This window comes from Marmota flaviventris, chromosome 10 (assembly GCF_047511675.1).
Source record: "Marmota flaviventris isolate mMarFla1 chromosome 10, mMarFla1.hap1, whole genome shotgun sequence".
NCBI classification, from domain to species: Eukaryota; Metazoa; Chordata; class Mammalia; order Rodentia; family Sciuridae; genus Marmota; species Marmota flaviventris.
This window is the reverse complement of record NC_092507.1, coordinates 102,597,974-102,742,152: the sequence shown is the minus strand read 5'-3', so window position 1 is coordinate 102,742,152 and position 144,179 is coordinate 102,597,974. Positions and strand designations below refer to the sequence as shown.

The 144,179-nt window shown below is 39.1% G+C and overlaps 5 protein-coding genes and 2 long non-coding RNA genes across 13 annotated transcripts in view; 5 read left to right on the top strand and 2 right to left on the bottom strand.

Annotated features, from left to right (window-relative positions):
• Chia (chitinase acidic) overlaps positions 1 to 506 on the top strand; it is an 11,676-nt gene extending 11,170 nt beyond the window's left edge. Inside the window, exon 11 of the mRNA XM_071618775.1 lies at positions 244 to 506. Within this exon, the coding sequence (XP_071474876.1) occupies positions 244 to 506 (263 nt within the window). The remainder of the gene's footprint in view (positions 1 to 243) is intronic.
• Positions 507 to 25,606: 25,100 nt separating this feature from the next.
• LOC114082473 (uncharacterized) lies at positions 25,607 to 44,787 on the bottom strand. Of its 3 annotated transcripts, none has more exons than XR_011709037.1 (5): positions 44,524 to 44,787; positions 43,937 to 44,410; positions 26,562 to 26,686; positions 26,290 to 26,441; positions 25,607 to 25,808 (listed from the first exon to the last, which is right to left on the bottom strand). It is a non-coding gene; the product is annotated as an uncharacterized lncRNA (long non-coding RNA). The 3 variants fall into 3 exon arrangements; XR_011709038.1 differs by having other exon boundaries at positions 43,937 to 44,259; XR_011709036.1 differs by having other exon boundaries at positions 43,937 to 44,787.
• Positions 42,206 to 43,190, top strand: LOC114080402 (S-phase kinase-associated protein 1). The gene has a single exon (XM_034637306.2). The coding sequence runs from the start codon at positions 42,296 to 42,298 to the stop codon at positions 42,785 to 42,787; it is 492 nt and encodes a 163-aa protein (XP_034493197.2). The 5' UTR covers positions 42,206 to 42,295; the 3' UTR covers positions 42,788 to 43,190.
• A 3,822-nt stretch (positions 44,788 to 48,609) lies between the features above and the next one.
• Positions 48,610 to 51,311, top strand: LOC139707276 (uncharacterized). The gene is made up of 2 exons (XR_011708901.1): positions 48,610 to 49,478; positions 51,010 to 51,311. It is a non-coding gene; the product is annotated as an uncharacterized lncRNA (long non-coding RNA).
• Positions 51,312 to 62,209: 10,898 nt separating this feature from the next.
• Positions 62,210 to 79,263, top strand: Dennd2d (DENN domain containing 2D). 2 transcript variants are annotated; one of them, XM_027922011.2, is made up of 12 exons: positions 62,210 to 62,336; positions 66,717 to 66,892; positions 67,660 to 67,772; positions 68,614 to 68,683; positions 69,424 to 69,501; positions 70,553 to 70,693; positions 71,865 to 72,013; positions 74,459 to 74,636; positions 77,367 to 77,408; positions 77,816 to 77,897; positions 78,220 to 78,459; positions 78,753 to 79,263. In XM_027922011.2, exons 1-12 carry the CDS (start codon positions 62,279 to 62,281, stop codon positions 78,827 to 78,829), a joined length of 1,404 nt encoding a protein of 467 aa, XP_027777812.2. In that variant the 5' UTR covers positions 62,210 to 62,278; the 3' UTR covers positions 78,830 to 79,263. The 2 variants fall into 2 exon arrangements, with proteins under 2 accessions (XP_027777812.2, XP_027777813.2); XM_027922012.3 differs by lacking the exon at positions 62,210 to 62,336 and adding an exon at positions 63,160 to 66,138.
• A 2,132-nt stretch (positions 79,264 to 81,395) lies between these two features.
• Cept1 (choline/ethanolamine phosphotransferase 1) lies at positions 81,396 to 118,387 on the bottom strand. Of its 2 annotated transcripts, none has more exons than XM_027922017.2 (9): positions 118,299 to 118,387; positions 111,006 to 111,415; positions 104,890 to 105,037; positions 102,899 to 103,040; positions 89,995 to 90,079; positions 83,963 to 84,094; positions 83,374 to 83,532; positions 82,753 to 82,878; positions 81,396 to 82,171 (listed from the first exon to the last, which is right to left on the bottom strand). In XM_027922017.2, exons 2-9 carry the CDS (start codon positions 111,342 to 111,344, stop codon positions 82,052 to 82,054), a joined length of 1,251 nt encoding a protein of 416 aa, XP_027777818.1. In that variant the 5' UTR covers positions 111,345 to 111,415; positions 118,299 to 118,387; the 3' UTR covers positions 81,396 to 82,051. The 2 variants fall into 2 exon arrangements, with proteins under 2 accessions (XP_027777818.1, XP_071474282.1); XM_071618181.1 differs by lacking the exon at positions 118,299 to 118,387 and adding an exon at positions 118,196 to 118,215.
• Positions 118,388 to 118,440: 53 nt separating this feature from the next.
• Positions 118,441 to 138,705, top strand: Dram2 (DNA damage regulated autophagy modulator 2). Of its 3 annotated transcripts, XM_027922009.2 has the most exons (10): positions 118,441 to 118,540; positions 118,902 to 119,012; positions 120,556 to 120,626; positions 125,760 to 125,904; positions 130,230 to 130,297; positions 131,146 to 131,285; positions 135,869 to 136,046; positions 136,553 to 136,635; positions 137,578 to 137,670; positions 138,160 to 138,705. In XM_027922009.2, exons 4-10 carry the CDS (start codon positions 125,774 to 125,776, stop codon positions 138,265 to 138,267), a joined length of 801 nt encoding a protein of 266 aa, XP_027777810.1. In that variant the 5' UTR covers positions 118,441 to 118,540; positions 118,902 to 119,012; positions 120,556 to 120,626; positions 125,760 to 125,773; the 3' UTR covers positions 138,268 to 138,705. The 3 variants fall into 3 exon arrangements, with proteins under 3 accessions (XP_027777810.1, XP_027777811.1, XP_071474281.1); XM_027922010.2 differs by lacking the exon at positions 118,902 to 119,012 and having other exon boundaries at positions 118,472 to 118,540; XM_071618180.1 differs by lacking the exons at positions 118,441 to 118,540; positions 118,902 to 119,012; positions 120,556 to 120,626 and adding an exon at positions 130,065 to 130,111 and having other exon boundaries at positions 125,822 to 125,904.
• The last annotated feature ends 5,474 nt before the right edge of the window (positions 138,706 to 144,179 follow it).

Sequence of the window (144,179 nt, the reverse complement as noted above, 5' to 3'; positions counted from 1 at the left end):
ACAGACAAAGTGCACTTAGTGTACTTTCTTAATGACTTTGATGTCGTAAGGGATGATAGACTTGCTTCTAGGGGAATTCAGGCTGACTTGACATGACAGCTTTTCTGAATTCAGTATGGAGCTCCCTTCTGATCTTCAAGTGAGGGACTCCAAAGCTAACTGCAGCCCATCTCCCGAAACTTGCCCCCGGTTTTCCCCTCTGGACCAGACCCACTGGTCTGACCTGTGTGCTGTATGTTTCAGGTTGCACAGCCCCTGCTCCCAGTGAGCCAGTCACTACTCCTTCTGGCGGAAATGCAGATGGGAGCGGGAGCGGGAGCGGGAGCGGGAGCTCTGGTGGCAGCTCTGGGGGCAGTGGATTCTGTGCAGACAAACCCGATGGCCTGTACCCCGTGGCTGATAACAGAAATGCCTTCTGGCACTGCGTGAATGGAATCACCTACCAGAATAACTGCCAGCAAGGGCTTGTCTTCGACACCAGCTGTTTATGCTGCAATTGGCCATGAACCTGTCTCTGTGTCAGTCTCCTTTGCTTCTCACAAAGGACATTTTGATTCTCCCTAAAGTTCTATAATAAAGCCAGCAGTCAAAATGAGTTTTCTTGGTTTAATATGATTTAGGTGGAAACCTTTTCTAGATGTGACAATGCCAGTTGTGCATGGGCTGGAGTGGCCATGGAGAGTCTTTGAGCAAGGGGTGGAACCAACAGCACAGCTGGCTGTCTTCTGTCTACCTCTGTCCACCTGCAGGGGGCTGCAAGAAGGAAATTTGAGTGCTGGGTGCAGGGGTGGAATGAGGGTTTGAAGAAGCTAGGTCTGCCGGCCGCAGTGGCACATGCCTGTAATCCCAGAGGCTCAGGAGGCTGAAGCCGAAGAATGACAAGTTCAAAGCCAGCCTCAGCTTTTAAAAAGTGAGGTGCTAAGCAACTCAGTGAGACCCTGTCCCTAAATAAAATACAAAATAAGGCTGGATATGTGGCTCAGTGGTCGAGTGCCCCTGAGTTCAATCCCCAGTACCCCCAACCCACTCCTGCAACCCCCCCCCTAAAAAAAACCCAAAAAAACAAAGCAGCAGCAGCAGCTATGTCTGTAGCCTGGTGACCATTCCCAGGAAGGAGCCAATGTGACTCCTCTGCAGAGGAATCTGGCATAGACAGGGCATAGGCAGAGCTGCTTGGCTCCCCAGGACCAGGAGCCAGAGCATTCTCTCCACTTCTATGGAAGACCCAAAGCTGGTCTGAGCAAGAAGACACCAGCAAAGCCACAGAGAAAAGCCAGGATGCAACATGGAGCAAATGCCTCCTGATGGCTTTCCAACTCCTGATTCTAGCTCCTTCCTGAGACCCAGATGTCTTTCTGTCTTTGGATTCTGTAGAACCTCCCTAAGTATATAATAAATTCCTATTTGCTGCTGACAATCTGATACATGGAGTAAAAACGTCCATTTTGAGAGAGATTAAATCTCCAAAGCATGCTTAGTCCCCGATTTTCATCATTTCATTCATTTTCTTGGTGATCATCTACCCTTGCTGATGGCTTTGGCACACTCTATCACATCTTTGCCCTGCACTCCAGATAGGTGTTCTTCCAACACCAGCTGGGCATTCCAGATACCTCCCACTCTTGTTAATCAGTCCTTGTTCTTACTGCAAATCTAAGCTTCTCCCTGTAGTTACCATCTTAGATAATAGCACCACAATCAAATCAGACCTCAAAGTCAGAAAACTGGGAGTTCTCTCATGATTCTACTTGTGGTTGGTCCCTAATTCCTGTTGATTTCATCATCTTTACACACCTTGAATACAGCCTTCTTCCCTGGGTGTCCAGACATGGTTGGGCATTCCTCATCTCCTGCTTGGTTTACTTCAGCAGGTGCCTAACCCTGTCCCTTCCTCCTCACCTCCTTCCACTTCATCCTCCAAGGTTAAAGCCAGAGCAGCCTTTCCCAAGCTCATTTGTATTATCTTTCTTTACTATTTAAAATCCTTCAAAGCTACCCCATTGCCTTGAGGGTAAACTCCAATTCTTTATATTAATATAAAGTCCCCACATGATCTAACTCTGGGCATCTGTGCAGCCTCATAGTCCAGCACTCACCATTGGCCCACATGGGTCTCCATGTCTTCATTTCTGCCTGCCCTGTGCTCACTTAATTGGCTAACATGGGTTTTGTTTTGTTTTAAAGGAAGCATCACTTTACCTAGGAAGAGCTTTCTGATTTGGGGTCCAGAGCAGACTTAGGTAGCTTCTCTCTGTTACTTTTACACTCTGTGGACTTTTATCATGGCATTTTCAAAATTACTGTAATTGTTGGTTAGGTTTAAGTCTTCCACCCCAGATTCTGTGTGCTTTAAAGCCAAGAATGGTGTCTCTTTCTTATCTTTAGCTTGATGTCTAAACCAACATTTGGCATAACGCATGTTTGTGCTCAGTAATAAAAGGCAGCTTAGTCTACTATGACTCTTAAAAGTGGTGGACTCTCTAGCTCCACGATGTAGGTGTTTATGACACGAGTTGTGTGATCTTGGGCAAGTTTCTTATATCCTTTCTATGCCTTAGTTGCTCGTCTGTAAAATAAATATTATCATAGTTATAGTATCTGTATTGTAGAGTACAGGCGATGATGAAATGAATTATGATCTTAACACATGATATAGAGGAATGTCTGGCACCTAGCACACATGCAGTTATTGTTTTTAAAAGCTGTTGACATATGAATGCATGGCTTCTAGGAATCTTTGCAATGCTAAAATCCTATAATTCTAAATTAAGGTTATCTTCTTTATGCATCTATCCAGTTCTCCTTGGAAACAAAAGATTTCCATTATCTAGGGCTAAAGACTATTTCTTCCTTCCTCACCTGCACCCCAGGACTGTGAAGAGATGCTTATCTTGAGGGGGACTTCCAGGAGATCCAGGGTACTTCCAGACCAAGTCCAGCCCATCAAACCCATACTGCCGCAGGAACGTGATGACCGAGTCAATGAAAGTCTGGCGGTTCTCAGGAGTGGAAACCATGGTTGAGAAAATGAGGGAGACACCAAAAAAGCAGGATATGGCCTCATGGTCTCAACACATTGGAACGTAAAAAGTGGATTCCTCGATTTCTGACTCAGCCCTTCACCAGGACCCCTATCCCAGAGGGAATGCATGCTCCTGGGTATCCTCTGTCACCACTACTCTTCCAAGCTATGGTGTCTCAGTGTTCCCTTTATAATGTTATACTCTTGCTCTAATCTTTCTCTCAAACTGTCCTTGATGCTTTGAATACCTGGATGTTCAGCTCACTGTGTTCTATGTCTAAATAGGTCCCCAAATTAATGTGTCCTAAAAGGATTCTTCTTGCTTATGTGCATGACTTTCTCTTTTCTTCTCCCAAAAGGCAAATAGAAGTTGTACAAGATTTTCCTCAGGTCTGTACTCTTGAAAGTACAAGATCTTTATGGAAGCAGATAACTAAACCTATGGATAGGATCCCAGAATATCCAGCCAAATTTAAAAATATGAAATTAAGTATGTTCTACTTAATAAATATTGAAGTTCTGGGATAGTATGCTATCAAGTTAGCATATTTGTTCAATGTGCATCCTTCAGTCCCTGCCTTAGATTGTGAAGCTTAAAGGGACAGAGATCACATTGGGCTAACTTGTTCCAATAACAAATGGTCAACAGGCTCTTCAGAGAGGACTTACAGGGCAGTTCCAAAGTTCTAGCCTCCAATGGCCAGGAGAGTTTTCAGCTGGCTGTTCCTTTAAAGCAAAAGACAAAAACATAAAAAGAAAAAGAAATTTCAAAATACAGAATTGCCTCTTTTAAAATAACATTGTTGTTTTTAGTATGGGTCTTGCTCCTATTCTATGATTACTATATAGAACACTTTTCCTCAAGTACTGAATACTTTCTTCAGAAAATTTCTTCATGTTGTTATCATCATAAATGTGCTCAGGGTTCCTAACGGAAATCTAAACTATGAAGTGTGGTGTGTGTGTGTGTGTGTGTGTGTGTGTGTGTGTGTGCGTGTGAGATACTGAGAATTGAACCCAGAGCCTTGCACATGCTATCTCAGTCTTCCTTATCTCTGCCACTGAGCTTCATCCCAACCCCTTTCTCATTTTATTTTGATAGGATCTCTCTTGCTAAGTCTCTCAGGCTGACTTTGAACCAGTGCTCCTGCCTGCCTCATTATCTTGAGTAGCTAAGATCATAGGCACGTGCCACTGTGCCCAGTGGAACATTTTTTTTTTTTTTTTAAGAATGTATCAGCAAAGGGCTGGGATTGTGGCTCTATGGTAGAGCACTTGCCTTGCATGTGTGAGGTTTGATCCACAGCACCACATAAAAATAAATTAATAAAGATAAAAAAGAATGTATCAGCTATATGTGTGAAGTGTGTCCCTCAAAGCTTATATTCTATTCCATTTGATAAAATGATAAATGTTGCTTGAGCATAATTACATCCTCAGCCTCTATGACAATTAATACAAATTCATAGGCTTGGAATGACATTTTCTGGAATAGTAGTTGTCAAACATAAGTTTACATGAGAATCCAGTGCAAGAGTTGAGGAGGACATTAACATTCCAGGTTTATAGTCCTTTTCCCAGAGATTCTGCTTCAGTTGCAATGGGGCGGGGACTTGCATTTATATGAAGTGTTACATGGAATACTCATGGTCGTAATCCATGGTCCACAGTGCAGAAACAACATTCCAAAGCTGTTTACTTCCAACTGTGAATAATAACAATTAAATTCTTGTATTTGCATTCATGGTAATGCTATTGCTGATGGTAGCAATCTCTTGATATGATTAAACTGAGTGAAACTGTTAACTGCGAGATAGCAGGAAGCCCTTCTCATTCTTGGGCTCAACAGTGTCTAAAGTTTAGTAATTCTCTACAATTTGCTTCCTGATGCAAGTTGCCAAGATGGTTATTAGTTTCCTGGGACATACACACATGTGCGCGGACACACACACACACACACACACACAAGGGTGGGGCAGTTAAGAAATTGAACCCATATTTTTTGAATGAGTACTAGAGCAGGCAAGGTAGGTACTATTTTTGTCTGTGTACTTGCTATTTAATGTATGTGTATCTCTGGAACCAGAAGCATCAGCATCATCTAGGAAGGGTTTGTTGGAAGTGCAGAGTCCTATCCACAGCAGAAGAATGAAATTGGATCCTTATTTCACACCATATAAAATATGTGCACAAAGTGGTTTAAATATTTAAGACCTGAAACTACAAAAATACTAGAAGAAAACATAGGGGAAGGCTTCATGACAATGGTCTGGACGATGATTTTTTTTTTTATGTAACTTCAGAAGCAAAGGCAGCAAATGCAAATATTAAACAACCTGAATAGACATTTCTCAAAAGAAAAAAAAATGGCTAATGGACATGTGGAAAGACACTTGACATCACTAATCATCTGAGAAATGCCAATGAAAACCACAAGGAGCCACCACCTCACTCTTCTTACAATAGCCATTATCAAAAATATGAAAGATAGCCAGGGTTTTGTCAAAGATGTGGAATAAAGAGAACTTTTGTTCACCGTTGGTGGGAATGTAAAGTATTATAGTCATTATGGAAAACAGTATGGAGGCTCCTAAAAAAGTTACAAATAGAACTACCATATGATCCAGCAATCTCATTACTGGGTTTAAACCCAAAGGACATGAAATCAGTATCTTGAAGAGATATTGGCACTACTTATTAATTATGGCATTATTTGCAATAGTCAAGATGTGGAATCAACCTAAGTGTCCATCAGTGTAAGAGTGGATGAACAAAAATTTGTAATACATACACAATGAAATGCTATTCAGCCATAAAAAGAATGAGTCTCTTATTTACAACAACCTGGGCGAAAATAGAAGTGTTAAATTAAGTGATAAGAGCCAGGCATGGAGAGAAAAATAGCACAAAAGTTCACTTACAAGTGGAATAGAAAAAAACCTTCTACTCATAAAAGTAGAAAGTAGAATGGTGGTTACCAGGGCCAGATGGAGGTGGGGAATTCGTGGAGATGTTGGTCAAAGGATAGAAAATTTCAGTGAGGCAGGAGGAGCCAGTTCAAGAAAACACCATTGTACAATGTGGGCATCATGGTTCATAACAATGTACGGTGTTTTGAAAATCACCAAGAGAGTGGATTTTAAATGTTCTTAACTGCTGGGAGCCATTAGCCAAGTAGGTATGACAATTTCCTTGCCAGCGTACCCCATGTTGCTGACATGTTGCAGCGACATTGAATGTAGGTGACCTTGCTCAAGGACCAAGGCAGATTAGGGTGTTCCCGGTTTTAAGATAATCGTGTTTAGGGCGTTCCCAGTTTAGGTTCCAGGTTTAAGATTTAAGATTATTCCTCCTGGGAATAGGGCGTATCCTGCTGCCTGAGTTCCCCTTGAGTTCTCACGGGATTCAGACAGTTTTTTTTTGGAGATAGAAGCCCAGTGGAGGTGGATTTGGGCAGAGAACGTGGATTTGGGCAGAGAACGTGGATTTCCCCAGAACGTGATTGTAGATGGCTGGTGTGAGTTCGGGAATAAAGAGTTGCTGTTTGAATCTACAAGCTGTGTGGTGGCTCGTGATTGTGTGCCCAGCCAGACTGCAGCATTTGTGCCCAGCCAGACTGTGGCATTTGGCGGCTCGTATGGGGAACTTCTGAAGCTTGGAGGTAAGTGAAATTGCTCGCCCCTGAGGAAGAGCGAAAGAATGGGTGACCAATTCAAAAAACAATGTGTTATTGTTTTGATTTATCTTGTTTTTGTTTCAAGCTGCCTATCCCTAGAAATTTCTCAGGCAAACTGGAAAAAATGGTTGACTAAAGGTTTGAAGTTTGTCGGCCCTGAGGAAGAGAAAATTGATACAATGATTTTTTATTCCGTTTTTGTTTCATTCAGTTTCGGTTTTGTTTTGTGCTATCTTATTGGGTTGCGTTATCTTTATAGTAGATTAGAAATAAGTAAAAAACAAACCGAAAAGATGTTAAGTAAATTGTTAGAGGTTCAGACCATGGAGAAAGACATTTTAGATCAAGCAAAAGAGAAGGTCTCTCGAGCTAGTCAGACAGAGGAAGAAAATTTAAAGGAAAAGGGGTTGTTAGGAAAAAGGCCACAACAGGAGGCTGTTAGTAACTCCGTTTTATCACAAGAGGGCGTAATTCAACCAACAGCCCCACCGATGGAGACAGCTAAGTGGCCCTCAAACCCCGTAGTTGATAAATGGGATCCTGAGACAGGACCTCAAAGATTAGCATGCCCTGTACTTGAACAGGCAGGAGGGCAGCGAATTCACCGTGCATTAGATTTTAAAACAGTGAAGCAGTTAAAGGAGGCTGTAACAACCTATGGTCCCCAAGCTCCCTTCACGGTAAGCATGGTTGAGTCCATTACTAACTTGGACATGACGCCAGCAGATTGGGCTAGCATGTGTAAATCTGTACTAAATGGAGGACAATATTTGTTATGGAAGGTTGCCAATGAGGAATTTTGCACGGAGACAGCTAGGCGAAATGCAGCAGCCAGTTACCCTCAAAGAAATCTAGATATGTTGTTAGGAAAAGGACCTTATGAGGGTCAACGGCAACAAATTGAATATGATCCTGCTATATATGCACAAATTGCTGCAGACGCAGTTAGGGCATGGAAGACTTTACAAGGACATGGAGATTTACAAGGTCAGCTATCTAAGGTAATACAGAGAGCTAATGAACCTTACGCTGACTTTGTAGATAGGCTAATTCAAACGGCTGCCAAAATTTTTGGGGATACAGAACAAGCAATGCCATTAATAAAACAACTGGCTTATGACCAAGCAAATCGTTGCTGCAGAGAGGTTATTAGACCATGGAGACATGAAGATTTAAACACATATATTAAATTATGTAGAGATATTAATGAACAAGGGCAAGTCTTGGCAGCTGCAGTACAACAGGCTTTAGATGCCAGGCCAAAAACATGCTATGATTGTGAACAAACAGGACATTTTAAAAGGAATTGCCCCATAGGAGGAGGGTTTAACAAAAGTAGGTATCAAAGGAATAGAATACCGGGTACTTGCCCACGATGCCGTAGAGGGAGACATTGGGCTAATGAATGCCGTTCTCAAACCACCATAGAAGGTACTCCCTTATCAAAAAACGGACAAAGACCAGGTATTTATCCAAGATATCGTGGAGAAAGGCATCAGGCTCCATTGCCAAAAAACGGACAGGGGGGCCCAATGCTCCAGGGCCCACAACCACAAATATACGGGGCAGTGGAGGATCCCAGCAACACCATCAGGGTAGTGCCCAGGACACATTGTCCATTAAATCCCTCATCAGACAAACCCGAGGGAGCGCAGGGTTGGACATGTGCGCCTCTGCCAGAGCAGTATTAACTCCAGAGATGGGAGTTCAAATCATTCCCACAGGAGTAAAAGGACCTCTTCCCCAAGGAACAGTAGGCTTATTACTGGGACGTAGTTCATCTACATTAAAAGGACTTATGATAAGTCCTGGGGTAATTGATCCCGATTATGTAGGTGAAATAAAAATTATAGCTAGTTCTCCAAGAGGTATATCAGTAATTTCACCTGGGGATAGAATAGCACAGTTGTTAATAATACCCAGCCTACATAATAAATTTCCTAGTCATAGTGTAGAAAGAGGTTCCAGGGGATTAGGCTCCACAGGTGTAGATTGGGCTATGTTGTCTTTAAATTTAGATTCTCGCCCAATGCTAAAACTAAATATTCAAGGTCATGAGTTTAATGGGCTACTGGACACAGGAGCTGACCTTAGCATCATATCTCGTCAAGAATGGCCAAAACATTGGCCATTACAACAAGCCACTCAAACGCTTCGAGGCCTAGGAGTGGCGACTAATCCCCATAGAAGTTCTATGATATTAGATTGGAAGGATCCTGAAGGATGTGAAGGAACTATACAGCCATATGTATTGGATCATCTTCCTATAAATTTATGGGGACGAGATGTCCTAGATCAATTAGGTTTGACGTTAACAAATAACATCAATCCTAATGCGCCCACTACTAGGGCTAGACAAGGCTTTAGGAAAGAAAAAAGATTAGGAAAACAAGGGCAAGGTATAGCAGCACCAATACAAATAGATCAAGGAACAGACAGACATGGGTTGGATTTTCAGAAAGGGCCACTGAGACAATCAAAATTACTTGGAAATCAGAAAGACCAGTGTGGGTTCCTCAGTGGCCCCTGACTAAAGAAAAGACACAAGTAGCCCATGATCTGGTCAAACAACAATTAGCGGAAGGACATATACAACCTTCCATATCTCCCCATAATACTCCCATTTTTGTCATCAAAAAGAAATCTGGTAAATGGAGATTATTGCAAGATTTAAGAGCCATTAATAATGAGATGGTTATTATGGGACCTGCTCAATCAGGGATTCCTCAATTGTCTGCTTTGCCAAAAACTTGGCATGTTTTAGCTATAGATATTAAAGATTGTTTTTTTTCAATTCCAATTCATCCCGAGGATAGTCCACGTTTTGCATTTACTATCCCTGCATTAAATCATGAAGGTCCTGATCAGAGATATGAATGGAAAGTACTCCCTCAAGGGATGGCTAACAGTCCAACTATGTGTCAAATATATGTTAACAAAGCAATCCAGCCACTTAGAAATCAAAATCCTGAACTACAAATATTTCACTATATGGATGATGTATTATTGGCACATAAAGATAAAAACATATTGCTGGAATGTTATGCCACACTTACAAACTTATTAAAAAATTATAATCTAGAGATAGCAATAGATAAAGTACAATTAAATTTTCCAATTAATTATTTAGGAGTTCTATTATCCTCAACCATGGTCCGTCCACCAAAAATTCAAATACGAGTAGATCAACTCAAATCACTTAACGACTTTCAAAAGTTATTGGGAGACATAAATTGGATAAGGCCTTATCTAGGTATACCAACAGGAGAGTTGGGACCTTTATTTGATATTCTAAAAGGTCCATCAGATCCAAATTCACCCCGCATGTTAACTCCTAAAGCAAGAAAGGCATTAAAAATTATTGAAACATATATGGAAAATATGCATTTGGATAGAATTGATATAAGTTTGCCTGTATTATTTATTGTACTACCAACAAAAAATATTCCTACAGGAGTATTTTGGCAAGAAGGTCCATTATTATGGATACATTTATCTTATTCTCCTAACACTATTCTTACTAGGTATCCTGAGGCTGTAGGACAATTGATACTCAAAGGAATAAAAGCAGCGAAGGGAGTGTTTGGAATTTCTCCCAATAAAATTATTACTCCATATACTATGGATCAAATTGATGAGTTAGCTAATGAGTTAAATACTTGGGCAATAATCATGTGTAAATCTAATATTTCATTTGATAATCATTTACCATCTAATCCTTTGTTGTCTTTTTGGTCTAAGCATCCTGTAGTTTTTCCTAAAATGACAAGAAAAACACCTATCATGAATGCTCCAAATATTTTCACTGATGGGTCAAATAATGGTACAGCAGCAGTAGTTACCCCTGATCAAACTTTTACATTTTTAGTACCCAAACAATCAGCTCAAAAGGTAGAGCTTAATGCAGTTTTACAAGCTTTTGTGATGTTTAAAGATTCTGTATTTAATTTATTTTCTGATAGTCAGTATGTAGTTAATGCTATAGTATCTCTTGAAGATGCTGGTAGGATTTCCCCTTCTTCTACTGTTTTCCACTATACAAAGTCTAATCTGGGACAGAAAAGATCCATTCTTCATAGGACATATTAGGGCACATACAGGATTGCCTGGAGCCCTTAGTTTAGGCAATGATTTAGCAGATAAAACTACACATGACATACATATTTTCTCTACATTTGAAGAAGCTACAAATTTTCATAAAAGGTTTCATGTTAATGCTAATACTTTACAAAAGCGTTTTAAAATAACTAAGGAACAAGCCAGACATATAATAAAACAATGTCAAAATTGTGTGACATTTTTACCACAAGTTAATCTTGGAGTCAATCCTAGAGGACTGATACCTAACCATATTTGGCAGATGGACGTCACACACTTGCCAGAATTTGGAAAATTAAAATATTTACACGTTACAGTTGATACTTCTTCTGGATTTTTGATGGGCTCCCTTCATGCCGGAGAAAAAACTAAAGATGTTATAGCTCATTGCTTACAAAATTTTGCCACTGTGGGCATTCCTAAACAGTTAAAAACCGATAATGGTCCTGGCTATACCTCTACCTCTTTTAAACAATTTTGCTCATCATTTGGTATTACTCATATAACAGGAATCCCATACAATCCACAGGGACAAGGCATAGTTGAAAGAGCTCATCAAACTATTAAAACATACTTATTAAAGCAAAAAGAGGGAATTGGAAAGGGGTATATATCCCCCAAAGATAAACTTAAAATAACGCTTTTTACTCTAAACTTTTTAAATTTGGATTCATCAGGACTTAGTGCTGCGGAAAGGCATATGTATCCAAAAAATGTACATAAGCCTAAAGTACTTTGGAAAGATATTCTAACAGGACAATGGAAAGGTCCTGACCCAGTGATTGTCTGGAGTCGGGGGTCTATTTGTGTGTTTCCACAGGGAGAACAGCAGCCCATTTGGATTCCAGAGAGATTAACTAAAACAGTTTCTACAGATCGAAAAGAAGATGATTTGACTCAAATCCATAACAGCTGATATCCAGAACTCCAGCTTGGCCATTCTTACATCTGCGACAGTGATTAACCAGGATGCTTTTTTCAATAGCTATTTTATTATTGCATTTTTCCACATCATAAGGTTCTATTTTTATTTTTTGAGCTCATACAAACCTAGGTTAATGTTTTTCTGATCAGTTTTATTTTTTGACTGTGGAGTTTTTAAACATTGCAATGGAGATTTCACCCAGGTAAAGCTACAAGGCCTTTACTATTTTCTTATGTGTTGTACGTTTGTGTACACTCTTGTGTTTTGTGTTGTATGTCTGTATGTGCGTATGTCCATATTTCTTATATGAGGAGGGCTCATGAAAAAATGGATCCGAATTATTATTATTTTTATTCACGTGATTTAAATGGTTTAATTTAAATTAGGTAAACAGCTGTTAAAGATTGTTTTTAAAGGTGGTTAACAGATCTGTTTGTTTACTAATTTAAATTAGGTAAACAGCTGTTAAGGATTGTTTTTAAAGTAGGTTAACAGATCTGTTTGTTTACTTTCACCTTTCCTTTTCATTATATTTAATAATTCTTTTCAGGATAATGTCTTTTTAGCATCATTGCCAGAATTCCCATCTCCATCCCAGTGCCGGTGAAGACAGCTTCTATGATAGCTATCACAGTAAGCTGTATAAACTGATGCATCAATGAATATAACTCAACAAGTAATCCTCAATCAAGGAGTCAACTTACTTTGGGAGGAAACGGATTTTGGGAGGAAATGGACATATTGATAGATTCCTCTGCTTTGAACTGCTTGCAGAACTTGCCTGGACTATGTAACTATCGTTTGGTGCAGCGAATTGTGGTAATGCTGGCATATCTTTGCTGATGGTGTCACTAGTGATGCAATTTTTATTTCCTTGCCAGCACACCCCATGTTAATTGTGGTAGTGCTGACATATCTTTGCTGATGGTGTCACCAGTGATGCAATTTTTTCCCAAGGAGCCGTCAATTGGCTTGGTGTCGTGGCATTTCTGTATCCTCCTCCCTTCTGCTAGTGATGGTCTAAAATTTGGGGGCCAATGGCTTATGCTGGACCGGTAGTCAGTGACGGGTATGATCCAATTGCAGTGGTATCAACCTAAGACAGGAGGCTGACACCTAAAGGTCAGTTTTCCGATGACGGGTAAGAACCATATGTTGAATTGGACAACCTACCAGGCACGGTCCATAAGCCACATTAACCTCACTCCCCCACTGGCACCAAGGCCAAATTTGGGGGCCAACAGAGGTGAGGCAAAGAACCTCACCCCCCCACTGGTGCATAGACCTATCCACAAGTATGGCTGTATGCTGGACCGGTAGTCAGTGACGGGTATGATTCAATTGCAGTGGTATCAACCTAAGACAGGAGGCTGACGCCTAAAGGTCAGTTTTCCGATGACGGGCAAGAACCATATGTTGAATTGGACAACCTACCAGGCACGGTCCTTAAGCCACATTGCTTGTTGTTTAATTAATCAGAAGGGGGGAGATGCTGGGAGCCATTAGCCAAGTAGGTATGACAATTTCCTTGCCAGCGTACCCCATGTTGCTGACATGTTGCAGCGACATTGAATGTAGGTGACCTTGCTCAAGGACCAAGGCAGATTAGGGTGTTCCCGGTTTTAAGATAATCGTGTTTAGGGCGTTCCCAGTTTAGGTTCCAGGTTTAAGGTTTAAGATTATTCCTCCTGGGAATAGGGCGTATCCTGCTGCCTGAGTTCCCCTTGAGTTCTCACGGGATTCAGACAGTTTTTTTTGGAGATAGAAGCCCAGTGGAGGTGGATTTGGGCAGAGAACGTGGATTTGGGCAGAGAACGTGGATTTCCCCAGAACGTGATTGTAGATGGCTGGTGTGAGTTCGGGAATAAAGAGTTGCTGTTTGAATCTACAAGCTGTGTGGTGGCTCGTGATTGTGTGCCCAGCCAGACTGTGGCACTTAACAACAACAAAAAATTAAGTATGTGAGGTAATGCCTATGTTAATTAGCCCAACTGAGCCTTTCTGCAGTGTACACATATTTCAAAGCCTTGTGTTTTGCACAATAAATGCACACAATGATGTCAATTGAAAAGGAAAACAATATGTATTGTCTTGGTCCACCTCAAGCTGATTGACTGAATTACATTTAAGAAACATTGATGTTTGTTAACTATTGGCCCACCAAAGTAGCCCAAATTAAGTGATATGAGCCAGGCATGGAGAGACAAATAGCACAAAATCTCTTACTTATTTTTCAGGCCATTGAAAGCTTGGTAGAGAGTGACATCATTCCATTCAATGGTGGTGATCTGGTTGTCCTTCATCCCAGCAAAGGCATAGATGAGGTGAGTACACAGGCAGGGGTCGATGTTATCAGGCATGAATCTCCCCAAGCCTGGGCGGTACTGGGCCCAGTTGGTGAAGTAGCATGTCAGCTGGTAGCTGGAACCTGTGGGTTGTAGAGAGGAAAGGCAATGTCCTGGCTTAGGTGCTGCTGAACTGTGGTGTGAGTATTGGCCCTTGTCTTTTTCCCTCCCTGTGCCTCAGCTGCCTGATCTCTGTCTGGTGGTGACGGGTATGAACAGCACTTACAGATGAGTCCAAAGATGCCAACTCAGGAACGAGTAACTGACCTGTAGTTGGCTATTATTAACTATGACAGAGTCATTTTGAGATCTTGGATTAGCTTAGAAATCTTCTATCCCAGAAGGATAGCTGGGTCAAATGGTTACTCTATTCCCAGTTTTCCAAGGAATCTCCATACTGCTTTCCAGGTTGGCTGCACCAATGTGCAGTCCCACCAGCAATGTATGAGTGTGCCTTTTCCCCCACATCCTTACCAACAGTTATTGTTGTCCGTATCCTAATAGCTGCCATTCTGACTGGAGTGAGATGAAATCTTAGAGTAGTTTTGACTTGCAGTTCTCTAATTACTAGAGATGTTGAACAGTTTTTCATATATTTACTGATTGATTGAATATCATCTTCTGAGAAGTATCTGTTCAGTTCCTTGGCCCATTTATTGATTGGGCTATTTGGGGGTTTTTTAGTGTTAATATTTTTGAGTTGTTTATATGTCCTAGAGATTAGTGCTCTATCTGATTTGCGTGTGGTAAAAATTTGCTCCCAAACGTAGGATTTCTATTCGCCTCACTGATTGTTTCTTTTGCTGAGAAGAACATGTATGAAGAAACAAATGGTGTGATTCTATTTTGTGTACAACCAGAGATGAAAAATTGTGCTCTATATGTGAAATATGAATTGTAATGCATTCTGCTGTCATACATAACAAATCAGAATAAAAAGAAAAAGAAAGAAATGATGCCCAGTAGTCCTACCTAGCCCAGTGAATGCCAGTTTATAACTCTCAGGTGGCTGTGCTGATGAGGACAGCAGGGACAGCCAACCCCAAACAGTACACTCTCCCTAAAGCAAACCCATCTCTTTTTGTAGTATGATTTATCTCAACATATTTTTTTTTCAAAAAAATAATGCTGAGATATATTTTTGAAATCACATATTTAAACAGACAATGGCATTATCAATATTCACCTCACTGGTGAATATACATGGGGATTTGAGATTTTTGGTAGGAAAAGATTTTGTCAATAGTAAAACAGAGTCACTGACTTACCCAGCTGAACATTGAGCAGAAGGGCCAGTCCTAAAGAGAGAGAGAGAGAAAAAAAAACCCATTTATTCTGAACCTGTTAAATGTATCCTGTAGAATCTAATTCTGAGGCCTTGGGTGCTAGCCTATTTACCATAGTTTTTTACACTTAGTTTAACTAGATGCCTATGCCAGAGGACAGTCCTTTCAATAAACACACCACAAGACCTACTGTTTCATAACTTAATAAAAAATGGCCATGGTTCCTTCTTCTACCTTTTGTTTCAGAAAAGAGTATTATTGAAGAGAAATTGGCACTCCCATATTCATTGTGGCATTATTCACAATTGCCAAGATGTGGCTACTGTCTATGAAAGGTGCCCTGTCTGACAGTGACCCCACACTCAATCTACTCAACATCTGCACATCCACAAATGCCCCGTCTCCTTGAGCTGAGGTGAGTATAGCCCTGTACAGTGGAGGCATCAGGCATCTTTTAAAGCAAGGAATTCAGTGTCCTTTGGATCTTATGAGTTTTTGTTTTTGAACCACCCAGTAAGAGAAGAACTTAAGGTTTCATTTGGAAAAGACCTTGAGCCTTTGTAAAGATTGTGAATCATAGCTTTAGAGAAACTAATAAATTTTTCCAGGCTGGGTGTGGTGGAGCACGCCTGTAATCCCAGCAGCTGGAGAGGCTGAGGCAGAAGGATCATGAGTTCAAAGCCAGCCTCAGCAACTTAGTGAGGCCCTAAGCAACTTAGTAATAGGGTAGACCCTGTCTCTAAATGAAAAATATATTTTAAAAAAAGGATTGGGGTTGTGGCTCAGTGATTAAGCACACCTGGGCTCTATCCCTGGTACTACAACCACCACAAAAATTCTGCATATGACTTGGCTCTGAACAACTATCAACCACTTCTTGTAATGACTGAAATTCTCAGAGCCACATTTTAAATGTACCTCATCCACTCAGTAGGACTATAGAGTACTGTTAGACCTGGATGCAAGAAAAGACCACTGACTCCAATTAAAATCAAATTAAAGCAAGCTTATTATTAAAATCAAATTAAAGCAAGCTTATTATTTCGACTGGCCGGGCTGCCTCTCCCACCCAAAACCGTGAGAACAAGACAGCAACCGCATATTTCCTGCAGTCCAGCTTTATAGCCCAGAAAGTTACACAAAGGGGGGTTACAGATAACAGAATTCTGACGAGCGTAACACAAATAGTATTTTACATTTTTTGCTGGCTCCAACATCAGAATTTATGAGGATCATTAGAGCCTCAGAGAGGGTCGTTATCTGGCCAGGGAAAGCCAAGATTTGTGAGGAGTCACTAAAGTTTCAGAGAGGGCTGCTATCTGGTCAGAGAGCCAGGCATGGGTGAGTTCAAGGCACGGGCAGGCATTCCAAGCAGGTTCAGAATTTGCAGTAATTTATAGTAAAGCTGAAATTATCTTTTCATAGCTTTGTGGCGAGATGGCTCCCAATTTTAAGAAAAGATCAGGTTGGGTCTATCAAGTACAAAAGAGAAATAATTCTGAAAACAATAGAACAAAGGCAACTTACATAGCTATATTATCTCATTTCCTACTGATTTTCTCCCCTGAAAAAGCTACTTGTCAGACATGAGCATGTCAATAAACATAATGATAATTTCAATTAGGTGCTAAGTGAAGAGGAGAGGAGAAAACGGAGCCCAGCCAAAGATGAAAAAAGATAGACAAGCACTGGAAGAAAGTGAGCCTTTCTTTCAGGACCATGAAAATTTGAAATGATCAAAAATGGAAAAACATAGATGCCTCACGTAAAGACTGCCTGAGAGAAAGAGAAATCAGGTGAGGCGAAGGCTCCATTTCTCATTGCATCTTACCTGTGAGGAGAGTAAGTCTTGCCATGCCCTTAGTACTGCTCCAGGAGAGCCTGGGTTTGCTTTTATACCATCTGAGTCTCTGAACAGTAAATGGAGAGTTTTAAACCAGGACTTGTGCCACAGCTAATCCACTAATCCTTCTGTCAATAGGTCTCCTCCCCTAGGACACTGCCCCCTGGACCTCCCACCAGCTGCACCACCTTCCCAGCCCAAGAAGGAGGAACCATGCCACATCTCCCTTTAGGGAGGTGGAGTCCATCACTATAGAAATCACTGGCCCTAATAGCTTTCTTGGCAGTTCTCACAGCTGTAGGCATCTATTTTGATTCTGTGGTTAGGTTTTCTTTTGAGTACATTTTGTGACTGATATCAAATCATGTCCTTATTGGAAAATAAATAATAGAACCCTTAGAAGTTATTAGTTGATTTATCAATCTTTCTTCTTCATGGAATTTTGCCTATGGAATTTGGACAATCAGTGCCAAAGGTACTGTCCCTTTGTAGGTGCTACTTTCTGAACATTTTACTTTGGAATGACTTCAAGTTATGATGACATGATAATTGTATCTAAGATTGTTTGGTTCCTGAAAAGTTTCCTCTCAGGCCACCAAGAACCTCCTGTTGTTCCCTACTTTCAAGTTATATCCAGGACATGCTAAAAGAATTCCGTTCCATGTTGCTGATGGATAGAGATGCGTATGAATACTGAAATCAGTTTCTTTTTTTTTTTTGTAGAAATATTTGGAATTGACCATTTTTAGAATTCTCTGCTTAAAATTAATGCCAGTTTGCCCTTTCCTAACACCACCCATTGTCATTCTCCTACAGTGAATTTCCATTTCAGCCCCAGTGGTCTATTCATGGTCCTGAGATCTTGTATGCCTCTGCTCAAGTTGCCCCTCCACCTCTTGTCTGGACGGTCTCCTTCTCCTCCCTGCCTATCTCCATCTTAGCAATTCTTTCAAATCCAGATTAGATCCTCTCTTTGTATTTGAATGATCTCCACTTCTTTTTAATCAATCTATGTGCTCCAGCATGTGGCTGTAAAGCCTATATGGTATGATCTTGTGACAACTCCTGGAATTCAGTTAGTGAATATGGATGTCCATCACGGGATGGTGGCACCTTAGTAGGGGGTTTATTTATTTATTTATTTGTGTCTGGACTGGTTTTTCCATTATTATATTTGGAAACTATATTGTACCCATTCCTCTATGAAAGTTAAGTCTGGAGTGTTTTGTTCCTGTGCTCCTCAGTTTTTCACTGCTGTGACCAAAATGCCTGATGAGAACAACCTGGAGGAGGAAGACATTTGGGGGGCTCATGGTTTCAGAGGTTCATTCCATGTCCACCAGTTTCACTGCCATGGGCCTGAGATGAGGCAGGGCCTCATATTCAAATGCACAGCGAGGGAAAGCTACTCAGCTCATGGTGGCCCAGGAGCAAAGAGAGAAAGGAGAGGGACTGCAGGAAGTTGAACCCTTCCAGGGAACATCCCCAGAGTCTCAAGTCCTCCATCCATGTCCCACTCACCTGCAGTTACCACAGGTCAGTCCATTTAAATGAGGATGGACTCTTCAGGCTTCCGATCTCATAATCTAATCACTTCACCTCCTGCATTAATACAGGAGCTTTTCAGGGACACCTCATATCCAAACCACTGTCCCCATTCACAGGACCAGAGAAAGTCCAGTAGAATTGTTGTCAAGAAAGATTTCTATTGTACAAATATTGTACAAACAATACCAACTAACACTATAAATACCTGTTATGGGACAGAGGTTGTACCTAGTGCTTCTAGCACCATGTCCGTGCCCCAAACCAATTCTAACAATATTGAAATACTAGAGAGACATGAGGAAGCTCACTGAATCAAAGATGAGAATGCAGAGCCTCCCTTGGACTTGACTGATATCAAGGCGAGGGAGTGGGACGGGGTCTAGGTTAAATGAAATCAGACTTTCATTTTCCATCTATGAACACCTCCTCGCAGGATTCAAGATCCTGCAGTGCCAGACCCTCAATGAGGGAATGACAGGACACTTAGATCCACATTTCCAACGGGACTGATCACCAAATGAAATTTTAAAAGAATGAAGAGTAAATGCAGAGTGATGAAAAATAACACTTTCATCAGAAAACTCGACTTCATTATTTCCTCTAGCCTATAAAATGAAATATTTCTATCACACCAATTTTGCCAATAAGAAAATTGATCAAACAGCTATTAAGCAGAAGAGCAAGGATTTAGTGCCAAGACTAACTGCCTCCATCATGGAGACCTAATGTTTGTGCTGCGTTGTCTCCTTGTGTGGAGAAGGTCAGTATGTGGTCCAGGTTGACCTGGGTGAGGCAATTTCTTGAGGGAGCCAGGAGAATATGGTTGGATCAAAGAGCCAGAATTATGTCCAATCAAAGTTGGTGAAGGTGCCTCCCCTCTCACTGTCTTGACAAGGTCAAGTGAAGCTGGCAAAACCGCGCTGGCTGGTGGGAAACCTCGACCATGAGACCCCTTTTTACGTAATTGGGACTTCTCATTTTCATGCTCATGTTCCTGACAGGAGGCATGAGTATGTTAAATGCTAAACCAAATTAAATTTCAGATGGCTAGAACATAACAGGTAGTTCATGCCTTGAAGGCTGTTCTACTATCTCTCAGCATATCAAGGACAAAGCAGAAGGCTGCTCTTCTATCTCAGTACATTGAGGACAAAACTGATAATGGACAACAATCATTCTGTGAAAGGTCACGAGAATTTGAATCACCCCATTGATTATATCAACTAAGAACTCAAGCCCATGTTTTTGGCTTCTTAGAACGTCTAATCATTATGCTAATTGCACAAATCCCACCATATGTAGTCTTATTTTTGAAGGAAAGACATGTTATACACTTAGGAAAGTTAAGACATATAAAGATACATTCTCCTCTTTTCTATAAACCCTCTTTTTCTTCACATAGGGATTTTTTTTTTAAATTTTTTATTGTTGGCTGTTCAAAACATTACATAGTTCTTGATATATCATATTTCACACTTTGATTCAAGTGGGTTATGAGCTCCCATTTTTACCGCATATACAGATTGCAGAATTACATCAGTTACACATCCATTGATTTACATATTGCCATACTAGTGTCTGTTGTGTTCTGCTGCCTTTCCTATCCTCTACTACCCCCCCTCCCCTCCCCTCCCCTCCCCTCCCCTCTTCTCTCTCTGCCCCCTCTACTGACATTCATTTGTCCCCCTTGTATTATTTTTCCCTTTCCCCTCACTTCCTCTTGTATGTACTTTTGTATAACTCTGAGGGTCTCCTTCCATTTCCATGCAATTTCCCTTCTCTCTCCCTTTCCCTCCCACCTCTCATCCCTGTTTAATATTAATCTTCTTCTCATGCTCTTCGACCCTACTCTGTTCTTAGTTACTCTCCTTATATCAAAGAAGACATTTGGCATTTGTTTTTAGGGATTGGCTAGCTTCACTTAGCATAATCTGCTCTAATGCCATCCATTTCCCTGTAAATTCTATGATTTTGTCATTTTTTAATGCAGAGTAATACTCCATTGTGTATAAATGCCACATTTTTTTTTATCCATTCATCTATTGAAGGGCATCTAGGTTGGTTCCACAGTCTTGCTATTGTGAATTGTGCTGCTATGAACATCGATGTAGCAGTGTCCCTGTAGCATGCTCTTTTTAGGTCTTTAGGGAATAGACCGAGAAGGGGAATAGCTGGGTCAAATGGTGGCTCCATTCCCAGCTTTCCAAGAAATCTCCATACTGCTTTCCAAATTGGCTGCACCAATTTGCAGTCCCACCAGCAATGTACAAGTGTACCCCTTTCCCCACATCCTCGCCAGCACTTGTTGTTGTTTGACTTCATAATGGCTGCCAATCTTACTGGAGTGAGATGGTATCTTAGGGTGGTTTTGATTTGCATTTCTCTGACTGCTAGAGATGGTGAGCATTTTTTCATATACTTGTTGATTGATTGTATGTCCTCCTCTGAGAAGTGTCTGTTCAGGTCCTTGGCCCATTTGTTGATTGGGTTGTTTGTTCTCTTATTGTCTAATTTTTTGAGTTCTTTGTATACTCTGGATATTAGGGCTCTATCTGAAGTGTGAGGAGTAAAGATTTGTTCCCAGGATGTAGGCTCTCTATTTACCTCTCTTATTGTTTCTTTTGCTGAGAAAAAACTTTTTAGTTTGAGTAAATCCCATTTGTTGATTCTAGTTATTAACTTTTGTGCTATGGGTGTCCTATTGAGGAATTTGGAGCCCGACCCCACAGTATGTAGATCATAGCCAACTTTTTCTTCTATCAGACGGCGTGTCTCTGATTTGATATCAAGCTCCTTGATCCATTTTGAATTCACTTTTGTGCATGGCGAGAGAAAGGGATTCAGTTTCATTTTGTTGCATATGGATTTCCAGTTTTCCCAGCACCATTTGTTGAAGATGCTATCCTTCCTCCATTGCATGCTTTTAGCCCCTTTATCAAATATAAGGTAGTTGTAGTTTTGTGGATTGGTTTCTGTGTCCTCTATTCTGTACCATTGGTCCACCCGCCTGTTTTGGTACCAGTACCATGCTGTTTTTGTTACTATTGCTCTGTAGTATAGTTTGAAGTCTGGTATCGCTATACCGCCTGATTCACACTTCCTGCTTAGAGTTGTTTTTGCTATTCTGGGTCGTTTATTTTTCCATATGAATTTCATGATTGCTTTCTCTATTTCTACAAGAAATGCCGTTGGGATTTTGATTGGCATTGCATTAAACCTATAGAGAACTTTTGGTAATATCGCCATTTTGATGATGTTAGTTCTGCCTATCCATGAACAGGGTATATTTTTCCATCTTCTAAGATCTTCTTCTATTTCTCTCTTTAGGGTTCTGTAGTTTTCATTGTATAAGTCTTTCACCTCTTTTGTTAGGTTGATTCCCAAGTATTTTATTTTTTTTGAAGATATTCACATAGGGATTTATGATGAGCATAGTTAATATTGGCAGTAAGTGGACTGAGGTTTGGAACTTGCCTTTTACTGAGAGAGATTATAAAGATACAAGAACAAGTGCACCTTGACTAAGAAACAAAGAAACTCTTTGAGAAAGCAGCTCAACCAGTTTTATGAGGATAAATGTAGGAATTAATTAAAATAGCTTTATAAGACTTTAAGGATGGTTTATAGACTTTAGGATATTTTTAGTATAAGATTTAAGGGAACTTCTTTAGGTGGGAATTTTAGATTAGAAATAAAGTGCAGGTGTACTTTAAACTTAAAGGTTAATGATAGGTTAGGAGATTTAGAGTCTGGTTACATAGTTTGGCATTAGTTAATAAGAAATTAGCATATCTTGGGAAAAATAGTACATCTTGGGAAAATCTGAAAAATGTAAATTAGTGATGTAATTTATTAATGATTCTGTACCCTTAATAATTGATAAGTAAATGTCACATCCTGGGAAAATGTAAATTAATGTTACATTTTTCTGTACCTCTAATGATGGTTAAGGAAATGTCACGTCTTGGCATGATTTTGAAATTATATAATCAATGATGTATTCTGAATCCATAATGATGAGAAAAATTGCAATAAAAGATGACCCAGAGAAAGCTGCATTAGAGCTCCTGGAGATTGCTCCAACGGAATGATTCCTGTCTCATCCTTTTCATGGAGGCCACTCATCCTTCAGGACCCCATGGATCCCGCTAAGGCAGGACCCCAGCACAAAGTCAAGCACGTGCAAAAGTGAACAAGGGCAGCAGCCCCGGCTTTATCCTAATCAGCACTGTTAGTTCTAGCTACTGCTCCTGTTCAGTGAGGTATTTTCTATTGAATTTGGCATCTAGATCCTTCAAAGTAAATGATCTGACCATAGATAACATTCCTTCTTAGGAGCTCCTTAGGAGTTCCCTTCAAACTTGAGCCAGGAGAGCCCTGTCACACTGGTCTCCCATCAGAGCATTTGGAGTTTGGAAAGAATTCCCACCAAAAGATTTATAGGACCAATAAAGGTTTAAAATCGTCAGCATGGTGTATCCTTTCATATTATTTTTTTAAAATAAGTTAGTATTAATTGTAGTCCCTTTAAACTTTGTTTTAAAACTATTAGTCTGTGTAAGCTCTTGAAAAAATCTACTGTACCCATGAGTTTAGATATGCATTTAACAAAAAAATTTAAATGAAAATGCTATTTATCTAGTGTAGAAAAGATATTATTATCCTAAGTATTAGTCTACATGTGCTTTCCCAGTTAGATTATCAGATCAATTCCCCTGAGTAAACACTATCTTTAATTTTGTATTATTTATTTGTTTTTTTAAATAATTTTATTATTTATGTCCCTAAATAATATACTCATTAGTTTTTATGCTTTTATTAGCACATTATAGTTATTCATTAGTTTTACATTAATTTATTATAGTTTATTAGTTTTAATATATTCATTATTTTTTAAATTTATATAATTAAAATAATAACACATATTGCTTTTTAACTTTAACTTGTTATATATGACAGCAGAATGCATTACAATTCATACTACACATATAGAGCACAAGTTTCATATCTCTGGTTGCAAAGTAGACTCACACCATTCGTGTCTTCATACATGTATTTAGGGTAATGATGTCCGTCTCAGTCCACCGAGTTGTAAAATGATAAAACATAGTGTTTTGTTTCTTGTATTTTAAGCTCAGCATTAAGTTTTTCTTAAAAGCACAAAGATAATTTTTTCTTAGTTCATTATAGATACACATGATATTGGGGGTTCATTTTGACATAATTATACAAACATGGAACATGATTGGCTCTGATTCAGTTCCAAGCACTTGCCCTTTCCTGCCCCTCTTCCCTCCCCTGTTTCCTTCCCTCTACTCATCTTACTTCCATTTATTTATGTTTTTAAAACCTTAGTACATCATGGGTATACATAAAGAAGAAATTCACTGTGGTATCTTCACATATGCACATGGGAAAGTTTGGTCACTTCATTCCACTGTCCTCCCTTAATCCATCTTTACTCTTTCCCCTGAAATCACCTTCCTATATTGTACTGATCTTTTTTCTATTTTCATGGAATTCCCCCCTCCCTCTCCCTCTCCCTCCCTCTCTCTCTCTCTCTCTCTCTCTCTCTCTCTCTCTCTCTCTCTCTCTCCCCACCCTTATTTTGGTCTAGCTCCTGCATGTGAGAGAAATCATTCAACCCTTGACTTTCTTTGCCTGGGTTATTTTTACTCAGCATGATATTCTCCAGTTCCATCCCTTTACCAGCAAATTCCATGACTTCATTCTTCTTTATGATGAAGTAAAATGCCATCGAGTTAATATAACTCATTTTCTTTTCCATCTGTTTGTTGATGGGTACCTAGGCTAGTTCCATAGCTTGGCTATTATGAATTGTACTGCTATAAGCATTGATGTGGCTGCATTCCTATAGTAGAGTGGTTTTGGATCTTTGGGATATATGCCAAGGAATGGGATAGCTGAGTCGTATAATGATTTTGTTCCTAGTTTTTGGTTTCATTCCTAGTTTTTTGAGGCATCTTCATACTGATTTTCAGAGTGGTTATATAATTTGCAGTCCCACCAACAATATATGAGTATGCCTTTTCCCCCACATGCTCATCAACATTTATTATTATTTATATTCCCAATAATTGCCATTCTGACTGGTGAGATGAAAACTGAATTTAATTTTTATTTGAAAATGGAATTTAATTTTGATTTGCATTTCCTTGTGTTATAGTTTAGATATTAGCTGTTCCCCCAAACCTCTAATGTGAGACAATGTGAGGAAGTTTAGAGGTGAAATGATGGGTTATGAAAATTTTAACTTAATCCTTGGATTAATCCACTGTAACAGATTAACTGGGTGGTAACTGTAGGCAGGTTTTGTCTTGCTGGAGGAGGCCGTCTCTGGGGGTTGCCATTGGGGTATATATTTTGTCCTTGTTGAGCAGAAGTCACTCTCTGCTTTCTGGTAGCCATGTCCTGAGCCACTTTCTTCCACCACATTTTTCTTGCATGATGTTCTGCCACATCTTGGGCAAGGAGTAATGGAGTGGCCATCTATGAACTGAGACCTCTAAAACTGTGAGACCTCTAAAACTTTTCCTCCCTTAAAATTGTTCTTGTCAGTTCTTTTGGTAACAGCAGCAAAACAAAACAAAACAAAAACAAGCAATTAAACAAACAAAAAACCTGACTAAAACACCCTGATTGATAGAGATATTGAACATTTCTTCATTATTTATTGACCATTTGTATTTCTTCTTTTAAGAAGAGTTTCTTTAGTTCTTTTGCCCATTTATTAATTGGGGCTTTTTTGGTGTTAAGTTTTTTATGTTCTTCATATATTCTGGATATTAATCAAGAACACAAGTCCATTCATGATAATAGCAAAAAGAATGAAAGCTACAAAATACTGTTGAAAGAAATTTTAAAACACATAAATCAATGTTCATGGATTGAAAAACTTCATGTTTTTAAAATGTTTAGGGAGAGAAATGGCAGATGAGAGGAAGAATGCACTTCTAGGAGTTTCTCAGCATCATTCAGGAAGTGGGAAGACTGCTCCTCAGTGAGGTGGGTTATCAGGTGAACTCACTGAAACCCAAAACTGGTCTGTAAAGGAAACCACAGAGACACAGAGAGTCAGAAACTTTGAAGAGAATGTAAGAAATAATACATTAGCCGTGCACCATCTTGTCAGGTGGTGGCCACTGAGGGGCTGGGGGAGACTACACAGTGTGACAGCAGTATGCAGAATAAGAACAAATTATTATTATTTTTTAATTGGCTTCAGGGAACCTTTGGATATGAGAGGGAGACTGATCTTAATGAACACAGAGTTCCACCGGGAATGTGGTTCACAAATAACAACCCCAAATTACTTGGGTCTCTTGGCCAGATAGCTTGGAGGGAACTGAGGTCACTGGCCCAGAAAGTGACCATGAGTATGGCCTGGGAGCTGTGTATAAATGCTGCTTGAAAATGAGCAGAGACAGATCAGGAACATGTAAAGGAAGCAGCCAGCAGTCTCATATTGTGACCAGCAAGGTGTGCCTGAACCAGAGTCACTGAAGTAGGCACTAATAGTATTTACCTGCTCATAGAGGCTCTGGCTACGAAGAGGAGAAAGCTCCCTTGTTGCTGGTCCCATAAGAGCCAATGGAAAGACATGCAGTGACCACACAGGAGCTTCTGCCCTCTAGGTGGATACTGGATAATTCACATTCACAGCAGGGAAGGTGAAACCTGTGGAGGGTTATGGGCTAAAGGTGAATTTTACCAGAGGCCCCAGAGATCCGGACAGCCAGCAGAGACCACTGACATCTTCCCAGCAATGAGGGCATGGATCAAATCTCAAACACCGACCTAAAGAGTTCCAAAGGTTCCTCAAAGTCTAAACCCCAACGACTGGAGCATCCAGGTCAGAAGTCTGCCTCACCCACTGCAGGACTGCACCATTCACCAGCACTTCCCAACTCTTCTCCCCTGTGCTGAGAGACGGGAAGCTGAGATTACTGCACCCAGCTGGCAGGGAGGAGCGGAATGAAAAGACATTAGACCTAATAATCCCCAGCTCTTGACCAACAGCTACAGAGCCAACAGTAAATATAAACAAGGAAAATCCATTCCTGCCAACCTTTTCCACAACCACAGCAGAAACAAGACCTTTATTTTTCATTAAGATTTTTCTTCTCTTTTTTCTTTTTCTTTATTGCTTTTCCCTCACATTCCCATTTTAATCCATTTTTTTCTTCTTTGTTTTTAAATTTTAACACTTAAAACATTTTCAAATATCGTTTCATGATATTGGATTATATTTTACTTTTTTACACTATATATGATTTTTTGTGTGAGTGCATGTGGATGTGTGTGAGTGTGTGTATTTTCAATGTGCAACTAGGTTTGAAAAAAAAAATATATATATATATTTATATTTATATATATATTTATATAATTTACTTTCACATAATTGTTTCCTTTTGTAGTTGTTTCTTATTTGGCTTTGATTTGACAGGTGGGGTGTAATTAGACCAGAATTTTCCATGACAAGGATAAACTAAAAGAATTCATGAGTACCAACCCAGCACTACAAAGAACACTCATAGATACACTGCACACAGAAAACCCCCAACAAATTCTAAACTCCCAAATAGATGAAGGCCAATATAAAAGTAATCAAGTTGACGAGAATCAAGACAATTAAATATAGCAAAAAACCAAGCTGGCAGGAAACTACAGACACATACCCATACCAACACTGAAGATAAATGTTCTAAACTCCCCAACTAAAAGACAGAAATTAGCAGAATGGATCATAAAACAATATTAACCTATATATTATTTGCAAGAGACTCATCTCATAGGAGACGATATTCACAGACTAGAGGGAGACAAGGATAGAAAAAAAATCTATGCAAATGGAGTCTGAAAACAAGTTGTCTTAATTTTTCTCATATCTGACAAAGAAGATTTCAAGAAAAAATTAATCAGAAGAGACAAAGAAGGCCACTACATCCTGGTAAAGGGAAAAATCCAACAAGAAGATACAGTGATAATAAATGTATATGCCCCAAATGTCAATGCATCCAACTATACACACACACACACACACACACACACACACACACACACACACAAATACTTTTTGACATTAAATCTCAGATAGACCCTAATACAGTAACACTGGGTGATTTCAACACACCCTTATCATCAGTAGACAGGTCATCAAAACATAAAATCAATAATGATATTTCCAACCTAAACAACCCTACAAATCAAATGAGCCTAATAGCCTAATATTTCACCAACAAATAGCTGAATTTACTTTCTCAACAGCTAGTGGAAGAAGTTTTTTTCAAAATAGAATATATGCTAGGTCACAAGATAAGTCTTGGAAAATGCAAAACTTATGATGCAATTCCATGTGTTCTGTCATAGCATAATGGAATGAAAATAGAAATCAACAGCAAGAAAATAGTAGAAAACACATAGACACATGGAAATTGAACAATCCCCTTCTAAATGAAGAATGGATCAAAGAAGAAATCATAGAAGAAAACAAGAAATTAGTATAAAAAAGATATGAGAACAGAGATTCCAAATGAATAATCTTATGCTCCATCTCAAAACCTTGAAAAGGAAAAACAATCTAATTCCAATGTCAGTAGAAGACAGGAAGCCATTAAGAAGAGAGTCCAAGTTAATGGAATTGAGAATAAAAAAACAATACACAGGATCAAGGCAACAGAGAATAGGTTCTTTGAAAAGACAGATGAGACTGATAAACCCTTAGCTGAACTAACAAAAAGAAAGACAAGACCCAAATAAACAAAATTGGAAACGAAAAAAGGAAATATTACCACACTTTTAAAATCCAGAGAATCATTAAAAACCATTTTGAAAATTTATACTCCAATGAACTGGAAAATCTAGAAGACTTTGACAAATATATATGACATGCCCAAATTGAACTGGTAAGATATAGAAACTAAGCAGACAAGTATCAAGTACTGAAATTAAAACAACAATTAAAAACCTTCCAACAAAGAAAAACCCAGGACAGGATACATTCTCAGTTGAGTTCTACCAGACCTTTAAAGAAGAACAAACACCAGTCTTCCTCAAATTATTACATGAAATTGAAAGTGAGGGAACACTCCCAAATACATTCTATGAAACCAGTACCACCCTGATACCAAAGCACATCAAGACACATCAAGAAAACTGCAGACTAATATTCCTGATGATCATAGAGGCAAAAATCATTAATAAAATATTAGCAAACCACATTTCAAAAACACATCAAGAAGATCATACACAGTTATGAAGTGAGTTTCACCCCGGGAATGCAAGGTAGGTTTAACACACACAAATCAATAAATGTAACTCACCACTTAAATAGAATTAAGGACAAGAATCACATGATTATCTCAATAGATGCAGAAAAGGCCTTCAATAAAATACAACACCCATTCATACTAAAATGCTGGGAATAGAAGAAATTTACCTCAGTATTATAAAGGCTATTTATGAGAAACCCAAAGCCATCATTATACTGAGTGAAGAAAAACTGAAAGAATTTTCTCTAAAATAAGGAACCAAGATAAGGATTTTCACTCTCACCACTTATATTTAATATACTTCTCAAAATACTAGCTAGAGAAATCAGGCAAGAGAAGAAAGTTAAAGGGAAACAAATAGAAAAAGAAGAAGTCTAACAATCCCTGTTTGCTGGTGACATGACCCTGTATCTAGAACTGCTCTCCCTGTAAAACAAAAATCCACCAGGAGACTTCTAGAGCTGACAAATTTAGCAAAGTGTTAGGATACAAGGTCAATAGCCTGGTGTCCCTCAAAAGCTCACGTGTGAGACAATGAAAGAAAGTGCAGAGATGAAATGATTCCATTATATGAGGCTTAACTGAATCAGAGCATTAATTAATCCCCATAGGGATTAACTTGGTGATAATTGCAGGCAGGATGTGGCCGGAGGAGGTGGGTCATTGGTGGCATGCCTTTGGGGTTTATATTTTGTTCTGTTGAGCAGAGGTCTCTCTCTGCTTCCTAGTGCCATGTCCCCAGCTGCTTTCCACTGCCACACACTTCCACAACGTTCTTCTGCCTCATCTCAAGCTCCAAGAAATAGATTTGGCCATCTATGGACTGAGATCTCTGAAACCATGAGCCCCCAAATAAATTTTTCCTCCTCTAATTAATTGTTCTTGTCAGAGGGGATAGTAGAGGATAGGAAAGGTAGCAGAATACAACAGTTACTAATAGGGCATTATGTAAAAATGTGGATGTGTAACCGATGTGATTCTGCAATCTGTATTTGGGGTAAAATTGGGAGTTCATAACCAACTTGAATCTAATGTATGAAATATGATATGTCAAGAGCTTTGTAATGTTTTGAACAACCAATAAAAAAATTGTTCTTGTCAGGTTCAATATCTTCTACTGAGGAAGAAATCAGGAAAACCATCTAATTCACACAGGCACACATACACACACACACACACACACATACACACACACACAATTTGGGAATCAATCTAACCAAAGAGGTAAAGGGGATCTATAATAAAATTTATAGAACACTAAAGAAAGAGAATGAAGAAAAACTTAGAACATGGAAAGATCTCCTGTGTTCTTGAATAGGCAGGATTAATATTGTCAAAATAGTCATAAAATATCAAAAGCAATATAGAGATTCTATGTAATCCACATCAGAATAACAAATGACATTCTTCACAGAATTAGAAATAATTTTAAATTTTAAAATCTTCAAATTCATTTGGAAGAATAAGAGACCAAGAATAGCCAAAGCCATACTAAGCAAGAAGGGTGATGCAGGAGGCATCACAATACCTGGTCAATGACACTACAGATGAGAGTAACAAAAACAGTGCGGCATTGACATCAAAATACACATGAAGACCAACGGAACAGAAGACAGACAAACCCACATGTTTACAGCCATCTGATAACTTGACAAATGATCCAAAAGTACATGTTGGAGGAAAGATAGCCTTTTAAACAAATGGTGCTGAGAAAACTGGACGTCCAGGGGAGGGGGTTGGGGAAAGAAGAGAAGTTCATTGGATTAGACAAAGGGAAATGAAGGGGAGGGAGGGGGATGGGAACAGGAAAGACAGTGGAATAAATTGGATATAACTTTCCCATGTTCATATGTGACTACATGACCAGTGAAACACCACATCAACCATAAGAATGGGAAGTTATACTCCATGTATGTGTAATATGTCAAAATACACTCTGCTGACATGTATATCTAAAAGAACAACACCCCCCATATCCATAGAAGAATGAAACCAGTTTCCGATCTCTCACTCTGCACAAAAGTCAAATCAAAATGGATCAAATACTTCAGATTTAGACCATAAAACTTGTAACTGCTAAAAGAAAGCACAGTGTCCACACTCCATCATATTGGTGCTGGCACTGACTTTCTTACATCATTACCCTAGGGACATGTATGACTGCAAATGTGGTACAACTCTACATCGTGTACAACCAGAGAAATGAAAAGTTGTGCTCCATTTGTGTACAATGAATTGAAATGCATTCTGCGATCATGTATAACTAATTAGAACAAATAAAAAAGAAAAAAAAGAACCCTAAAACTCAAGAAATAAAATCAAGAATTAATAAGTGGTAAGACATGAAATTCAAAATCTTCTGCACAGCAAAGTAAGCAAGAGCATGACAACCGCTTCTCTGACAGGGGAGTAGTATACAGAATATATAAAGAACTCAAGAAACAATACCAAAAGATCAAATAACCCAATCGATAAGTAGCTAAAGAACTAAACAGACATCCCTCAAAAGAAGAAACACAAATAGCCAACAAATGTATCTCTAGCATCAGGGAAATGCAAATCAAAACTACACTAAGATTTTCTCTCACTCCAGTCAGAATGGCAATGATCAAGAACACAAATAAATAAATGCTGGCAAGGATGTTGGGGAAAAGGTAATCTTGCACATTGTTGGGGGGACTGCAGGCTATCCAAGACTCTGGAAAGAAGTATGGAGATTCCTCAAAAAAACAGAACGGAACCACCAACAGACCCAGCTATCCCACTCCTTGGTTTTTATCTAAAAGAACTAAAACCAGTATACTACAGTGATACAGTCACTTCAACATTTATAGCAGCCCAATTTACAATACCCACATTATTGAATCCACCCATATGCCCATCAATAAATGAATGGATTAAGACAATGTGCATCTACACAATGGAGTTTTCCTCAGCCATAAGTAATGAAATCATGGCATTTGCTGGTAAGTGGATGAATATGGAGAACATCATGCTAAGTGAAAATACGCCAGTCTCAGAAAATCAAGGGTCAAATATTTACTCTCATTTGTGAAAAGTAGAGCAAAATAAAGCAAAGCAGGGAGTTGGGGATATCACAAAGATACAAGAATGATCGGTAGAGCAGAAGGAGACTGAGAGGCAGAAAGGAAAGACAAGATAGGGGTGGAAATGCAGAATTAAATTTTTAAACAATGCTACATATATGTACAAATATACCACGGGGAATTTCACCTTTATGTATAAGTAGAAAGAACCAATCAAAAATCAATAAATAGACAAGCAAAAGGAAGATCAGTAGAGGATGAAGAACGGGGGTGGTGACAATATTTAATAACTATAGGTGTGATTTTATAAGATTAAAAGAGTTATGCAGATAGATGGTGGTGGTGGGTGGACAACGTTATGAATATATGTAATACCACTGAACTGTAGGCTTCAAAATGCTTAAGATGTTTGCCAGGTGGGTGGCACACGCCTTTTCCCAGAGGCTCTGGAAGCTGAAACAGGAGGATCACAAGTTCAAAGCCAGCCTCAGCAACTTAGTGAGGCCCTAATCAACTTAGCGAGTCCTTGCTCAAAATAAAAAATAAAAAGTGCTGGGGATGTGGTTCATGGCTAAGCGCCCCTGAGTTCAATCTGAGATACCAAAAAAAAAATGGTTATGATGATAAATTTTATATATATATATATATATTTTACACAACAAAACATATTGGGAAAAAAGGCCAATGCAATTGAATCAATGAATACCAGCTTATTCACATACTGATAGGGACATACCCAGCCAAATAGCCAATACTAGTCAATCGCACAGAGCATGCACCTGTATCTATCTGCACAGTGGTTTCCATGTAATTGAATAGAGTAGCCTGTAGAATCACGTATTTGGATTTTAATGCTGGCTCACCTTACACACCCTTTTCTACCTGTTAGCCTCAACATCCTCATTTTTAACCTACAAATAATTGTTCTTGTCTCATGAGGTTACAGTGTGGATTAAGTGAGATAATCCATGTAAATATATAGCACTGTGCGCAGCACATAGTGGTTCCTTAATAAATTTTAGTTAATATTATTATTCCCAAACTGAAGACCTCAAATTCTTAGGTAGCTGAAAAGTAATTGTGGGAGAAGGCAGAGAGTTTGCACACCAAACATTGTGTAAAGATGAAATAAAAGGCATGACTCAACTATGAACTTATTACTGTTATTGTTTTGTAAAATACAGATTTTTAAATAAAATATCAATTCATTTGAAAATTTTAGTTGCTTTTTGCTAGGTATTTCCTGAATCACCAGAGAAAGAAAATTACAATTTGTTCTCTAAGTGCTTGCAGTGAGGAGTCTATAAATTCTTAGTATTTTTTATTTTAGAAAAGCTTCCTCACACTTGAAGAGTCTTTAATTAGAATCTGGTAAGGAGGAAACGGACTCTTCTAGAAGTGCTGCATCTCCCCTGGAGGTATCAAGCACAGGCTGAGAGAACCCGAGTCACACTGGACAGGCTTCACTGTCAATGGACCATGGATTTGCTGCCTCTCAAGAATCTGCTAACCCACTGGATTCTTTCTACTCTGCAAGAGGGAAAGCAAGTTAGTCCCTATTTTTCCCTTATTGTTTCTATTTATGGATGAGGAACTGGGGATGAGAATTTGATGAAGTTACTCAGTCACCTATGGAGTAGAGTTCAGAGCTTTTGACCCCAAATCCAGTTTTTTGTTTCATTTTTGTTTTTTTCCCTTTGCTTAATGACATGTTTCTGTGGGTGCAGTGTAAGTCTGTGTCTCCACGTGCAGCAGCTTTCATTGGATGGTTGCTTCCTGTGGAGCCTCTCACATGAAATGGGCTCAAGCCAAATCTCATTGTGTGTTTGGGAAATGGTTTTTATGTCCTCATGTATACTTTTATTGTTGGACTAGTTATAGGGTGCTGTGCTTTGTGATCCATTTGTCAGAGTCTACCTCTCCTAGTAATGGTAAGCTCCTTGGAGGCAGGTGCTGTTCTATCCATCTCCTGATCACTAGAGGCAGTTAGGAATTGATCAACCAATGTGCAGCAACTTTAGCTTTACTGAAATGCAATACAGAAGTTGACGATTGCCTATTTAATTTTGTCTCCTCTCTTGGACCACTGTTCTATGTCCTTAGCATATTTTGTCAGTATTATTTTTATTCATCATATTAAGTACACTCCTATGCCATCTATCATCCAAGAATGACACTGCAATGATTCCTTTTCTCTGTGGCTAACTTGCCCTGTAGCACTTAATTTACCAGACTATAATTTTCTTTTTACCTGTCTGTACCCGTCATGATGAGCACTGTGTCTTAATCGCCAAGCACCTACATGGTACCTGACATACTTAAGTATCTTAGGTAAGTATTAAATTGATGAATGAACATTAATGAATAAATAGTTTGATGGAGGTGCATTCCTACAGAGTTTACTGTGAACTTCAGTGTCCAACTATAAGAATATAGAGGCTGGGGGCTGCACCTCCTCTTCCCTTTGAAGAAACTAAGAAAGCTCGCTCTCCTTCCTGCCCTGAGCTCCAGTTCCAATGTGGATAGGAGGCACCTCTGTGCAAACAGAACATCCTGACTGTCTGAAGACTCTGGCCACTGCTGCTTTCCTGTTCACTTGGGAAAGATCACATGGCTCCCCCAGGACGGTTGCATTAAGTTGATGTTTTCAATACTGAGATGAAGAGAGACTGGAGACCCAGGAAAAGCTGGATCTTCCATAGGTCTGTGTGACCCCTCTTTCCTAATTTCCTGAGGAATTACCACTCCACCTTCACACAGACTTCTGGACCGTGGTGGTTTCCTGTCTTTCTGGCCAGCTTGCTTTGGAACATGTACATGATGCACCTTTTATATTCTGAGATTTCAACAGCTTGGTCTTCTGGAAGGAAGCCAGAAGTCCAGAAGATTCTAGGGACTTTCCCTGGCAAATCTGTCTTAGGAAACTTCCAGATATTGAAGTCCAGACTTGAACAATGCCAATATTCAAAACCTGTCAGAACAGAGATACTGTGGATGCAGACACTGAAGGGACTATTTCATCTAGTCTCACCTGGAAGGAACCTGTTGTCCTTGAGAAAGGAAGGTGATCCTTTGGCTTTGCCTCTCTGTCTCGTCCTCCAGTCACCAAATGCCTTTCCCCATTATCCAAGATTTGTTTTCTTCTTCTTTCCCTCACCTCTCTCTGTACTCAAATCAACCCTGGTCTTCTTGGGGTTTTTTTGTTTGGTTGGTTTTGGGTTTTTTTGTTTGTTTTATCATTTAACTAGACAGGACTTCTATCTCAGCTGGTCCCACTCAGCAGCTGTTCTTCACTTGGCACCTCCAGATGACATTTTGGTAGCCTTGCCCATTTCTGCCCCAATTGGGACAAGCTGGCTCCTCTGTTCACAGCACATTCTAATTCTTTGCGTATCTTCACATGCTATTGTAAAGTATTGGGATAGTTGTCTGTTGCCCCAACTTGATTGTACAGTTCCTAAGTACAAGAACTACGTGAAATGAAAGAATAAAACAAAACAAAAGACGAAGAAACTCAACAAACGTTTATTGAAGATCCTCCATTAACTTGTTGGAATGGAAAGGTACCTGATTGTAAGATTCAGATTCTCCAGGCTTCTAACAATTCTGGTCCCTGCCTACCTCTGCAGTCTCCCTTTGCTATGTCTTCATTTTTCTCTTACTTTTTCTGTCTCTGTTCTCTTACATTAGTCCCAAGAGCCTTCTTTCAGACTTTGAGGCCCTGGCGTGCCATTTTTCACTTTTCAGGTGGTAGCTGAAAGAAAAATAGTCTCGATCCTCTTTAAATCCCATCCAAGGAAGGACAATGGAACCCAACAGAGAGTCTACTGTTTTGAGAAATGTACCAGGAAAGCAGGGACTGATGTGGGGTAGTGACCAGAGGAAAATGCACCGCGAGTGATGACTTCCGGTGTGCACGTGGGAAAGGTTGATACTGGGGAACCCACCAATCTTCCCCCAGCCGGGAAAGGGCAGCTTAAAGCATCTTCTAGGCCCAGGAGCCATAGGGCTCTCTTTAGACCATCCCAGTCAAGTGACATGTGTCCTATTCCTCTCGTTACTCCTCTCTCTCCTCTTGCTTTGGCTAAAGCCAGTTCAGAAATTATAAGCAAGATGGAAATTGAGGGGTGAAAGGGTAAGGCAAGGGAAGAGAGAAGACAGGTGGCTGCAGGCCTGGCTGGGGACGAGGGGCTGATGCAACATTCAATCAAGCTTGGAGCCTTCACATTTATTGTACACGCCAGAGTTTAATTTATAGGCAAAATGTCCAGTAGTAGAATTGATGGGCCAAAAGGTATTTGAATTTTTAAACTTTGGAAGCTACTGCAAAATTGCCTTCCAAAGAGATTGTATATTATTTGACTTTGTTATCTTTGGCCAATCTGACAGGTAAAACATGTTATCTCATTGTTTTCCTTTGGATTATGTTGAATGATTGTCTATATTTATAGGTCACTTGTAAATCTTAGAATGCTGCCTGTGTACCTCGTTTGCCAGCTTTCCTGTTAGATTTTTCTTTTGTTAATTGGAAGAACTCTGTGTAATAGAAAATTTAGCCCTGTGAATAAATCAGACCTTTGTCCAGTGTGCAATTTTCTGAACAGGTTGTTTATCTTTTATTTATTTTTTATTACTTTTTCCCGTAGTGTTTTAAATTTATATATAATCAATAATCAGTCTTTGGAGTTTGCTAGGGACTGAACTCAGGGCTTTGTGTATGCTGAGCAGGGACTCTACCACTGAGCTACATCTCCCAGACCATCAGTCTTTATGACTTCTGGTTTTGTTATCTGGCTTAAGCATGTATGCAACTTCTTAGTCCAAGATTATATTATTGCTTAAGAATGTGTACACCTTCTTAATCCAAGACCATATTCTTGAAAGTCACTTGGTTTTCTTCTAATACTTTGTAATTTATTTTTTACAAAACTTTAATCTCTGAACTATCTGGAATATTTTTTTAAATGGGATTTAACCTTTTTCTTCACATAGCTAATTAGGTGTTTCAATATCATTTATTACAAATTTGAAAATACCACGTCCAAATGGCAAACTTATTTGGGTAAGTTTTTTGATTCTTTGTTCCCAGATTCTGTTCTTTGAGTATGTGTGCATTTCAATATTGTTGCAGAGTTCATATATACCTCTGTTTCTTCTTTCTATAAGGTATAACATTCGATTGTAATTTATGTGTTTCCTCAGAACCTTTTTTCTTTTGCATGGGACCCTAGAGGGACCCTTCCCTAAAGAGTTAAATATTGTGTGTATCCCCCAAATTAATTAAATACAATGAAGTTAAGTGGAGTTATCTTGTATGGTTAGTGAATCATAGAATATTAAAGCTAAAGAGAACCTTAGAGTTCATCATGCTGTTACAGGTGACAAGGTACAAAAAGGGCAATAGTTTCCATGCATTGGCCAACAAGCTATGTCTTGAAGTCACACTTGGATCAAGAGAGGTCAGGATGAAGAAAGATACAACTTGAATCTTGAGAGCAGGCTGAATGGAAAGGATGGAAGAGTTCGAAAGAAGAAACTTGACTTTCCCTTTGATGTCTTCAAGGAATTCATAAACCAGTAATTTCCTTGGGATTATTATTATTATTATTATTTTGTGACAGTGAACTACTTTTTCAGTTAGGAAAAAAACATGATAAATGTCACTTTTAAAAATGTCTGAATTTGCCCTGGAAAAAATAACACTTTTAAAAAAATCAATGTGTGAATTAGAGAGAAACTTGTGGTCAGTCATTTTTTCCCTAAATATTTATTTTTAGTTGTAGGTGGACACAATACCTTTATTTTATTTTTTAAGTGGTGCTGACTGTTGAACCCAGTGCCTCACAAGTGCTAGGTGAGCGCTCTACCCCTTTGAGCCACAACTCTAGTCTCATTGTGGTCAGCCATCTTTAGCAGTAAGCATGGAACTTGATTTACCAGAGTTCTTTCCTCTTGTAATGGGATGAATATTTATGTCCTCCAAAATTCATATGCTGAAACACTGAGTCCCTGGTGTGATGGTATTTGGAAAAGGGAAATATTTAGGGAAATAATGAGTTCATGAAGGTAGATACCTCATGAATGGGGTTAGTGTCCTTCTTCACCATGAGAGGATACAGGAAGAAGCTAGCTGTCTACAAACGAGGAAGAGAGACATCACCAGACACCTAATGTGCATGCACCTTAATCTGGAACTTTCCAGCTTCCAGACTATGAGAAGTAAATGTTTATTGTTTATGTCACCCAGTCAATGCCGTACAGTCTGCTATATTACAGCAGCCAGAACTGAGACACCTGCCTAATCATTCACAAGAGCCCAGAAGCATATAGAACCTGGGTGGGTATGAAAAGAGCTCAGCCCCCTGAGAGAATGACAGATAAATGGTGTGGAAAGCCTTAATCTTGTTCTTAATTTTCGGTAAGATGAAACAAAATGTAATATGGCTTAATACTAAGCTTGTTATGCATTCAAATGTGTATCTTCACCTTGAAAATTGAAATGACATTTAGGAAAGCACTTTTTATTTGTTCATTTAAGGGAAAGCTACTATGGAGACTCCGAGTTTTACCTAGAAAATCAATTGAGTTTGTTTTGGGGGGAAAATAGAACTTTATACTTTTGGAGTTAGAATAGATAAACGATTCTCAGATAGTGCTCATTGGACCGGTGCTGTACTAGTTGCAGTGAGTTAGGATCCCTGGGAGAAGGTAAAGTTTGAGTCTGTTCCGGGATTATCACATTTGTTTGATAGAATGTGGTAAAGCAAGGCGTTTACTACAATATTCAGAATATTTCACTAGTTTTGATGGATATCTCAAACATTTTCAGTTGATTAGATAAACTAGATCAGGCGGTGAGATTTTATTTTTTTAATACAGATGATCTCTGTGCTAATCAGTTTTCTGTTACTATAACAAAAATACCTGAGATAATCGATTTAAAAGGGGAAATATTTACTCTGGGCTTATCATTTTGGAGGTTTCGGTTCATGGTTGGTTAGCCCCATTGCCTTTGAGCCTGGGGTGAGGCAGTGCATCATGATGGAGAGCACATGGTGAAACAATTGCTCACCTCACAACAGTCAAGAAACAAATAGAAATAGACTGCTGTCCTACAATCTCTTTCAAGGAATGCTCCCAGTTGTGTAAAACCTCCCATCAGATCCCATCTCTTAAAAGTTTCCACCACTTTCCAAGAGTACCATATGGAGGACCAAGATATATAGTCCTTTGGGGGAACATTCCATATCCAAACTATAGTAGTCTCAAACTCTGGATGGTTTGACATCATTTTTCAGCTTTACAATGGTGCAAAAGTGACTTGCATTCAATAGAAAGCATACTGTGAATTTTGATATTTTCCCAGATTCATAATATGAAGTGCCACCAGGCCGAAGGGGCCCCAGCAAACTTCCAGGGGGCCCCAGCAAACTTCCAGCTGCCAGCTGATGATTGGCTCACAGCAGCCCCAGCAAAAGTGAAGCAAAACAAAAGAAGAATCTTAAAATGGCTACCCATCCTCTCACCCTGCCCTCAGGGGCGAGCAGTTTACCTTATCACTTACCCTAAGTCGTTCCCCTTGCGGGCCACCAAAGGCCGCAGTCTGGCTGGGCACAATTCAGGAGCCACTTGTCAAAAGAAACGAACTTTATTTTTAGAAAATACACACACACACACACACACACACACACACACACACACACGCCAAACCACACAGCTCTTCAGGAATTCCCTCAGAGCCCAACTGCCACCACCGGCTTCCCACAAGCCTCTCAACCTCCCCCACTCCTCCTGCTCTTGAGGCCAATTGGCTGGGTCGTGTGGGCGGAGCCAAAAAAGTCCCCCAATGAGAAGCTCCCTGGTCTGAAAGGGCGGGGAAACAGCCCAATGAGCATCACCTCAGAGGAGCCAATCAGTTGGCAGCTAGAAGTTTGCTGGGGCCTTTTTGAGCCAATCATCAGCTGGCAGCTGGAAGTTTGCTGGCAGCTGGAAGTTTGCTGGGGTCCCTTTGGCTGTGGCTCTCAACAGTTTGACATCATTTTTCAGCTTTACAATGGTGCAAAAGTGACTTGCATTCAATAGAAAGCATACTGTGAATTTTGATCTTTTCCCAGGTTCATAATATGAAGTGCCATACTCTCTTGCAACACTAGGCAGGAACAGCAAGCCACAGATCCCAGTCAGCCTCGTGATCACAAGGGAAATAAACCCATACTCTATCCTTCACTGGGTTACTAAGCTATGATGTGTGGTTGGTCAGGTATATTCAATGCTTTACTTACTATATTTTGAAATCATGATGAGTTTATTGTGACACAGCCCCAAGATAATTCAAGGAGCATCAGTACTCAGGAAAAAATTTCTGTCAGAGAGCTTTTAAAGTAAGATAATTAACTGGCTGTCATCACTGGACATTGGTGCCTCCAGGATTGCCTGACTAAAGTCTAGCATACTACCAGAACTGGCAACAAATTTTAGCAACTATTTTGACTAGGGGTCCTTGACAGAAATGGCAATGACTCCAGAGACTATTCTGCCCAGTAACTTTTACAATGAACTTTTAGAGTCTGGAGTTCCCTAGATCCCCAATAGGAACAGTCTTGTGGGAAGAGATGTTCCATGTCTACACCAACTTCAACCAGAGAAGTTCTGTCTTTACATTTCAAACCCATTGAGCTTCTCTAAATTTTCACTTAAAGAGTTCTGAGACATTAGCAACAACAAAAGTTTAGAAACCACTTATCAATTTTAATTCTCTCTCTCTCTCTCTCTCTCTCTCTCTCTCTCTCTCTCTCTCTCTCTCTCTCTCAATCTCACTAGGGATTGAACCCAGAGGCACTTAATAACTGAATCATGTTCACAGCCCTTTTTATTTTGTATTTTGAGACAGGGTCTTGCTGAGTTGCTTAGGGCCTTGCTAAATTGTTGAGGTTGGCTTTGAACTTGTGATCCTCAATCTCCTAAACCACTGGGATTACAGGCATGCTCTACCACACCTGACAATATTCTTATTTTTGAGAGGAGAAAAATTGTGACTCAGAAAGGTTTAATTATAAATCCAGGAACCCACTTATCCTTAGGATAAGAACCTAAAATTAAGTCTCAAGCCTATTGACTTCAAGTGGGATAGCAGGCATTTCCCAACTCACCAAAATGGTATTTCACAAGTGTGCCTGTGAATTGTGCACTTGCTCACATTTCCTTACAGATGTTTGTCTTGGTGTTATTAATCAGACAACCAGGAACACTGACAATACCTTAAGAAAGTTATCAATTACTTATCTCTTCTTTTTTGTGCCATATTACATTGATGGATGAAGAAATTACTTTTTCTTTCTAGTAAATGATAAACTTTTCCCAGAATGAAAAGAGAAAACAGTCAATCAGATTTTTACTTTCTCTGTCAAGGTCATGGCAATTATTCAGACTTTCTTCTTCTGCTGCTCCTTTGCCTGTTCTGACTCAAACCCAAAACTTATAGACACTTTTTACTAGACCTGTGCTTGTTCCCAGTTACCAGAACCACTGGTAGGTTCTAAACAAAAAGATCCACTGGGGCAAAGGAGAGGAACAATAGTGAAGGGTTTGGAGCCCAGGGAGGAACACAGCTTTCAATCATTCCACATTCAAATCCAACAAACACTTATGGGAAATCTGTCATGAATGAACTACTAAGGCTTACAAAAGATGATTTGATCTGCCTCCAGGAACTTACACTCTAATTCAGTGGGCAAATATGTAAATACAGTTAAATATAATGGTATCAGGAATAAAGTATACAATAAATGGAGCACCCACCTTTAAAATGTAAGAAGAAAATCCATTAAAAATATTAATGGGGGCTGTAGCTCAGTGGTAGAGCACCTGCTTCACACAGGTGAGGCACTGGGTTTGCTCCTCAACACCACATAAAAATAAATAAATAAAGATATTGTATCCATCTACAACTAAGAAAAAATTTTAAAAAATATTAATGGAGGGCTGGAGTTGTGGCTCAGTGGTAGAGCTCTTGCCTACCATGTACGAGGCACTGGGTTCAATCCTCAGCACCACATAAATGTAAAATAAAGATATTGTGTCCACCTAAAACTTAAGAATAAATATTAAAAAAATATTGGGAGTGGCCTTGTCCAGCACCTTTTTATTTCCTCGTGTGGTCGCCGCCCCGCTCCCTTCAGCCTCCGGACCGCCGTTTTTCTTGAGACCAAACACCATGCCTTCAATTAAGTTGCAGAGTTCTGATGGGGAGATATTTGAAGTTGACGTAGAAATTGCCAAACAATCTGTGACAATCAAGACCATGTTGGAAGATTTGGGAATGGATGATGAAGGAGATGATGACCCAGTTCCTCTACCAAATGTTAATGCAGCAATATTAAAAAAGGTCATTCAGTGGTGCACACACCACAAGGATGACCCCCCTCCTCCTGAGGATGATGAGAACAAAGAAAAGCGAACAGACGATATCCCTGTTTGGGACCAAGAATTCCTGAAAGTTGACCAAGGAACACTTTTTGAACTTATTCTGGCTGCAAACTACTTAGACATCAAAGGTTTGCTTGATGTTACGTGCAAGACTGTTGCCAATATGATCAAGGGGAAAACTCCTGAGGAGATTCGGAAAACCTTCAATATCAAAAATGACTTTACTGAAGAGGAGGAAGCCCAGGTACGCAAAGAGAACCAGTGGTGTGAAGAGAAGTGAAATGTACCTGACACTGTAACACTATAAGGATTGTTCCAAATACTAGTTGCACTGCTCTGTTTATAATTGTTAATATTAGACAAACAGTAGACAAATGCAGCAGCAAATCAATTGTATTACCATAATATTGTCCTTATTGCATGTGTACTTTGAGTACAGACTCTAAACCTATGGCTGAATTTCTTTTAGTGTGAGAGAAAGTTTCTTTTTTTCTTTACTCTGAATAAAACTGAACTGTGGATTCTCTGTAGAAAGTGGCATTTTGGGCTTTCCCTCCTTTTGTAAAGCGATTTCTGCCTAGTTTATTGTCCAGTTAACTTTAGTGAGCTTTTAAAAGTTGGCGTTGTAAATAAAACAACTTGCAAAAAATTTTCTGAAATAGAATTAAAAAATATTATCTTTATTCATGAGTTGGAAACTGGAAAAAGGCTACTTGAAGTAAATGTTCTGAGTTGGGGTTGTTAGGATTTCTTCCAGCCTCCTGGAGTCGAGCAGTACCACTGGGATAGATTTGCCTGTATGTAGCAGGGTTCCCTTAATTGGACCGAAGGACTCGGGTTTTTTGTTTTTTTAATCAGCTTTGAATATGTTGCCTAGAGACTCGGTTATTACCCAGTTTGTGGATTTGGAGGGGAGAAATGTAACTAGACAGTTTGATAGCTTTTCAATTAAAAAAGACACTTCATTCATAAAAAAAAAATATTAATGGAGTGTTATGTCAGCTACTATGTAAAACAGTAAACCAAATATGACTTGATTCCAGTTTTCTAGTGATTTATGTTTTCAGTGTGGGAGATGAATGCAAAAATGAAATCGTTTTTTTTTTTTTTCTCCAAACTGAAAATTTTAAAAATGTAATTGTTGCAAATATATATTACAGCAACACCCTAAAGGAGATTTAGGAATATAAAGCAGAAATTGAAAGTATTTACTAATTCTTTTTTTAAAAAAATACTTTTATCACTTTGTTATGTATCATTTCTAGCTCCTGTTCCAGGCTGCTTCTCCCCTCTCTCTCTCTCTACACACACACACACACACACACACACACACACACACACGTAACAATTCATGACAAAGCATCCTTTCATGTCATGAAAACACAGTCGTGTACTCATCATGACATTTCTATCAGTGACAGGCACATACCTGTTGGTGGTCCTGAGGGCAGTCCTGTAAGATGCTGTTGTTTGTGATGTTGTAGCCATCTTAGTGTGTGTAAACACATGCTGGATGTTTGTAAAAGAGGAAAGTTAGCTAACAGGGATTGCATTCAACCACTGAGCCACATCCCCAGCCCTATTCTGAGTTTGCTTAATGCCTCGCTTTTGCTGAGGTTGGCTGTGAACTCACGATTCTCCTGCCTCAGCCTCCCCAGCCGCTGGGATTAACAGGCGTGCGCCACCATGCCAGGCTTAAAAAGTATTTTTGATGTCGTCTGTCCATCTACATCTAAAGCGTCTTCCACTAGCCTTGGAAAGAGAGTACAGAGGTGAGAGCTACCTAAGAGGCAGGATAAAGGAGCAGAGAATTAACATTCGGACGCGGCAGCAGTGCAGGCAGAAGGTGGAGCAGTGCTGAGTGGGAATTCTTCCCTGCCCTCGGGGGATCCAGGCCGGCTTCCTGCAAAAAGCAAGCTTTGAGCTGGATCGCGAGTCCGGACTCTGCCAGGGAGAAGGGAGCGACACCCTCTGCAGCCGGACCGCAGTGGAGCTGCAGGCGCGGGAGCCAGTTACCTGTGGCCGACGGGAACCGTGCGAGAGTAGGGGCGTCGTGGGGACTGAGATCCACGAGCTAAGCAGGAGCCTAGGATGCCTACTTCTTGACATATAAGGCCAGATTTAAAAGCCAGCCCTGGGTCCCCTTGATTTACAAGGGGCCTGGGAAGGCAAACCTAGCTCTGTTCCAACCTCCGGGAGGACCCAGGTTAGCTCCGAACTATGCTTCAACCCGAGGAGAAAAATCGGGAACCCCATTCTGTCACAGGAGGAAATAACAATGAAGGTTGGCTATTTATTAGTCACTGAGAAAAATGCAACACTGTCTCAGGTCCAAACACAACCCTGGGTCCAGAGTAGAATGACTCCAGCGAGCGCCACCGTAGCAGGAGATATGGGGGAGTAGCGCCCTCTGATGGTGATTGTTGGGCAGCTCAACAGCGGGTCGGCTCTGCGCTCGTGTCTTGGGAAGGTAATTTATCCTCTCTTGGCTTGGGGATGTCTCAGAAAAGTTGGGAGGATGGGTACGGAGACAGGAATTAGGTCATGATCTTGCTCACTGTGGAAATAGGTTTGCACCAAAAACGAGGAAGCAGAGGGAGAATACCAGTGAAAATCAAAGGGGGAAAATAAGTAAGAAGAAATGATCTTTTCGAAATAGGGCAAAGTGAGTTTTTCTGGTTTGCCCTAAAACATTTGCATTCCTAAGGCTTGGACCCTCCTGTCTTATATTCTGGGGACTTATCCAGGCCTCAGCTTGATATAACAGAAAGGGGATTTTGTTTGTGTGCCTATAGACTGAGGTAGAGATGGCTCTATTAGCATGTGTCAGCATGGAGCACTGGGGATACCTGCTAAGAGTCCTTCCATCTATAAGGAAGTCCCTCTGAGTCCTTCCATCTACAAGGAAGGACACAGAGGAAGGCATAAAGAGGCCAGGTTCCCTAGGGGTCAGGTGGGGATAGAAGAGACATCAGCAGATTCAGAGAGCTAGTGAGAGCTTTGGGCCTGTGAGGCACCCAGAGAGTCTAAGTAAAACTAGGCCCATTGAAGAACCAAGCAGGGGGGTTGGGGGGGGGGGACTTCAGAAGGTTCCAAACACCTCACTGCTCCTGGGACCCTTAATAAATGAGCAGTTCCTGCCAAACCTGAACTCAAATCTCTTGTACACATTCTGGACTTTGTGTGTGGATGACTCAGCTGTTAAAAAGTTGTTTGATAATGGACTTGAACCCTTCTGCCTTCCACTAAGTGGAATGTGAGCTCAAGACTGTTTCTTGATCCTGCCATAACTTCAAGACTTGTGCTTTAAACAAAATTGGATCTCAGTAAGTCACTGTTAAATGGACTAGTGCAAGAATAAGTGAATGGACCACTATCCACAACAGTTTTGTGGTGGGTAGTCCATTGCTGGTGAATGAATGGGTGACCTCTTGGAGGCACAAGCTGTGTGGTTGCTAAATTGGCTGTGAGTTGAAAGATGTTATGCTTGGGCTGATCCACCTGTGGGAACTTTGCTTCGAAGCAGGATGTGGGCTAAGAGCTTCTCCTCTTCCTATTTTTGAAGGTGGGGGTTGGGTACTGAGAGTCTCTCTGATCTGTTAGTGGGGCCTCAGCAGGGGCTGCCAGATCTGCAAAATGGAGAGTTGAGGGGGGAAGGGAGAAAAAGAGGATGTAAGCATCAGCCAGTCATGAGAATGCAGCCGCCCACAGGGACTTGGGTTGTTCAAGTTGAGGCCAAGACTCAGCCGCCATCCACCCATGGCCCTGGCCCAATGTTTTGCAAGACAGAGACTAGGATAAAATGGGGTGCTATTAGTAGAGCTATTGGAGGGGATTAAATGTGATAATGTATGTGAAGCACTTAGTCTAATACCCGGTTCAGACTGTACACTCCATGATTATTACTTAATATTATCTACTATTATTTTCCAGGGATTTCTGGATGTTCACATTTAAATGGAAAAAAGGTGGAGTATTGTGAGGAGCAAAAGCCTGAGGTCTCAGGGTGACCCTCCTGTGGAGTCATCACCGACTGCCGGTGCTTTCCCTGGTTGCAGAGAAACTGGACTGGACCTTAGCTGTCATAGCCCCGTGGTCATTCCCTGTGTCACAGGCTGGGTTCTCCGGAAGCAGATGTGGAGCTGGAGTGTGGGCACAAGTTGTTTATCAGGAGTTATCACTTGTGAAAGGAAGGGAGGGAACAGGATTGGGCTGCAGGAAGAAGCTGAGTTTTTAGGCAGCTTTAACAAAGCTGAGCCCAACCTCGATAGAAGTCCTACAGCAAGTGACATCCATCAGCAAGTTCACACTTCAGACCCAAATTTTCCTGAGCCTTTAGACCCCCATCTCATTCAGTCACCAAATGTGGGCTACCCTGGTAAGGTCATGACCTTGAAAAGAGAGGAGGCTTTCTGGTAACTGCAGCCCCACAGCAGGGTGACAAGTATCTGGAAGGCTGCTCAGTAAGGAGGGCATCTTTATTCAGGACCTTCAGCCTGTTGGGGCCTGACGCACAGAGATGGATGTTTATGATTCTCATTGTTCTTTGAAGAATCCCATTTCCTCCAGTGTGGCGGTTCACAGTGCGGGTCCGCAGCATGCTTTCACAGACCCGGTCACATGTCCATGTTGGTGAGGGGCCCTCAGGCCATCTGAGGCACAGCCAAAGTGGGCACAAAGGGGTCATCCCACTGGCTCATGGTGGAGCCAATGAGTGATCTGATACCTTTTCCACTTAGTCGGAATGGGGGTCTGGGGAGTCCTGGGGGGATCCTGACTGAAGAAGTCAGCATCTCATGTGATGCTGGAAATAGGGACTGAGGGGAAGCTGAAGGAGGGGGGAGCTCAGAGCAGCTACAGCGGGGACTGGATGATGTGGCTTGAACAGAAAAAGAACCAAACTCCTGGACTCTGCACCCAGTTCCAACAACAGCTTTGCCTTGGACGAATTATTTCCCCGCCCTGAGTTTCAATTCTACCACAAGCCTGTGTTCTCTCACCCTGGTAACTGGCGTCCAGACTGAAACGTTTCACACACTTAGTAAGTGTGGTCGCCTCCAGTCATAACTGAGTAACCCTCGCAGCATAATCTAGAAAAGTGCATGACACTTTGATGATGTGGGTAACGTGCAGTTCAGGGCTGTGGCCTTTGACAGCAGGAAAGCAAATGAGGCGAGTCTTATCACTACCCCAGATTTCTGCCTGGGGGCAAGGTCACGACTGCAGCACAGGCAGAAGGACCCAGGGGGAGCATGGAAGTCCCACTGAGCTAAGGAGGCAAGGGTTGAGCTTAGGGAGGCTGAAATGTGCATAAACCCTACCATAGAATACAACAAGAGCTCCAGCAGCCTGCACCGCCTTCCCCGTGGAATGGTGGTTGAACTGTAAGAAGTATGTCTATGGGGTGAAAGGTCAGGAGAATGGGCAAAGGACAATTACCAAGGAACTTAGTACCCCCAGAAAGCCAGAGGCCAGGAGACACTGAATTTTAGACTGATCAGAATGGAAAGTCCTTGTCAAGCAACTAGGAAACATCATAGAGGCCTCAGAAAAATCAAACCTTAGTAAAGGACTACACGAGCCCCAGAGTAAAGACGACTCTAGACCTGACCTAACTAAGCTGAAACACAAGGTTCAGAATGCTCAAGTTGATCTGCAAATAAATTAACTACCCAGCAACAAAATCTAAACATCCAACTACATAACACTTATTGCATTCAGCATCTAATAAAAAATAACCCGTATGCTCCATTTTGAAAACAAAAGACAAAAAACAAAAAAAAAAAAGACAACTATGGAACTAACCTAGGTGCCCTGCCACAGATGAATGATGGATAAAGAAATTATTTTGCACACACACACACACACACACACACACACACACAATGGAATATTACACAGCCTTAAAGAAGAATGAAATGATAGCATTTTCTGGTAAATGAGTGGAGCAGGAGAATATCATGCTAAGCAAAACAAGTCAATCCCAAAGAATCAAAGGCCAAATGTTTTCCCTGATATGCAGATGCTAATTCACAATACTGGCGATGTGGTGGTGGGGGGCTAAGGAAGAATAGATGTACTTTGGATTAGACAGAGGGGAGTGAAGGGAGGAGGGGGTATGAGGGTAGGAAAGATAGCAGAATGAATAGGACATTATGACCCTATGTGCACATATGATAACATGACTGGTGTAATTCTATGTCATGTATAACCAGAAGAATAAGAAGTTATACTCCATTTATGTATGATGTGTCAAAATGCATTCTACTGTCATATATATAACTATTTAGAAATTTTTAAACATCAAGAAAAAGCTAGCAGTAGAGTCCAGGTGTTTTGCATCCCCTAAGCTATTCTTTCCCACTCAAATCACATCATTCCCCGCTCCCAGCTTAGCTGCTCTGAGCATCCCCTTCCTCCTCAATTGACTTCTCATTTTATGCCTTCTAATATTGCGTGGGATGCTGACTCATAACCAGGAGAAGAATGGGTCAATAAAAATAGACCTAGAAGTGACAGAAATGATCATACAAGAACTTTAAAACAGCTGTCCTAAATATGAACATAAGGAAGAGAGTAATGGAAATTATGAAAAAACAGGGAACTGAAAAAATACAATGTCCAAAATGAAAACTTCACTAGATAGGCTTCATAGAGTAGGTCCTGCAGAAGATATTGGTAAGTTTGAAGACAAGGTGATAGAAATGACCTAAACCCAAACAAACAAGGAAAAAAAAAAAAAAAAAGCAAAAGCAAAAGCAAAAGCAAATCAGTCACATGCCCTGTAGGTCATTTTCAGGATTTTGATCTCCAATCTAAGTCATCGAAGCAGCACCACGGAGAGCTTTCAGGAGAGAGGCAATCCCATCTGACTCATGTTTTAATGGACTAATTCTAATTCTGGCTACTGTGTTGAGAATCGACGGAAAGGGAAAAGGACTCTACACTGGACAAGTTAACACTGCGTTATTGTGAGTGAGAGGTGTTGGCGGCTTAGACCGGGTTAATGGCAATGCGGGTGGTTAGAGGTGGTTGGAATCACAGCATGTCGTTTGATGGTAGAGGGAACAGGATTTGTTCATTCATTGGATTTGGAATCAAGAGTGATGGCTACATTTATATACTGAGCCTTTAACCATTTCTTGGGGGTAAGAACTCTGTATCAGGTGGGATGCCTTTAGGTATATGTAATGGGAAACTCAACTAATGACATAAAGGAGCTGGAGCTTCTCCATCTCATACCTGGTTAGACCAAGGCTGGTCAGTTACTCAAGATTGTCAAAAGCATCCCAGGCTTTTACTATCTTTCTGCTAAACCATATCTTTTTTTAAAAAAATGATTTTATTTTTTTAAATACATGAGAGCGGAATGCATTACAATTCTTATTACACAAATAGAGCACAATTTCTCATATCTTTGTATATAAAATATGTTCATGCCAACTCATGTCTTTATACATGTACTTTTTTGGCATTACAATTCTTATTACACATATATACCACGATTTTTCATACCTCTGTATGGTTGACAACCAATTCGTGTCTTCATACATGTACTTTGGATAATGATGTCCATCACATTCCACCATCCTTGCTAATCCCCTGCCTCCTCCCTTTTCCTCCCTCTCCTGTTCCCCATTCAGAATTCATCTATTCCTCCCATTCTCCCCCTCCCTACCCCACTATGAGTCAGTCTCCTTATATCAGAGAAAACATTCCGCATTTGTTTTTTGGGGGGATTGGCTAACATCACTTAGCATTATCTTCTCTAACGCCATCCATTTACCTGCAAATGCCATGATTTTATTCTCTTTTATTGCTGAGTAAAATTCCATTGTGTATATATACCACATTTTTTTTATCCATTCATCCACTGAAGGGCATCTAGGTTGGCTTCACAGTTTAACTATTGTGAATTGTGCTTCTATAAACATTGATGTGGCTGTGTCCCTGTAGTATGCTGTTTTTAAGTCCTTTGGGTATAGACCGAGGAGAGGGATAGCTGGGTCAAATGGTGATTCCATTCCCAGATTTTCAAGGAATCTCCATACTGCTTTCCATATTGGTTGCACCAATTTGCAGTCCCACCAGCAATGTATGAGTGTACCTTTTTCTCCACATCATCGCCAACACTTGTTGTTGTTTGTCTTCATAATAGCTGCCATTCTGACTGGAGTGAGATGAAATCTTAGAATAGTTTTGATTTGCATTTCTCTGATTGCTAGAGATGGTGAGCATTTTTTCATATATTTGTTGATTGATTGTATCTCCTCTTCTGAGAAGTGTCTCTTCCAGTCTTTGGTCCATTTATTGATTGGGTTATTTGTTTTTTTGGTGCTTAGCTTTTTGAGTTCTTTATATACCCTAGAGATTTGCGCTCTATCTGATGTGTGAGGGGTAAAGATTTGCTCCCAGGATGTAGGCTCTCTGTTCACCTCATAGATTTAAAACATACCTTAACAGGTTTTTTTTTTTTTTTTGTCTTTTTCCTTTGCCTCATAGTCCCAAGATTGCTGCTGAACTTCCAGGTGTAATGGTACTATTCCAGGAAAGAAGAAATGGCAGAAGGTCATAAGGTGCCCTTCCAGCCGAGCTTGTTTCTTTTTATCCAGAAAACAAAGCTTTACTGGAAGCACATACCCATACACATGGGTCATGTGGCCATCCTTAGGAGAATGACATTTGTATGTTTTGTTGAAAACGATAGGGGGTCATTGTTTTAGGCCAATCTCCTACAACTGGGCCCCAATAAAACAAATTAAAAATCAAAATGGAGTCACTCATACTAAAAAAAAAAAATCAAACAGACATTAAGTGTGTTATCTTACCTTCCAAGAAATCAAAAAAGAGATAACAGCCCAAATTCCCAGACCAGCTTCAGGTGGCGCTATGATGAGGTTCCTTCTGCCTTAATCCTTACACACAGAGTAACCTGACGTGAACCAGCCAACTATTAGGTGTTGTGTATTGCTCTGTCTTCCTGCCCCTGCCTTACGAGAAAGTCACGTTGAAACCATCAAATCATGTTTTCTTCTTGGTTGCTGCTTCTTTAGCCCTTTTCTGTCTATAAAATCCATCTCTTCAGCCCCAGCCCATTAGAACTCTTAAGTTCTGTGGCTTGATTTTGTCCAACCAAAAATAAGGCCGATTTGGATCTTTAAATTGTAATCCTGCCCTTTGACGATCTGATTTAGGTGAATTACATTTCTCTCCTCCTTGAATTCAAGGGATTCTATTGGTTCTTGCAAATCGGGCTCCTGTTAGCCGGGAAGAAGTGACGTGGGACTGGCAGGAGGGATGTGCAGTGGGGAATGGGTGATTTCTACCATTGACTGCTTTTTTGCAGTTTTGTTCCCAAAGAGCTCCTCCTCACCCCATGTTTGGTGGATGTATGTAATAAATGTTCTGATAGGATGCTGCCCAATGGCATTGTGCTTGGGGAGGACTTCATAAATAAGCTGACTGAGAAGCACAGGAGGGGCACGGAGAAGGGCACCATTTCTGACGACAAAGCCACAGCCTGGAAAGACAGCAGCAGTGCCCTGGGACCCCTCGGGGTCTGTGTCGAAGACAGCAATCAGCCTGGTTACCTGGAGAAACAAGGGACGATCAGTGAGACACTAACACGGTAAGAAGGGGTGGAGGGGAATGTGTCTATTTTAAAGCTGGGAGCAGAATTCTCCTTAGAGATTATTTTGTTTGTTTGGAAAAAAATTTGGATGATCACTTAGGTCCCAGGATCCAGTCTTCAGAGAAAAAAAAAAAAATGAAACAAAGAAAACTGAATTGCTCTGCAAAATAGAATAAGCAGAATCTTGAGTTCTGGCTGTCAGTGCAAGAGGAGGGTTAAAGCGATCCTGGGAACTGGGAAGGAAAGGGCAAATACTTAAGCCGATGGGAGAGAAAGTGAGTTCCCCAACCTGAGGCCCTCTCCCCTTTGGACATAGGAGAAGTCTACCAAGCCGGCCAGGATTTAAACACAGGAATTCCTGACTGAAAGCCTGGTGCTCTCTGTGCCTGCAAGCCTCCCCAAGGCCACTTGCAGCTCAGTGTTGACCCGGAAGCTTTGGCTGGAGTCTGTTGATCATTAGGAATGTCCTGCCCCCTCCGCATCTCTGGCTATGGAGAGACTGAGGTATGGGTTCACTGTGCTGGCAGGAAGTCCCACAACCATCTCAGGGAACAGCCATTTCCGCTGGTTAGTGGTGAGGGTGATGGTTCCACCTCCTTCCCCAGAACAAGCTGATAAACAACCTTAGTCCTGTCCCTCAATTGGGTGTAATGCAACCAGGCCACTGTTGCTAGGCCAACCGAGAACTTCAACCTGATTTCTTGATGAGGACTGGCATCTGAGCCCCAGACGATCTGTGCCAATTTGCATTTAGTTTCCTTTGAGCGCAAAACAAAACAGTTATTATCACCGCGTGGCTCATTCACCCCGGAAACTGGAGGCTCCCTGTTTCTTATATTATCTACAACTTGATTGATGCTCAGACCTCCTACCCATCATGCCGTCTCAGAAGCTGATTACTACTATATTCTGCTTCCTCAGTTGCCAGGCCTCTTGTAAGCTCTGTTGAAAAAAAAAATTAGTTGTATAGGGCAATAATATTAGCTCAAATACTCCAATAACTGAAAGCATTTTTTTCTATCTAAAGTTTTCCTTGATCTTTGCAAGAACTCTACAAATTCTGTTGGATGTGAAAACACCTTAGAGGGCTGGGATGAGAACTTTGTGGAGTTGAGGCAGGTTTGTGAGGTTCCAATTCCAGCACTCAGCAGCATGACTCTCAGGAAATGATGGCTGTCTCCAGACTTATTAGGGTAAGACATAAAAGTGAACAAAGAAGTGGGAAGTGACACAGTAGGTTGGCTATTTGGGGGCTCCTAGAAAAGTCAGCTAAAAGTCAGCCTCCTTGGAGGCTGAGGCTGGCCCTTGGCCCCCAGTTGGTTTGCAATTCCGAGTGCAAGCTCCCTGAGGCCACTGAGTTAGGAAACTCTCTCTATTCACCAGAGTTCAATTTGGGGACAGGTGTTAACTTGGTGCATATGCTTAAAAAAGCACAGAGGACCTGGATATGCATATGATGTGCATCCATCTCTTTAAATAAGACACGAAACTTAAGACAGAATGATGCTCTTCCGCAGCCAGGAGGGAAGGAGGAGAGTCGTTTCTGAGACCCGCGTGGGCACCATGGTTGTGAGGGCGACATCAACCTTGCCTTTCCACCAACCGTCGGTCTCTCTTCCTTCCAGGCTTCTGCCCCCTTGGACCTGCCTTCTTTCTTCCTGTGGTTCTTTCAAAGCCTCTAGTCATCTCCTTGGCTTCCCCTGCATGTCATGTCACTGAGCAGGCAACTGTTCTAGTAGGGTCACTTGGCCCAGCTCCTTCCAGACTGAAGTGTGAGATGGGAGGAAGGGAATGGGGGTGGGGGGCAGGGGGCGGCGCCTTCTTGGCCTTTATTACTCAGGGGAACTGGAGAAGGGTTGGGTGTTAGTCAATTAACAAGGACTTACCGATTTCTCTGTTCCAGACCTGTGCCAGTAGCTCTCTGTTCTCTGTTGTCTGTCTCTGCTCCTGCAGTGAAAAGAGGGAAAACACAAGGCAGTTACCCAGCAGATCCCTCTCTTGGGCTGAAGACAGAGGCTTGGGCAGAGATGGCTCCTGGAATCCGGCCTGGCAGCCTCTAACTGGCTGCATGGGGAGGAGGCTCATGCCCTTCAGGGAGGCCAGGGGCTGGCAGGTGCTATGTGCTCCTGGCAGCAATTGCCCCATTGCCAAAGCTAAGCGCAGCAGAGCTCCCAGCTTATGATAGCATCAGCCTGGGGCATATGATCACCTCTGATACTGTGCCTTCTGACTTGGTATTCTGCAATTCTAGATTCTTTTTGTCAATAAATGGCCAGCTACGGTGATTCACAAGACAGATAAGGTGCAAAGGATGTGGAAACCAAGCAGGTGATAAACAGATTTCATTGCCACTTAGGGAAAGAGAAGAGAATTTCAATTTAAATTAGTCAGTTAAAATTCAGGTAGCCAGGTGGTGGTACACACCTGTAATCCCAGAGACTTGGGGTTGGGGGCTGAGAGGCAGGAGGATTGCAAGTTTGAGGCCAGCCTCAGCAACTTATTGAGGCCCTAAGCAAACTTAATAAGATCTTGTCTCAAAATCAAAAATTAAAAAAGAGCAGGGGATGTATCTCAGTGGTTAAGTGTTCCTGGGTTTAATCATATATATATAAAGTTATGTGCATATATATAAAGTTAAATGTATATATATATAAAATTCAGGAAGAAGACACCTTGGTAAAAATGGTATAAAAGATCATTTTTTGTTCAAAAAGACAATGAAAAAAAATACATCATATTGCAAGATAAGTTATAGAATTAGGAAATTTCATAACCAGAAGAAGGGTTCAGTTGGTTAGCTTTGGAATTGAGCCTCGTCCCCCTAATCAGAGTCTCAGACCAAATCCTGACACTGGAATTTCAGTTCCTGTAGTTGCGACACTGGGTTGATGCTTAAATTTCTCTTGTCTGACTAGGAGCAAAGTGCAGTTCTGGGAAATCATAGAGATAAGCAGAGAGATGATAATACATTGCCTTACTGAGGTCATTCTTCCTGAGGTAGGTTTTTCTAGTGTGTTCACTCAGGTAAGCAATTTTGTCTCAAAATAAAAAATTAAAAAAGAGCAGGGGAGGTAGCTGTTGACTGCGTTCTCAGGTAAGTATGGTTCAGTTGACACAACTTGCTTACACGTCCACAAAGTTTTTTTCTTGTTCGGGTTTTTAAATCTTCTCTGCCGGAAGTTTGAAATATTGAGAAAACCAGGCATTTTGCATTTTGAATTGTAGCTAGAAATATCCAAGAATCTGATGAATTTACAAAGCCCTGTGTGATCTTCTGGCCCCATCCTCCCCCCTGAGTTGCTGAATGCTGTGCTCATTTCCCAAGCATTAAGGTAAAACTAGTCACCAGCTTTATTTCTAGGGGTCATGTGCATCTTGGAGGACTTCTGGTAGCTATGACATCATTATGATGAACCTGTATCCCATGCAGGGAAATAAAAAACAAAACGACAAAACTAACTCCACCCTTTGGGGGAATTCCTCAGAGTAGAAAATAGAAATGGGCAAGGCATTTGGAGACCAGTGAGCAGGTGACCTGACTTTAGTCACACAGGATGTCTGTTTGATGTCATCATGGGCAGCGTTCAGTACTGGACCATGTTCAGCTCCATGGAAGACTAAACAACAAATCCTGGTGGACTCATCAGAGTTTTCCAAGAACCTGAAGATAAGGTTTCCATTTGAGTTTGTTCACTTTGCCTGCTGGGTGACCTTGGGCAGGTTCCTTAACATCTCTGAACCTGTTTCTTCCTCTATAAAGCAGGAATATTAATAAATATCAACAAATTATTGATAAGCTTGACTTGAAATAGTATTTTTAAAACACTTCCCATGAGATCTATCTGTTTCTCTTACATGAATGGAGAAGGAGAACTGGGAACTCCCTAAGTGCAATCAAGATGGTGGGAATATAGTTCAGTTCAATAAATACATATTGATCATCTGCTAATATTGTACTCATAAAGCTGTGGATTCATTCATTCATCTGTTCAAGAAATATTTATTAAGTAGTTTTTTTGTGAAGGGACTGGGTTATTTCTACTGGCTGCTCAAAGCCCTAAATAATGCTGAAAATACATTTTGAAGTTCTTACTCTTTGTTCCTTTATTATGAATGGATTCTGCATTCACAGAAGGTTTAAAAGGGTAAGTAGAGCTGGGGATGGTAGTGAAAGCCTGTAATCCCAGTGGCTTGGGAGGCTGAGGCAGGAGGATCACATGTTCAAGGCCAGCCTCAGCATCTTAGCGAGGAGGTCCTAAGCAACTTAGTGAGACCCTGTCTCAAAATAAAATGTGGCTCAGTTGTTAAGCACCTTTGGATTCAATCCCTAGTATCAATCAATCAATAAAAAGTAAGTAGGTATTTCTAAGTGGAAGAAGCCAATCTGAAAAGGTGACATACTGCAAGATTCCAGCTACATATGACATTCTAGAAAACGTCAACTATGAATTAGTGAAAAGCTCAGGGGTTGAGGTAGTGTGGGAATGAGCGGAGGAGCACAGAGGGCTTTTAGGACAGTGAAGCTATACCATATGGTATTGTAATGGTGGATACATGATTGTCAAAACCTATAGAACGTCCAAGACAAAATGAGTACTACAGCAGCCTATGGACCTTAATTAGTAAGAGTGTGTCAGTATTAGCTCAGCAGTTGTAACCAGTGTACCCCGCTAAAGCAAGGAACAATAAAGGAAACTATGGGTGGGGTGAGGGTGAGGGGGGATTGGGAACTCTGTACTTTGTTAGAGTCTGTAAACAAGTCAAAATAACACCTGGCATTTTGCCAGGGGAATGTTAGAGTTTGTAAACAAGTCTGGATGGTGCCTGGCAAAATGCCAGAGGGAGTGGTTTGAGAAGTAACAAAAGCTAGCCATTAAGTGTGGAGATTCCTTATTGGTTGACTGATGTATCTAGTTTATGCTAATTAGATAAGCTGTGTGGAATGTATAAATACTGCTCCTGTCCTACAATAAACGGCTCCCACTCCTGCTGTATCAACGTACACAAGTTATTCGTCACCCCCCTGATTATTCTGCGGCAGCCGGACTCTGGCAGTACTTTCCCTTACATTTTCTATAAACCTAAAACTCTAAAAATTAGTCTACTAGTTAAATAAAAAAGTAAGCAGAATTTTCACAATTTATTTTTGTCTCCCTGGGGTAGGTTTGATTCCTCAGGCTAGATGCCTGCTTCTATTCCATGATCCAGGGCTGCTCCGTCGTTGTCTTAACCCCCATACCACCACATGATATCTCTTCCACAAGAATGTTGTCTTTCTTGCTCACCTTTGTGGGATCATGTCAATCTTCTATTTAGACCTCCCAATAGCCTCCTATGCCTAATGCTTCATGTGTAGTAGGTCATTTAGTCCTATGAGGTAGGTACCCATCAAATCTGAGAAAACTGAGCACAGAGAGGTAAAGAAACTTGTCTGATGTAACACCAGCAATGACTGGCAGAGCTGAGATGTCGACCCAGGAAGTTCTGCTCCAGCATTTGCAGAAAAGGTACCAGAAAACCAAAGAGTGTTTTAAATTATGGAATATAACACATATTTTTGGTGGTGAAATCATTTAAAAATATGTCTCAAACAGGCATATTTTAAAAAATGCAATAATAGAATGGCAACTCCTATTCGCACATGGTAGGAGTTGGAATTGCACTGTGAACTTGTTTTATTTGTTGTGTGTGTGTGTGTGTGTGTGTGTGTGTGTTTGGATGCAGCATGGAGGCTGCTGTGCTTGAGACAGATACAGACGGCTCATCCATTCATTCTCTCATTGGTTCACTTACTCAGCAGTATTTACTGATGATCTAATGTGTGTGTGGCCCTGTGTTAGGCAACAGGGACATAGACAGACAAAAGAGACATGGCCCATGCCTCCCGGGAATGACTCCAGAAAAGGAGAGAATAGTTGAACAAATAATTTCAGAAATATATATGGAACTAGATACGTTCTAATAATTATAAATGCTTTTAAGGGAACAAAGGAAAGGTGTGATTGGAGGATCTGCTTGAATGGGGCCAGAAGTCAAGGAAGTCCTCTCAGAAAGGATATCTTAAGCAATATGCAAAGAATGAGTGGAAGGTGGCGGAGGTGAGCATTTCAAGGAAGAACATTCTGAACAGAGGTCTCGGCATGTGCAAAAAAAAGTTGGGATTGAAAAGATCGGGGCACTTAAGAAGGATGGTATAAGGAGGGACCAGGTGACGCGGATGAAGCCAGAGAAGAAACAAGGGACAGATAAATTACGTCAGGACTTCATTCAAGGAATAGAGCAGAGTCTTTCATCCTGGGGAGACATACGAGGGCATTTGTTGCAGGACAGACGGTCATCCTTGTTTCCCACCGTCAGATGCTCTTTCCTAACCCTGCGTGTCATCGCTCTTTCCTGGCTGCCATAGTACGGCTGCAGCAGAATAATCAGGGGGTGAGGAATAACTTGTGTATGTTGATACAGCAGGAGTGGGAGCCGTTTATTGCAGGACAGGAGCAGTATTTATACATTCCATACAGCTTATCTAATTAACATAAACTAGATACATCAGTCAACCAATCAGGAATCTCCACATTTAATGGCTTGCTTTTGTTACTTCTCAAACCATTCCTTCTGGCATTTTGCTAGGTGCCATCCTGACTTGTTTATGAACTTTAACATTCCCCTGACAAAATGCCAGGTGTTATTTTGACTTGTTTATAGACTCTAACACATGGCAGGTGTGTAAGTCATTTGTCCAAGCTGTTTCTCACAGGAGATCAAAAGCCAAGACTTGAGGCAGCTTGAAGGAATCAGGGCTGAGGCTTCTGTTCCTCTCAAGAGGAAGAGCACCATAGAGCACTGTGGATGCTGTCACCCTGGGGGAAGGAACGTGGTTTTCACTGTTGTTGTTCTAGTGCTTTCGTGGCTAAGGACCAGATCGGAGCCTGTGTACAGGATAGGGTTACCTCTGAGTGGAACAAACACTGCCAAGGTCACTCATTCTGGAATATGAGGATGCTGAGGCAGGGCTGAGCTCCAGGGCATTTCCACGGGAGTCAGGTCAGCAACGTGGGGCAAGTCTAGGGAGAGGTGGAGGTGTGACGAGGAGAGGACCCCTGTGCAGCCCCTAGAAGTGGTATTACTTTGGCTTTAAGTTCTCCTTTCCAATGTGCTTCCTCTATCACAAAACAAAGTCTTAGCAAACCCTAGGCAAGGTCCTGGCAAGCCTTATTCCTGATCTCAATTGTCAGTGTTTGAAACTGAAGACAGGGTCAAAGTCCAAAGCAGCAGAGGAGGGAACAGGAACAGTCTGTCTTGAGACAAATGTGTGTAACTGCAGATGGAGAAAACAGCAACTGGGGTCCCCAGGGGTGGACTGTAGTGAGGAGTAACTGCCAAGACTGGTCTGTGGAGGGTGTGCTTCTTGGAGTGGCTCAGAAATGCTTGGAGACAGGAGCTTTCAGCGTTCAAAAGAGGCGGAGCTGAGACTCCAGGGATGTGAGGATTAAAGGGACAAGAGAAGTTTGGAAATCGGATTATGAATGTTCTTTCTAATCCTCCCGACTGCCCCGAGAAGCGATTTTATCATTTCAGGAGAGTGAGCTCAGGGAAGCGCCTAACCCAAGGCTGCAGGGCAGGTCAGGGGCCCAGTGGGGCTCACCTCCAGGTGCTTCTCAGATGCCTGACCTGCTGTTGTGTCACACTGCCTCCCTGAAGGACACCGTTGTGTGCATCCTTGCAAGACCTTCAGAAAAGAAAGGCTGGGGTCACTGTCCGCCACTCCACAGCAAGACTTGGGGGAACAGTCACAGGGGCACAAAGGGAGATGGCAGCTATAAGAAAAAGAACTTTGCTCCCAGCAGAAACTGAGGCCTCTTGTGCTGCCCTCCCCACTTCCTTATCCACACATTTATCACTGCTGTCCTCTTTTTGCCCCCTCAGCTAACATTCCCTTTTCCTATTTAAGCCAAACTTCTACCTAAGCCTCTGCTGGCACTTCCTTGCTCCCCCGGCAGGCCTTGTTCTGTCTGCACACTTTCTTATATTCTAAACCTCTGCCCTCGTTCCTCTCTCTCTGCCTCTAATAAGCTCTAATCTTTACCATCTAACCCACCACTTTAAACCAAATCTCCCTCTAACTACAGACCAGTCAACAAGTTCTTCTTTGCAAAAATGTAGATGACGCTCCCTAACTCCATTTCCTCAAATCCCAATCATTCCTCATTTCATTCTTAGCCAAATTCCACCTCCATTTCACTATTGTCATTCAAGTCGTCCTAATGTCCTAATTAATGAGTACTTTAAAAAATTGGGGGGAAAGTCTCATACACATATAGAGAAGTGCTAGAGTGTACAATGCAGAGAAAAAAATACTTAGTGAGTACACTTATATATCTACCACCAGGTTAAAAATGTACATGACCACACTCTGAAGCCCATAGTAAACTTCATTACTTCCTTCTTCCTTCTTAAACATAACACCATCTTGACCATACACTAGTTTTGCCCGTGTTAAACTTTATATAAATAGAATCTTACATCCTGTACTCTTTGGTGTTTGGCTTCTTTTGCTCCTTATATTTATACAATATAGCCATGTTAGTATGCACAGTGGTGGTTTATTCATTTTAATTACTGTACAGTACTCCATTGTTTGAATATACCACAATTCATCCATTTTACTGTTGAGGGACATGTGAGGTTTTTCCAGGTTAAGGCTATTTCAAATAAGGTTTTCATGGACATGCTTGCCTTGTCTTCTCGGTGCACTCTTGCACTTTTCTTTATCTGTTTTTAAGGGAAAAAAAAGTAATTTGGTTGGGAAGATTAAAGTATAATAAAGTCGACCAATGGGGCAACTTTATCATAAGCAACTCCTGCGTTGACAGAGACACCCAAGACAAAGGTCTAGCCTAGAAAATGTACTTGGGGAAGAGCTGTGTCCTTGCGTGCAGGAACCCAGAGAATAGGGAACAGAAACGGACTGTGTAATTAAGTGCAAAATTGCCTACGCCCAAAGTAAAGGCAACTTTTAGAGTCTCTAGGCTAAGAGTAGACAGTTTAATACTAGGGCTGGCTTCCCAACTTCTGCTCTCCCCTCATCTGTGACTGGAGGGTCACCTTGAAAGAGAGGAAAGGGGGATGTGGGTCTGGGCGGGGGCCATCCCATGGATCCCAGACATACTTCTGCCAAAGTCTCTTCTTCCCTCTGAGACCCATCTGGAAGCTGAGTGGTGAACAGAGAAACTTCAGATGGGCTCTGCACTTCCCACCCCTACAGATGCGTGTCCTGGGAGGGAGTGGGAGCCAAGGCAGATCCCCCAGGAACAAGTGGAACTTATCAAGCTGTCATGGTTGATCACTGGAATTTGAAGTCTTGGCATATTTGGAAGTCAGTGACAGTGAGAAGAGGGAGGAGAAACTGCAAGGCTGCCATGGGATTTGGGATTAGAGGAGGAGTGGGGATAGTTGCAATGATGATGACAGTGTCCCTTAAATTTGTATCACATAACAGCTTACAAAAAACTTTCCATTCCCTGAGTTTTACATCTTTCCGGTAGGGCAGGTAGGACCGTCATTTTGTCGATCTGGAGAAGGAGACTGGATGGAAGGCAGGGTCAGGCCCCTAAACCAACTCTCCAAGAGCCTCCAGGGTGATATGCAGAATTTGGCAAGAGAAATGGCCAGAGGCCAAAGCAGTTGCAAGGAGAGGGGTGCAGGGGTTGAAAAGGTGGGAGGGCTCTGAAAATTCCGCCCCCTTCTGGGGTTAGGTTGGTGCCATCTGGGAACTGCACCTCCCAGCCCTCGTCCTGGAGGTGGGGGGTGCCTTTAGCCGGGACCCCATGCGTTCGGGGACTGCGGGGCTCCGAAAGTCGAGCTTCCTTGCGGGGTGGAAGCCAGGTGGCACCGCCCCTCCCGGACGCGCGTCGAGCGCCCTCTGTCACCCCACACTGCCTTGCCAAGGGCCCAGAAAAGCGCGTCCCGCCCAGGTGCGCCGGGGGTTGGGCCGGAGCCCGGAAGGTGCGCCGCCCCGCCCCAGGCCGGTCCCCGCGGCCCACCCCCCGCATGAAAGTGAAAGTGTCGGGGCCCGGGGAGGTCAAGGATTGGGGGCGGGGCCGGCGCGGACCTGGGAGCGGGCGCCCGGGCACTCGAGGGGCCATGGATGGGCTCGGCCGCCGCCTTCGAGCCAGCTTGAGACTGAAGCGCGGCCACGGGGGTTAGTGCTGGCCAGGGCGCGTCGGGGCGAGGGTGCGGGGACCGAGCGGGGGCCCGGGAACTGGTCCTAGAGGGTGGCGGGAGTTGGGGACCCGGGAAGGTCGACGCGAGGGTCGAGATCCGGGAACAGTTGGGCGGGACTCGGGAAGGCTGGGCGATTGGACGGGATTAGGGGTCATGTGAGCTGGGGACAGCGCAGGTAGCGGTGAAAAGGGTTAGGTGGGGGCGGGGGCGGAGATCAGCGAAGCGGCCGGGTCCGCCGGGGCGAGGGGGAGGCGACCCGCCGGCGACCAGCCGAAGGAAACCGTTGTGGGGCCCCGGGGCCACGTGTCCTTTTATTCAGGAAACTTGTGGTGCAACCGCAGTGTGCCTGCAGCGCCCGGGCTGCGGTGTCCCCTCGAAGCGCCGCCTCAGTCCCACGTCGACTAGCAGCTGTGCCCGCCTCGCAGCCCCACGCCCGCCTGTAGCCTTTGCCCAGTTCCCGGGAGCCAGCTGCCCCTGACCCTGCCGAGACAGCCGGCCACGAAAACGGCCCTGCCCGGTGACCACGAACCTACCCCACTCAGGGGCGCCCAGGTGCCCCGCAGACTAGCGGCGGGTGGGCAGAACTGAGCTGAAGCTTGCTTAGCTGCTTCCCGAGTGACCCAGAGATGTGGGACACTCCATCCCATCACTGAGATGGGACTAATTCCCCTCATCCAGTTGGTGGGGATTACGTTAGAAGTCAATGTTTGTTTTCTTTCTTTTCTTCTCAGAAGAGGGTTGGGCTTTGGAGGGAAGGTAATTAGGATATCACTAGGTTATTCATTCATTCAACAAACGTTTATTGCTGCTTGACTAGCCAGTCCTTCTGCTGAGTAGCCATAACCATTTAGATTTTTTTTTTTTTTACCTTAAGTTTCCTCTTCTGAGGAGAAACAAACACGGGAAGGGGAGCAGGGGTCACTCCCAGACAGCCCACTCCTTCCAACATTGACAAATAGACAGCCCAATGAGCTTCTTTCCTGCTCCCAGTCCCAGAGTTGGAGAGACCCCAGGATGAGGTCAAAGCCTCCTTCTCTGAATTACAGTGGCTGTGTCCTTTTCCCGTCCATTCTGACACCTGGTGCTTTTCCCCAGCGTCCTTGCTGTTCTCTCCAGTATCTATTCCAGCTTGCACCCCGAGGGAGAGGTCAGAAGCTGGGCAGTGACTGGAACAGAATGCTGGGTGAGACCTTTCTTCTCTGGAGAGCACTGACCTGGGAAGTCAGTCCAATGGACGGAGTCTGCCTTTTGTAGCCCACATGAGACTTTCCTCTGGCCCCCACCCACTCACTCCAACATAGGTCTGGTGATTGTTGGGAAGAACTTCCTGGCTGTTTAGGAACCGGAAGATAATCAGTCTCTATTATCTGTCCTGAAGTTCAGCACCTGTCAGGTCAAGAGTGTGTCTTCTTTGGCTTCTACATGGGACACTCTACCTTCCTGGGGATTTTCCCTTTCCTCTTGTGTCTTTCGGGTGCCTGGTGCCGAGACAGTTGCATATTAGGAGGATGTGTGTGTGTGTGTGTGTGTGTGTGTATGTGTGTGAATTGCCATAGTGAGGAGGAGTGTTGTTGGCGGTCCTGGGTGGAAAGCAGCTCAGTTCAAAGAGAAAAGTTCAGCTTTTCAGAGTGCGGTCAGAAAATCCCCTCACCTCGATTCTAAACAGTTCTGGGATTTCAGTCCTATGGTTGTGGGAGGGGCTTCCTGGTGGAGGAACAAGTGTAACTTGTCCTGACTTCCCTAGAAAGGGTGAGTCCCTCATCAACTAAAACCCAGGATGGTAATCCCTTTCTAGGGCACTGGGGATTACATGATGGATGCTAGTTTTCTGTCAGGCTTTTCTCTTCTTTTGATAACCCCTTTTGAAAACGGGGAGGGAGAAAGCAGTTTTTTGATAGATTTCTTGCGCCTCAGTCAAAAAGTCTAGTTATGTTTTTTTTTGTCAAGGATTTTTGATTTTTAGCTGTCCCTTTGGTCTCCTGATAAAGCAAAAGGAAGCAGGCTTAAAATGCTGCCCGAAGGATTTAGGAAAGGGCATGATTTCCTGAGGTTCAGGAATGATCAGCGAGAAGATTCTGGATCTCAGAGCCCTTTGCAAACCTCTGTGGGTTTTTTGCTGTGTTGCTTAGTGGCAGTGGAAGGCAGGAACCCAGACCTGGAGCTTTCATAATCCCCACCTTCAGCAGATCCTGTTAATTTTAAATAGCCTCTGAATTACTTCATGCCTCAGTTTCCCCACCTATATCAGGAAGTTGCTTGTTCCTCAAATAGGCAGTAAAGATTATTCAACAAGTCTGTGCAGGTAGTATGTAGGTAAAGGTGTGGCAAAGTCTCTGAGTTCTGGTTCATGCTTCTCGCCAATTATAACATTTGTAATATCCTTATTTACTGGGATTGGGATTTCCCCAGGAATCATGGCCTCAAAAGCCCAGCTGACAGCTCTTAGCAGCAAGGCAGCCACCTCTCCTACCCCAGAACCCCACTCTCTCCCAGAAGGCTGCTTGTTCTCTGCAGGAGTGGCTGACACTGACACCGAACCCCTCGGCCGGCCTCCAGCCTCTTTCTTCTTTGAGGCAACTTCCTGACAAAAAGTTCTTCCTTCTTATCGTGTGCATTTCCGTGTTCAAGGGTGTCTGTGAGAAGCCTAGATGGTTTACTGCTAGTTTTTCCCTCTTCCTTGTTCTTCGGATCCAGCCGTGGGCCAGCAGCTCAGCCTGTTGGCCTGACCCCACAGGGAGACAGGCTAAGCAGGAATGGGGTGGAGTGGAGAGCACCCGGATGCTTTCCACTGCCACTAAATGACCTTCAGGCTGCTGATGCAACCAGTCCCCTACTTTAGGCTGGGGACAATTTCCTGAGTCAGTGGTTCCTATTTGGAAAGAGGGAATTTGCTGGAGCCCTGGAATAGTCCTAGTGAGAGAACTCTCTGCCTTTGCACAGGACATGTTGTAGGGGGTTATTCCAGAAATAGCAAGAATTCCCAACTCAGGGGTGGACTTTGTTCTCTACTTCATCATCAGGAGAGGAGGCTGTGGTCCATATTGGTTTCTAGGACTCCCTCTCCTGCTAGAAGAATTCATCAATAGATCATTATCAGGCCAAGTCTGCCTTGATCAGGGAATGCTTGGTTCTGTGATCTCATTTGAGGTCCTGAAGTCCTTGAAGTTCGTAGCAGGTAACCTTGTAGGAGCTTTCCGCTGCTGTTGACCATGTGGAGAAGTGAAAGGTGAGCAACCAAAGCTATGGAGATGTAAGATCCCTGTCCTGAGACTGGCGAGGTTCCAGGATCCACGGTCTGATGCTATCAGGCGTTCCTCAGGGCGGTGAGGTTGTAAATAAACTCGCTGTGAAGTCTGCAGTCCAGAGTTACAAGCCCTCAGCCCAGAAGCAGCTGGTCCTTGGAGGTGTTTGCTCATGACCTTTTCTTTCACCACACCCTGGGGCTTTTGGGAGGAGCCTGGAGCTGCGTCGCAGTGCCAGGATGCTGCCGCTCTCATGCCCACGTTCAGCTGCCTCCTGGGTCGCGTGACATCTTTCTTGTTCAACCACGGGGTGCACAGGATGGGAACTGTTCTCCCCTCTTTGGAAGCTAGCGTGTGGCTCATCTTTAGAGAGTTGTGGCTGGAGACCAAAGCAGTGGCCTCTCTGTAGCCAGCCTGTGCTGGGGGAAAGGGGAGCCCACTCCATGTCCTGAAGGCCCGGGGAGATGGAAGGACGAGCGGTCGGCCGAGCACTCAGGCGCTTCCGAAATCGACTGCCTCGACTCCGACACCGAGCAGGTCAGGACTGGCTTGTCCACTTCCTATTTTTTCAGCAGAACCCTTTTAAATGGGACTGTTCCTTTCTTGAAGTGCTCCTTCCTCTTTTTCCTTCATATGTTGACCTCCACATGTCCCCCCATGTGGCTGGGCCATGAGGTTTTCCCTGCAGTTTTGCAGAGCTGATTGTGCCCTCTGTGGCGGATGGTGTGATCACAGTCATATGCCCCTTGGGCCTGTCCTGCTCATGTAGTACAAGTTCACTCAGGGTTTGCTGTTCCTGGACTCCTCCGGTAGGCAGAGACTCTGTGGTTCCCCAGGGGATAGGGTCTCCATGAGCCTGTCCAGTATGTTTCCTCAGCTTCTACCTCGGTGATTTCTCTCCTTCTCTTGGCTTATCCCAGTTTTAAACCTCCCAGGGCGTGTGTGGAAACTGCCCACTTGGCTTTGGTTTTGTTTGCTGACCGGCAGTGCCGGCCAGGCTCAGGTGTCTCAGCGTGGGCAGGGCAGCCTGGAGCCCTGCAGGTTGCCCACATTCTCACAGACTCCACAGAATGGATCAAAGAGATCCTGAACGGATGGCACTATCTTGGTTTCAGGATCTCCCCGGGACAATCTAGGGGAAGCTGTAAACGAACCAGAAAGGACTCAAGAGAACTCTCTGCCCAGCTTTGCTGGGGGGCAGCATTTCTTTGAATATCTTCTGGTGGTTTCTCTTAAAAAAAAGCGCTCAGGAGACGACTATGAACCCACCATCACCTACCAGTTTCCCAAGGTAAGGACTGAAGGAGGGGGTGGGGGCCGAGAATGGGGGTTCCACTCCTTCCCACCCTCTGGGTGTGCTGCTCTTATTTCCTTCTTAGCCCAGCCCTAGTTTTCTGTTATCACCCAGAGAATCTAGGTCTGCCTGCTTCTTTGAGGCCGAGGCTCCCTAGAAGGGAAGCTAGACTAGAGCTCTTGCCCCTTTTGGGACCTCAGAGTTTGCCCAGATTCCATCCTCAGTCACCTTTCTCCATAGGGAAGCTTACCTTCTGCCATGCCTTCTAGAAGGAGTCCCCTCCTGCTCTGTGGGAAGGAGAGGGCAGGGCAGCACAGAGTTAGTGGGTAGGCCGGGGACTGCACCGCAGCCCAAGCATCAGGTTCCTTCTTGTCTGATGCTGCACTTGGGCAAGAGGTGAAATAGGGCATCTTTCTGGTTAACCCCTCTCGTTAGCAGGTGCAGCGACTGAGTTGGCCGCTTCTCTTTTCTGATGTGGTATCTCTCTGACATCACCCTCCCAGGGGCTGGGTCAGCTCAGGGCCTTTCAGTATGCAGTGTGGCCCCTGATCTGCTTCTTAACTATGTAGATCCTCAAGATACTAAAGTCCAACCCACACTCACGTCAATGGGGCCCAGAAGGACCTCTCTTGCTAGACCCAGAATTCAGACAGAGGTGCCCTTTGACCCCCCACGTGGAAAAGCATATTCCGAGATAGTTTTAAAGCCTCAAAAGCCTGCTATCCTTCCTGCCCTCACAATCCCTTCCTTTCTTTTTCTTACAGCGGGAGAATCTGCTTCGAGGGCAGCAGGAGGAGGAGGAGCGGCTTCTCAAAGCCATCCCCTTGTTCTGCTTCCCAGATGGGAATGAGTGGGCACCACTCACCGAATATCCCAGGTAACTGCTCCACCCTGGAGTATCAGATTGGGAAAGAAGGGGCAAGTGTGGGCCACGTGTGTCTCCTGTGGTCCCCTCCCCTGGTGTACATGCCGGATTTCCTGCCACGGGGTGGAGTTGATTCATTTATAAACATCTTGCCTGTGGGCCCTTAAGGCCAAGCATCTAGCTGTGGTTCTACCTCTGTCCAAAGATGGCTGGAATTCTCAGATGTCCGAGGAGCAATAATTGTATTTGACTCTGCTACTGGTGGAAACTAGACTGGACAGGAGGCCTGTGGCCTCTATGAAGGCAACATAGCAAAGACCCTTATGACATCAGCCCTGGAAGTTGACTCACTGGGTTTGAATTTGGCTTTACCACTTACGAGTCTGCCTTCAATACATACCTTTACAGGTGGGGTGTGGTGGTACATGCCTGTAATCTCAGGGACCTGGGGAGGAGTCTGAGGCAGGAGGATTGCAAATTTACAGTCAGCCTCAGCAAACTAGCAAGACCCTGTCTGAAAATAAAAAAAAATAAAAAGAACCGGGGATGTGACTCTGTGGTAAAGTGCCCTGGGTTCACACCCCAGTACCAAAAATAAGTAAAGCAAGCAAGCAATATCCTCTCACCCTCTCAGAGCCTCAGTCCTTCATCTTTAAAGTGGAAATAATGATCAAACCTACCTCAAAAGATTTCTTTGAGGATCCGATGAGGTGATGCCTTTAGGGCTTGACACCAATAAGCATTTAATAAATCACTGGGGTTATTACTAACATGATTATTCATCAGCTCCCTTTTGACCTCCTTTTAGAATCTAGTGAGTAACGCAAACCAAGTCTTGTTTGCTCTTCTGCAGGGAGACTTTCTCCTTTGTCCTGACCAATGTGGACGGCAGCAGGAAGATTGGATACTGCAGGCGCCTCTTGGTCTGTGTCGCCCAGCACTGCCCCCTCCTATCTGCAGCCTGCTCAGCTCCACAGCTGGGCTTGCTCAAGCTTCAGCTGCAAAAGCTCAGGCTCCCTGCAGTGGTGGTTGTAGGGACTCAGCCCAGAACTTGCTATTCTGCTAATGTCCCTTCTGCAGCCCCATGAGAGGGAGGGCATTGCACTCCTTCTTTCTCACCTGTGATACCTTTGCTGGCCAGGTTCTGGTCTGTGCTCTTCCTAGCTTTTAATAGCTCCGTGCATTGTGAGAGGCTCCACTTGACTCCTCTCCCTGTCTTCTTATCCAGACCTGCTTGCCTTGGCCCCGGGAGTCCCCCAGAGCAGAGGCTGGAATTTGAACAACTAGGTCCACTTCTTGGGTCTCCACGATTCTCTGCAAGCACCTTGACAGTGCTGTCCTACTTAGCCATTTCCTCATCTCTAAGACGTGCTTGCTCCCTCGCTTTGCTGACCTTCAGATTGTGTTGGCCCTGAAGGCAGCGGGGCTTATCTATGAACCTCAGCTCCCTGAAGGCCATCTTCTTTTGACCTTGGTGACCATTCTGACCTCCCAGCTGCCTGTCCCATGAATGGAACCACTGCCTAGCCAGGCCTTTCTCCATCCAGCCCATAAGTCCCCATTTACCCCCATCCCCAGCACTCAGCCCTGAGCTCCTCAGCCCCAGGTGGGAGAAACTACTGGGAAGGCTGCAGCACTGAAGATGCCTCTTGTCCCTCCCCAGCCCGCCGGCCCCGGCCCTCAACTTCCCAAAGTGTACTGCATCATCAGCTGCATTGGCTGCTTCGGCTTGTTCTCCAAGGTAGGGGTGGAACAGGATTCCTCAGGGCCTGTTAGGCCTGTTCAGCTTCTAGGCTTGGTCTGGCTTCTCGCCCTTCCTGTGCAACTTGTGTCCTGAGTGGACCTCCTTCCCCGTAGCCTGGCCTTCATCAAGGACATTTGGGGACACTGAAGCAGAGAGGGGCTTGGGCCTAACTTGATTTTAGGAAAATCTGGAGGATTATTTCCCCTGCAGAGAGAGCACCACTGCTCCAACTCCAGTCAAGTCAGAAAGCAGTTGAAGCAGGATAAGGGGAAGAGCCTCAGGAGTCTTCTGCCCTGAATTCCAGTTTCCTCCTCTGTCCAGTGGATCTAATGGTCCTTCAGCTTCCTCTCCCCTGGGCTGCGATGAGAAGTCTCTTTATGAACAAATAGGAAGGTAGTCATCATACAGTAGGGGCCCCAAGCCTTGCTCTAACCCCTTTAAGGGTAGAACTTGAGGTGCCCAGGTCTTGTGCTGCTGGATTGATTGGAGCCCCAGCACACTGAGTCAGGATCAGAGAGGAGCCGTCAGAGTGGACATGTCTCAGTGGCTGTAAAGGGCTTCTTAGTGCTCTGCCCCAGCAAGACTCCTGGGGGACCAGGGCAGGACCTCCGTCAGCTTTGCTTGGGCGGAACTTTCATCTGAGCAGTGTTCTGAGGGCTGGAAGCAGTTCCTGACCCTGACTTTGGAGAGTCTCCAGTGGAACTGGAGGTCAGAGTGACACTCAAGAGGTCACTGGATCCATTCCAGGCACTGCTGTCATGGATGCTGAGTACTCTGGCGTGGCTTTCTGGGGCCTGTCGTTTTATATTAGTGTGGGAAGGGAGGCATATGGCTTGGTAGAGAGAATGAAAAGAAGGCTAGGACATATCTGGTCTTGTTCAGAAGATAATGAGAGCAGATGATTGAGCCTGAGAGCAAGGGAGGGAAAGAGCCAGTTGGTGGAGGGGCCTCGAAGGTGCATGAGACTAAGTTGAAGCAGCGTGAGCACCTCAGGATGATCAGTGGCATCCCTCTGAGCCTTGTCTCTTGTGGCCCTTTCTTGTGGCAGATCCTGGATGAAGTAGAAAAGAGGCATCAGATCTCCATGGCTGTCATCTACCCATTCATGCAGGGCCTCCGAGAGGCAGCCTTCCCTGCACCTGGAAAAACTGTCACCCTCAAGAGCTTCATCCCTGACTCTGGCACAGAGGTGAGCTAGCACATGGGTGAAAGCCCCCTGGCTGGAGAGGGTAGGCTTCTGTGGCACCTCTCACTACTCTTCTTCTACTCACCAGGTTAACGTACAGAGAAACTGAGCCAGGCAGGGACTGGAACTTGGTTAGAATTAATGGCAGAGCTGACAATGAAACTCACATTTGCTGAGCCTTCCAACCTGATACCCCAAAGCACCTAGTTATTGTTCAAGCCACCGAGATCAGTAAAACATGTAAATTGAGGGTTTTGGTGCTAGAAAGGACTTTGTCCCCAGTCCCCAAAGGGCTGCTTGCATAGAACACATCCCTTTTATTCTGTGTGTCTGTCCTATATTTCTGTCTTACCTGTAGCCTCCACCCGCCTATTTCTTATCGCCCATCCCCATCCCTGAGTCCATCCCCCACCATGGTATGTGGGGATGCTGTTGTTCTAAGGCACAAAACAGACTGAGGCAGCAAGTGGGACAGAATTCTAGTCCTGACCCCTGGGATTCTAGTCCAGAGCCATGGAGGGTCTATGTGCCCCTCTAAACTTTGTCTTCCCCATGGAAGAATATGGAAGCATCTAGGATTATTCATTGACTTGAAAAATAAGTACTCAATGATTTCTGTGTGCCAATATGTACTATTTTCTGCATACCCAGTGGTGACCAAAATGAATGTGGTCCCTTACTGCGATGGAGCTAAAAGCCTGATAGGGAAGACAGACATTAAATAAGCAAACTATCAATGAATATATAATTAAAAAGTGTATCATCTCAAAGAAAATCCAGGGCGTTACATGAGAAAAAGATGATGAAGTAATCGGTGGTCAAGGTGGGCCTCTGAGGCCTGATAGAAGGTAAAAGCCATGTGGGGCAAGGGAGGACCAACCTGTGAAGGGCTTCAGGTGGGAGAGCATGGTCTGCTCCTGAGAATCAGGTAGACAGGTGTGAAGTATGTTGAGAGGGGTGCATGCTCAAGGCAGGACCTCATGTGCCATGTTGAAGATTAGGTCATGCCATCCTTAGAGCAGAGCAAACCCCCCTGTGGGTTTTTTACAGGGGCAAAGAGACAGGATCAGATTTCTCCAGTGGGAAGCATGGAGTAGGGCTGGTAGCGGCCCAGCTTTCTGGGGTCTGAGGGCTCTTGCAATGTAATGACTCCTCCCCTCTGGTTTTCCCACAGTACATCTCACTGACCCGGCCCCTGGACTCCCACCTCGAACACGTGGATTTTAGTTCCCTGTTGCACTGTCTTCGTTTTGAACAGATTATTCAGATCTTTGCCTCTGCAGTGTTGGAGAGAAAGATCATCTTCCTGGCAGAAGGTCTCAGGTGGGCTCAGTCACTGGATGGCCTGCATCCCTCGGCCACGGGAACAGACTAGAGGTTCTCAAAGGAAGTCAGACTGTAGGATCTGTGTGTCCACTCTCCTGATTCCTGTTCTTGAATCCTCATTTTAGATGTAGAAAAACATCTATTGCAACTCCCCTGCCCTGTCTCCAAACTCAGTTATATCTGGGCTTGAAGCAGGACACTGAACTGTCCTTGTTCCTGAGACAGCCTAGGCAAGACCAGTTAGGGTGAATGCAGGCATGATTGTGCCTTTGCAAGGCTGAGTGAGGAGAAGGGGTGGAGAATAGTCCAGGAGGGCATCTGATGCTATGAAGGATAAGCCTATCTACCCATTGATTCACTCATTCAACAAACGTTTATTGTGTGTCAACTGTTTGCCAGATAAAAGCATTGGGAAGATACCAACAAGACATCATCTTTGCTTTAAAAAAAACTCTTCTAGGACATGGTTCTTGACCTTAAGGGGTTGCAGGATTGTGTAGTGGTTGAAAGCATTGGTATTGAAATCAGCAGATGAGTTTCAAATCCTGTTTTCCATCTGCAGCTATGAGGGTCCCCCCAGGTCCCCATCTTAACTTCTTGAAGACATTATCTTCTTTTCTGTAGAATGGGAAATGATTGTACCTAGCCACAGGGTTGTGTAAAGAATGAAAGGAAATATTCACATTATAAGCATCTAGCCCCAGGCCAGGGACATATTGATGAGGATTAGCTGCTATTAAGAAGTTCACAGTTAAGGATTTCCCTGTGTGTAGTCAAAGCAGGGCACGGTCACATCTTGATTTCTACCTCCGAAAGGCTTCATATCTAAAAAGTACATGGGAGACATGTGACAGATTAAGAAGAAAAAAAAAATCATAAAATAGGAGGGTTTAACCTTCTATTTATATCTGGGCAGAGGGTGGGGGAACAGATCAATGTCACTGAGCTGACAGCCCTTGTTCTAACTTTTAGGGAAGAAGAGAAGGATGTTAGAGAAATAACAGAGGTCAGAAGTCTAGATGAATGTCATGGGTTTCAGAGGAGAGGAAGCTTGGGTAGGGGTTGGGATTTGTGTGTTGAAATTCAAAAGAAAATCAGTGACAACTAAAGAGGAACTAGAATTAGTTTAATCCTTGTGGGAAAGACATCATCTTTGCTTTAAAAAAAGCTGTTCTAGGACTGGGGTAGTACTCAGTGGTAAAGCGCTTGCCTAGCATGTGTGAGGCACTGGGATTGATTCTCAGCACCGCATACAAATACAGGGTCCATCAACAACTAAAAAAATATTAAACAAACAAAAAGCTCTTCCACTCCTAGGTCTGTGTAGAAAGAAGTTTCTGTGGTGGCTGGGGCTGGGGTTCTGGTCTTCCCCTCAGATCAGTGTTTGGGAAGCGAAGGGGGAAGGAGTGAACCTTCTCCAGGGAGATACCACCACTCCCCACTTCCTTCCCATGTGGAGTTTTCAGGCTCCTGAGGCTCGCACTGGGAGGGGACTTCCAGTCAGCCAGAGTTGTAGCTGCACGCTCAGAGAGTCAAACCTTTCTTACTCAGGAAGTGCTAGCTTGATACCAAGAATTGAAACAAGGTTTCCGCATCTGTGTTTTTATTGGCCTTGGCTTTGGGGCGATTTGGCTGGAGGAATGAAGAGCCGTGGAAGCTGCTAAATAGAAGCCAGAGTGTGCATGTGTGCGTGCCTGGGGGGCAAGGAGAAGGCTGACTGTGCTTGGGCAGGAATGACATGAGGGATGCTTTCTTGCATAGCTTAGAGGAGCCACCTCTGTGGGACTTTCCATGTAGGAATTGCTGAGCCAGAGGTTCCTGGAATCTAGGAATTTCCCAAGCTAACTTGGGCACCAACCTGGTAGCTTTCAATACCCTCAAGTGGCCAAGGTGAGCCATGTGAGGTCAGGGTGGGGGATGAAGGTTTATAGACACTAGGAGAAAAGGCTTTGCTCTGCACTGAGTCCCAGGTTGTCAGTTTGTCTCTTTACTCCACTGTGAGTTCCTTAAAAGCAGGCCCAGTGTCTTACTCTTCCTGGTATCTGCATCATCCTCAGCACTGCTGTCCGCACACATTGGTGGCTCTGTCACTTCTCTGTTTGAATGAAGACATCCCTTCTTCTCTCCCCACTTCTGAGCCATTTTTATTTTGGACCAGTAATGAGATGACTAATTGGGAAATGAAAGATCAAATAGATGTCCCACCCTGGGTTAGTGGAGCCTGTGGCTCCTTAGTGCAGAGAGGGAACCTCTCCTGGTTTTTGCCCTTCTCCTGGCAACAAGTGGTGACAAGCTCTGTGATCTGCGTGGCTCCCAGACTTGCCTTTTTGCACAGGTGCAGGAAGGACTTGTAGTAGCTGCTGTGGGTGCAGGGCAACGAGAGGGTGTGTAGGGCGGAGGTGCAGGGTCCTCTCTGACTCTCCTCTCTGTGCTCCATCCCAGTACCTTGTCTCAGTGCATCCATGCTGCTGCTGCGCTGCTGTACCCCTTCAGCTGGGCACACACCTACATCCCTGTTGTGCCCGAGAGCCTTCTGGCCACCGTCTGCTGCCCCACTCCCTTCATGGTTGGAGTACAAATGCGCTTTCAGCAGGAAGTTATGGACAGCCCCATGGAAGAGGTATGCTGCAGCCAGAAGAGTACGTGATTTGGAGCCAGGTAGACCTGGATTTGGATCCCGGTTCTGCTACTTACAGCTATATGATTTGGGGCAAGTGACTTACTCTGTAAAATGGGGACAAGTGTTCAGTTCCTAGGGATTCTGGGGGAAATTTCCTTTATAAACCTTCTAGTCCGGTGCCTGCCACACAGTTGATGCTCATTAAGTGTTGGGTGTCTTCTCCTGAATGATTTCTCTTGTGTTTAAGAGGCAGCATGTAGCTTATTCGGAGGTCATGAGACTGTCCTGTACCAGCTGGCCCTAATGAGCAATCTCTGGGGTGTCCCATCTCTCAGTGGAGTGGATGATCCCAGCTGGTCTATACAACACACACCCCACTGGGATTCACTCAAATTCCTTGGAAATGAGCCTTCCTGCAAACTATGTGTCTTGAGAATGCCAATTTCTACAACAAGCACCATCTTTCTGAGTGGCTCAGAGCTTAGTTAGTTTATGAGGATATAGATTCAAATCCCGTTTTATTTTTTTAGTTTCTTATTTTTTGGAAGTGCCGCTGACATGGCAGAGGGCTCAATTGTGGAAAAGGACACTAATCACATAAATCTCTAATAGTTAGAAAATCAACTGAAAACATGTCCTGTTTTGAGTTGTCTGTTATAACTTCAAAGATGGCATGTTACTGTTATCTGAAAGCAGAAGAACTATTTGGGAATGACTGTCCTGGCTCTATGCAGAGAGAGGGCTACCCAGGGGAGAGGAGTCTAGAAGGAAGCTACTTGAACAGGCCCCCAAGCCAGCCCTAGTGGGAGGATTTCCCCCATTTTGCATAAGAGATAGCTAAGGTGCACAGAACCCTGAGCTGAGGCCACACAGGCAGCAGCAGATCCCTGCACAGATAAAACCACTCTATCCATGGAAAGCATTGCTGGGAAGCTGAGAAGCAGGCTGCATTTCCCTTCTTCTCTCCCCCAGCTCTCCCACCCTCCTCAGAACTGCTGACTGTGTACACATGCCCTTTGAACCACCCTTAGCCTTGTGACTAACTGGGACAGAGTATTAGCCCTGTGTTTGGCAATGAAACTTAAACTGTCCCAACCCTAGAAGTTATGAAACTTCCTGACTCTGCAGCTCCAGCTCCTCGGAAGCTGTAGCTCCTCCCTTCATGACCCAGAGGGAAGATATCTGAGAGCCAATGGACTCCGCTCCTACTAGCCAAGAGCCTTGGCTTGTTTCATTCCTCAGCATCTGCTCATAGAAATGGGCAGAGGGTGTGGAAGGAGGAGGGCAATGTGGCCAGAGTGTGTGTGGGGATCCCCTAACTCCCCACATAGCTCTAGGGAAGGAGTTAGTCCACAGACACCAGTGTGCCCAAATACTGAAAGAACTTCTAGGAGCAACTTTGAAAAAGAATTCTTCATACATACTCTTTCCCTCCAACCCCCCCAAATGAACAGCTTTTCCTGCCGAAGGCATCTTAGCCTTTGTATACAAGTAGTTTCAGGCCTGGACTAGTTCAGCTTTTCTCCCCTGATGATGGATAATTACAGTGCAGGCTGTTTTTTTTGGTATACTTCTCAGTCCCTCTCTTATGTTTGAAGAAGGGAAGATCCTTCACCCTCCTGTTAAGACCAAGATCAAAAACTAAAAAGAGGGACCCAGCACAGGCCCCTAATGCCCAACACAGGATTTGGGGCTGGTATACTGGTGACTGCATATCCTGCCCAAAGAGGGCAGCTGCATGTTGCCCTTTAAAACATGGATCAGTATTAGAGGGCCTGACATTTTAGGAAGAGCCCCAAATCCAAATTTCAAGCAAAATATTCCAATTTAAATATCAGGAACTAATCCATTTATTTTAAAATACTCTGAATCTAACAGATCTTCTAGTTGGAATCAGGCAGCAGCATGCTGGTTTATAGTTTCTCATCTCCATTGTAGGCCCCTCAGGCTGAGATGGAGCTGGTTCTGGAACTACGGTCCCCCATATTCCAGCCCTGTGCTTGACTTACCTGTGGTTTGTAGGCACATTGTCTCCTCATTCCTTTCCATGCTGTGTCTTTTTTTTTTTTTTTTTTGCTGATAGGCTCAAAGCTCCTAGATTGTTATTATTTTTAAATAGAACCTCAGGCAACTGTACATAAAGTTGCTGCAAGCATTAAAAGATGGAAACACGTCCACTTTGGTCCTTAGGCTGACAAGTGGAGGGCTAGTGTAGAGAGAGGAATGTAATCCCAAGGACAGCACAGTTTAGGCTCTGAAAGGGTCCTGCTGTTTGTCAGCAGTATGTCCTCTAGCGACTGAACTTCTTTAGATGTTTCCTTATTTGCAAATGGAAGTAGTACCTGCCTCACAAGACTGTTGCCAGGTTTAAATGCGAAAATGTGCAAAGTGCTTATCATGTATGCCAGGTACTAAAGGCTCTATAATAAGAGCAATTACTATGATCAGTGTTTTATTTCAGGCAGTTACTGGCTAGGATTTCCCCATATCATACCCCCTTCTACCTGGGCTCTTTCCCTTACCTCTTTCTACATGCTCACCCTTTCCCTAGGAAGGAAACAGATTCTCGAGGAAAGTGGTAAGGAAGGAGAATGCCAGGCAGGAAATGAGATTTGGAGATGCTGATTTCATGGTCCTCTAGGCCTAAAGATCTAATAGCCAGAGTCAGAAATGCAGATGGTAAGTCCTCCTATGGTTTGTGAAGGAATAAAACCATTCTGTTTCTTTCAGGTCTTGCTGGTGAATCTTTGTGAAGGAACCTTCTTATTATCGGTAAGCATCTGAGTTCTGAGTCCTTGCAGACCCACCACCAATGCAGCCACTCTAGCCTCATGGGGTTTTCCCTATTTTGACGAACATTTGAGTGAGAACTCCTGGTATTAAGACCTCCTTGCTCTTGAGGAAGTCCTATAGACACTGACCACTTCATTACCAGGTGATCAATGCTCGTACCTCAAGTAATGTATATAAACCAAGTACTACAGAAATGGAGGGGATCCCCTGCTAATGTTTTGAGCCAAACTGAAGATGAAGAAACAGCTCTGTTGTTTCTCTACGTGAGCGATTATTTGGGGGTGGAGCAAGGGTGTGGAATTCATGCTCCCCTCATGGTCTTCTGCTACCTCCTTCCTTCCGTACCTCCTCTTTGTTGGAACTCTGAGCTGACTATCCTCTTCCAGGTTGGAGATGAAAAAGATATCCTGCCACCAAAGCTTCAAGAGGACATCTTAGTCTCTCTTGATCAGGGGATCAGTGACTTGAGTAAGTCCTCTTATTTTGTGGTTGTTCAAGGAGTTTGAGGGCAATTATTCCCCTTCAGAACTAAAATATACTCATTCAGCAGCCCTGGGCCAGCCTCAGAGGCCTAAATCTTGAAGCAAGTTGGAATATGAGATTTTTCCTAAGCAATGGCAGAGAACCCACACCCGAGCTCTCGTCTCAATCCATCAGTTGGTATCATGAACTCCTGTCCCCCTGCTTTCCCTAGACACTGTTGGCCTGAAATGAAAGTTGTCCTTAGAGGTGAGATGAGTAACTTTATCCTCTGCCACCCTCTAAGATGGTCATTGTATATCTCTGACAGCTTCAGAACAAATCAACGAACATGTTTCAGGCCCTTTTGTACAGTTCTTTGTCAAGACTGTGGGTCACTATGCTTCCTATATCAAACGGGAGGCAAACGGGCAAGGCCATTTCCAAGAACGGTCCTTCTGTAAGGCTGTGTCCTCTAAGACCAACCGCCGATTTGTGAAGAAGTTTGTGAAGACACAGCTCTTCTCCCTTTTCATCCAAGAAGCTGAGAAGAGCAAGAATCCTCCTGCAGGTACAGTGACAGCCCCCACTAGCCTTATTTCAAACAGAGGTCACCTTTAGGATACAGAGGAGGGGGTGGAAGAATATTTCTTTCTAGAGGCCCATAGAAGAGCTGTAAAGTTTATTAGTGGGCTTGGAAGGAAGGAATCTGAAACCTAAGAAAATGCCTCATTAGCTGATATTAAAAAGTTGGTTTGTGGTGTATGTAGTATGGGGTGCAGAGGGTATTTCTCATTTGTACTCCTGAGTTCATCAGTCTGCCTGATCATGTTAGATGCCTAACATCTATATCTGAACCCACAGGCTATTTCCAACAAAAAATACTTGAATATGAAGAACAGAAGAAACAGAAGAAATCAAGGGAAAAGACTGTGAAATAAGAGCGTGGTGAACAGGAATGACTTGACTTACAAGCCAGTTCTGGACTTTGGCCCCTGCCAGAGTGGTGGGATCAGCAAAGCTCAGCTCCCAGAACCCATGGCCTTCTCCAGAGTCCTGGTGTCCAGGTCTTGCTTCATACTGGTATCTGAGTTTGGGATCACAGGTGTGAGCTTCCTTGGGACTTTTTGGGGGCTCAGACCCCAAGCTCACAGAACTGGACTCAAAGCTGCCTTTTTTGCAGAGTGGGAAACTGTAGTACAAGTGTTGTAGGTGCTTGGCTACAAGTTACTGCAACTGATGTCTCCTGGGAACCACCACTACAAAATCCTCTGCAGAGCTGAAAGAAGTTGTGGCCCAAAGGCTCAGCTCCTCCACATAAAAACAGAGGTCTATGGACATATGAGGATAATAAAGGCGAGAATCTCATTGTTTACATGTGTGTCAATGTGTAAGATAATACATGTGAGAATAAACTGGAGTAGAAGAGGAGGCCTTGGTCATGGTGGGCTATGATTAGAGTCATAGAGTCACAGGGGTCAAGCAGTACTCCACTTACTAAAAGGATAAGAGATCCTGGTAAAAGCAGTAGCAGCGCCAGACACAGGGCAGGAGAGTACAGAGCAGCTTGAGTGGGGAATCTCAAGTCAACAGAAGTCACTACCTGGCTTCCATAAATACATATGCCTGCCCATCACTCCCTGATTGGACTAGTACTTTACCTGCAGTTTTAGATATCCCACTTCCAACTGCTTGTTGTTTTGAGAAGCCCAGTTTGATTCTTTGGCTAAAGGTAGAGGGATCCCTGTATTGACATTTTTTTCTTTTTGGGAAAACAGAATCATAACTGCAAGAGTCTAAGGAGTTTAGTGGTTACTTAGTCCCTCTTCCCTCTATACCTCTACTGACAGCTTCTGTTTAAACATTGCAAGATATGGGAAACATTTTTAGAAGCATCTTGTCTTTCAAAAATTTTACCTCTTTTATTTGAGTGTGGCCCTCAGAGTCTCTGAATTTTATAAAGAATACAAATGTTTTGTAGGGTTGAAAAGGGTCAGGGGGGCTTCCAAATTGAAGTTAAAGCCAATATAAATTGATCTGGAGAACACAGAGACACTACTGCAGGTGTTCTACTGTCCACACCGTGCCAACTATGTTGCTGTTCTTCACAGCTTCTAAGAATCACAACATCTTTTTAGGCAGTTTATGGCCTCTGTTCCTAAACTTAGTTGTACCTCAAAAGGTTTCAGAGCAGGGACCAGAATCCTGGGAAGCTCATGAGAATACTGAGGCTCCATCCTAAATCTACCAAAACGTCCTTAGAGATAAAATCTGGAAATCTACATATTTTTTAAAAAGGTGCTTCAAGTGATTTTAGTACTCCACTAGATAAATCAACATAATAATCAGAACCAGTGGAACTATACAAATGTACCCTTGAAAATGATATCTAGGGCTGAAGCACACACTGCATCTGAGTGCTTTTCAGATTCCCTTTATGCTGAAAAAAGACTCTAGGATATACATTTCAATTAGCCCTCAACATCTCAATTTACAGATTTAGCTCACTAAAATCCAGTGTGGTGTAGGAGAAAACACTGAACCAGTATTCAGAAGACATGGATTCTAGTCTCCATTCTAAAGGATATCAATACTGTGTGCCATTGGTATGGCAGTTAGGCTCGCCAGGTGATTAATGCCTTCCAGGTGATGAATGCCTGCTGTGCCTGTTGTGATAATCAACTAAGACAACAGATGCAACTGTTGAACAAGAATTATCCTCCTTTTTCCTGCTTTGTCCTAGCTTTCAAAACTTTGCTGTGTCCCAGCACGTTCCTATATGTGTTTCTCTATCCCAGATGTTGGAGAAGTTACTAACAAACAAAGGTAATAAAAGAGATTTCATTTCCTATTACAGTTTAGGAAAGAAATTCAAGGTTTAACTCATCTTGCTAATCCAGATCTACACTGGACTGATGGACTCATGAAGAGTGCAAGAAAGTGCAGTTCTGGCTGCCAGGGAAGGCAGTGCAGCTACTGCTTATTCTGGATTATGGAACAAGGTATAAATAAAAGTCAATAATAAGATAGTTTATTTTAACCCTAAAATGCTTCTGCTGTCTCTCTCTTCATTCAAGCAACTGAACACCTATACAAATGAAAATAGATCTGGTTCACAAGGACACTTAGTTCCTATTTCAAATTGTAGTATAAACACGGAAAAGGAGTGTGCCAGAAAAGAAGAGTGCAAAATGACCCCTTAGAGAGAACCCAGGCAATTACTGAAAATGTAGGGGAAAGGACTCAAGATTCCCAAATGACCCATAATCACAAGGGTAAGGGAATGACTATAACACAATGAACCCATCAAGAGGGAAGATGAACACTGTTCATCTTTTATAAGTTAAATAGTTTCTATAAGATAGGTCGGTCATGGGACATAGTATGACAACACAGCTGACCAAATTTCCTTATTTATTAAAGAACAGGAATAAATTTTCCTTATATTTTAAAAAATGACATTAAACTTAGTTTATCTCCCCCACTGAATAAAACTTGAGAAAAAGCTGGCTTTTAGATCATTTATTTATTTAAAAAAATAAAATGGATCGACAAAGTTACCACATTATTCTGCATGCTAATAGGATTTCCCAAGCCCACAAGAGATACCATTTCTTGAGCAATAAAAAAATTACATCCTCAACAATGTGAAGATAGGAAACCTTTCAACCCAAATTCCAGGTCTTTATCACTCATTTCACCTCACAAGCTAGTGGGATGTATCTGTGTCACAAGCTGAGCTCTTTAGTAAAGAAAGCTTGAGAAGACATAAACAAGGGTGTTACTAAAAGATGATAATTTGTTAAAATTATAAAACAACCATCTTTTGGCCTGCAAATATTCTACATTAGAAATCTCCTTCACTGGGGACCTGCTCCCCATGACAATATTATTCTGAATCCAGGATAATTACAAACACATGGCATTTTTTCCTGCATGCTTTCTTGGGCCAAACCCTGTATGATGACATGTACAATTTACAGGATGGGACTTGAAATTCCCATTCTCACACAGGATAGTTAGGGAGTGTTACCAGTAACAAAGAATAAAAGTTACATAACATTGATTATAAATTATATTTGTTCTTATTCACCCCCATTCTTCTTAATATGTTCAGATTCTTTCCTGCAGAAAACATGAGTTTCCTATATAACACCAACTAATTAATGATGATTAGAATGAGCTGTAGAGACCTTGATTCTGAAGACATGTATGTGCAGGTGAGACGCAATCTGATTGCAAACACTGACACAGTAGCGGATCAAATCAAAGAAAGACAAGACCTGGAAAGAAAAGGGACTGTTAGATTCTCAGCACCTGCTTAGGTAATCTCTACATTTCCCCAAAGGAAAGGAGTGGCATCTTACTTCTCTCTTCAAATTCACCATCAATTCTATATAATTTTGTAACTCAGTTTCTCCATACTTTTTCCTTTCCACTAAAGATCAATAAACTCTTAGAGAGACAGTAAATATTTTAAATTTTGTCTTTTGTCCAAACTCTTCCACTCTGCCACTATAGCATGAAAGCAGCCACAGACAATACAGAAAGGAACGGCTGTGGCTTAGGTAAACAGGTTAAGGGCCTACAGGGTATAGTTTGAATTTCTGATTTACATGGTCAGAAATTTGGAATTTATGAGTCCTAATGTAGGAAGAACTAATAAAAATAATGCAAAACAAAGAAACAAAAACCTCAAATACAAAGTCACAAGGAACTTCCACACTGCCTTATATATGTGATTTGTGGATTTCTGGCATTCCCATTCATAATTCTATGATTCTATAAATTAGGACTGGCTCATTAAAAACAAACAAACAAACAAGGAGTACCAAATCATGAAATAAGATAGCAGAATACCTACCAAGGCAATCCAAAGTACAATATACTCATCAATAAAGCTGTTAAAATACTGGTCCAGAAACAAAAGTGCTGGACCTATGAAAGCTGTATCATGCAAATGCATTTCACTTTTCGTCATGTGTGCAACCTATGAATAGAATAAAATTAATGATGTAGGCATTTTCATATTAAAGCAACTGGGAGCAACGTGGTAAATCAGTGTTGTATTCACACAGAGTTTCAAGAATTATTCAGCAATAGTTGTTGAGTTTCCAACACTAAAAACTCAATAATCTGATGTGTGAAAGGGACACATCATGTCAAACTAAGCTTGCAAATGCTTTCTCCAAAGAGCCTTAATTTGAGTGTCCAGATTGAAGACAATATACTACAGAGTGCAGATAAACTGAACAACCAAATTATAAGAGTGCATAAAATGGTGAAAAATTCTAGGGGTTCTAAGAACTTCTGGTAATCTCAAACTGCAGCTTTACAAAAGACTAAAAATAGCTTCCATAATGATTTCAAAAGATTTTTATTGTAAACCCTAGTCTGTTTAGGAAGCTATAAAATAAAAACAAGGACCATAAAACCAAAATAAGATGAAAGTTAAAAACAAAACAAGTAGAGTTGAGGTGCTTACCACAAGCTTATTTGTGATTTTAGCTGATACAAAACCAAATGTCAGTATATAAAGACAGGGATGCTTCTCAAAAAGCTGAACTGCTGATTTCTTGTAGATCATTACAGCTAATGCAATCACTGATCCAATATGGAGAAAAGGAGAAAGGACACTTGTTCCCTGTACAGAGTGAAGAGAGGTGGTAAGGGTACTATTCAATGTTCATCAGATACACATGGATCTATCATAAAATGGATCATCTCAAACTTTCTATAACCCCATAGTGCCCGACAGCCAACAATATCTATAAACTGAACATTGGAAGAGCTAATGAAAAGCAGCAGCAAGAACGGGTTAGGCTTATTATTTACAAAGCAGATCATACTTTCTAAAAATATGTGTGTGTTTGTGCATGCACAAGAACATGCATATATAAGCATTTAAATGTATGTATGTATATATAAAACTGAGAAGTTTTGGACACTTTTCCTTAAGGCTAAGTAGAAATACTAAATTAACTAATGATTTTATATACTTCAAATGAAAAACAAATTGACCACAAAACCAAGTCCTAGTTTGTAAATCAACAGAAATCTTAAGATATACTCACTGCTATTGTTGATCCATTTTTGCCAACACCACCTGTGAAGATTACACGGAAGTAATTTGTACAGGAAAATATGGTCCCTGCTACAGTACAAAGCGCAGGAAAAATTTTCATTTGAATATTCAGCACTGGAATCTTTAATAGGTAGAGAGAAAGAACAATTAAAATATATACAAACTAAAATTAAAAAAAAACAGTATAAATATTTGATTTAGATTCCCAAATATTCTTCATTCCCTCCAGTTTAATTAATACTTAATGGAAGCTTCCTTCTCCTCTTCATCATAAGCAATATGACAAGACTCAAGAGATGAGGCTGTAAAAAATTAACTTACTTCTGACACCTTTAAAAAACTGGATTCAATTTTATTAATCTGTGTCATAAGCTAAGTATGAATTCTCCTAATGCATCCCAGAGATCTGGCAACAGTGAACTAGGCTAATGTCCCATAAAAGGGGTGTGCCTTGCCTTTTTCTTTGTGTATTTTAAAAATTCTTCCTTTAAACCTGTGGTATACCCCCTATTGTAGTGAGGATATATGAAGCATAAAAGGATAGAAATATTTGCCACTAAATTATAAAAATACACAAACACAAAGTAGAGAATGGAAGAGAAGGTTCTATTTGGAAGAGTTCCCAATTCTAAATTGCTAAGACACAGGCAGGTAGGGAAAAAACAACAACAACAACAAAAAAAAAACAACCAAAACCCTTGTCAAGCAAATCCAAACAGTTACAGCTCTACAATCATGTATCTAAATTTCTAACATATTAGGTTTACTTTTCATAAAAAGTAAATAACATTGCTATGGTACTATATACTGAAAATATGAATTGATTTACCTAAAGTAAGGGGGTGGGGGATGGAGTAGATCCATAACATGCATTTAATCTTCCAAGAACAATATGTATCATTTAAAATGAAAGACAATTGCACTCTAAACTTTTAAAATCATTTGTCTCTTCTTTTTTTACATTCCTCTTTTAGTTCTCCTGGTTTCAAAATTTGTCCAATATCGATTGAAAAGATAAATGATAAATTTCAGTAACAGAAACAAATGATTACAGGAAAAAGATTCCAAAATCCCACAGTGGTTTGATAGGCAATGAGTTCTTAAAATGAAAACTTTCTTTTTCTTTCTTCTTCTTCTTCTTTTTTTTTTTTTGCAGTACTGGGGATTTAACCCAGGTGTCCTCTACTGCTGAGCTACATTATTAACTCTTTTATTTTAAGACAGGGTCTTGTTAAATTGTTGAGGCTAGCCTCTAAACTGCAATCCTTCTGCTTTAGCCTCTCCAGTAGCTGGAATTACAGGCATCTGGCTTGCTGAAAATATTTTAATTAAGGCTATTTATATTTTCTGGGACGTCATCTGCCTACACTTTTAAACAAAATCAAAAATAGGACAATTCTTTTTCTTTTTGTATATATAAAACCCCAGTAAAACTGACAAAAATAAACTTTAATGTTTGGATACTCTATTAAAACTCTGAAGAGCTCACTTTATTTGCACAACTCTATGACCTCTTGCAAAACTACAGCACTTAAAAAATATGAAATCAAACATTCAAATTTCAAGTTGTACCATAGCAGTGTTTAATTTTCTAAAATGAAATAGGTCTAGCTAAAATCAAGTCCAGAACTTTAGGGTGCCTCCTAAGTGGTCTTCTTCCTTCCCTGATATCCAACCCTGACAGCTCAAATTCAAAACTTGTTTCCAATAAAGGAGAAAACCAACACCATGATTGCTTTGAATTCTAAGGGATTTTTTTCCTGCTCTCAGAAAACTGGGGGAACATTACAATCTAAATCTGATGCACCTGGCTGGAACTCAATACTCTTGGCTAGTTTTATAGTTCCCAGTCTCTTCTGCACTGCTCCCACATTTTCCTCCCATTGAGACAAAGGATCTCTCTGGCAAATGGGGAAATACTACACTTGACCACATTCCAAAAGAAGCAGAGCATTATTTCATTATAGGGGCATCCCTGCAGTATAGCCAGAGTATCTGAGTGAGTGCCAACTGTGTATAATAGTTTCTGTATCACAATTAGACTGATAAAGCATCTTAACCACATTTATAAGTGGTGAACCTGCTTTAGGATCATGGAAATTGTTGCCCTTTGAAAGAAAAAAGAAAAATACAAACTTTTAAAAAAGCCAGGCAAATTAATACATATCTTGAATTGCAAAGTAAACAAGCTAAGATGTAAGAGCAAAATATCATAAACATTTTTAGGGTTCTCATTTACTTCTATTACATGTTAGTTATAAACACCAAATATAAGCCCTTGAGTGTAGGATTTTGTTTGAATTGATTTATGTACACTCTGTAGAGCCCTGGTTATTGTAGGTGTTCAATATTTATTTGTTGAATGAAGATTAAGATCTCTTTTTCTCTTATGCATGTAGAATTCCTGTTTGGGGAGTGTATGACAAAACATCTTGCTTCCAACATTGAAAATGAAAAAGGTAGTTAGGTATATTAAAAAAAAAAATAAGGCAAAGAAGCAAAAGCTGGAGTTGGAGGAATCCCTAGTCTTACACCAATTGAACCACTTATAAAATGCACTATATTTTCACGTTGCCATTTTCACCCATCACTCAAGATCAAGGAGGGTGGGCACATTGTATCTTTTCTCCCTGTCACAAAGGATGGGGACATTGTCTTTCCCACTCTGTTTCTGTCATCATCTTATTGGCATTCATCAAAGGTGGCCAAGGTGCAGCTACTCTAGAAAAAGGCAAAGAGCTGTACTGGAAACACCTTATTCTCAGTCCTGCTTGAAGTTTTGGTAATCTTCAAGACTTGGGAAGACCAAGAACTGTCTTGGGCTATAATGTCACGATAATGTCTTTTCCATAGCCAGGGGAAAATTCTCTGGACTCATGACAGAAAATAATACACCCAAATAATATGAATTAAATGTAATTCATTTGGTGGGGAGTACTGGGGATTGAACTCAGGGGCATTCAACCACTGAGCCACATCCCCAGCCCTATTTTGAATTTTATTTAGAAACAGGGTCTCATTGAGTAACTTAGCGCCTCACTTTTGCTGAGGCTGACTTTGAACTTTTGATCCTTCTGCCTCAGCCTCCCCAGCGGCTGGGATTAAGGGCGTTCGCTTCCAAACCAGCAGTAATTTGTTTTTAAAAAGGTTAGACATTAAAACAAAAACAAAACTTAAATTTTCAGCACCTTTAACAGATTACAATGGACATGGAAGTGTTTTAGTTTGACAATTTGGATTATTGCAGATAATTGTCAGTTATTAACTTATAAACTTGTTTCCTTATAATAAAATGTTCTTGTAGGTTTTGTAGATTTCAGTAAAAATAGAGAAAGCATCATTTTACAATTAGATACTTTTTCCCAAAGAATGTGGTAATGCCTGTTTGTAAATCATTTTAATGTTAGTGAGTTTCACCAAATACAGTAAATGTTAACATAATTGTTTAAGAAAAATTACTATGTCTGAATTATTTAAGTGGAATGGTACTTTTAAAATTTTTTAGTACAAGAATGAGAAACAAATAATTTATACTACATTATCAAGTCTTTGGTCCTACCAAATGATCCCGAACCTTCATTTGTAGTAGAATCCAGTTGCTTAAACTGAATTCCAAAAGGTTTACTGCATATTTAATCAACTACTACATTTAAGAGAATCAAAATCAGTGAAAGTAACCATGAGTGGATTATATGTGGTCCTTTTCCAAAGTGAGGATTCTCTCTTTCTCTCCCTTCCTCTCTTTCTCAAAGGATGAGATGTACAAGATAGTTCTAAGACTTTCCAAAAGGAAATATTCTTTTGGGAAGTAATATACAGAATATATGATTTTTTTTTTGTTTCTTGCAATGCATAAACAAAGTACTAACTTTTGTTCATGAAAACAACTTCTTTCCTTTAAAAAACAAAACCCAAACCAAACAAAAAGTAAATAACAAATTTTAATAAAAACCCATCTTTTTTGACAAAAAAGCAGCAAGAAATAGGCAATCCAAATACAGTAGATGTAAACTGCTTACCTTCGCAAAACAGCTGATCTTCTGGAATCAACTTTATGAAGATATTTGTACTTTTTTGTTTGCTTTTACCATAAATTTGCCTTCTAAATATAAGTAAAAGCCCTTTAATTTAATGAGAATTTGGAAAGCAATTTTATTGCCTCAATCTCAAGAGATGAAAATCTCACAACTGAACCCTAAATAAATACTTTTTCTCTGTTTTGGCACATAAAATACACTACATGTAGTAACTGTTCCTGAGCTAACATAATGCATTTCAAAAAGTATATTTAGTAAAGAACTCATAAGCCAAGAAAAAGAAAAGAAAAAAGCAGTAATACAGGTTGAAAATTCTTAACCATAATATCTAAAACTTAATGCTCAAAAAGTTTTGGATTTTGAAGCAGTTGAGATTTTCTTTTTTGATTAGGGATGCTCAACTGCTTGAGTCTATGCAAATATTTGGTAAATCCAAAATAATCCAAAATCTGAAACCCTTCAGGTCCCAAGCATTTTAGATACTCAATCTGAGGAGTGGTCAGAGGTCAATTTGGAAGTCTGTGTTGAGAATTGCTCAAAGAACGCAAAACATTTCACCAACCTCAAATACCACTACAGAAGTCAGGTCCTTCCCTTTGAGTTGAATGATGCTAGCAGAAGCACTAATGAAGCTAACAGAAGAGGAGTTTGGGAATCCGTTTTCCTGCTGCAACTAACCTCATTAATTCTGTTTGGATTGCTTGGCGTGGGAATTCCATTTCAGTCTTAAATCTACAGAAAACTTCCAACAAAGGCATTAAATAATTTCTGGCAATTAATAATTAAGGAAATGTGTCAGTTACACTTCCTGAAGCCCCTCATTTACTTGCATAAATGAGTTAAGTAAGGAAAAATCTTTTTCACTGTATTTTCCCTTATATTTTAAAAGTAATCTTATTTTTAAGAATTATGTTCAGGGCTGGGATTGTGGCTCAGCCGCAGAGTGCTTGCCTTGCACATGTGAGACACTGGGCTCGATCCTCAGCACCACATAAAAATAAATAAAAATTAAGGTATTGTGTCCATCTACAACTAAAAACAAATTAAAAAAAAAGAATTATGTTCATTTAGGCTTAGTAAGATTTTTAGTAAGATTATAGCAAATAAATGACACTGTACTCTGAAGGTGGGTAGTGGTAACCAGCAATTAACTGAGGATCAGGGAGTACAAACTACTTTGACCCAAATCCAGCAGACTATAGACTGTAGGAGCAGTATCAGCTTTCATTCAATGATTCCTATTTGGTAGGCACTATTTTAAGTGTTTAACACACATTAACTATTCAACCCACAAAATAACTTTATGAGAAGACTACTATTATTGTCCTCATTTTGCATAGGAAGAAACTAAGCCATAGACAGTTATATAATAGATTAATTTCACACAGTAGGCAGTGGAGCCTGGATCAAATAAGGGTAGCTTGATTTCAGAGTTTGTGTCCTTTGCCCTGGTATTATATTCCCTATCTGAGGTTCTCGTAAAGAATTTGTATTTCTGGTCAACCTGAAAATCAAGGTCATAGTTTGTTAATCCTGTATCACTATCTTCATTCAATAAGTATTTATTCTGAGGCAGAGTTAATTTACATTCCTAAATTTGTTATGTGGCTTTAAGCACATGGCATGCAGAAAAACTAGTGGACTGACATAGTTCAGCAAAACAAAATGTGCAATTTAATCTTGTCACTGGTTAACCTGTTACATTACCTGGTCTTTCCTAATATGTAAAATGGATGACAATAATGATTCAGATTCTTACAGGCCTTCAAATATAAAACCTTGGAATAGACCTAATGTCCTATATAACTCCAAGTAGCAAAATTCATCCTGCCCTCAAGAGAAGTATGTGTCCTACTGTTTGCTGGGATTTCTAATTTTCAGAAAAAATATTTTAGACATTACCCTTTAATGAATTATCCCATATTAGAAAACACAAGCAAAGACAGCATGCATCACATGGGATATACAATGTGAACAAAGTTACCATAGATTGCCAAAAAGGTGGTCCTCCAATCACTGCCAGCAAATGCATGATTATTATGAAGATTTGCACTTCAGTCACATCAATTCTGATTAGGTACAAAAAGCCAAAAAAGCATAATTACTCAAAACAATTTCATGTTAATTACTTGCAAGCATAGCAGCATTCCTCTATCATGCACAATAGAAAAAAAAAACTCAAATATTGAGGAAAGGTGAAAAGGAGGCATCAAAATTTGTTATGAGCAAAATCATATAAAATCCAGAGTCTTAATTTAACTTGATAAATTTCACAGAGCAATAAAAACCCCTCCTTTCCAAAGGAAATTTCTGACTCAGTAAATTACTGAAGCTGGATTTATTTAACTGTAGTTTAACCTTTCCCACCAAAAAAAAAAAAGTATACATGTGTTAAGTTTTGAGTATCAAGCAGAGGATTATATTGCATGTGTATATGATATAAAATCTTAAGTGCTTTGTAGTATCAAATGAAAAAATGGTGAGCTTTAACTAAAGTAACAAATCACTGAGACCTTAAAAAAACATACTGTTCTTTAGATACATTCATTTAATGCTTGCCATGTTGTGAATGTAAAAAACAAAACAAAACAAAAAACCCTTTCATCCAATTCTCAAATTCTTATTCTCACTAGGTTAACTACCTTCACATTTCTGGAAAGAAGATACTGAAAGCAGCCAAGAAGTGGCTTTAGGATTGCTGAAAATGATCTTATAGTCAAGAAGAAATAAACCTGGTGCAAAAAGAGGGCAGTAGAAATTAGAAGCCTGAAAGTCTGGGGAAAAACAAAACAGAATGTGGGCAAAACAGTTGAGAAGCAAAGCATATGCTGGTGTCCTTTCCTTAGGTAGACTAGCACTGTGTATAATCTTGGTATCATTCTTAGATTGCTGGATCCAAATGCTTTCTAGTGTTTAGAATTTATCCTACAGATATGCTTGTTTATAACCATGGTTATTCACTACAGATTTTATAGTAGCAATTTTTTAAAAAAAAAAAAATCAATGCGGGAGTGGTTATATAAATTATAATACTTCCATACAATGGAATATTTTGTAGCCCTTAAAGAGAATGGAGAAGAGTAGCTCCCTAAATATCTATATGGAAAAATAGCAAATATATTAAGTGAAAGAAAGTTGCAGAATGTATGAGACTACTTTTTGTGTCAAAAAGGGAAAAAATTAATATTCTTTTATTTTTTACCAGTAGATGCATAAAACATTTCTAGGAGAATACATTACCTATTAGGGTGGTTACCTATTATAAGGGAGGACAGTGTAGGAACTAGGCAGCTGAGAGGTAAGGATGAGAAGGATACTTTTCACTGTATACCTTTTTATAGTGTGTTTTTCAATTGAGCAAATAATTTAGTTACTAAAAATAATCAGTCTAAGAAAAGTTTGTATCAACAACAAGGGGGTTCAGTTTCCACAGAATAGAGCCCCCATTTCTAAAATTAATACTTAAAGCAGATAACCTATAATGTGAGCTTAAGACATGTAAGCTTTAATGCCCATGAAAGATAGCTGGGTTGAAACCAGTCTCTTGAAACTAAAACAACAAGAACAACAAAAACCAAAAAAATTATCTTTATTTGATCAAAAATATTTTTAAATAGAATCTTATTCAGCTGCAAACAAATAGTGATGTAGTTATCTTGTTATACACACTTATTGAAAAAAAAAAGTGGACTGAATTAGGCTAAAAAGAATCTGTAGAGCTGACCTGGTGAGTGGTGTTGCCAATAAGGGAAATTACACTCAGGAGCAGACTCAGGAGACTAAGCAGGTAGGTGTCAAAGATGATCGATTCTGTCTTGGGTGGAGAAGGGCAGACATCTTAGAACATTTTTTCTGGACATATGAAGTAGCCTTTTGGAAGGGGAAGGGCCAGAAGTATAGAATTACAAAATAAAAATGGAGGGAACCTTATGCAATTAATCTTTGTACTGTGGATATGAATATAAAAGAGAAAAGATCTTCACAAAGTCTCAAATTCGGATTCTTAGGGAAAGATTTGTGGACTAGCATGTTTCAAATTTTGGGAGAAAGAATTTTATAAATTATTCAGACACTGTCATTATATTTAGTTCAAAATGTTTTAATGGTAGGAAAGGGGGCCAAGGAAAACTTACCAGTCAGTAGACAGTTAGGAATATTTTTTTCCTATTTGCTTATCTTATTGAGAGTAATCCTCTGAACTCCAGGCTGAGATCTTTGCTCTGAATAGGAGAACTGCCTATCATCACTTCTGAAGTGTACCATTAATCTTGACTAAGAATGAAAAAGAGTGCAGTACAAAGCTATTTCCAGGGATGAGGACTGAAGTTAGCTGAGACAGGTAGCAGAAATGATAAATAGAAGACCTAATGATTCTGTTTAGAAGAGAATTAGTAACATGACAGTCCCTTTTGCCATCTGTCCACTAAGAAATCTCTCAGTGTGGGCTTGGTTTAGTGGATTGTTTATTAGGAACAGGTTCATTTTAATCTTTTTGGCCATGTGGGAAAGACATGTAGAAAGATGAATATATATAGGTAGGAATTTGGAATTTCTGTATTCACTTCCTTTTATTCTTACTGTTTAAAAAATCGAGACCAGGCTGGGGTTTTGGCTCAGTGGTAGAGCGCTCGCCTGGCATGTGTGAGGCACTGGGTTCGATCCTCAGCACCACATAAAAATGAACAAATAAAATAAAGATATTGTGTCCATCTACAAGTGAAAAAACATTTTTTAAAAATGGAGAACCATGGGTGATAATATTCCCAAGTGTTGGGATATTGTTGAAAATCAAAAAGAAAAAGAAAAAAAATCAAAGAAACTGACCCCCACTACAACAAAGAAAAAAAAAAAAAAAAGCTCTTCAAAACATAAGGATTAAAAAAAAAAAAAAAAAAAAGACATAAGGGGCATGTGCACCCCCAAACAACTGTGATTTAAAAACAAATAGGTCTCTTATCTGCAGCATTAGATTTCTACAGCATAAAATTTTGGAGGGAGAAAGCATAATTTTCTTTACCTATGAAGATGTCTGAACATCTTGACTGGTATTGCTTTAAATAATTTCCTACTTCTACTTAAATTTAATGTAAGCTGTAAAAGGACAAAAAGAATTCCTTCAATGGCTGTGGACAACCCGTAATTAAAATTTTGGTCAGAACATACTTAAATTACAAGAAGCCAGAAATGAACATTGTTTTGGTTCTGATGGCTATCACAAGGATAAAAAAGGTAAAAAGCAAACCAGCTATGAGATCTGAGAGCGCTCCCATTATTTTAATGGGGAGGCTGTTAAGTATGGCAGTCCAAGGTCAAAATAACCTTGAAGATCAAACTTCTAAGATCAATCATTCCTTAAAACAACACTCTAATGATCTGCTGATTAAGATGTAGAGAGAACAAACTGTCCTTAAATGAAAGAGTAATTTCAACTTCTAAACAAGGAACACCTAATCTCTTCAGTTGAAGGGAGGATCTCAGGGGGCATTCATCACCATAGGAAGGTGGCTTAGAAATCTCACTGAAGACAGCGATCATATCAGAAGTACAAATTAGCCTTTAAAAGTGGTATTTAGGGCATAGGGTGCAACAACTACAAACTATCTACGTTAGCAAACTGAAGAAAATTTCTGTTTTTCTCAGTGCTGGGGATTGAGTAGGCAGGTGCTCTACCACTGAGCTATACAATGAGCCCCTGACTATTTTCCAAGTCTTAGTTTTCTCAGTATTTGGAGATACAGCTAACAAATGTGCAAATGCACTTGGCTTGAATTCTAATTCACTATTTAATGAAGGATGAAGGTATTTAAATGATATTCTGTGAGAGCTGATAAGTATCTTAATCATGTTTTTGCATAATTTTTAATGTCCTCCCCCTCTAAAAATTAGAAGATAATCAATTTGTCTTCTACATGTGACATAAGCATTTTAAATATACACTTGCAGTTAATTTATACACAAAAGAATTTCTGTTAAGCTATAAATAATAAACACAACTGTGTTATAATTTAGGTTAACTATTAGTTTGGTTAACATAAAATATGTAGTAGGGATAAATTTACAATGTCAAAGAAACCCTGGTTGGTACAATTTGACTTGTGAGCTTCTGCTTAAAAACTCATTAGTTTGATGGCATCTGAAAATGAATTCAAGGTTCAGACTACTATTAACTACAGATTTGTTTATTTGTAAATGGATCTGAATTTACAGGTAATTTATGAATAAGCAGAGCATGGCATTCATAACATACTTTACTAGAAATACTATGGGTAGGGTGAAGTGTTAGTGGACGGAAAGGAAGACTAGCCTAGAAATTTATCATATTGTCCTACAACATTTTATTTTCTATCCTTGATAAGGGACAAACTAGCAATGACAACAATCTTTGACAGGTATTAAATAACATTATCCATACAGCTGAGTGGTACTTAGGTCTTTTTAATTCAAATGTTTATAGAGAAAACAGACAAATCTAAGTGTCTGTTTTTAAAATAAGCTGAATTATTAAAAACAGTAATACCCACCACTTGAATAACTTTATGGGTCATAAGGATTTTTTTTTTTTTTTTGGGTGCTAGGGATTGAACTCAGGAGCACTCAACCACAAAGCCACATCCCCAGCCCTATTTTGTATTTTATTTAAAAACAGGGTCGTACTGAGTTGCTTAGTGCCTTGTCATTGCTAAGGCTCACTTTGAACTCTATTCTCCTGTCTCAGACTCCGGAGCTGCTGGGATTACAGGCGTGTACCACGTGTACCACCACGTCCGGCGGATCATAAGATTTTTTGAAGACTAAAAAGCAAAAATCTGTTGAATAACTTTGAGAAAATGGAGAAAAATATAGGCTAAAGCTGGAATAAGTCATTGAACAAAAGAATTAGAGTGCAGATCTAAGCTAAGGGGCAGCCTATTCTCATCACTTTTGGAAACAAGAACTCAAAGTAGAGTTCACTCCATTTATTAACAACCTTGGAGTCAAGGAATCATGAATTTATTCTATCTGTATCATATTCAATTCTAGAAGAAATATGCAAGCTACTGGGAGTTACTAACATAGGTCTTAGAATTAATACAATAACAACAACAACAAAGACTACGTACCAAGCATTGTAGTCACCAGCATATTTACATATTTAACACTTCTCATCTTCACAACTACCATAGGAGGTAGGAAATACTATCGTAGTTTTATACATGAAGAAATTAAGTCAGAAAAATTAAAGTTTTTCAAATGTTACAGAGAAAATAGAGGCAGAAACTTCAAAGATATTGGGAGTGCTGTTCTTATGCAATGTTGGAACTCCTAACTTTTTAGCCTGCCTATCAACAGGGGCAAATTTTTTTTTTAATTGCTATTGCTAAGATGATGCTTTCAGGATGATGCTTCTGTATTCTAACACAATTTTACTAAAGATGTTAGAATACAACAGGCAGTAGTGAATAGAAAGTTTAAATGCTAATAAGTTAAATTAACTTAGAAAAAAAATTAGGGTATTTTGTTATCATAAACAGGAGAAAAATAAATAAGTCAATATTCTGACTTAATCTTATTAAGAAAACTGGTGAGCATAACAACAAAAAATAAAACATGATAAAAAATTATAAATCCAGGCGATTTTAATGAGCATAAAGCTACAAGTCTTTGGAGAAAGTACTAGAGACAGAGTAAGGGTCAAGAGAGGATAAAGACACATACTGAACTACACCCAATTATTTTACCTATGAGTGAATCCCATAAATAAATATGTAGATACATTGTAAATTCAATTAAAAATGGTTTTGGTTTTGCTCCTAGACGTCTATAGTACTTCTCAGTATTCTTCATATACCAAGGTTATTTTGACAAAAGATGTAAAATATACCTATTAAAGTGCTTGTAATTCTTTTTAGAGGAGCAAGGGACTTATGTAGAAAATCTAATGAAGTTTTGTATTGTGGGAATGATCTGTCAAATTTTCATATGGACAATTCCTCAACATTCTCTGAAATGCAAAACAAATTGAATGTAGGCACTCTGTTTTTAGTTGTAAATAAACTTTCACACTAAAGTGCGTAGGCTTCTGGATTTTTTTTTTTTTTACTGAGGAAATATTTCCTAACAGATGTTTTTGAACTTCTAAAAGTCTGAAGGTCAAAATTACATTTCTAATACGAAAGGAAAACAATAAACTACATTTCTTTAGGGAAATATGTATTGCTAAAAGAAAAAAATGAAAGAGGAAGGTATTCAAAGGGTGACTATAGTGACATGAAGAGCTAAGGATATTTAATTTGAAAGCACAACTAAGGGAGGAAAACATTAAACAAAACAAATAGAAATGAGAATAATTTCTAGCAGAATTTTTTTATAATACCAAGATCATTGTTAATCCAAGCTGAAGAAACAGAATGCTTAAAAGATATGCTGAAGAAGTTAATAAGCAGAATCTTTCCTACATTGAGTTTTCTGAACTTACTTGTCTAAGAAAAACTCTGCTTGTTTTTCTTCTGTTTTCAAAATAGAAATTCCAAAAAAACATAAAACCCCCCAAACCCAAAATCTATCTAATGGTGGAAAGGTATTTGTTTTAAAAAATATTACATAGAGTAAAAGTAATATTAGGCATAATAAATAAATGGAAAAGTGAACTGGGGTTAGCATCAAATCATCAGAAATGACTTTTCAAAATCTTTGTTATATTAATAGGGTGGATTTTTATTGCCCTATTGTGTATTAAATTATTTGATCTATAATAATCTGTTTGTAAAATATTACCAGAAAGATTTTTTAATTTTCTAATTATTCTGTGCATGACAAAGGTGCCGTCTTTATTGAGATTACACCATTGTTCATCAGACAGCATGAATATTCTAGCAGTTACCGTGAAGTTCCAGAACCAAGGCCCCAGGGTTCCTGTGAGGAGCTGGAATATTATAATTAGGATCTGGGACTCTGTAACATCAAATCTATGCATAGGAAAACAAACATTTCAAAATAATTTATTCAGAGCTTTTGCTAAAAAGGCTTACTAAAACAGGTAACAAAATAGCATTTTCCTTATAAAGACACCTAAAGATTCAAGAATACAATTTATACTCTATTGTACCATCCTTATGCATACACAAATATTTCTTATCCAAATAAAATTAGTACAAAAGTTTTAAAAAATTAAAACTGTTAACACACTGAAAAAAATGATTTGTAAGTTGGCAGCTGGAAATATTGGTCCTAAAAACAGTCAACTCTCAGTTACCTCGGAATAGCCAATACTACTTGCCAAATAATTACACTGTGACACAGGTCCCTTCAGTGTCAGAACTTATCTAGACTTCCCTGTAGACAGCAGTTACATACCCAGCCTCTAGTTTCATTTTTATTCTCAATGTTCAGAGATACCTAACATTACACAAAAGCATAACAGAAACTCCAGAGAATAATCTATTTTGCACATTTGATAAAAAAACCACTAACCTGGTACTCCTTTACTGCCCCAAACTTCATCACACTCCTAATTCTGTTATTTCAAAAAATTGGCAGATGTATGTGGAAAAAGTTGGAAAGAATTTAGTCAAGTGATTTCTTGGATGTTGATAGAGCAAAAATCAAATTGGCTATTTCCTTATCCTATTCCCTGATAATTGTTAGTAGAAAAATCTTTTCATTTTTTTTCTCCTTTTCTTGTGGGAATTCCACACCAGCATTATAACTCTTTATTACACTGGATTAATCTTTTAGTGTTAAAAAACAACAACAAGAAAAACAGTCCAATCACTACCCAAGTTTTGGAACACAGGTGGTGACAGAAAAAGAGTAATACAGAACAGGCTTCAAATAAAAACTACATCAATCAAAATTAAGAATGAGAAATACTAATGACATAGAAAGATGTCTCCAATTTTACCTGATGACCAGAGGGCACAAGCTGCAATCTAGGTTTTACGTTAATACAAATGGCTGTTTTAGAATATTATATGTAATAATTGATAAATTAAGTAGACAGAGTAGGGGTCAAAATGAATGAATCTTTGCAAAGGGAAAGTAGAAACTAAAAGGAAGATCTTCAGTATTTAATAATTCATGTGATGAACCTTAAACACATAAAGATATGAAGATTCCATATAGGTATTTGATAGCAAAGTTTCCTAATTCTTAAACAGAAAATAAAAATAAAACAGAAATAAAAATAAATAAAATAAAAAAACAACAAGGAAGTCTTTTATTACAAGGAAGTCTTCAATTAATTATTTAGAAATTACTTGGATAAAAAGATAAACTATATTTATCAAACTGCCAGTAGAATACACAGTTTACTAATTTTTTAAATTAACTATAGAAAAGAAAAAGTGGGATGTTATTTGCATAAATAGAAATAAATGTTTGGTGGCATGGTTTTTAGCTAATACGAAATCTTAGAGGCATGAACTGAAAAATTAAATGTACCGTGAAGATTAATATTGTAATTATGAGAACACTAGAAATAACATCTGTAAAATTAGTAGATTCAGAGTTTATAAGAAGAAAGAAGCTTAGAGATCATCTCCTCCAAAGCTCTTATTTTAGAAATTAGGAAATGAGGCTTATGAAAGTTCTGAGCCTTGTTTAAGCTGACACATATACAAAATAATTTGATGATAACGTTTGAGTCCAGATACACTGGACTCACTTCAATTTATTATAATTTTTTTTCTCTCAAAAAGATAATTAAGAGTATTTTTCCTGAAATAATAATTTAAGCAAGAGTTCTGCTTTTACAGTATGGAAGATTTTTTAATACATATTTTATATAAGTGTAGTTTTATTAAAGGTTGCTTAGGGTTTCTAAACATGTATTTATAAAAATGATTTTATACATACAAGTTATAAATTTTAAAATATCTAGATATAGAGGGTTTAGGACTGAAGTGTGTAAATGTGAGCTCTCCCATTTCCTATAATTCATAATCATTTTTAAGAATATTTCATTATAAAAGAGCTTCAACTCATAATGCTTATTTTCTTCTACCAATCCCGTGCTTCCATTAAGTTCTCTAACCTTACTTCCCTCTCCAATCTTTCATAACTAGGCTAAATGAGATCTAGTCCAACAGTACTCATTTCTGTCAGGGCCCTACTTGCTCAGTCCAAGAGCACCATGCAGACAGGGGTCTGCTGAGATGTGAGAGGTACTAAAATTCTATGCAGAAGACAGCTTTTAACTGTGACTAGAGCAAGTGCTACAAAATATAGCTTATAATTTCAGGGAAAATGTATTCAAAGCATATTTGCCTTCTCAATTCTAGACTTTGAATGGAAATTATTTAGCTATGGATGAATTAAAATCCTATTCAAGATACTATGACTATACTCTAGCAATTAAAACACTAACATTAAAGAGATTAAGGAGAACAAAAACTTCTTATTTGGTAAACATTCTATTTCATAAGGTTATTAAAAGCATAATAACCAGAATCTATTGTACGTAAAAAATCCTCAAGATTCTTTTCAATTGTGTATAAATATCAAATGAAAATAACTGAAACAAAAATATTCTAAAATAAGATTCCTTAATGTTCTTAAAGTAGTTTTCACTTTCCTCTAAGAAAGAGTAAGAAAAAGTGATTTTTAAAAATTTCTTTACCCAAGCTACATGAGAATTGATTTTCTCTCCTTTTTAATAAGTAAAATAAAATTTTTACTTTCTCTTCCATGCATACAAACTTCAGGTAAAGTTTAAGCATAAAGATGTCTTTAGAATATATTTATGTATTCTGTAATCCTCCATTGTATTGGTATTTTTATAAATATCTCCTTAAATGTAAAGCACTCACAGCATATTTCTATGAATGCTGTAGCCTGCTTTTAATTTTAAAAAGAAATTCAGTGTTGTTTTCTATCTGCTACTCTATAACTCATTTGGTTTTGTATCTTCAGCTATCTCACTCCATAAATAATGCTCCTTCTCTCTGTTTTCAGTATTTTCTCTCTCTTTTTCTGCTCACTCAAAATTTTTCACTGAAATTAAAAACCTTCCTTTTAGCCTATATTCTGTCCTCTAATCAACAGCTCTCTTCTTCCTATCATAGCCACACATTTCTAAGTATCATTAAATGTTGTGTAATAAGTGGTACTGTATTTAGTTATTCTACTCACTACATTCTGGCTTCTATCCCACCATTACATAAAAACTACTATGGATGGCTCATGCTGCCAAATTCGTTGTGTATTTTTTCTGTCCTCATTTTGAGTCTTGGCAGCACTTGGCATTATTCTTTGTTGAAATACATCCCTCTTCTGGCTTTTCATTCCAGCATTCCTCCTACTCTGGCTGTTCAATAATTTTCATGGGCTTTTTTCTCAGCTTCCTCTCTAAGTTTTCTGTTATTCTATTTGGATGTCTAACAATCATCACATTTCCTAAGTAGCTTTCCTTTAAATAGTTCCTTTTCCTGTAGTCCCTTACTCTACCTTCCATCCAACCACCTAAGGAGTCTTTCTAATTAATATCTGTGCTCTCATTTATTCCCTACACCCAGAGACTATGTCCTACAGTTTATACCTCTTAAGTCTTTCTCTAACCTACTTATTCCTTTCTCACCCTAAAGCACTGATGCTGTGTTAGTTCAGGCTCCATTATCCTCATATTAATTATTCTGATGTCTTCTAACCAGTCTTCTTTTTTTTTCTGTCACATTCTACTCTCTGTCATGTTGCCAGATTGACTATCTAAAAGGTATTTTGTAATTTTGCACCTTTAGGCCTTGCAAAAGTTCCCTGCAGATTTGGGATAAAAGCCCACATTTCTTGGCAGAGCAGAGAAGGTCCCTGATTTTCTGGATCTTTCCAGGCTTATCTCCTGCAGGTATCTTATGATCCAACCATATGGACCTGTTTGCAATTCTCTAAATACATAATTTCATCACAGAAAAACAGAACAAGGGGAATTCTAAGACCGGAAGACAGAAAGCTGTGCTATCAAATCAGTCCTACAAACCTATTTTTCTACTATTTTCATGGTTAATATTTTCTCCTTCCTTAACTTCCCACATCATTATGATTGGTGCTATATTACTTAAAAGGGAAACAGAACACATTAGGACTGGTTGGTAAATAAGCTTTCAAAGTTAACTATGAGATTCAATTTGCAATACCAAAAACAAAAACAAAATGGTTAACTATGAGATAATAACCAATAAAACATCAACTATGTGAAATCCAGATATAACAAATTTTGCCATTTCTGAAAACAGTAGAAAAACTACAAATTAAAACTGAATTAAGGCAAAACCAAATGATCTTAGCGATCTGACATATTTAGTGGTTTATATAATGCAGAGAAAGACTATGAAAATATTATTTAAATAAATAAAGATTATGAAAACAATATTGAGGAAAAAACTGTAAATATTTTCAATTACTGTTTCTTTTATATAAGAACTCTCCAGTCGGGCTCAGTGGCACACATCTGTAATCTCAGTGGCTTGGGAGGCTGAGGCAGGATGATCCTGAGTTCAGAGTCAGCCTCAGCAACAGTGAAATGCTAAGCAACTCAGTGAGACCCTGTCTCTAAATAAAACACAAATAGGGCTGGAGATGTGGCTCAGTGATGAGTGTCCCTGAGTTCAATACCCAGTACCAAAAACCAAACCAAACCAAACAAACATACAAACAAACCTCTCCAATCTATTCTGAGCACTAATCATTTTATAAACTGCTGATGGATACACAGACATAGTTTTCACAACGGATACACATGTCTGCTATCATCTCTAAAAATAAGGGTTCCATCTTAAGATAGATCTTAAACACATTTTCTAGGCCTCTTTATTTTAAAATTATTCCAAGATATTTCTTTTAAATAGTTAACATCCAAAGAATTAGCAAGTATTCAGTTATTGTCATAAGGACATGATAAGTTCAATAAATAAATTTAAGAAAAAAACCATCTGAACTTGTAGTAAACAACTGAATTTCTCCATGTTGTGGCTTTTTCAAGGTCTAAAAAACTAAGTTTACTAAGGTTCTAAAATTAAAAAAAAAAAAATCTATCAATGATTCATCTTTGAGACTGAGATATTCTCTTGTTATCTGCCATCAGAGATTTTTATTTTGACATTTCATGAAGTATACAGTCTTTTCTCAAGGCTTTTTCTCTTTGAATCCTATGCCATGAAAAAAGAATGGTGTAACTTAAATGGTGTAAATAGGATCTGTGATACTTAATTAAAAAACAATGGGTGAGTGCCATCATTAACCAAGTTCCAAAACTGGTTAACTCATTAATACTTATGGAAAAGTACTGATCAACAGGTACAGACTCTTTCTTTAGGAGTTTAAAAGATGTTTATATTTAATTTTTAAATTCTCAGGTATATTTGTTGGCAATAATAAATTATATGATGTGTTCATGTCAACTATGTCAACTGAATTATTAAGAGCTTAGATTTTTATAGATTCATAAAGAACACAATGTAAAAAAAACTATAAACCTAACTAAACTATGAAATTTAGAGATGAATATTGTTCTTTGCTCTCAGAAACTATCTTACTTCCTGAAAACACATTTTTATATATCAAAATAAAACAGTGGGTAAGGTGAATAATGGTAGGGGGGAAGTGAGTTTGTCTAGGAAGACAAATGGAAACAAGTAGAAAGGGGCTATGGTTTTTCATATTGCTTTAAAATATGCTTTTTTGAAGCATATTTTCATATTGTTTTAAAATTATAATTGGGGGGTTCTGATATTTCCTTTTTAAAAAGTAACAGGGGGACATATGATAGTCTATTAGAAAATAGCTATAATAGCTTTAAAACATTTTATTTATTAAACAAATATAGTGATTTTATCAACTCCTGATACTCAAATACCTATAAGCAACCCACATTCTCCATATTTGAAAGTGAAAACAAAATTGTCATTAAGTGTACTTACATTCCAAATCGTAATGTCCCAGAAACATATGTTTGCCAGTGTGCACAATAGAACATGAATGTCCCAGCAAAACAACAAAAAAACATCCAATCAGGATTTGTCCCAAGTTGTACCGCAATACAAGTTCCAAGAACCACAAAAACTGCAGAAAGAAAAATCACGATGAAAACGGGACAAAATAAATAACAAACAATAACTGAGCTGGAAATAACCTTAGAAGAGACAAAATAAAGTATTGTCTACTCTCAGTAATTGATAATAACAGGAAAAGTAGAATATAATCTTTTATGCTACATTTTATCTCATAATTTCAATCTCTTTTTTCACTAAATCACTTGGTGGAACCAAAGTTCTTGAAAGCAACTAAAATACTTGGGCATTTTTTGGAATATTCTCTCGACTTAGTGATACTAATGAGTAGAAAAAAGTTCAAGGCAGTCAAAAAGAAAACAAAAATGAATAAACAAACAACAACAAACCCCAAGGGACCTACTTGCTTCAGGTTGATAACTGTCTTTTCTTATTTAGTAGATATCATGGGTGACATACATAGAAAAAAATATTCCTATAAAAGTATGGAACTTAAACTACAATGCAAAAATTGTCATTTTCAATAAAAAAACAGGATAATGGTATTCTGTGGTCACGTGGTTAGCGTCAAGATACTCAGCTAGCTTTTATTCAGTGGAAGTTTTTTGAATTTTTCTTGACTCTTAGAAGTTATAAGAGCTTAGTTTCTCTTCCTTGTCTACTAAGAAAGTTGTTATCAGGATACAATGAAATAATGATTCATTCTGACATACATCTACATCACCTACAAACCTGAATTCAGGAGATAAAGTCATCAAAGGGCTTTTTTTTTTTCTTTCTTTCTTTTTTTGGGTGGCAGGGTACTCGACCACTGAGTCACATCCTCAGCCCTATTTTTTAATTTAGAGACAGGGTCTCACTGAGTTGATTAGCATCTTGCTTTTGCTGAGGCTGGCTTTGAACTTGTGATCCTCCTGTCTCAGCCTCCCAAGCTGCTGGGATTACAGGCATGCTGGTGCCTGTAAACATCCTGGCTGTTTCCTTTTTAATGCCATGCCAAATGATAAGAGAACTATGGAACCAAATTAAAATAAGGAGAAAAAGTTCCTGTCAGGAAGTCTAGTTAGAAATTCATTTAGTGCTAGGGGTGTAGTTCAACGCTTCAGGCCCTGGGTTTGATCCCCAGCACTGCCAAACAAACAAAACCACCCAACCAACCAAACATTTTCCCTCTAAAATCATACTAAAATATTACTTAAAAACATTGCAACACTAAAGACATATCACCCTGTAATTCATCTATCCTAACACTTTACTGTATTTTTTCTCATCTTTTAAAAAACTGTACATATTTAAAGTACACAATATGCTGTTTTATATGCTATGTATGAAGTGAAACGATTATCACTATTAAACAAATTAACCTATTCATTGCCTTCCATGGTTTTCTTTTTACTTCATGTAGGAACGCCTAAAATCTACTGTTTCAGCAAAAATTTCAATATACATTGATATTAACCACTGTCTTCATATTGCACATTAGATCTCCAGATTCATTCAATCTACTCTTTTTATCCAAGCCCCATTACATATTTATAATCCAAGACTAAAATGTCAATTTAAGATTCATTTAAATATAAAGACCACGAATTATCAAACAAGTCTCCCACTACTGTGCTCATCTGTAATTCATGAGGTTTTCTTTAATAATGACCATTATACCTTAAACCTTAAAAAGATGCCCCAAACCATACTTACGATGAAAAAAATGAACTTAATTTCTAAATTCCCCAATACTGCCAATAATGAACAAATATGAATCAGTTGCAGTCGTGAGGAATTCTTATTTAATTAAAAAATCATTTATTCTGATGACCAAATAAACCCGTATTTATCCTAATGCTGTTTATCAACATGTTTTTATCAGTTACTACTCATTAACATTAAAACAGTAACAATACCTGTTGATAATGAATCACAACCATGATCAAAAAGTTCTCCCAAAGGAGAACTACTATTGGTTCTTCTTGCCTGTTTCCCATCTATAGCGTCCAAAGACTGGTAAATGAAAAGGCCACATGCACAAGCAATATATGCCCACAGAGGTGCCTGTGAAATAAATAAGAAAAGCAAGAGTATTCAGACATATTAGTTACTGTGTTTGGTTAGCACCTTTTTTATCTGCAGATATTATATCTTCATTCTTTAGAGTGAGTGTTTGAAGTTATAGAAGATAAAAGTGCAACATAATTAAGAACTTACTGAAATAATTACGATTGTTAGAATTAAATTCCCTGCTTTTAGGTGTGTTTAAACAGATGCTAGTTAACTACATGGGATCTTTCATATCCCTGGGATTCCACATTCATGGAATCAACTGAGGTTCTATTATATTCAGTATTAAAAACTGTGTCTGCACTATGTTCAGACTTTTCATTATTCCTTAAACAATATAGTATAACAATATTTACATAAATTGGCATTGTATTAGTTATTATAAGTAATGTAGAGATGATCTAAAGCATATAGACAGATATTCATAGCTTATGTGCAAACACCACACCATTTTGTATGAGGGATTTAAGTATCTGCAGATCTTGCTATCTGCAGGGAGGTCTTGGAACCACTTTCCTGTGGATACCATGGGACAACTACTTCTCAGAAATTTTATAGAAATCCATGAGATTTCTTCCATAGAAGCACTCCCAATATGTAGATTCTAAGATCTGAAGAGCCAATTAGTGAATAATCTACTACAGTTTTTCCCAAGTTGTACCTTTCAAGATGTTTAATGGTAACCTCATGTTTGATACTGGGTTAAACAACATTAAACAGATTTCCTTTCTGCAGGACTTTTACCATCCTCTAATATTACTAATACATACTGTGAATACTCAAGAAGGGGAAAAAATTACTGGTATTTTCCACATTTACTTGAGCAGGTAACTTATTTTTACACACATTTCTTTAATGGTTCATGAAACAACACTAGGGAAATGATGGATCTAGTGCAGAGTGCTTAGAACATTATTTTTCAAATATTTATAGTCACATTTTCAAGGAATAGTTTCTCTTAGACAGGAAATGAACTGCTGGTATTAAATTTAAATAGTATGTGTTTAAAAGAGGGCTTTTATTTGGATCACTGTATTTAAGAATGTGGAACAATGTTTTACAATACTTTTCACTATTTTCCCATGCCTAGGCCATGAAAAATTTTTTATAATCACAGGTATCTTCTAAGATACTGGTTACCAGTTACACTGTATTAAACACTTATAGCTGCAAATAATATTTAATATATTCTGTACTGCAAAGGGGTTTCTTTATGAAAGAGATCTGTTTAGATTATTAAAAGGTAAGGCTACTAAAAGGTTCATAGAATGTACTTCCCTTAAGCTAGAGTTTCAAATCCTGAAGACAATAATTATAGTTATATAACCATACTTTACTAAAGCACACTGAAATGGGCAATTAATCCTAGGACTAAGAACTCCCTCTTCTGGGCTTTAGGTCTACTGCTTCTTGCTGCTAAAGTAATCTTATAACTCTCTAGGGCTGTACTGTCCTACACATTAGCCATCAGTACAACTATTTTAGTTTAATTAAATGAAATTAAACATTCAGTTCTTAAGTTACACTAGACACATTTAAAGTTCTCAATTGCCGCTGTAGCTATGGATACCATACTGGACCACAGAGACACAGAACATTCCCAACACCTCATACATTCTCTTAAATGTCTCTGTTTTAACAGACTAGAGAGCTAGGGCTAACCATAGGATTTTAATGGGATAAAAAAGGAACTGAACAGATGCTTCACAGAAGAAATAAAACCAATCAACAAATATAATGAAAATATGTCCAACATCTCTAGCAATTAGAGAAATTCAAATCAAAATTAAGATTTCATCTCACTCCTGTCATTTTGGCAATCATCAAGAACAAGGCAACAATAAATGTTGGCAAGGATGTGGTAAAAAAAGGTATATTCATACATTGCTAGTGGGACTGCAAATTGGTGCAACCATCTTGGAAAGCAGTATGAGGATTCCTCAGAAAACTTGGAATGGAACCACCATTTGACCCAGCTATCCCACTCCTCTGTCTATATCTAAAGAACTTAAAATCAGCATACTACAGTGATGCAGCCACATCAATGTTTATAACAGCTCAATTCACAATAGCTAAACTATGGAACCAACCTAGATACCTTTCAACAGATGAATGAATAAAGAAAATGTCATGTATATATACACAATGAAATATTTCTCATCCTTAAAGAATGAAATTATGACATTTGCAGATAAATGGATGGAGCTGGAGAATATCATGCTAAGTGAAATAAACCAACTCCAAAAAACCAAAGGCCAAATGTTTTCTCTGATATGTGGATGCTAATTCACAATTGGGGGGCAGATGGCTAGGGAAGAATAGAGGTACTTTGGATTAGGCAGAGGGGAGTAAAGGGAAGGGAGGGGGTAAAGGATAGGAAGAATAGTAGAATGAATTGGACATTATTACCCTATGTACACATATGATTACACGACTGGTATGATTCTATATCATGTTCAACAAGAATAAGAAGTTATACTCCATTTATGTATGATGGGTCAAAATGCATTCTACTGTCATATAGCTAATTAGAATTAAAAAAAAAATTTAAATGTTACTATGGAACACATATATATATATATATATATATACACACTCAATCCTAGAAAACAATAATATCTATACATATAAGAAAGAAAAACTTACTCATCTTTGGATTTTCCTTTCTTAATTAAAAATCTATAGAACACTAATCTAATACTTATATGCTTCATGGTCTTATATGGTCTCAGTCAAAAACCTGTGAAAGATACTGAATGAACAAAAGAACACATCTGAGCCAGGATATCATTAACCCTAATAGGAAGATATTGAATAAACCCAATTTTCAAAATCTTGCAATTTTTTTATGTGATTAATTCAGATGAAAAATTAGAAACATATGGTTTTACTAAACTTTTGAAACAGTTTAAGGATTTATACAAATGCAAATATATACATATGTTGGTAGGAGATTTTTAAATTTTTAGATTTTTTAAAATTTTTCTTCCTGAAAGGATACACCAAACAATTGTCAAACATTGTTATGTTTAGAAGAATTGGTAGAAAAAAAAGGATATGCAAGTAAAAAAGAGAAGATTATGCTTTTTGTTTATATCTTTCTATGTTTGAATTATGCTATGTAATTTCCCCCTCTCCTTTTTAATGTCAATAGAAATTAAGCATGCTGTAAGATTATGAGCAATGTGGCATTTTAATTTTCTTTTCATTTTCTACTAACAAATAATATCTAATAAGTTAGATATTAGAAATGGGTAAAAAACAGTACATAAATTTAAATTTTTTTTTAATTTTAATTTTTTTGGTACTGGGGATTGAACCCAGGGGCACTCTGTCGCTGAGCTACGTCCCTAGTTCTTTTTCTTTTATTTTGAGATAAGGTCTCACTAAGTTGCCAAGTTAGCCTTAAACTTGCAATCCTCCTGAGTCACTGGGATTTTATGTGTACCAACATGCCTGATTTAACAAGTTAATTTTTGGTAAGTTAAATCAAAAGCATTAAACTTAGCAATATAAAAACAAAAACAAATCAGCATTTAAATAAAAAACTCTTATGAATATAGTCTAAAAATTATATTTATTTTCAACAAAACTCTTACTGAAAATGGTATAGCTCAGTTCTGGTTTTCATGTGTGTAAAATAGACAACACTAACTTCATTTGTCTTGTGTGGCAAGGGTAACTCAAGCATATTAACATACATCAAACTGCAAGACAAAAACTCAAATGAATTTCTGGTACTAAAACCAAAACTACTAGATGAAGTTTAATATTAGTAACAAAAAGATCAAGGAGATACTGAAAAGAGAAGTCTACATTTCTACTGCAGGAATCTGAAAATGTAGGAATTTGAAAAATGGGGACTAACTCACCTTCCTTTCTTATCTATTAGGAAGTTAAAACCATTAAAAGTGACCTTTTCTACCAAAGAAATGGGTAAAAAACAGTACATAAAAAAATATGAAGAACTGATAGTATATGTAGACATAAATCTTCTTGATCATTTACTGGTAAAAGGCCTAAAAGAATTGCAGCCATAATGAAGGTTTATAAATTTATAAAACCTTTGGCTCCAAAATGCTTATAGGCAAAAATATAAAACTCAATAATAAGGACTTGGATGAATCTATGACTTCATATGTTATATATTATTAGAAGAAATCAAAAATGGAAGGGAGATTGTGAGGAAGAATAACAGGCTATATACTTGAATTTTTTTAAAAAATTAATGAAACAATAACTATCTACCACTTATTAATAAGCATTATAGGCTAAGCACCCTAAATGCATGATCTTTCTTAATTCTTATAATATTACAAAGTAAGATCTAGAAAGACTAAAGTATGACTCAGATAATTTATATACTTACTGAAGATCACAGAGATAATAAGGAACTATTACAGAAGATAGGCCTGGCTTATTTTGATGTATTCTGATTTGAACATAACAAGTATTTCTAGCATGCAGCTATAAATGCATTCAGGCATGTCTCCTGCAGGACATTACCTTCCCTTGTAGAGCACTGAACAGTACCTTGATTCCCCCCAGAAGTTTGCTGTTATCAGAGTATTTCCCATTCTGGAACTCTCCCCAAAGGTTTAACTAATTCTAGAGTTATTCCAATAATTCCAAATCACAAACAGTGGCCAAAGAAAAGCATTATAGGAGAACATGGAACCTGGTAGGTTCTAGGGTATTCAATAATTGATGATTATTGTCTGATCCATCTTTGATCTTCATCGTAGATCTAACTTTAGACTATTGAAGGGCTTCAGTGGAATCAACCCCATTTTCTGTTGTTCTAACAAACAGATTTGTAAAATCTGGACCAAACTTTTATAGAAGTAGCAGTGAGGGTCTCAGTAAGCTCCAGGTGAACTGCTGGAGGAAATGTGATGAAGGACCCCAGGACGGGTTTAAATGATTTTATTAGACTTTGTATTTTAAGTGTCCTAAATGAGGTACAGCAAGATACTTAAGAAAATGAGGGAAAATCAGTCATATAATCTGTATAAACTGTATTTGAATAGTAAAAGAGGATTAAAATAAACAAACATCTGGAAAACAAAAGTCACATGCCTTAAGGGTAACTGTGACCTTTAATAGCCATTCACTTAAGAGATAAAGGAACTGGATGGTAGTAACTTTATCTGAATAATCTACTTTAAAAAAACTAACTTCAAGCCTAAATTAAGAGAAGGAATGTTGTGGCCATTATGATTTCATGTAATTTAGAGTCACTTTTACATCTTTAGTTCCAGAGTAACCAGACAGATTATTCTGATTAATAAAGGCAGAACAGATATTTCTGATTCTTTTCCATCTACCTACTTTAGTTTACCTTTTGATAAGAAAATTAAAAAAAAAAAATCAATATACCCATTTGGATGAAGAGTTTTAGTTTTATTTTCAAGTAATGGATAGAGAGTATAATATAAGAGCAGAAGAGAGGTGTGGATTTGAGAAGGTTTATATAGTCTTTGGAAGCAATACCACGCTTTCTTAATGGCAGCCAGAGCAGGATATGAAAAAGAGCAGGATATTGACTTGTTTTTTACATTTACTTTCCCTTTTTAGAAAAGTGATATACCTGAAGTCTATCAGCCACATATTTACAAGAAGAGAAAAGGGATATTCAACAATTCTCTCCGGAAGGGAGAGAAAAATGTTTTTGATAGTACTGGTTTATAGTTATGCCATCTCAAATACCAGACTTTTCTCTCTGATCATTTTAAACTTTACTAAGATTTTTATTCAACCATTTGGAAAACAAAATATAAAACTCTTTTATAAAGGGATGAAATTTTACATGTAAATTCTGCTAACATTAATTAACCTACTAGTATCAAGTATACCCCTTGCTTCTGGTTTCTAATAAGCATTATTTAAAATGACCCAGAAATCCCAATTACAATATTCTGATACATAAGAAATATTATGTATTGGTAAGAAATCCTCTTACCTGCTCTGTAGCTGTAGGGCAGTAGAAGACTAATAAAATAGTTGTACAGATGTTTATTGATAGTCCAATGATGGTGATGAGATTTGGTGCAATCCAGGATGGAACTCTTCCTACTAGCCATTCCCAATATCCTTGCATTAAGGGCTCAAGCAGGGACCGTCCAGCACTTTGATATCTGTGTTCTTCTAGCCGCTTTAGTTGGTGTCTTGACAATGGTGGTGTAGGTAACTGAAACAACTTATTTAATACACACCCTGTAGTACTCATATGCCCAAAGCCCATGGGGGACTCTGGGTGAGAATCTCCACATCGTTTCCTTGTTGGCCGATGCCCACTCATGGATCTTGGTTTTCTTTTATTTGGAAATAACAATTAACCTTTCTTGTAGTTTTTTTGTGATTCGTGTTTACCTGAAAAACAGGATATACTTGTCAGCTACTACTTACATTAGTATCAGCAAATTAAAAAAAAAAATCAACCTGCTAATAGAATAATAAATATCAAAGAGAAATCAGAAAACCAGGGGCCCAATTTTTGTTCTAGTTCTTACTGAAGGTTTATAATCTCACTTTTAAGTGAAAATTATTAAGGGGCTTTAATAGTCATCGGTTTCATGTTACTTTACAGTTTGTTTGACTTTGCAGCTCACAATCTTTTTTTCTATCTCACATACATTTTTTTTTCTATCTCAATACTATAACAGAACAAATGCTAGAAATAATCTAATCTCTTCATATGCATATATAGAAATTGAGACCCCCAAGGCTAGGAAAGTAGTATTAATACCAGAGGAATGACTTGATTAAAATGGATCTTAAACTAGATTTTTATTTAATGATAATAGCTAACATTTAATATTGAACACTGATATTAACCTAAACCTTTATAACTTTTTTTTTTTTTTTTTAGTACTAGGGATTGAACTCAGGGGCACTGAATCACTGAGCCGCATCCCCAGCACTATTTTGTATTTTATTTAGACAGGGTCTCACTGAGTTGCTTAGTGCCTCGATATTGCTGAGGCTGGCTTTGAACTTGCAATCCTCTTGCCTCAGCCTCCCCAGCTGCTCGGATTACAGGTGTGCGTCACTGTGCCTGGCAAGATAGGGACTATTAATCACCCTCATTTCTACAGAAAAAGAAACTAAGGTAGTGCAACTGACTGACTTGCCCATATCACAGAGTATAAGAGGTGTTCAAAAGAACACAGGGTTTCTGCTTATGCTAAATCAAAAGACAAAACTTCTTATTGGTGAAAAGGGATACAAATGATATTCTAGATGGGAATAAACAGTAAGAAAAAAATTAACTCTAAGAAGACAATACCATATATGTATCAGCAGAATGATCCTACAAAATGAGGAAGTAGTAAGAATACAGGATAAGAAGATGTGATGACTGCTGATAAAAAAAAACCTAAGTTTAAGCCCTGAAACCTTGTTCAAGATTTAAAAAAGATTCGCAACAAAATACTTATAATAAGTAATTAAACAGCATAAGAAAAACAATTATATCTTCAAGTTTAACAATGCATAATACACACACACACACACACACACACACATATTCATCAGAATGGAGAAGGAAATGAGAACAATTAAAAATTAGCACAAAGCTGAGAATGGTAGTTTATGCCTGTAATCTCAGTGGCTCCAAGGCTGAGGCTGAGGATTTCAAGTTCAAAAACAGCCTTAGCAACTTAGTGAGATCCCGACTCTAAAACATAAAATGTGCTGGAGATGTGGCACAGTGGTTAAGTGACCCTGGGATCAATCCCTGATACCAAAAAAGAAAAAAGAAAATTAGCAGATGACCTCAATGGTTTTAAGTGGTAATGGACTAGAGTAACACGGTAAGAATGGAAATATGAAGAAGACAGTCAAGTTTACAGGTTTTCTATTTGGAAGGAAAAATCAGTAGAAAGTGCTCATGTATGGCTATGAGAGGTGAAGCAGAAGAAAAAAGGAATCAACAGCTAAAGATTAGTGGCACTGCTTTTAAAAGATAAAATTAGAATGGAAAACCAGTTAGTTATTTTTTGACATTTTGGGGTGGGGGATGAGAGAGAAACTGAGGTGAAGTGTAAGCTATAGGACTAGAAGATATAACGGGTAACAATTATTTTTAGGAATCCCCCTACCCATGGCTTCTCACATGCTGGGATTATAGGCATATGTCCCCACACTTGGCTGATAAATGCAACTTTTAAGTAGAGATATTTTAGACAAAATCAAGACTAGAGTTTGAGTAAAAGATGAAAATTTTGCCATTACTTAGAAGCTAAAGTCCAGTAAAGACTAGAAAGTAGAAAAGGTTTGAAGGGATTAGGTATGGAGAGAAAAGCAAAAGAATGAAGAACATTGTGGGAAATCCATAGTTAATGAGTAGGAGGAGAAACAGCAACTCTAAGAAGATTAAAAAAAAAAAAAAAGGAATAATCTTCATAGAATAAAAAGGGTAGTAACAGTAGACCAAGAGAGCTGTATTTTGATCTTCTGGTCAAAAACTATCTAGAAAGTAGTATGTAATTCCCAGAAGTGATGAAGTATGGGAATGTAGAATGTGATAGAGAACTCAGAACCTCTCAATAGTAGATCTGGTAATCTATTAGCAAAACATGTAGTTGATGTTTCTTCTCCCCCTCCCACCCCACCCATGACAGGATCTGGTTTATTCTGTTGTAATAGGGTGGTCTTGAGTGGCAGGAGCCACCTCATACTTGATTAAGGGATGAAATAGAGCTAATGAAGGCCAGTGGTTGGAGAAGTTAGGAGGTGATGGCAGTACAGGCCATAGGGACAACCAGACATGGCTGAGCTGGACATGTAGATACAATGTTGGTGTCACATATGAACCAGGATATTTTCCCTATATTCTCATAAATATTCAATTTCGAAATTTTTAACATCATTAATGACCTAAGGTGGCATTCAACATTTCTGCCAATCGTGTTTCTTAGCATTTGCCCAGAAAACAGTCATTGTAGTCAAGCTAACTTCCTTAAATACATTTTCAAAAATCTCAAAAAAAAAAAAATTATCAGTGCTTCAATTCAACTAAGTGAGGTATTCTGAAGTAAAAATATTTAAATTCAAACCAAAATGATAAATCAAAACTAACTTCTCACTACTTCAAAGAATTCTTCCTCACAGATATATCACAAAGCTATTGATTAAAACTACTTTTAAGTGATGTCTGTATAATGTTAAACAAATAGTAATGGGATCACTTGAGATCAATTAAACCAATAACCACCAAAACACTTAGTATTATAGTAGCCAAATTTTCTAGTCAAACTGAATGATGCATTTTCATATTTGGTAAGAATAATCAGCTTTGATAGAATTTCACTTGATAGAAGAATAAAAAGTTGAGCCAACCGCATCTGAATTTTATTGTTGCAGTGTTCCATTCTTCTATTATTAAAGTTCATACAGTGAGGGTGCTAGCTTGCTTTTGGCACTGAACAAGTACAAGCAATTGATCCTAATGGTTTTAAATTTGAGCGTTTGGCAGGACTAGTTAACAAACGGATACTTTCCTTCTGAGTTTCCCCTTCATGACCTAGATTTCTTTTAACCTTTTACTTTTCTTTTAGAAAAATCTACATTTTGACAAACCTTTGCAGATCCAGCCATTATATAATTCATACTTGAAAAGAGACAATGAGTTTTTGAAGGGGTTCCTTGCCAACATTTCAATTTGGCAACACTGTCCTTGTGGAGTTATTAGCAACAACAATGCAAACATAAATTCAGATACATGTAGCCCTTGACATACAGATGGACACTTTACTTTCAACACATGTAAATAGCTACAGAGGTTACTCATACTACCACAGGTCCAACTCCATTCTTTCTCCAATCATATGTGAGGCGGGGACTATAGTCATGAAAACCATCTCAGAAAAAAAACAGGAGCTTCTGAATTTTAGCAAAAGGAAAAACAAGCATGTCAAGGGAGTAGATACAAAAGGAGGACAGACTATGTGGAGAGAAAAGTGAAAGGATATAGGAAAGGAACTGTGTAAAGGAGGTACAAATATAACAAAACTTATTTTAACCATGAGATTTTTTTACGGAATCAAGCCTGTGCTCAGAAGGATAAGCAGAAAATGTCCTTTCTCACCATAGGTGCAAGAAACTAAAACAATAAAAAAGTAAAAAATTTAAAAAAGTAAAAAATTAAAATTATTGCTGGCTAGCCTAGAAAAAATTACCCACCAATCAAACCAATTTTTATAAGAAAACGTATTCCAAGTTCTAAATTCATCCAGCCAATACCTAAATCTAGTGAACAATACAGATAAGGTCCCAGCTCCTGTGCACAGTGAGGAAACAACTGAAAACTTGTAAAACAAGTAATAACATTGCAAGGTGTAATGGGCTCTGTGGGAAAACAAAATGCTGAGCCAGAAAATAGTTGGGAGTACATGTTTTAAATAGGGTGACTGAAGTTTCTGAGGAAGTAACTTTTATTCCAAACTTAGGAAAAGAAGGAAGGAGATGGTTTAAGGGCAAGAAGAAGAATAGTTTAAGAAAATGGAACAGGCTCTGAGGCAGAAGAGAGCTTATCTTTTTCAAGTATCTGAGGAATCACAATGGATAGACAAGAATAAACAAGATAGAAGAGTGGAACAGAAATGAAGATAAAAAGAGTGGACAAAAATGAAGTTTGAAAAGTTAGACAATGCAGAAGCAAACAGCTGAGATTTTATTTTGATGTCATGGAAAACCATCAACAAGCTTACAAAGAAACCTACAATTCTGGACACAGGGTAATTGTTAACTGAGGATAGTTTTCATAAATCATAAAACTGAATATTTTAAACTGTAAAAAATTCCCACTGCCTTTAAGGCTCCAGAGTCCTGCACTCTTGGTAATACTTGATGCACTTTGAACATTTTCTGTTTATTGTGGGTCCCCCCGCCCCTTCCTCTCATCACACACATTGCTTAGTAATTTCCATATTTGTTAATATTTTTTTCTTTCTATCTTGTACCATACCTAGCACTAAGTAATTAGTACATACTTAACAATGAACAAATATGGACACATCTAGTATTTAATGAGCACTTAGTTGTTCTAGATATTAAGGAAATAGAAAGATTGAAATATTCCATATTCTCAAGAAGCTCAAAAGGTGGTTGGGGGGGTTGTAGTCTTATAAATAGATAAATTATAACACAATGCCAACAAATTGTTTGGGGAGTCCAAAGGAGAAGACATATGGTCTGACAAAGCATTTTCTTTGTACATACATGAATATTTATGTGAAAGTCCAACAAAAGTACAAGATTATAATCAGAGATATTTAATGAATACACTTACTAAAATTACACACAATTGTGGGCCTTAAAAAGTCTATCATGTAAAACATTTGTGTTTATAGTGGCTGAGGATAATGGCATTTGCCTACCATATTTCTGTTGTGACTTTAGCATAGGGTACATCTGACTATCACATTAAAAAAAAGACAAAAGATAAAAACCAAAAAACTTCAACTGCTGAGCAGAGGACAAGGTAAACTATTTCTGTTGTGACTTTAGCATGGGGTACATCTGACTATCCCATTAAAAAAAAAAAAAGACAAAAGATAAAAACCAAAAAACTTCAACTGCTGAGCAGAGGACAAGGTAAACTTACACAATATCCAACCTGTTATGTGAAATTCCAGAATTTTCACTCCTCCCCCCACATCTAAGGGTGCCAAGTTTTGATCTGCATTGATTCAGCATTATGTTTACAATCCTTTCATAGGGAATTTGTGATACGTAACTCCTTCCCACCTTATGGTACTACCAAAGGAAAATACTAATAGCTGGCACTACCAGGAAAGGAAGCATATTATAAAGAATAAGAAAGGAGAAAGGAAGAAAGAAAAAGAAAACTAATAGGAAAAAAGGATTAAATTCAGCATTACTTAACAAATGATACATACAGCAAGTTTACAGAAACAAAAGCCTTTTCAGCAGACTTGGAAGCAAAAATACTACGTGTAAAACAACTTGGATCTAGTGTTTTGCTTAAGTGCAATCTTGCATTCTTTAAGAAAGGAAGTAAGTTTCTGGGGGAGGGCGGGGAGCAAAAGTCTTGCATTTCATAGAAAATTTTAAAAAAGAAAATATGCACCCTAGAAAAAAATTGCTATGCAATAAAATGTAACTGTCCTTAATAGGAGAGGCAGACAAGAGTCGTAAAGACAAGTTGTACAAGAAGCTTTTAAGTACTTTTCTCAGCACAGTACAAATACGCAGCAAAATCCTTTCAGAACTTCAATCCCTGGAATTTTATGCAAAAGCCAATTGTTCTAAATTGGTAATATTATAAACACCCTCATCTCAATCTATGTTGTTTTTTGAGCCAGTCAAGTACAAAAGTATTCGAACACATTTCTACAAGTTCGACAGCAGGAACTAAATATTCTGACTACGTTCAGATAAAACATTAATATTTGTTCAAAAGCATCCGTCTACTGTAGTAGAGATTCGCTTAACTAAAAGATCTCAAGCAAAATCACACATTCAACACCAATGATGCAAAATCACACACACACACACACACACACACACACACACACACGACACACGACACAAAAATGCCACGCACGGAATTCTAGAACACAAACAAGGATAAATGTAAAGATCTCATTCATCTCAGCATTCCTGGGCACACTGGCCAACACCAGCGATCCTTCAGTCCATTCTCCTTCCAAGAATATTGCTGAAATTAAACCCCAGCTGGCAATCTCAGAGAGCTCGTCAATACGGGTTGAAATTTCTAGAAAAGTTGCTGACCAAGAAGCGAGGCCCAGCCATGAAACACCACCACCGCATTCCAAAAGGAAGGCAAGCCCGGCGCAGGACGCCACACGGTTCGTGGACCCGGCAGCACCGGGGCAGGAGGGTGTGGACCTGACAGGCAAGGTCGGTTCCGCGCGGGCAGCGCCCCAGCCCTCGACCTGCCCAGCGCTGGCCAGGCAGGCGCTTCTCGCTCCCACAACCCTCGGCTTCCACACAGCTCCGGGGCTTCCACCCCCGGACTCCGCCACCTCAGCCTCCAGAGTCCCCGAAGGGGCCAGGAGTCGCCCCTCGTCCTCCCCACAACCCCGCGCGCGAGGCCACCCGGTTAGAGGAAGAAGGACGGCGTCTGCCTCAGCGAGTCCATCCGCATTATATCGTAATGCCCACCCCTAAGCATCCAGTCCTCTCTTCACTCTGCCTGGGAGAAACGCCTCCCACCACGTCCTCCACTTCCCAGCCGCTTCCCCAAGACCGATCCCCGCAGTCTTACCCCGACCTCAACAAGCACACCCCTAGAAATAACAACTTCGACTCCTGCCGACTGGATGAGTGATCGGCGGCAGCACTTTCACGACACTTTCGCGATTGCCGTAAAGGTAGAAAGGGTCGGGAGGAGCGGCGGCGCGCCCGGAGCTGGCCTGGCTCCTCGGGAGCGCGCTTCGGGGCCCCGCCCTGTCTCCGTGTGGCTGGCAGGGTTCGGAGCCTGCGGGCGGCACTGGCTGGGCCAGCCAGGTAAGAGGCCGAAGGTGGGGTCGGTGGGGCAGGAGGACTGATCCAAGCGCCTGGAGTCCCGCCGCTCACTCTAGAGGGTGTGTCAGGGGGTGGGGTCGCAGTTCACCCATCACCCCCGGTGGCAGGGTGCGCGTACCCCAGCTAGCACCCTCTCCCTCCTGGGGCTAAACTGTGCCAGGCGCCGGAGAGGGGCTGGTGGTGACGGGAGTCCTAGGCCAGCTCCGGGGGACCAGAGGGAAGCTGGCGAGTGCAAGCTGGGCGCGGGTCTCCACACCCCACTTGCCCCCACCCCTGACTCCCTGCGTACCCCGAGTGGTGCTAAGTGCTAAGCTCTGTCTTCCGCTTCTTTCCCTGACCCCAGGCAGCGCGGAATGCTGCACTCTTGAGGAAAAAGGCAGTGGTCCAAGTATTTTCTGCGGTTTTAAGCGGCTACGGATAACCTTCCCTCCAGTCCCTCAAAAACTAGATTTGAGTAAGTGTTCCTGTGGTCACTTCTGGGCTCAGATACCTTGGTGGTGAGGGCCAGGAGGGAAGTTTGGAATTGAAGTCCTTGGTGACCTTCTGTTTACGTGAAGCTCCATCTACTATTCACAATTGTATTGCAGGGAGTGGTCTCAATACAGAAAGGAAGTTGCTTGTCCTGTGTGTCCTCGTTTCACTTCTGATTTACAGTAGGATGCATTTGAAAAATAAAAACCACAGCCTAAAAGAATAGTTTTTTTTCAGTTCTTCCATATTTTAAAATTGTAAATCAGTACCCCGATGCAACTCTTTGTGTTTGAGTATCAGATTCTCATTTTTTCCATGTAATTTAAAAAGATGTTATTTCATCTGCTAGACTCTTTTAGGATTTAACCATTGGAAAAATATTACATTTGTCAGGGGGACACGTTAGAGTTTAGAATAACCATTTTCTGTTATGCTTTGCTTTTGGCTTACTGGTTTTGTGTAGCTCTGAAAGAAGCTCAGATTTTCTGTCACTATTTAGAGGAGACTGCATAAAATTTTCATCTTATTACCAGTGACTTAAATATTTGACAAATATTCTAACTGGAGTTCTGTTAGATGGAGGTTCATAGAAAGCAGAAAAGATAGGTGAGAGATTCAAGAACATTCTGCTAACCACTGCTAGGTAAAATTATTACTGCATATTTTCAAGTATTTTTTTAAAGGTTTCTTGAATCATTAACCATTAAAATTCTAATTTTGCTTAGCTGGGAATTACTCTGTCATGCTTTCAGCTTTCTAAGGTGAAAATACAGAAACAATTAGTACACTTTCGCACTTAGTCTGTGTGCTTAAAATTTTCACTTTTCATTGGCAGAGTGGTAAACCATTTCAATCTCTGCCTGTCGTCTAAATTATTAGTTTAGACCACAAGAGCCTTCATGACCTAAGGAGGTAGGAATACAAGAATATTCATTTATTCATGTACAAGATTCTACTGAATTAACAAATGAACCGTACTCTTATGCTTGCTCTGTTCTACTGTAAGAAATAATGCTTTGAGGGTTTGGCTGTTTTACAAATAAGAATACTGTAACTCAGAAGTTAAGTAACTTGCCTGAAGTCATATTGCTGGAAAGTGGTAATGATAGGATTTACACTCAGATAAATCTGATCTAACAACTGTGTTTTTAGATTGCATTTCAGGGACTAGTTAATGTTTTATTTTGCTTAATAATAAAGTATCATTCTTCCTGAATCTTTATCTTTCTTTCTCTAGGAGGAATCCTTTATGTTTTTCATTTATCCTTTTTGAGGCCAGAGAAAAGATGTCTGGTATAACAAGGGTTACAAAAGTTGATATCCTGGATTCAAAACATTATTTAATTTCATATATTTCACCACCATTATTTTTAAAAATTTAAGTATCAACTCTTTAGAGAAAAATGACCTATTAATATTATAGCCTAATGTTTTTCCACAAACAGTTATGGGTGTGTTGGCCTAAAATTGTACTGTTTTAAATTATGTAGATCAAAACAGTAATTTCATATTTTCTTTTGATATAGAATTCAGGATTTACAAAAGGTGGAAGTTTGGGCAGTTCTGAAGACTACAATTTTGTGAACTTATAAAACAGGTAATTTATCTTTCAGATCTAAAAAAGGAACAAATATTTATTGACTACTTATATATTATTTCATGTAGTTCTTGATTAAATCTCAATGAAACAACTATTTATTGAGGCTATTTAACAAATAATACTAAAAGCTACTATTTATTTATTTTTTGGCACTGGGAATTGAACCCAGGGGTACTTTACCACTGAGATACATCTCTAATCCTTTTTATTTTTTTATTTTGAGACAGGGTCTTGCCAAGTTTTAGGCCGACCTTGAACTTGGGATCCTCCTGTCTCAGCTTCCTGAGTCACTGGGATTATAGGCATATGCCACCACACCTGGCTAAAGATACTATTTATTGTGCATTGTCAGTGTGTTAGGTTCTTTCCTCATGCTAATAAGTATCCAGCACAGCCCAGTGGGATTTTTCCATGTTAAGGAAAGGTTCAGTATTTTTGCTGTCCTGTTGGCAACCCACTACACACATGTAGCTTTGAGTATCTGAGATGTAGCTAGGGTAATAGAGGAATTGAAATTTTAATTTTAATAAGTTGAACTTTTAATTAGCTATACATACTATTGGCTACTATGTGGACAGTATAGTTTGTGCCGATAATATTCCCATTTTTCAAAGGAGAAATTGACTCAGAGAAGTTATAAAGATTGCCCAAATTCACACAATTTTGTTAAAAAAATTTTTTGAGCAGTAGAATACTTTACAATTAAAAAAAAATGGCTGGCCTGGGGATGTGGCTCAAGCGGTAACACGCTTGCCTGGCATGCGCGGGGCGCTGGATTCAATCCTCAGCACCACATAAAATAGAATAAAGATATTGTGTCCACCGAAAACTGAACAATGAATATTAAAAAATTCTCTCTCTCTCTCTCTCTCTCTCTCTCTCAAAAAAAAAATGGCACAGGGGATTGCCACGTCCCCAGCCCTTTATTATTATTTCTTTTAAATAATTTTTTTTTTGAGACAGGGTCTCCCTAAGTTGCCAAGGCTAGCTTTGAACTAAAAATCCTCCTGCCTCAGCCTCCTGAGCTGCTGGGATTATAGGCATGCCACATTGCCTGGCTTTAGGAATGTAAATCTGGCAATACAAATAGAATGGATGGAAGGGAAGAAAAGTAATTAGGTCAAAAGAATTGAGAATATGAATCAAGTGGGTACAGTGTGCACAATGAAGAAGGATTTTTGTAAATGATTTATGGAGATAGAATTGCTATCACTAAAGGACAGTATATGAGGGCTTTGGAGAAAGGTTACTCAGAACTCCCAAAATCTGGATAACCTGGAAAAAATGGTAATGGTGCTTATTAAAGTATAAAATCCATGAACACTTTTTAGAATTAAGATGATTTGGTTTGGGGTATTTGTTTATTCAACAAATATTGAGTGATTACTGTGGGCAAAGCCTTCTGCCATGCTTAGGTGGATTAGTAAAGTCCCTCTTCAAGGATTTTATTCACTTGAGGCACCCTCCTAAAATGTTCATACTATAGAAAAAGAGTTGTAGGAGATGTGCAAATCAAGTGCTCTCAGAAGAGGGTGCTTGTGTCCAAATACAAAGGGATTAGGGAAGGTTGTATATGGAAGACAGTATTTGAGCTCTGTTTTGAAGAAAAGATATAGACATGTAAAAACAATAAAGCATGGAGGAAGTTTTATTTCTACCAGTGTGGTAGACTAAATTTTTGGAAAATTCCTTTTACCAAAATATCTAAGTGCTGAATAAATCACATTATCTTTAGTTGTCAAACTGAGAGCTGAAGTTGAAATGGCATACTAGCAGCATGACTCCATTGGGTGCATTTGATAGATAGTAGATAAAGCACAACTGGGGGCAAATGATAGGCTCCCTCTGCTTCCTACCAAGGTAGTTATCCCTGTGACTTCCCAAGTGCATAACTCAAGCAGGCACCATTCACATGGTAGTCCCTAAATTTCTAAGGACTTTAGATGGGAATTATCAGAAACAGAAACTATTTTATTTAGATGCTATTTTAGCATTTATATAACAGATGTTAGCAGTGACTCAAATTTTGCAGAAATTGAGAATTAGTGTCCCAGAAACCTATGCTGGAGAAAGCACCTATGGGTTTTTGGCAAAGATTTGCTATGATTAAATTGATGAAGGAAAGAAGTGATGGGATAGCTTGGGACAGACAAGAAAAAGGAACAAAACAGAAGAGATTATGATAATTTAGGTAGCAGTTTACTCAAATCAAGCTTACAATGATGATTTTAGCCATAAAGAAACTTACTTAGCAAGTTGTAAATGTTCCTATTTGGTAGCAAGTCAGATGATCAGAGTCAATGACATGTGCAAGTCAAAATGACTGAGATTTCATTATTTGGGAAGTCAGGCTGAAATGAGGAAGCTGAGCACAGTGGAGGATTATGCAGAATGGGGTGGAAGAATATATACAAAGTTCATGGGAAATACAACAAAACTTTTTTAGGTCTTCCAGATAATTCTTACATACATAGGAGCAATTTCTTATAATTTAAAAGTATTTCTATGTATTTAAAATTTAAATAAATTAAATATATGAAGTTGTTATGTTTTCTAATTCATGTTATTAACTCATTTTTACATAACATCCTCAGTCTAGAATTTAATGGAGAGAGTGATGTGTGCTATAGATGTGTTTAGGTACTTTTTTCCTCCTTTGTGGAGAAATTGGAAATATAATGGTGAAAAAAAAAAAAAAGGAAACAACAGTTTCCTGCCCTCATAAAACTTAAAGTTTAGTGTGGAAGTTAAAACAAACAAGTGACCGTTAAGTGTGATGGGTGTCCTGATTGGGGAAGGACTGGGTGCTATTGGGAATAGCAGACACATTCAGCTGGAGCCAGAAGGATTGGGACCTGAAAAATTTGTGACATTAACTGGATAGATAATTTGGCAGAGGCAATTACATTGTGGTTGAGTCATATACACAACAATATGCATGAAGGCCTGGAATATGCATAATGTGCCTGGCATTGGCAAATTAGAAGATCGATAAGAAGCTATGAGAGTTTGAGTCCTATCTCTTATATTCCCACCCTATAGGTCCAGGTAGTTCTCTTAACCGCTCTAATTTTATTGAGAGGATTAAATAAGATATGTACTTGAGGTGCTTAGTAACATTACTAACACATAGTAAACACCAAGAGCTTCTATAGGGAATAATAAAGATGAGCCAGAAATTATGAACAAAGAGTAGCTAGAGGTGAATATAGAAAGTAAATAGAGATCAGATGATGCAAGGACCTTAAAAAGTAAGTAGAGGTGAAATGATGCAAGGACTGTATGGACCACATTAAGAAGAAAAGATAATTTGTTAGAGCTTGGGGTAACCATTGAAGGATTCGTTGTAGGAGAGTAAGATGGTCAGATTGCTATTTTAGAATTAGGGGGATTATTCTGGTTTAAGGTGGCAGCTAGATTGATTGTGCTGAAGACGAGAGGAGGACTGAGTAATGTAGAAAACACAGAATACTTCTCTGGTCACCAAGAAGTATGAGGGAATTTCTTCCCATAACAGCCAATCAATTCTGCAAAGAAACTATCTGAATGCCTTCTGACTCAATTAATTCTGACAATATCCACCTGAAGATAGTATCAGGTTCTACAGGTTGAGGGCTCAGTCCCATAAGACTGCCCCTATTTCCAGTGCCAATCTTAAGACCCAAGTTGTTTTATTTGTGCTTCTCACTGACCAGCTTATAAATGGGGATTTCCAGAATCCCCTCTTTGGGTTCAAATAATTTTCTAGAGTGACTCAGTTTATGTTAAAAGATACTACAAAGTACGTAGCTAAAGGTATACATATGGTAAGGCATGTGGGGAGTGCCAAGGAGCTATATGACCTCCCTGAGCTCACTACCCTCCAGGAACCTCCATCTACATGTTCATCCATCTAGAAGCTCTCCAAACCCAGTTCTTTTGTTTTCATGGAAGTTTCATTATATATGCATAATTGATTAAAATGTTGGCCATTGGTTATCAGCTTAACCTTCAGCCCCTCTCTCCTCCTGGGAGGTGGGGTGGGGTGGAGCTGAAAATCCTGACTCTTTTTGGGAAGGGTGGTTACTGGGGATTTTAACCCAGGGACAATTTACCACTAAGCTACAATCTCCAGCCCTTCTTTTATTCTTACTTTCTTCCTTCTTTCTTTGTTTCTTTCGGGTTTTTTTTTTTTTTTTTTTTTTTTGAGAGAGGACCTCAGTAAGTTACTTAAGGCCTCACTGAGTAGCTGAGGCTGGACTTGAATTTGCCATCCTCCTGTCTCAGCCTTTTGATGCAAGGACCTTATGGACCACATTAAGAAGAAAAGATAATTTGTTAGAGCTTGGGGTCACCATTGAAGGATGGTTACCCAGGTTACCCATGCGCTTACTGCACCCAGCAAATCCCAGCACTTTAAGCACACTGTGATCTTTCCTGTGATCAGCACCCATCCTGAAGCTACCTAGAGGTGCCAAACCCCAGTTATCTCATTAGCACATAAAAGATAAATTCCAAAGATTTTAGAACGTTTTGCCAAGAAACAGATGAAGTTTGAACATCAGCAAACTTTTTTCTTGTCATTATTCCCTAAATAATATAGTATAACAACTATTTTACATTGTGTTAGGTATTATAAGTAATCTAGAAATTATTTAAAGTATATGGGGAATGTGCATAAGTTATATACAGATACTATGCCATTTTATATAAGGGATTTGAGCATCTGCAGATTTTTCTGAGGTGTCCTTAAACCAGTCCCCCTAAGGATACAGAAGGATGACTATAGATACTTAAAAATGTCATAAGGACCCTTCAGAAAGTTAATGATAATCATCTGGCTAAATATGATAATGGTTTAGGTTGAGTAATGGCTATAAAGATGGAGAGAAGAAATTTAGGGGAATAAGCAGTACTTGGTTATATGTGGGAAAATGGGACAAAAACGTAAGTTTCTGGCAATGGCAAGTGGGTGAATCTTGGTTCCATTTACTGGAAAAGCAAAGAAGAGCAGGTATTGGAATGGTGTGGGGGACGTTTTTGGAGGGGAACAGCTCAGGGTAATAAGTGCAAGGTGGTAGGAATAGATGGCTAAAAGTAGACTGAAGGAAACTTATGACTTATCTTTTTAAATTTGTTTTTCCACTTCAGAAGATCTGTTTGAAATGTGGTGGTTTCAGCAAGGCCTCAGTTTTCTTCCCTCAGCACTTGTAATTTGGACATCTGCTGCTTTCATATTTTCATACATTACTGCGGTAACACTCCACCATGTCGACCCTGCTTTGCCTTACATCAGGTCAGTCTGTTTTTTTTTTTGTTTGTTTGTTTTTGGAGACAGGGTCTTCCTAGGTTGCCCAGGCTGGCCTTGAACTTGTGATCCTCTTGCTTTAGGCTCCTAAGTAGCTGAATCCCAGCATAATCCATAGAGATGCACCACCATGCTAAGCCTGTATAGGAGACATATCTTTATGTCTTTTTCATATTGTACATTGACACTGACATTTTATGTCAACATTTAAAAGTTCTTATTTTTATGTATTACAACAACAAAGGAAATGTAAAATGGGACTTGTATTTGGCTTTTTCTATGTGATACAGAAATGTGGAGCGAATGGGATAAAATTCAGTTGGTAAATTGGTTAATGAATCGCGACCCCTTCATGCCTTATCTTACCAGTAAGCATTTGAAGTTGTCTCAGAACCTCAGTGGAGTTCTTCTCCCCTTAACATTCAAAAATGCTGCAAACAAATGATAGTAATAATAGGAAAAGGTGGTAATGATAACAAAAATGTATTCATTTGTTTACTGTATTCAAGGTAACATTTTAAGCATTCTTCATGTCTTAGGTAATTGAATCTTTACAACATGCATATGAGGTAGGAAGGAAAGGTTATCCTCATTTTAGAGAAGAAGGTATGTTAAGTCACCTTTTGTTACTGTAATAAGTACTGAGAAAATCAACTTATAAAGAGAATAGTTTTTTGCTGCATATTTTTTAGAGGTTTCAGTCCATGATTGATTGGCCCTGTTACTTTGGGCCTATGACAAGGGACCACATCATGGTGGTAGTGAGTGGGAAAGCAAAACCACTCACCTCATGGCTCAGAAGTAAAAGAGAAAGGAAAGAACCAGGGTTCCTTAATCCATTTCAAGGCCATATCCCCAATAACCTGAAGACCTCCTGCTTGGCCCCACCTCTTAAGGTTATATCACTTCTAACAGCACCTTTCTGGGGATCAAGGCTTTGACATGAACTTTGGGGAGACCTTGAAGATCTAGCTATAGCAAAAGAAAAGAGGTCCAGGAAGCTTAGGTGATTTGCTCAAGGGCACTCAATTTGGTAAGTGTTGGAATGAATATACAACCTGGGTAGTTTGACTCTGCGGGCTGTGTTATTTATTCTTTATGACTTGCTTCCTAGATAATTCTGACACATTAAGTTTCAACAATTTTGGATAATTTTTTTGAAATTTCAAAACTACTAATGATGTGAGTATTGTGGGTGTAGGTATTTAGTTACATGTGCTATGTTTATAACAATTTTTTTTTTTAATTACAAAAAGAGAAGTCCCTTCTTGACTCTTCTAGTTAATTCTTGCCCCCAGGGGTGACTGATGGTTTGATAGATTTCCTTCCTAAGTTTGATTTGTTTTGTCATCTATATTTATACAAAACTCTTTCTCTTTTATTTCTTCTCACTTTTAACATATTTTTTTTGGGGGGGGTCTTAGTTTTGTTTCATTTGTTAAAAGGTTAATTATATAGGTTAATGATTTTTTGATTGTTAGAAATAACACTATAATGACAGTTATATAACATGTAACTTTATATATGTATGCTACTATTTATATTTAGGTAGATTCCTAGAAGAGGGATTGCTGATAGTTAATAGCATACCAACATTTTTAGTTTGACATGGCAAATTCCCCTATAATAGCATTTCATCAATTGTGCATTCATAAAGAGGAAATGAGAGGGCTGGGGTTGTGGCTCAGTGTAGAGTGCCTGACTAGCATGTGTGAGGCATTGGGTTCGAGTCTCAGCACCACATATAAACAAATAAATAAATAAAGGTCCATCAATATCTAATAAGTATATTTAAAAAAAATAGGATATGAGAAAAATAATAATCTTTATGAATGGTTTATGAGTTAGTAAGATTCAAACTTTTATGTAAAAGTTAAACATTAAATAGGGAGGGAAGATGATGAGAACATTATTAAAATATCATTTTTAAATACGAACATCTACCAGTGTTTTAATCTAAATGATTCTACTTGGAATATAGTTAGGTCCATAACTATTCAACTTCTTTATGATGCTTTGGAAACATCATTCTTCATAGAGATACTGAATGCATTGCTTTTGTTGTTGGAATTAAGTAGCATTTTTCACTTTATGTTTGTTATAGTTATTTAATTTATTCATCTTTTTTTTCTGAAAAATAACCTTTCCAGTACAGAAAAAGCAAAATTTTAAAGGTTGATAAACAGAATATTCATTTTGGCTTTTTAAAATGTCAAGGAAAGATCTGGGCATTACCTTGTATGTTTGTTTTTTTTTTATAGTGGTGGGGTATCAAACAAATGATAAAAGCAAATTTGGTACACTTTGAGAATACTTACAAAACCAACACTTTTTTTTTTTTTTATAATTTAAGGTTCTAAATTCTAGGAATAATTTGATTGATAACTACCACTGTGCTAGAGATACACCCAGCCTAAGGAACTAGACCATTCTTTAGTAGTTCCTAGAGAAGGCATATATTTAAGATTCATGAGGGCCTTTCAGTATTTTTATTTTCCCTTCTGAGAACTTGTCTTCTTTCACTTTAAAGGAAGTTTAAATAATTTCGGAGGCCACTGAGTTCTTTTTGAGAGTTTCAGTTCTCTGATGGTACTCCATGTGATCTTCTACTACTGCCCTAGAAACTTCCTTTTCTCTCCTGCTTTTAAAATTTTTTCTGCTAATGAACTTGGTGTTACTCTGGAATCTTTCTCCAATATTTTAAGGTATTTAAACTCTAGCACTGATTTTACTTCTCCTAGGCTCATTTCTTTCATTTACAAAATACTTAAGATAGATGTTCTGCAAAGTTCATTTTAGTCTGTAAGTCCTATCCAAAAGGTTTAGTTGTTACAGCCCCAAAGGACAGAACTGAATGTAAATTGCCCTTAAAGGCAAATATTGCTGCAAGTTCACTTCTCTTTTTTTCCCACTTGGTTAAAGTGGTAGGTGCCCAAGATACTACAGTTAGTAAATAGTGTGTTTTCTATTTGGGTCTATGTATTGCACAGTACCCTGAAGGACAAGCATGTAAACAGATATGTTGCAATGTGGAATGGCAAGTCATTTTGATAGAAATCTGGATAAAATGTTGTGTTACTCTCCTAGAGGAGTGAGTAGTTCAAGGCTGTAGAGAGGAGAGGCCTCAAAATTGCTCTTGAATGTTAGCTTCATAAGGACAGGGCCTTTTGTTTCACTTCCCTCCATATTCCTGTCTCAGAAATGATGTCTGGCTAATGGTAAGTACTTGATTAAAAAATTTTTTTTCTTGGTACTCGGAATTGAACTCAGAGGTGCTCTACTACTGAGCCATATCCTTTTATATGTTTTATTTGGAGACAGGGTCTCACTAAGGGCCTCTCTAAGTTGCTAAGGCTGGCGTTGCTGGGATTACAGGAGTGTGCCACCATGCCCAGCTTGATACTTTTTTAATTTTGAGCAAGTATTAATTGGATTATAGGCAAAGTCAACAACAGGTGCAAAAAGGCGAGTTGTGAAAGGGCCTATGGTATTCAGGGAGTATTCTGAATAGACAGATAGATGTATGTGCTTGGTTCATGGTAAGTCAGCAACAAAGTCTTAAAATAATAAGGGTAGCTTTTTCTTCTTTAAAAATCAATTTATATTAATTTCTATTATGTAGAAGGTAAATAATCTTAAATGTTGTTAAAAAAAAAAGTGAAGCAGGCAAATATTTGAAGTACAAATTATCATGTTCTCTCTATAAAGTGATATAAGTTGAGCTCATGGGTTTTTAAAAGATAAAGGGTTTGAAGTAACTCCTGTTACTACTTATTCCGTAGAAGAAATACACACATATATCTAGTGTTATGGTTTGGATCTAGAATGTCACCCAAAGTCTCATGTGTTGAAAGCTTGATCGTCTATACAGCAGTGTTCAGTGGTGGGACTTTTGGGAAGAAATTAGATCATGAGGGCTCTGACATGATCAGTGGATTAGTCCCTTGATGGACTCATGGCTGAATGGACTATTTGGAGGTGATGGAAATTGTAGGAGGTAGGGCCTGGTTGAAGGATGTAGGTCCTTCTCTGTGGGCATGCCCTTGGGGACTATATCTTGTCCCTGGCCCCTTTCTCTCTTCCCCCTCCTCTTTCTGACCTCTTCAAGGTGAGCAGTTTCCTCACCATGAAGTACTGCCTCTCCACAGGCCCAGAAACAATGGAATCAAGTAACTGGACTTAAACCTCTGAAATTGTGAGTTGAAATAAATTGTTCCTTCTTTCAGTTGTTTATCTCAGGTATTTTGTTGCAGCAATGAAAGCTGACTAAAACATGAAATGTGATAAATTCACATTTTTTTTTTTTCTTTCAGTGACACTGGTACTGTAGCTCCAGAAAAATGCTTGTTTGGGGCAATGTTAAATATTGCTGCAGTTTTATGTAAGTAATGAGAGAGATTTTTATCAAGCAAAATTAATACTAATTACTATTTTCTTCTTTAAACACGATCGTGTTAATTATTTTATTGTTATAATAGAGGAAATGTTTTATGAACCAAAACTTTATTGATTTACTGAAATATACTTTCTTTAGCTATGATTGTTTTAAATATTTGAATTCATTTATGTGATATTTATTGTTTGCTTATGTCAAAAACAAGGAAAATTATTCAATTTATAGAAATTCATTTTATAGCTGAACTCTTCAGAAGTATGTCTGTAAAAGCATATCTTTGTTATGTTTTTTGGCAATACTTTGGCAGTGGAAAGTTTGACTTGGCCCTTTCTTGACAAGTAAGTATGGAAAGTGGGCTTTTTTCCTGTATAATCTGAATGTTATATCTGATTGAGCTAAATTGTAGTAATTTGAAATAAAATGATATGAGAATGAAGCATATAAACTTTTGGATATTTTTTCCTGTGCTTATTTCATTCAAATTCTAGAGCAAGTTACATTTGCCTTTGATGCTAATCATGAAGATATTTTGTGTTTTATAGAGCTCTTAGACATCACACATCTCTTAAGTTTTATACTAAATATTTATAGACATGAGACTAATGGAAGGCAAACAACTTGCTCAGACACACAGAGAAACCAGTAGTTCTATGATGCAACCTTAAAAGTTCTTAAAATCTACAGCTTTTTTTTTTTTTGTTCTTCTCTCAGATTAACTTTCAAAGGAAAAAATCTGTGCTTCTGGATAGTAGTGACCTTTGTGAACTCTTATTTGGCAACTTTATTCCCTGGTTATTTATTACTTTGTTGTTTTTCGGATTCTCTCTTCCCAGGCATTGCCACCATTTATGTTCGTTATAAGCAAGTTCATGCCCTGAGTCCTGAAGAGAACCTTATCATCAAATTAAACAAGGCTGGCCTTGTACTTGGAATACTGAGTTGTTTAGGACTTTCTCTTGTGGCAAATTTCCAGGTTTGTGTTTTAGCCCAGCATAGGTATTTTTTTGAAGTACCTAATTATAGATGTTTAAAAAGGAAGCTTGAAACATTCAGTTACATGCTGTTTTTATTTCTTTGCCTTAATAAAATGGAATCTACTGCCTTATGTTGTTGACCCTGTTAGAAATAGCTACTTTCACAATAAAAAATTCAAATGCAGTAATTAAAAAAATATACTTTATTCTAACTTTTTAAAGGATCCACAGGAAGTTAGCCTCTTTATTACTACTTAATTGGATATTGTTTCAAGACCAAACAGAATTGATATAAGTGATACAATCAGAGACTTAAACACCAGTTGTTTTGTTGTTCATATGATAAGTCACAATCATTTTCCTACTTTATGTACTTGTTGGATGTTTCAGTTGGTTGCCTTCCCATTCCTAGGTGCCTAGCCCATTAGGAAGTAAGGAAGGATCTATAGCTTTTCTAGCTTTTTGGGGGGAAATTTCTAATATTACTATCATTATTAATAAATAATAGTATTAGCAATATTAGTTACTAGTATTAGTAATATTAATTCCTAATATTCCTAATATTACTATTCCTAATAGTAGCAATCAGCCTCACCAAATACACTCATTTGAAACTTGACAGTAGTGTGCTTTCTGAGAAATATATTGATAGTCAGTTTTGCTGTTGTGCAAACATCATAGATTGTACTTACACAAACTAAGATGCCAGTATGTAATCTAATCTTATAGGGCAACCATATATATGTGGTCCTTATTGATGGAAACATTTATGTGGTGTATGACTGTATTTGTAAACTCTCCTCATTCCTGTCTGTTGATGCTCTTCAGAGGAGTCAATAGTAATAATGGCTCCACGCTTGGTATGTGTTAGATTTTGAGTAATCTCCCTGCAGTCTTTAAAAGATTTGGATTTTTGCAGCATTTCATATTTCCAGTTTTTAGATTAAGGATGCTCAACATGCAGTAAGCTCTATAATCGTAGTCTATGTGGACATTAAGGTAATGCTAGCTGCTGTAACAAAGCCTGAATTTTCAGTGGCTTATCACAGTAGAGGGTAGAGGTCTTACACATGAATCCAATACAGGTTTTTTTTTTCTTTTTTTCCCATTAACTCGTGGCTTTTCTCCCAGAATAATTTAAAGCCTAACCTATGTCCATCTTTGGGCTTTGTCATGCCCTAGGGCCTCTGTTTACTGCAGCTATTTGGCTGAAATAGTAAATTAGGAGATGGCAAAAGTCACACCTACTTCTTAAAAATTGTAGCTTATGTTAAAAAATTTATTCAGAAAACTTATTAAAAAGAATGGATAAGGCAGACTTTCTTTAGGGCCATCTTGATTGGTGAAGGGACAAGTGCTGTGAGATTTTGCAGTAGCAGGAAGAAACTGGGCTCACCTCTAAATGCAAAGAAAAATGGGAATTTATAGTCAAGAAGCAGCATGGTGGTCAGTGGATGGAAAATTACTGAGAAGAAATATCAGGGATAAGGAGGTATTCTGACTAAACTCACCTAATAGGATTCTTGCTGAAAGCGGACCAGGGTGATTAGATATCACCTGGGGGATGGTGGAGTTTGAGGAACCCAATCAGGATGAGCAGATGTTTAAGATGGGGGATCCTAGTTAAATTGACTTAGACAGACTCTTGCTAAAATTGGATTGCAGAGATCAACATGGAATCCCACATGTCAGGCCTAGTTAAGAAGAAAGTTCAGAGTATTGTTTGGTCAGGGCAAGATTCCCTGCTACCTTGTGGTGACTCACATCATTCTACAGATTTCCATTTGCTAGAAGTGGAGGTTGGGGATCAGCGGGTAGCTAGAAAATGTAGTTTTGCTGGGCATTAATGTCCTGAACAACTCTGTACTATCTATAGAAGGGGAATAAAATTTTTGGTGGACAGTTAAGTAGCTGTCTATGACATAAATAGAGTCCTGCCTTTTTTCATCAGTTTTTATAGATCTGTGTTAAACATTACTTTGGGAACTGGGCACAGTGGCACAAACCTATAATCCCAGCAGCTTAGGAGACTGAGGTAGGAGGATGGCAAGTACGAGACCAGCTTGGTCAACTTAGTGACACTCTGTCTCAAAATAAAATTTTAAAAAGGGGCTGGGATATAGCTCAGTGGTAGAGTGCTTGCCTAGCATGAATGAAGCCCTGGGTTCATTTCTCAGTTCCATACACAAATTTGGGGGGAACTTTTAGGGCATGGCTAGTAATTCATTGATGTAGTTGTCCTTTAATAATTTAACAAGATCTCATATCATCCATAGGGTAAAAATGAATCTTAAATATTTACCTAACCCAGTAAATTCTAATAGTATTCCCTGATAGAACTCACATGAGCTGCTTTTCTACCTTGATCTCATTCACCTACTAAGACAGTTTATATGCTTGCTTTTTTGTTTTGTTTTGGATTCCTCTTGGCCTTTTAATTTTATATAAGATTACTCTTTCTCTCTTGATTGCATCTCTTCATGCAACTTTGGACCTGTTGAATGTCCTCTTCATCTTTCACTGTTGGCTTCCTTGCTTGCCCGGTTCATTAGCTGACCCTGCAGCATTACCTAGATATCTAGTAGCTCACCTTCCTCTGTAATATAAACTTTTCCTACTTATGTAAAGTGGTGACTGTATTGCCTCCTCCTTCCCCTTTTCTTTTGCAGTTATAAACTCTATTTGACTTACACAGCAAAAATTATATTTGAACTTGGTCTGTATTTTCACTTGAAAGAGAGTTTAACACTATATTTATTTAAAATATATAAGTTTTATGTCTTAAGATTTGCATACTTAGCTCTATAATTTCTTGTTTGTGTTTATTTCATTAAAGGATAAATTTTTGAGTTGTTAAGGGATATATTTTCAAAGGGATAAAATCATACCTTTTGTACAGGTATCAAAGATTTTATTGAACTTATTAATTATTGAAGCAAACAATAGATATTATAAACTAGTTCAAAAGAACAGTCCAAGTAACATACATTTGTAGTTAGAGAATATGGGAATGAATTTACAAATGGATGCAAAATTGGTCATAATTTACCCAGTGGTAATCAATTGTATTCAGTAGAACATAATTTTTATTTGTATGGTTAAGGATTATTTGATTATTGTAATTTTCTCTGAGTTAATGTCTGCTCTTGTTTATCAACTTCTGTCATTACAGAAGATCTTACCTTATATTTACTTAGTCTCTAAAATGATATTATTAAGCAGAAAAATTACCATGAAAACCAGTTTTATGTACATCCATTTTAGTTTTTTAAAAAGTTAAATACTCTCCATTCTTTACTTTTTAATTCATGGGATTTTTGTTAAGGAGTTATGTTCTGACATTGATCAGGCTATATCTATACTTCGTCAATGTGTAACACCCTAAACCACATAAAAACAGCCTCTCTCTCTCTCTCTCTCTCTCTCTCTCTCTCTCTCTCTCTCTCTCTCTCTCTCAAAAGGAAGCCAATGCCCCTAGCAAATAAATTACAATCTCTTATTTCTTTATACTAGGAATCTTCTCTTACCTTCATCTAAGAAAATTGAACTCTGTGTATTAGTACAGTTGATTATAAAAGAAGAGAATCAAGCTCTAATCCCTTTTCTTTTGTTGTCTTAGTCATTACATATCTTCTGTGTCAAGTACTGTATTGGATCTTTTCAAACAAAGGAAATATAGATGACACCAGTTTAGAAAAACAGCGATTCAACTGAAAACCTTTTGATTGCAGAATTTTAGAGAGCTCTGTTGTCTTTTTAAAGCAGAGTGTACATATAATGTTAAAAAGTAAAATATAAGGGGCTGGGGCTGTAGCTCAGTGGTAGAGCACTTGCCTTGCAAGTATGAGACACTGGGTTTGATCCTTAGCCCTATATAAAAAATAAACAAATAAAGATATTGTGTCCATATATAACTTAAAAATTTTTTTAAAGTAAAATATAAGCAGATAACTATCGGAAGGAGAAAAAATTATAACTTATAGTATTCCCTGGTGTATAAGGCCAAAGGAGAGTATTTTAATTTGAGCCCTTAAAATACATTTAAATTTAAGCTGAATTTAAATCAAACCACCTCATCCCCAGCATTCCCAGCCATATTAATCCTTCTTGAACTACTCTTTCTATTACCCTTATCACCATGTAACATACTGTGGAGTTTCCTTATTTCTAAAATTTATTATTTATTGTTTGTGTAGCCTCACTAGAATATAAACTCTGTAAGTGCTGGATTTGTGTCTGTTTTGTTCACTTATGTATCTGAGGACTTAAGTAGTACATGGCTTCTAATTAAGTACCCATATTATTAAATGTAAACATATTATTAAATGAGTAAAAGAACAAATCAGTAATTACTATCATATTTTCAGTGGTAGTATATGAAGTAATTTGGTTTTACTGTAATCTTCAGGTTCATGTTAAATATTAAAAGAAAAATGTTTTAGGAAATAATATGTTGTTGAATCTGCAGAGCTTCTCCACTCAGTGAATGTCCTATTGAAATATCTGGCTTGTGCTTTTGAATATTGGATTGCCAATGTGTTCTGAGTTTCCCTTATTGACTTATTTTTTTTATCTACCTCAGAAAACAACACTTTTTTTTGCACATGTAAGTGGAGCTGTGCTCACCTTTGGTATGGGCTCATTATATATGTTTGTTCAGACCATCCTTTCCTACCAAATGCAGCCCAAAATTCATGGCAAACAAGTCTTCTGGATCAGACTACTGTTGGTTATCTGGTGTGGAGTAAGTGCATTTAGCAGTATCCTTCACTGTAAAGTGTGGCTATACTTGGAAGAGGATTGAATAACAAAAATTAAGTGAACACTATTGGTGCACAATGTAAGCAAATTTGTGTGTGTGTGGGAGGGAGTCTTAGGTTATTAACCCTAAACAAACTAAAGGACTGTAAATATAAAACTCAGTAACCGAGCCAAAAAATTAAGGTAATGTTTAGCCTGATCATACTCACTTTAAAGAATTGAAGGATGCCCTCCCTATGACATCTAGTAGAAGTTTATGATAGAATTATAGTTTCTGAGCAAAGAGAGAAGGGATCTACTATGAGGACTGATTTGTGGTGATCATCTGGGCACATTTTGAGTTTTACTACTGCCATGTGACATTCAACCTTTAAGAAACTTGGTTTGGACTTTGGCAGCAAATGTATGAGTTATCCTATTGGACCTTCAAAGTGATTTTTGTTTTGGATCTAATTTAAACTTACAGGTCTTCTCTGAGATTCTTCCTTGACTTATTTTTTAACAGTGCTGACTTGCTCATCAATTTTATACAGTGGGGATTTTGGCACTGATTTAGTACAGAAACTCCACTGGAACCCTGAGGACAAAGTAAGAACTTGGATCTTATAAAACTTAGTTTTATATTAAAGATGACTCTTCGGGTTGATTTTGATGTATTTTTCATTTTATCACTAACCAATGAGACTTCTTTAGTAATCAATTATGAGTTGGGATTTTTTCTAGATATGATATAGTTTATGCAGATCCTTGTGATATGTGGATATTTTTAAGACAGGTAGAGAATTATAATGGCAAATGTATTATCTCAGAAATTGCCCTAAGTGTGGATACAGTATACCCAACTGGGATTTTTCTGTTTTTAAAATACTTGTTTTCTGAACTGAAAAGTGTCTTCTCCCACATTTCATTATTTTGATACATTTTCTGGAAATTTATTACAGACATTTGGGTTCTAATGTAGTAGATATTTATGTGGAGAAAGTATCTTTGATCCTGAGAATAAAAGAGAGGAGGGATCTATAACTAAGAAATAAAAGGAGTTTATCTGTTTTCACAAACTGCTGAGCAGCATTTTATTTTAATCTGTTTTATAAGTTTCAGCCCTAAATAGGACATATTTGTGGGAATGAATGAAATGACTTATTAGAGTCTCCTAATTGCAACCTGTATATTATTTCATACTCTAAAAATAGCCCTTACTAAGTTTATGTTGAACATTTAAAAACTTTTCTTAGTAGCATTTTATGAATCTTATGACTTTGGGAAGTAGTAACTTTTTGGTTGTAGAATAGGAATTCCCCTGTTTTGTTTTACTAAGTGGAAATTATATTTGTTCTAGGTGAGACTAAGATAGCTCATGTGATTTAAGAGGAATTTCTGTCATCTACTTTAATTCTTAATATTATGTTAAATAAATCAGTGTTGATTTTCAGAAGACAAACTAGTTTATAAGAATTTGTTTTGTTTTGAGAAATATTGTAGATTAAATGAAATTTCACAAAACTATAAGTTTTTCTCCTGTCATTCAAGGGATATGTGCTTCATATGGTTACTACTGCAGCAGAATGGTCTATGTCATTTTCCTTCTTTGGTTTTTTTCTGACTTACATTCGTGATTTTCAGGTAAGAAAACACAGTCTTGGATTTATAGTCAAACTTCCTTCGGTGGAGTAAGAGAACATTTCACTGGAAACTGTTCAAAATCTGGCACCATAAATAATAAACAGAAGATACCTTCCCTGGTGTAATTGTTTGAGTTTGGGGAAGTGGTGTATTGCTAATGACGTTCAGCCTCAAAACTGGAAATGAAAACATACTTGAAGAAATTCTTTTGTAGAATTTTCATACACTCTATACATTTACATAGACCATCCTCAACCTTTAGTTTCACTGATTCTTCGAGAAAAACAGGAAACTTTCTGATGAGAAAAGCTTTGTTTTTCTAGATCACTTGATAACTTTTTTAGGAAAATAGCACTCTCATTCTTGTTACTCATTAGATGGATTTATATCTCTAATCACAGAAATTTTATAGAACTTACTGGAGAGGAAGTTACTCTTTCTTTAAGGAGCAAACTTCTCTATATAATTTTCTTTTCTGTTCTGTTCCAGAAAATTTCTTTACGGGTGGAAACCAATTTACATGGATTAACCCTCTATGATACTGCTCCTTGCCCTGTTATTGATGAACGAACACGACTACTTTCCAGAGATTTTTAATGAAAGTATAAAATATTTCTGTACTGATTATGATTCTCAGGGATGGAGAAAAGGTTCAGAAAAGTAACTTACTACCCTCTGAAATTTTCAACCAATTAATCAAGACTGACAGTGACATTGATGAATCCTGATAATCAGGAGACATGAAATAAGCCATTTGATAAATCATTTTAAGGATATAATCAAGAGGACTATTTAAAAACATTTATACCTATACTTTTTTATCCCAGGAAATAAAATCAAAGGACAATAGCATTGTAGTTTTTTCTACTTTATTTACGAGAAATATCCTGAAGTGCACCAGTCTATACAACCCAGCCTTTCACATTTGTAAGTCACTATAAAAATATGTTTTGATAGCACTTTTATGAGAGACATTTTCCATGTTTCCAAAATAATAAGTATTCGTTAATAAATCATTTAGAATTGGGCTTTAAAGTTTGGAGTTTTGCCACATTAATACATTTATTATAGTGTTTAAAATGTTGAAAAAATATTTATTTTGGAATCCACCTATAAATGGAAGCAGACCTGATGTTTTTTTAATGGCTTAAACTTTGCACAAGAGATTGTGTAGGAATTGATTTGAGTTTGTCCACAAGGCCAGATACTATGCTGATTTATCACACATGCTTGCAATAGTTTTATGAAGCCTAGTCTCTGATATGAGATTTTTAATAACCAGTGATTGAGAGAGGTAACTAGAAAATTTACTTCTGTCATGTTTTACATAAAACAAGAGTTAGTATTTATAAACAAGGCTAGGCAGTTTGTAATAGCAGATATCATTACTATCAAACAAAAGTCACCCCAGATTATAATTACTAGTAAAAGTAGTCATGACAGGTAAATATTGACCTGGTTAATGGAATGTGACCATTTTAGAATTTACACTAAGAACAAACTAAGAAATCAAAAGGCAAAAACTTAGGTACAAAATAATAGTGATTTGCATCTATTAAAACAATTTTCTCTTTTGTCATGCAAGTGATTATATAGTTTCTATTTGAATTTCTTATTTGGGCAGGTAAAGAATGCTTTACAGATCCCTGGTGAGATTAAAGGGGAAAAAATGTTCTGGTGTTCCTAGTGGCAAACTGGTTTGCAAAAGAATCTTTTGAAGAAGATTAACAAGATTTATTATATTTTTAGAAGAGACGCTTCCAATGCCAGAAGAAGAAATGGTGAAATGGTTTAAAATGTTAAGAAAGTGCAGTCTAAGGGAAAGTGCTTATGTGATGGAACTAGAGACCATGATTCTAAATAAGTCGCTAAAGAAATCAGTAAATAATATTTCTAAAAACATTTGTGGACTAATAATGAGGAAAATGGGAGAAAATATTATTTATCTATTATCAAGCAATGTGAACATGGGAAGAATTTCAACAAATGTTGATTGATTAAGTGTTTTCATTACTAGAAAAATTGGATACAAATCACAAAAAGGTATCATGTCTTTGAAAATCATGGTGCCACCATACCTGGGAAGTATCATCCAGTCTAGATTGCTACAATTCAAGCAAACTCTTAATTCTAATTATGAAGAATCCACATTATGATGAGAAGAAATTGATGGAATCAGAGCTCACAAAACTGTAAATTCTGTGTGGGAAAGGTGGCTCAGGAACTAACATGGACTTGTTTGTCCATTCTGGAATGTCAGGATTAGAGATACAAACCACACATTAGCAAAATGGTTTTAAGACAAATAGTACTTGGATAGAATTTAAATTCAATTAGTTAACTTTTACCCTTAGAAGTAACATGGGCTGAAAATATTAATAGATTTTAAAAAGTCAAGATATTTGAAATGTATATTCACCCCTAAGTTTAAGGCTGAAGTCAAGGAAGACAACCATGCTCTCCTTCAATTATACTTTTCCTCTACTGTCAAGTGCAATAGCTTGGAAGAACAGGTAAGACATTTCTGTTTAATTCAATCAACATTATTTTTTGTTGAATGTTTGAGCTTTCAGAGTAAGATGTTTTAAGGTAACAATTTGCAGATACTGCAAACTAATAGTGAAAAATATATTTCCTTTTTGTCTTGGGTACACAAGAAGACACTGTTTTCTAGCATCCCTTGCAACTAATTATAGGCATGAGAGTGTATTTTAGAAAGTGGAGTGGATATGTTTACTATTTTTGTGTTCAGGTTTTGAGAAACAGGAGATGTTCCCACCCAGTTTTTCTCTTTGTATGTTGAATATTGATGTCGGCAAGATTGTAAGATATGGAAGAATCACAAGGTAGAAGGAGCCAAAAATAGTTCACTTTTGGTCAGATTTCAGAAAATCAACTTGATATATAATTTAGAAACTTCATTTCCATCCAAATTACTAAGATTATATTGTATATTGCTGAAATGTGTTATATTTTGTGGGTGCTATTGCTGGAATGATGTCACGTGTTGTGGGTGCTCAATAAATGTGTGAATATCTTCTGCAGTGTCCAGTACAGATTCCCTGCAAACTAAAATCTCAATAAATATTGGCTTATTAGTACCCTGTAAATCTCATTATGTACATCTTACCTGTTTTCAAACAGTCAAAGTGCTGGTTTTAGCAAAGGTATTCTCATTTATAAGGAAGGAAAAAAATACAGAATAGACCTTAAAAAAGGAAAAATCTTTGTGAGGTGTTGTAGGTCTTAAAAGTAGGTGATATGTCTGAAAGCCAAGAATAGGAATAGATATCAAAGAGAATATCCCGGATACCTAAAATATGCAATTGTGATATAATGCAAAGAGAAATCTATAATTTAGAACCCTGACAGTGCAGTTGAAAAGTGCAAAGACTCTACTAGAATTTCACCAGTGCTCAAATTTCAGTTCCTGCTGAGAAATTCTGTCCATTACTCAGAATATATTTGAAGGGAATGATAAAGTGAATCAAACTATCACTTCAGTAAAGCCCAGCTCTTCCTCAATGGCAAATCAGATTAATTCAGCCTTCCACTCTAGGAGTCTGACTAAGGAAAGGCATAGCCTTTTCTGAAGATAACCATCATTTCTTTTCATACCTACTGTCCTGCGCATGGTAAGAAATTATAAGACTTGCAGAGGAGTAAAAATTTGATCCAGAAAGATAACAGTCAATACAAGCAATCTTGAAAATTACCAGGTTGTTTGAATTATCAAGGGTTGATAACAATAATAAAAGGTATGAATAATTGAGGATTGTAGCAGAGATATGGAAATAAAAAAGTAGAAGCAATGCTAGAATATGATCTATGACAACATGGATCAATAAACTTAAAGACAGGACAACTGAAAGCATACAAAGTAAAAATCAAGAAGGAAAGGAGTGAAAATAAGAATATCAGATTTGAAAGAAAAAATCAAGTGGCCTACCACTTGGTATAAAAGAAAAGTTTGAAGACATCTTAACTAAGGACTCCTTTGAAATTGATGGAAATTAACAGAGAAAAATCAACAAAATTGAGAATGAATTTTTGCCAGGTATGTAGTGCACACCTGCCATCTCAGCAACTTGAGAAGCTAAGATAGGATTGCAAGTTCAAGGCCAACCTCAGCAACCTAGTGAGGCCCTAAACAACTTAGTGAGACCCTATATCAAAATAAATAAAAAGGGCTGCAGATGTGGCCGAGTAGTTATGTACCTCTAGGTTCAATCCCCAGTAAAAAAGTGAATTTTAAAAAAATTGATAAATATCTTACAAAACTGATATACTGGCCTGAATAGTATCTGTCCCCAAATCCATGTTCACCTAAAAACTTCACAGTGTGATCTTATTCAGAAATAGGGTTTTTATAGATATAAATAGTTCATACTATATAAAGCTGGACCCTAAATCCAATGATTGGGGTCTTTATAAGTCCACATGAAGACATGGGCATAGAAGGATAGCCATGCAACAATGGAGGGAGATACTGGAGTGATGGAATTACAAGCCAGGGAATGTCACAGATTGCCTGCAACCAGACTTTTCAGAGGGGAACTTGATTTTAGATTGCTGACCTCCAGAATTGTGAGAGAATACATTTCTATTTTAAGTTACTCAGTTTATGATCATCTGTAGTGGCAGGAAACTAAGAAAAATGATCAAGTTAAAAAGAGAAAACATCAATTGCTTACATCAAGAATGAAAATGAGGACATCATTATATAGCCTGTTGATATTAAAGACAATAGAAGAGCATGTTATAAACAACTTTATGCCAATAGATTTAGTAAATTAAATTGACATTTAAATATCCTTAAAACACAACTTATCAAAAATGATGTAAGAAGAAACAGAAAGATCTAAAAATAAATATTGAATTGGGAATCCCAAACCTTGACAAAAAGAAAACTCCATGTTCTGATGACTTCAGTGGAGAAGTCTATCAAATATTTAGAAGTGTTACTAAGCTCTGCACAAACTCTTTCAAAAAGTAGAAAACAAACTTGTTTTATGAAGCCAGGATAAATCCAGTAACAAATCTTGGATAAAATATTAACAATAAAAGAAAAATCAGTATTTTTTGAGAAAATTTTGGCAAAACATTTAAAGGAAATAGATTTTAACAATGCAATCTCTCTTTCTCTCTCTCTCTCTCTCTCTCTCTCACAGACACAGACACACACACACACACACACACACACAGTCACACATTAAGACCAAGCAGAGTTTAACTTAGTAGAGACATTTGAAAAAAATCAAAGATTTTATTTGCTTAAAATCAAAATCACTTGTAAAAATTGTTGGGGAAACAGTATATTCCCATAGTATAAAAGGGTTAATGAATAGATTATTTGTATAGTTCAGATGGAAGACATGCCTTTGTATTGATTTGAGAGGACTAGTTTGCATCACATTAACCAAGTATATTTGTCTTTTTGTTGCTTTAACAAAATACTTGAGTCTAAGTATTTTGAAAAGAAAATAAGGTCTATTTGGCTCAGTTTTGGAAACAGAAAATTCAAGATCAGGTGGCTCCATCTGTTCATTCTGTGGCAAAGTCTCCTTGACTGCCTCATAAAATGTGGAGAAACCAAAGGAACTGGCTATATTCAGAAAGGGTCAAGTGAATAGGGTGGCTTTGTTTTATAACCTTCAGGGAACTACATTAATGCCTTCCAAGGATGATGTCCACAGTAACCTAACTATCTTTTAAAGCTTTCAACACCACCACACTACCAGCCTGGAGCCAAGCTGCCAGGACATGACTCTGGGGGACAAAATATATCCAAATTATACCACTAAGGGATCCAGTTGAGTCTCACTAAAATTGGGATAAATGGGCAAAATAAGTGTCCCATGATGGGATGTGCTAGCATCACCTATTAGACCTTCTTATAAATATTTATTAATCTGTGCATAATGGATTTATTGGATCAAATTTTATTTTACCAGAAATACTAAGAATAGAGAAAAAAGTTAAATGAAGCAATGAAGTTAAAGACACATTCTTAATGTGGTATTTTAAACAAAGTAACTGGCATAGTATTAAAAATTGTCATGTATTTACACTTCTTGGTAGAATCTCAGATCTTGGAAGGGCAATGATCTCATCTCAACAACTTTTAAAAAGGAACTTTTAAGGGGCTGGGGATATAGCTCAGTTGGTAGAGTGCTTGCCTTGCATGCACAAGGCCCTGGTTCAATCCCCAGCACCACACACACACACACACACACACACACACACACAAAATAAATAATAATAATAATAATAATAGAAATAATAATAAAAGAAATAAAAATTTAAAAAGACACACAACAAAAAAGGAAATTTTAAAAAGAATTTTTTTAAAGAAAAATGATCTGTGAAAATAGTATCAGAACAATTGAAATTGTGGATAGGGTGATCTTGGCAATAGCCATTTTCTACTCTGTAGGTGTCTTTCACTGATTCTAATCATGGGCAGTGGGGTTTATCTCACACAAAAGGATTGCATTGTGAAATAGAAC

Bases quoted from the DNA above. Each gene is read 5' to 3' on its own strand.
- LOC114080402 (XM_034637306.2), top strand. From the start codon at position 42,296: ATGCCTTCAATTAAGTTGCAGAGTTCTGATGGGGAGATATTTGAAGTT.
- Dennd2d (XM_027922012.3), top strand. From the start codon at position 66,066: ATGGAAGGACGAGCGGTCGGCCGAGCACTCAGGCGCTTCCGAAATCGA. The intron at 67,773-68,613 runs GTAACTGCTCCA...GCTCTTCTGCAG, and splicing joins CCACTCACCGAATATCCCAG to GGAGACTTTCTCCTTTGTCC. The intron at 68,684-69,423 runs GTCTGTGTCGCC...GTCCCTCCCCAG, and splicing joins GATACTGCAGGCGCCTCTTG to CCCGCCGGCCCCGGCCCTCA.
- Cept1 (XM_027922017.2), bottom strand. From the start codon at position 111,344: ATGAGTGGGCATCGGCCAACAAGGAAACGATGTGGAGATTCTCACCCA. The intron at 83,533-83,962 runs GTGAGTATATCT...CACTCTGTACAG, and splicing joins AAAATGGATCAACAATAGCA to GGAACAAGTGTCCTTTCTCC. The intron at 82,879-83,373 runs GTAAGCACCTCA...TTCTATTCATAG, and splicing joins AAATCACAAATAAGCTTGTG to GTTGCACACATGACGAAAAG.
- Dram2 (XM_027922009.2), top strand. From the start codon at position 125,774: ATGTGGTGGTTTCAGCAAGGCCTCAGTTTTCTTCCCTCAGCACTTGTA. The intron at 136,047-136,552 runs GTATCCTTCACT...ATTTTTTAACAG, and splicing joins TGGAGTAAGTGCATTTAGCA to TGCTGACTTGCTCATCAATT. The intron at 137,671-138,159 runs GTAAGAAAACAC...GTTCTGTTCCAG, and splicing joins CTTACATTCGTGATTTTCAG to AAAATTTCTTTACGGGTGGA.